The 104,747-nt window shown below is 47.6% G+C and overlaps 3 protein-coding genes across 6 annotated transcripts; 1 reads left to right on the forward strand and 2 right to left on the reverse strand.

The window, feature by feature from the left end:
• Positions 1-20,408: 20,408 nt before the first annotated feature.
• On the reverse strand, positions 20,409-75,302 carry RNF115 (ring finger protein 115). The gene is made up of 9 exons (XM_055140952.1): positions 74,994-75,302; positions 53,310-53,368; positions 48,504-48,561; positions 42,300-42,511; positions 30,873-30,944; positions 29,720-29,792; positions 28,725-28,818; positions 23,089-23,204; positions 20,409-21,998 (listed from the first exon to the last, which is right to left on the reverse strand). The coding sequence occupies exons 1-9, from the start codon at positions 75,093-75,095 to the stop codon at positions 21,864-21,866; spliced, it is 921 nt and encodes a 306-aa protein (XP_054996927.1). The 5' UTR covers positions 75,096-75,302; the 3' UTR covers positions 20,409-21,863.
• A 19-nt stretch (positions 75,303-75,321) lies between these two features.
• Positions 75,322-83,856, forward strand: POLR3C (RNA polymerase III subunit C). Its single transcript, XM_055140951.1, has 10 exons — positions 75,322-75,470; positions 76,121-76,293; positions 76,422-76,588; positions 77,125-77,380; positions 77,470-77,658; positions 79,636-79,724; positions 81,475-81,579; positions 81,693-81,785; positions 83,543-83,623; positions 83,725-83,856. Exons 3-10 carry the CDS (start codon positions 76,442-76,444, stop codon positions 83,854-83,856), a joined length of 1,092 nt encoding a protein of 363 aa, XP_054996926.1. The 5' UTR covers positions 75,322-75,470; positions 76,121-76,293; positions 76,422-76,441.
• A 4,516-nt stretch (positions 83,857-88,372) lies between these two features.
• On the reverse strand, positions 88,373-103,468 carry PIAS3 (protein inhibitor of activated STAT 3). 4 transcript variants are annotated; one of them, XM_055140950.1, is made up of 14 exons: positions 102,921-103,052; positions 100,710-101,124; positions 100,542-100,626; positions 100,339-100,389; positions 100,135-100,225; positions 99,450-99,584; positions 99,223-99,328; positions 98,647-98,720; positions 98,401-98,561; positions 97,377-97,510; positions 97,130-97,298; positions 96,856-96,989; positions 96,448-96,485; positions 88,373-88,753 (listed from the first exon to the last, which is right to left on the reverse strand). In XM_055140950.1, the coding sequence occupies exons 1-14, from the start codon at positions 102,942-102,944 to the stop codon at positions 88,682-88,684; spliced, it is 1,689 nt and encodes a 562-aa protein (XP_054996925.1). In that variant the 5' UTR covers positions 102,945-103,052; the 3' UTR covers positions 88,373-88,681. The 4 variants fall into 4 exon arrangements, with proteins under 4 accessions (XP_054996925.1, XP_054996924.1, XP_054996923.1 ...); XM_055140949.1 differs by having other exon boundaries at positions 88,373-88,807; XM_055140948.1 differs by lacking the exons at positions 88,373-88,753; positions 102,921-103,052 and adding exons at positions 94,998-96,043; positions 103,358-103,468.
• Positions 103,469-104,747: the final 1,279 nt, after the last annotated feature.

Consider the following 104,747-nt stretch of genomic DNA (forward strand, 5'->3'; position numbering starts at 1 on the left):
TTGCCTTCTGCATGGCTGACCCAGGTTCGATCCCTGGCACTGCATATGGTCCCCTGAGCACTGCCAGGAGTGGCCCCAAAGCCAAAAAGATAGAAATAAATAAAATTTTCATTGTTAAATGGCCTGCAGCAGTAGCATTTGTTCCTGAAACTTTAAAATATTTGGATAACAGGAGAGAATGGAAGGAAAAGCCCCCATTGTGGAGATGCCACCCAGACCCCAAGCAACAGAATTCCCAGCCTCCAGTCTTGGACCCCACAGAGATAAAGCAAATAAACACAAGCCTTAACACTGGAAAGCCTGGAGGCCTTTGATAGCCAAAGATGCGGGGAGCTCAAAATTAAATAGATCTTAGCAACTTCTCCTCCCGCTTTTTTTTTTTTTTTTTTTTTTTTTTGCTTTTTGGGTCACACCCGGCAATGCACAGGGGTCATTCCTGGCTCATGCACTCAGGAATTACCCCTGGTGGTGCTCAGGGGACCATATGGGATGCTGGGATTCGAACCTGGGTCGGCCGCGTGCAAGGCAAACGCCCTACCCGCTGTGCTATCCCTCCAGCCCCTCGCTCTTTTTTTAATGGCCAAACACTTTCCCCGAACGAGGAGATTCTCCCTCACTCCCATTTGGATTTAAAACACTCACAGCAGGGCTGGGAGACAGCCAGCAGTGAGGGCGACACTTAGCATCATCGATGTGGCTTCACTCCCTTGTACAACCAAGTCCCCGGGTATTGCTAGGGACAGCCCTGGAACTGAGGGGGGCAGGTATACCCTGTGCCCATCACTACAAGGGCTACTCAGTTGCCTGAGAATTCCCAGGACTCCTGTGCACTGCTTGAGACCCGCACCAACACTCCCAACCAAAAAAAAAAAAGGATCTGCCTAGAGACCAGTCAAAGGCAACCACATGACCCCAGTGTGCAGGACTCTGACCTCTGTCCCTGGCTTCACATGGCCCATCTGAGCATCCCCAGGAAAACCCCAAACAGATAAAAGCTCTGCCTCGTGTGAGTCTGTTCAGATTCGTGCAGAGCAGTGGGTTCCCCGGGCTGCTGCTGTAGATCTTGGCGTTACTGAGAAGGGAAAGAAAAGTGACAGCGCGCCAAGGCTGCCTCTCTGCCATCACTGCCAGCCCTCACTCAGCCCTATGCTGGAGTGAGACAGTTGGAGTTCCCCCAGCCCAGGTGCACGGCCAAGCTCAGAGGGTGCCACCGGGCACCTGCCTGTCTCTTTCTAGGGTGGTTGTTTGTGTTCTTTCGAGGAACACCCTTGAGTCTTGAACCCAACACCTGCCTTTGCCTCTGGGGAGATGCCTGGGGAGATCGCAGTGTATATCTCCTGGGTCACCTCCAACTCTGTGACCCAAAATAGCCTGAGTCCTGGGCCACCCTGCCCTGGAGTGTTTACGGCGCAGTCCTGATTCCTGTGGAATGAGCAGGTGGAGAATTACGAGCAAGGGCGTTGGCATCAAACAGACACTTGATTGAATCCTCAATCTGTTACTGATGGTTTCGAAATTTTTTATTGTAAGTTCAGGTATGTCTAGGCTTTATCTGTGGGACTCTGGAAACCTGGGCAGAGGGGTTGTTTCTGCTCTTTTAGGGTTCCGCGCCCCTCTGTTTTGAGACTACACCCAGTGGTGCTCAGGGCTTACTCCTGACAGACTCAGGGAACCATATGGGTATAGAGTTTAGAACCCTGGTCAGCCGCATGCAAAGCAGCTGTACCACCTCTCTGGCCCCTGCTTTTGCTTCCATCCTCCTCCATTGATGGGACAATGAGGACACAAACTTGAGTCCAGCTAGTGGAAGTTATTTGCCTTCATGTCTCTAGACTATTGTTCCTCAACTCTTTTCAAACCATGGCCCCCTTCCCACCTGGTATCCTTTCTATGGGACCCCACCCCCACCCTGTCCTACTGGTTGGTCCCCTAGTCTCATACTGTGAACCCCCCCTTCCTCCACCACCACTTACAAAATCTCTACTGTGCCCCTTAGAATATCCTGGTGGGGGCTGGAGTGATAGCACAGCGGGTAGGGCATTTGCCTTGCACATGGCCAACCTGGGTTCAATTCCCAGCATCCCATATGGTCCCTCGAGCACCGCCAGAAGTAATTCCTGAGTGCAGAGCCAGGAGTAATCCCTGTGCATCACCAAGTGTTGACCCCCTCCCAAAAACTAAGAGTATCCTGAGCACTGCTGCTGTGTATCACTCAGACAATCAATGTCAACTATTACCCAGCCCCCACTCTGTAAAGGCATGGCTGAGGTGAGGGATTCTCTCGAGAGAACTCTCTGTTCTCCCTACAATCCAGATGAAGATTTCTTGTTCTCCTGGTTTTCTTGTTCTCTGGGATCCATATCTTCCTGTTCTGTTTTTTCATCAATATATCCCTTCTACCATACTATGTATTTATGTTGATCACTTATTTTCTGACAATAAACGCACTATGGGCAGGGATATGTATTTGGTTTGTAACTGGAACCCAAATGCCTGGGTTATAAGGATCAATGAATGAACGAATGAATCAACTGCCTTTTGCTAGCAGGGCTGGTATTTAGCCTGCCCTTTCACTAAGAATGAGCCTTTTGAGGGTCTCTATTTTTTGCGGGGTGAACCACACCTAGAGGTGCTTAGGGGGGGCTAGAGGGATAGCACAGCGGATAGAGCATTTTCCTTGCATGCGGCCGTGTTCAATTCCCAGCATCCCGTATGGTCCCCCAAGCACTTCCAGGAGTAATTCCTGAGTGCAGAGCCAGGAGTAACCCCTGTGCATTGTTGGGTGTGACCCAAAAAGAAAAAAAAAAAAGGAAGAAAGAAAGAGGTGCTTAGGGCCTACTCCTGGCTGTGCACTCAGGGGTCACTCGTGGTGGGGCTCGGGAGACCATATGGGGTGCCAGGGATCAAGCCCAGATCAGCTGCCTATAAGACAAGTACCCTGCGGCAGCTGTCCTATATCTCCAGAAAGGTTCGTTTCTAGGTCTTCTCTCTTGTCCCCAAGGACCCTGGGAAACCACCTTCTTGGTCCCTGGTTTCAATCTCTCTTTACTTCTGGACTTCAATGATTTCCTCCAACTACCTACTGGGAAAGCTTGTATACCATACCTGATATTTCTATGAATTCTGTAAGGGAGGATTTTCTGAATATCTAGTGGCTTATTTCCAGAAATGGTTCTTCCACTTAGCAGTGACATTGCCTCTCCAAGCCCCGGTTTTTCCATCTGCAAAAATAAAATTGAAACTATCAATTTTGCAGGATTTCTTAGGAGCATAAATAAGAAGACACGTGTAGGTGACCTAGAGTCTGGTAAATACCCAGTACATAATAACATTATTCTTATTATTGTCCTTGCAAGAACAAGTCCTTTTTATTTATGGGCACATAGCGTACAAGAAAATGAGAGGCCAAGCAGTAGCCAGTGGACAGCTCAGAAAGTTCCAGTCTGGAGGTATTATTGAGGTATTATTGGTGGTGTTCTTACTCTCCATAACATAGCATTTTGTGCAGTTAGTCAGAAGACTTTCTGATATAAAGTTGATAAGTTATCACCACGTCACACAGAAAAATCTATCACAGTTGTATAGTTCACTGGGGTGGATGATGCCATAGCAAGTTGGAATGGCACTATCGGTAGATGGCTCAAAGCTCTATCCAGACTCCTCAAAGAATGTGGAAAGCAATAATTCTGGCAGGCTGGTAGAAAACCAGGGAGCAGGGACCAGAGAGAGAGAGAGAGAGAGAGAGAGAGAGCACTGTGGGGAAGGCACTCGCTTTGTACACAGCTCACCCAGGAGTGAGTGCTGAGCACAGTCTGGGTGACCCAAAACAAAACCTGAAGAAGTTGATTTATGACAAATATCAGAGGAAAACACTGGTCTTTTTCTTATTTCTTTTGTTTATTTGTTTCAGAGTCACCCAGTAATACCTTGGGCTTGCTCCTGGCTTTGTGCTTAGGGGGAATCATTCAGGGGACCCTATGAGTATCAGGTATTGAATCCAGTCAACCACCTGCAAGACAAATGTCGGACCCACTGTACTATTCCCCCACCTTCTCAAACTTTTTAACTATAAGACAAAGAGGAAGAGAGAGGTGACTTAAACAAGGTCACCCCACTTTGATGGCAGAGCAATGGCTGAAACCCAAGTATATTAATTCCTTTTTCTTTTATGGTCACACGCAGCAATGCTCAGGGATTACTCCTGGCTCTCCACTCAGGAATTACTCTTGATGGTGCTCACAGGACTATATGGGATGTTGGGGATCAAACTCAGGCCTGCTACATGCTACATGCAAGGCTAGTGCCCTACAGTCTCCCAGATATCTTTTTTTTTTTTTTTGCTTTTTGGGTCATACCTGGCAATGCCACACCTGGCAATGCACAGGGGTTACTCCTGGCTCTGCACTCAGGAATCACTCCTGGTGGTGCTCAGGAGACCGTATGGAATGCTGGGAATCAAACCAGGGTCGACTGTGTGCAAGGCAAACACCCTACCCACTGTGCTATCACTCTAGCCCTCCAAGATGTGTTTTTACCGAACCATTCACCTGGCTGAGGACAAGATTCCAGCTCTACCCTTCACATTTAAGGTCTGTCCCTGACAGCCCCAGATTTTTCCACTCCCACTTCAGACCTGATCCCCTATTTGTCTATTTAGTCGCTCATTAATTTCCCCGACTCTGGCATTTTAAGCTCTAGTGATTTTCTGACCCTGTCCTGAGTCACTGCTTATAACACTCCCCCTTTCACTACCCATACTGCCCTGGCCTCATCCACTGCCCCCAAGGGTGAGCCAGCTGGCCTTTGGAGAACTTTCTTAGGTCTTGGTCCTGATGCAGTCTGCAAATCAATGTTTCACAGCAGTGGCAGCAGACGAGCAGAAGGAAAGGCAAACGTGGGGTCCCTGCTACATCACGCATGGCCCTCGGCCCCACCTAGCTGCTGATCTTGACTTTATCCTAGGAACAGGACTTAGAAGGCCAGAGAGCTGTGAATTGCTAATACTGAAGGAGCTTCAGTCATCCATCCCACCCCTTTCTCTCCACCAGAGGAGGGCCAGCCTATCTATTCCCAGGGGGCCAGAGTGCATTGCCCACAGCCAATCTGGGCTGGGTCTGCAGTACCACAAAGGGTCCTTGGAGTCTCGCCAGGAATGATCCCTAAGTACAGCACTCTGTACATGATCCCTGAGTACAACCTCTCTCAGGTTAGAACACAGACACACAGCAGCAGAGCAGGGACGCGTCATATCTTGGCTGCCCAATGCCTGCTCCAGGTATGGGCCCAAGGGGTTGCCAAGAGACCTGCATGGAAGGGGGGTCTGTAGGGAGTCTGGCCCTGCCTCAGAAAGCTGGGCCCTAAAGGGAGCAGCTCTGAGGACTGAGTGCAGGGGTGCTTGGTGAGGATATTTTCCACCCCCAATGTCCCATGATGACCCCATTCAGGAGGAAATGGCTGGGTGTGAAGCACTCCATTTCTTCTGAATACAGACAATGGGAACTAAAAGAACTAGAATGAAAGGGCAGTATCCTACAGAAAATAGCTTCAAGTTATACCAGAATCCCCAGAACAAAGAGATCAGGCCGCTTTGATCTGGCACCCCAAGTTCCATGGAAATTGAAGACTGATGGGGAAAGGGGGAGGGGAAACCTGAAGCGGGATAGAAGAACAATGTCAGAGCAGGACTGTGATTGCCCCAAAGCTGAATGATAAGGACAGTTTGTCCTCAGTTTACCCTTCCCCCAAAGCCTCGCCCTGTTCTATGTTTTCAGATAAGATAGAGGGTGCATGGCCGACCTGCCCACAGGGGAATTTTCTTATTCACTCTGATGCCCGCTGGTTTGGATGTGCTTCCCTGTCCTCTTTATTTTTTGGGGGGGGTCACACCCGGTGATGCACAGGGGTTACTCTTGGCTCTGCACTCAGGAATTACTCCTGGCGGTGCTCGGGAGAACATATGGGATGCTGGGAGTCGAACCCTGGTTGGCCTCGTGCAAGGCAAATGCCCTACCCACTGTGCTATTGCTCCAGCCCCTTGTCGTTTATTTTATTTTTATGGGGTGAGGGGGGTCACACCTGGCAATGCACAGGGGTCACTCCTGGCTCTGCATTCAGGAATTACCCCTGGCAGTGCTCAGAGGACCATATGGGATGCTGGGAACCGAACCCAGGTCGGCTGCATGCAAGGCAAACGCCCTACCCGCTGTGCTATCGCTCCAGCCCCTGTCCTCTTTATTTTAAAATGCCTTCTTGTGGCCTTGAAGACAAGGTGGTTGCTTTGAGGACAGTCAGTCTGTCAACTTCCAACCTGCCGGCATGTTGCCAATAAAGCACTTTTTGGACACACTTTTTAAAAGAGGGCCGGAATGAATAGCACCGCAGGGAAGGCACTTACTTGCCTTGTACACAGCTGTCCTATATTCGATCCCTGGTACCACACAGGGGCCCCCAAACCTGCCAGGAGTGATCCCTGAACACAGAGCCAGGAGTAAGCCCTGAGCACCAACGGGGTGGCCCCAGAACAAAAACAGAAAAAAATGTACACCCATATATATGTGTATATATATATATATATACACATATATATATACACACACACACATATATATAGGACTCAACTTCCCACTGGATGTCCTTCTACCACTGAACAGCAACACTGGCTGTATCTGAGACCAGGTCAGTTGCTGCACTGTGAGTGGACCCAGACGCCTCAGACAGGATGGGGGCAGCCGTGGGAGAGCCTGGACATGAGCTCCACAGCCAGAGAACTTTCCAGGGTAGCTTACACTCAGCCCAGACAGCCCCTGTGTGCCCTTGTTCATTTGCACCATTCCTGAAAAATGAAAAATACTCACTCCTGCTCTCTAAAACATTATATATAATATACGTATATTATATGTACACATATATTATATGTAGTATAAGAGAGTCTCTTGCCCCCATGCCTGGCTGTCTTTACCGGGGCACCTCGGAGGGGGTGGGTTTCAGTTTCCCTCCCTGCCCCGAGCAGAGCCCCCGCAGCTGAAGACCTCTGGAGCCCAGCTACAGCCATGCTCAAGGCCCCTCTCTACATGTTCTGACGAGTCTCACGCATGAAGGAACCAACAGAGGAACCCAGGTGTGTGGAACCGGGGGCTGAGATCTCCAAGCCTGCTGGGATCGGGACTGGGCCTCTTCCACCCAGATTCCCCATTTTCCAGTAGCTAAGGCGGTCATACCCAGAAACTGCCCCCAGTGCCATATAATCCCATCAATGGCCAACATCCAGAGACTATAAAACCTAGCTCCTGGAAGCGACATCTTATAGCCTAGTTCTCCCTTTCAGAGAACCTGGCAAGCTACCAAGAATTTCCTGCCCACATGGGAGAGCCTGGCAAACTCCCTGTGGTGTATTCATATGTCAAAACCAGTAACAATGATGGGTCTCTTTCCCCTGACCTTGAAAGAGCCTCCAATGCGGCACCATTGGGAAGGACAAGTAAAAAGAGGCTTCTAAAATCTCAGGGCTAGGACGAATGGAGACATTACTGAGACTGCTTGAGAAAATCGACAATCAACGGGATGATGATGATGATGACATATATATAATATACACATATATATGCAGCAATAGCACAGCAGATAGGGCATTTGCCATGCATGCAGCAGACCCTGGTTTAATTCCTCCGTCTCTCTCGGATAGCCCGGCAAGCTACCGAGAGTATCCTGCCTGCACATCAGAGCCTGGCAAGCTACCCAAGGCATATTCAATATGACAAAAACAGTAACAACAAGTTTCACAAAGAAGACATTACTGGTGCCCGCTCGAGCAAATCAATGAATACTGGGATGACAGTGCTACAGTGCTGCATATATATATGTCTTGGCTGTGCTCAGGCCCTGGTCCTGGCTTTGCACTCAGGGGTTACTCCTGGTGGTGTTCAGGGACCCTCTGTGGTGCTGAGGCCCACGTGCCAGGCAAGTGCTGTATCTCCAGCCCAACCTACCTTCTTTAAAGCTTGGTTCAAATGTTACTTTGCCCAGTACTGACTACAGAGACGGACACAGGGGTCTGCTTCCCTCCCCTCTATCTTTTCTGGGGTTCACTCGCCATCCACCTTGTTTCAGGGCAAAGGGGCGACTCCCAACACAGCACACCCTCGAAAGCAGGCAGGTGCCCAGTCACAGCCCCATGCCTGTTGCACCATGAGAACAGTCCCAAGGCCCTGTTGAGGGGCTGTTGATGTGCTTGTTCGCAGGAGGGAGGACTCAGGTTGGACTGCAATCCAGAATGAAAATAATGGTTTAGATAGTGTCCCTAAGAGCACAGCACTGCAACTTCCATGGGATTCATGGGCATTGGCTGCCTCAGTTTCTCTAATTTCAACAGAAGGAGCCTGATTCACACAGGTAAGAGACTGTGGGTCCATGAATTCATTCATGGAACCTGTGAGTCTGAACCACCTTCCTGCTATGGGGACTACTAATCTCTCGTTGAAAGTCACTCCCATCAGGGGCTGGAGTGATAGCATAGCGGGTAGGGCGTTTGCCTTGCACGAGGCCGACCCAGGTTCAAATCCCAGCATCCCATATGGTCCCCTGAGCACCGCCAGGAGTAATTCCTGAGTGCAGAGCCAGGAGTAACCCCTGTGCATCGCCAGGTGTGACCCAAAAACCAAAAAAAAAAAAAAAAGAAAGTCACTCCCATCACCAACACAGGCATCAAGGCACACAGAACCTGTCATCAACAGAACTCAGTAATGCCCAAATGCCATCCTCAATGTCTCAGACCACCACTTATGCTCCTCCCTGCCATGATATTCTGATAGATATTTGGGCTAACAGTAACTAAAGAAAAAGGCATCAGGGATGGAGCAAAAGAACAGTGGGTAGGGCACTTGCCTTGCATGTGGCCGACCTGTGTTAGATCCCTGGCTCCCTGTGTGGTCCCCGAAGCCCTGCCAGGAGTAAGCCCTGATTACCACTGGGTCTGGTGCTAAAAAAAAGAAAAAAATTAAAAAGCAGAAATTCCTTTGATGTCTGGACAGCTTTCCAGATAGATTTTTGCTTTGTTCCTCTATGTATTTTGTTTTATTGATCACTGCTCATTATTCTGGATGAGCCAGAAGTAGCAAGAATTGTTCTATGGAACTGAGCTTACCATGGGAGATGGGAAGAAAGGAGGGGGGTAGGATAGGTTGGGGGAGTGATGCTCGGGAGACCCTGGGACAATGGTGGATGGAAGCGGGCACGCTAGTGGAGAGATTTGTTACAAACATGAAACCCTGTCATGAATAGTGGTGTAAGTCATAGTGCCTAAAAAAAAAAAAAATCAGAAGCAGAGGAAGCGGCTGAGTGCTCCCATGGCCTCTTCACCCCAACTTGATACTCAGGCTCACATCTGGTGCTGCGTTAAGGAGGCGAGGCTGTGAAGGTTGGCAAGACCCTGCCTTTCCCACAGGAAGCAGGTGGGCAGGGAGCGGAAATCTTTTTATTTTGTGGGAGCTCTGCAAACAGGGGTGTTTGTGGAACTAACTACTGGCCTTCCAGCTGCCCTGGGAGTGGCTCCTGCTTGTGTGGACTCTCTGCCCTGCGAGTCCCTAGCAGCCACTGCCCACACGGCAGAAAACCAGGGCACAGCGCCAGGTCACAGAACCATCACCAAGCGCTCCTGAGGGAACATCAAACTCCAGGGAAAGGCGAGGATGCGCTCTGGGTGCCCAGGCCCTCGCAGAGGCGGGGTCGGAATGCAGCACCTAAGCCCCACTGGGCAGAAACAGAAACAGTAACTTAGCAAACAAACAGAATCAACCTGGGGGCCCACAGGCTTCCCACCCGCATCCTCAAAGTCCAAAGGTTCTGGGCCACCCCTGTAACCAGGAACCAAAGAAGACTGAGAGGAGAGGGTGCTGACCCCTGCCCCAGACCTGCGCTGGCTCCCCTGACTGCCCTCCCACCACCACTTTCCCTGTGGGGGGTAAAGCCACAACACCAGTACCCACAGAAGGATCTTGCACCCCCACACCTGTACTTCTGACGCCCTCTAGCGGTCAGAACTCGGAGCTGCGGTGCCACGGCTGCTGTGTGTCGCCCTCTAGTGATCAGAATGTGAAGTTGCTGTGCCACGTCCTCCACGTGCAGCCCCTCCGGGGGTCAGCGCACAGAGTTGCGGTGCTGCACTCTAGTGGTCAGAGTGCGGAGCTGCAAGTTGGCGTCTTCTAGAGGTCAGAGCATGCCTGCACCCCAGCCCACCTGAATACCCCACAGCAGACTTGGCTGTCTGTTCCAGCTCTGCCCAGGCACTGGTAAGGCTGCGTGGCACCTTAGTCCCTCCCCTGCACCACACCCAGCCCTGCCCCAGGCTCTGCAAATGCCAAGTGGCACTTGGACCTTTGGGCATCGCCCCAACGAGCACAAGGTGTGGGCCAGGGCTGGAAGCTGAATTAACCCCAATCTTCCAGACACCCACTAGAAGCCTCTCCTCCCATTCACGATCACCTTTAGGATCCAAGTACTCTGGGTACAGCTGAGCGATTCTTCACCCTGGGGGGAGAGGGACCACAGGAGCTAACTTTTAAAAGCAAGACCTACATAACTTGAGGGAAAGATTCCTAGTTTGGGGGAGATGATGGAAGGGTAACTGGGGACAGTGGTGCTGGGAAATGTACACTGGTGGAGGGATGGGTGTTGGAATACTGTATGACTGAAACCTATCATGAACAGCTTGGTAAGGGCCTATCTCACAGTAATTCAATAAAAAATATTTTTAAAGATTCCTAGTTTGGGGGGTTCAAACACTTTGCTTTGAGGTCTGAGGAGATAACACAGACCCAGGCTCTATCCTCCCCACTCACCCCACCTCACCCTAAATAGCCCTGGGCACCTCTGGCTGTGGCCCCAAAACATGATAAAATAGTAGCTTTGCAGCAAAATAAGTCACAATGCCTCTATGCCTCTTTATATTTAGTATAGAACAATAGTTTTCTTTGTTTGGGGGCACACCTCACAGTGCTTATGGCTTATTCCTGGCTCTGCACTCAGGAATCACTCCTGGAGTGCTCGGGAGACCATGTGGGATCCTGGGGACCACTACTTGCTATACTATCACTCTGGCTCCAAATGACATTTTTTTTGAGAGCTGGGAATCAAACTCAGGCCCTCACACATGTAAGTGCTCACAACTAAATCATATCCCGGGTGTCCAAATGACAACTTAAAAAAAAAAGTTTAAAAATAAAACCAATTGGTGGAGGCAGAGATAGTCCAGTGGGTGGGGTGCCTGCCTTCCAAAGCTCCAACGAGGGTTTGATCCCTGCACCCTGTTTGGTCCTCTGAGCCCTGCATGGAGTGATCCCTGGGTGCAGGGACAGGAGGAAGCCTTGCTGAGTGTGAACCAAGAAAAACAATTCATTAGTTCAGTCTTTTCCAAGAACTATATAGTGTGTTGAATGTGTCAGGGATCAAGCCGGAGTCAGCTTCACACAAGGCAAATGCCTTGCCCGTGTCTTCTCTCTGGGGAGTGAATAAAAGTTAATTATATTTTTCCTGCACACACCGTTCCAAAACCTACTCACCAGAGTGCTGCTCACCTCCACTTGCTCAGTCTGAACACAACCTCCAGTCCTGGTGTCCTAGGCCATTTGTTGACCCCTTAGAGTAAGTTTCTGAGCTGCTCTGAATATTAGTTTATTGTGCTATAAAAAGCTAATAATCCCTTCCCAGACTCTCTGTGTGAATGAGACAAACCTATGGGACTTCCTAGTATCTCGGCTCACAATATATTAGCCCTATTTTTATTGAGGTAGCGTAATTTACAATACTGTTATGCTTGGAGTGGGGATGGGGTTGTGGCCCACAACTGGTGGTGCTCAAAAGACATAATGTCAGGGGTCAAACGTTGGTTGGCTGCATACAAGACCTTACCTTCTGTACTGTCCCTCATATATTTATTTTAAGGACCTGATTGGTTTGCCACCATTTTAGTAAGTGTTTTTATATGAGGGACCAGGGAGGTACCAAAGAGTGTACTTCATGGAGACAGCCTAGGTTCAATCCCCAGCACCACCTTCACCCCCAAGTTTTTCCACTAAGCACTGAGCCAAGACTCAGTGCTCAAGAGGTATGATAAAAAAAAAAATAACAAGCACTGTTACACATGAATATTTGTGAGATTTACATGCCACCATTTTTAGGTTTTCCCTTCTTCCTTCCACTCCTTCTTTTAGGACTTTGAGCCAAAAAAGATCCTGGTTCTTCAGAGACTACCCTTCCCCACCTTAATTCCCAAAATAAATTATTTCACTATCCATCTCCTCCTGAAATGCTTTTTACTCTGAAAGTCTGAGTAAGGGAGGTTTAGTTCTGCAAAGAGCAATACCTCACTCTTTTAGAACCAATTCCAAAAAAAAAAAATAGAACCAATTCCAGCCCAGGTTCTATGGCTGAGAAATTGGGTGCAGGGACCTTTTGCCACATCAGGCAGACAAAGTGGAACCAGGTGCGGTGTGATGGCCACCTCTCGGGGCTGGTGAGACGTGAGGTCTGTACCAAGCAGGGCAGACCTGCTCAGTCCTGGATTCCTGAGGCACAATGTGGGGTGGCTGGGAGGGGAGCAGCAGACACCCTTCTCCAGGCTCTTGCCTCTCCCCACATTTCACATAAGTCGCCAGCAACAGCTTTAACACAAATTTTCCTTTTCCCTTATACCATTTCGTAAATCTTGCGCTATAAGAAACTGAGAAAAAATGACAAGCTAAATCTCTCATTAGCTCAGTTTCACAGAGGAACAGAGGAAAATAGGGACACAAGGGGAAGACGAGTGAGGGCAGAATAAAGCCCTCAAGAAAGGGATCATCCCTTGGCAGTGCACTGGGCTCCTGAACATGCTGGAGACAGCACATGAATGCTGCCAGGTGTGCCAACCCCACACTAAAAAGTATAGGTATATCATTCAGAAACTCATCCCTTAGGGAAAATATATTTTACATATAACAAGCATGTTATTTATTAACAACTAAATCACTTTATCACTGTCATCCCATTGCTCATCAATTTGCTCAAGCGGGCACCAGTAATATCTCCATTTTGAGACTTGTTACTGTTTTTGGCATATCAAATACACCACGGGTAGCTTGCCAGAATCTGCCGTGGGGGCAGGATACTCTCGGTAGCTTGCCAGGCTCTCCGAAAGGGGTGGAGGAATCAAACCCCGGTGGTTGGCCTTATGCAAGGCGAATGCCCTACCACTGTGCTATCTTGCTAACAGGACCTGGGTTATATAAATTATTTCAGCCATTTGATGAGATACCCCTGATACTAGAAATACTAGTTTTGAGAACTATTCAATGACTAAATACCCATAATGATTATTTGTAAAAGTTATACAACTGTGAACACAGATCAAATTCATAAATACATTTACCTGTTATATATGTCCATTAAAAATTAAAAATACATACCAAAAAAGGGATCATCGATAAGGAGACTGCCACTTGGGTGATCTCAGCAGGGCTAGAGGGCTGGACACCAGAAGGCACAGCACCCTCTCCCCGTTGTAATGACCCACATCCTCGGAACACAATAATCTAAGAAATGCTCCCCCACGCATGCACCTACCTTTGTTAGAGAGGTGTGAGAAAGGAAAGGGCCTGCCTATTTCTGGAATCCTCCTTAGAAGACAGAGCTTCCCTGCATTCTTTTCTTTTAAAAAGTATTTTCTAGGGCCAGAGAGGTAGAGCACTTGCCTTATAAGCAGCTAACCTAGGTTTGATCTCCGGCATCCCTTATAGTCCTGCCAGGAGTAATTTCTGACTACTTGGCGGGGCATGGGGCGGAGCAGAAGTCTTTTCTAAATGTACCATTTGATCTCCAGCCCCTTACTTTCGATCTTGACTGCTAGCAGACAAGAGCCTGAGCCCCTGTGCCCACAATAACAGGGAGGTGGTGAAGACACCCAGGATCCTGAGGCTGCACCATGCAGCCAGTGAGAAGGGGTGGGTTGGAGGGGGGAGGGAAGGGAGGAAGAGGAGTGGGGCTCTCCAGCAAGAACACAAGCTTCTCTGAGTGGAGAAGAGCCAAGGAGGATGCTGGCCGTCATCCCTGAAGGGGGACGCGCGCCGAGACCCCAAGGGAGGCCCACATCTCAAGAGGAGACAGGAGACGCAGGCAAGTTTGCCCAAACTGTCCCCCGAAGTCTGCTGCTAGTGCGGTCGCCAAGGGGCTGAGCCAGCCTGGGGCCATGGCTCTGGGCTTCCCATCTTCTTCCTTGGCCTTTTTCCCAGGTGGGGCGTCTCCTCAGGGAGCCGTGGCCCTCGGGCCTGAAATTCTGCATCTCCATGGTTTCCTGGCTCTGCAGTCTTTCCCAGCACACATTTCCCAGCTCCCCCCATCTTTCCTGGAACGCTGCTCATCACCAGACCAAACCAGCTCCTTCGGGGGGGGGGGGTGGTAGGGGGAGGCACAGCCAACGGTGCTCAGGGCTTACTCCTGGCTCTGCACTCAGAAATTACTCCTAGAGGGCTCAGGGGATTATAAAGGCTGCTGGGAATCAAATCAGTCAGCCACATGCAAGGCAGGTACCCTACCCGCTATATTCTATCATAGCCTGCAAATCCGCCTTTCTTGCCAGTTTCATTTTCTGCAAATAAAAAGTAGTTCCACAAAAGTGGATGCTAGAGAGTTCTGGCTCAAATAACTGCTTAAGTAAGTTTCAAACTTGAACAACTTCACTCCCTTCAACAAAAATAAACACGCAGGTAAAACATAATTTTTGTAAGAAAATTTTATTTTATTTAACAATGTAAGTGAGAAGAGGGAAGAGAGACAGACTTGGCATGAAAATGAGGATAGAATCTGTGCTCCAGAGCCAACCAGCATCACACAGTGGCAGACTGGGCCAGTTCATTCTCTCCTCCCCCACCCTTTTTTTCTTTCTCTCTCTCTCTCTCTCTCTCCTCTCTCTCTCTCTCTCTCCTCTCTCTCTCTCTCTCTCTCTCTCTCTCTCTCTCTCTGTCACACACACACACACAGGTGCCAGGTCTCTCACACAAACCATACCCCAGACACACACACCCACCACCACCCCCAGTACCGTTCTTCTCTTAAATAAAATGCCCAAGGGAGCACTTGCTTTTTCATTTCTCTTAAACTCACAAATACCCATGCCACAGTTGGACAGCAGGGGCAGGGGATTCCTGACAGAAGCGTGTGCAGTGGTGATGAGGATGAAACACAGGATTAGCTGTAGTTAACTGCTTTACCTATAACCCTCGACCAGGACCTGCCAGATGTGGGAGTTAGTCTATGGGTTCACAAAAGACTGGAGGAGATGGGTAAGACCCTTGTTAGTGACAGTTTTATGCTTCAAACAAAGGACTCTGGATTTTGATTTATGGAGGTAAAAAGCCAAGACTGGGAGCCCAGAGACCTGAATTACACTTGTGACCTGCAATGAGTGAAGCTTTGAGATGTGACTGTTTGCTTCTCTATGTAACAGGGATATTGCCTACTTTATCTTGATCTTAGAGGGCTGTTTCTGAGGATCAAATAAAATTCTGGATTATAATTTTAATTTGGGGGGGAGGAAGGTGTGGCCTGGGCCACACTCGGCAGTGCTCAAGGATCATAACTGGTTATGCTCAGTGACCGTATGTGGTGCCAGGGAAAGAATCTGGGCCAACTGCATGCAAGTCACCTTTCCACAGTACTAATCTCTCCAGACCAATAATTTGAATTCTTACTTCAAAATCTCCCAAGCTTTCCCCACTACATTACATTCACTTTGTTCTTTCTGACTCTATTATATATGTGTTTTGTGTTTCCAACTAAATTGTTAAGTTTACCTGGAAGACAACTCTTGTAATTTTTACTATTCAAAAAATATTTGAGATTACTCAACATGAGGACTGGAATGACAGCACAGCCGGTAGGGTGTTTGCCATGCACGTGGCTGACCTGGGTTCAATTCCTCCGTCCCTCCTGGAGAGCTCGGCAAGCTACGGAGTATCCCGCCTGCACGGTAGAGCCTGGCAAGCTACCCGTGGCATATTCAATATGCATAAAACACTAACAACAAGTCTCACAATGGAGATGTTACTGGTGCCTGCTCGAGCAAATCGAGGAATAACGGGACAACAGTGCTACAGTGCTACCTGACATGCTATAATCACTGGCATGACTACAAAGAAGTCATGTCCAGCAACAGAGGTTTCCTCCGCAGCACTATCCCGAGTCCACTCACAAGAACCTGCAGAGAGGACACTGCTCTGAGCGTGCTCACTGGCCCTTTAGCTGCCACACCTGCACCTACACATGCACACCGTAGACCATCACAGTGTGTGGTGGCACGGGGGATCCTGGACAGCAAGGCCCCTGGGTTGAGACTGACTGCATGTGTGTGGCATGGGGGATGGGACTCATAGCCTCCCACTTGTTGCACAGGGTCTAGTTTATATCCCGGGCGCAGCTCAATAATCCCAGGCTGACACCACTGCCAACCCAGACTCCCTCCCCACGCCTCACAACTGAAACCTGTGCTGTTTCCCCCAAGCCACTGCAACCCAACATATGTGAGGGGGCAGAGAAGGGGCACAAGGGGCAGGGCACATGCCCTGGTCCCTAGACCTGCACAGCTCCCCCTGAATAAACAACGGCAAACAGCCTCCAGCCTTTCACCTTTCTTCCAGAGGCCATCAAGAGAAGTGCCAGGTTACTACTGAGTGCCTGGCCCTGCTCCTCATCCTGCCTGGCTGGCTACACTCAGGCCACATCAGCTCTTAGCAGCTAACGCTCAAGTACATCTTACCTCCAAGGCCCCAGACCACTTTATCCTTGAGGACAGAGACATTCTGATTCCAGCTAATTGGTGTTGAGACCAACAGATTTAGAACTGCTTGGAGAGCAAGGGAAAATAAACAGAAGCATGCAAAAAGTTCCAAGACAAGTTGATTTGGTATCAATTGAAAAAAAAAAATTAAACAGTATTTCAGTTACAGCAAGTTAATAGCAATTTAATACAGAAGGAATGGATGGTGAACACCCTCCCCTGGAAGCCTTTTTTTTTTTTTTTTTTTGCTTTATGGGTCACACCCGGCAATGCACAGGGGTTACTCCTGGCTCTGCACTCAGGAATCACCCCTGGCGGTGCTCAGAGGACCATATGGGATGCTGGGAATCGAACCACCATCCAATCGGGGCAGCCGCGTGCAAGGCAAATGCCCTACCCGCTGTACTATTGCTCCAGCCCCAAGTCATTTATTTTTAATCCTTACAAATGACTAGGTTTTTTACCACTAATGAATCAGACTCTAAGAGTATCAGACTACACTACAGGCTACAGAGAGTACAGGGATTAAGGTGCTTGCCTTGTACATGGCTGGCCTGGGTTCAATTCCTGGCACCACTTATAGTCCCTAAGCACTGCCAGGAGCGATCACTGAGCAGTGTGTGGCTCAGAAAACAACTGCACTGTAGCACTGTCGTCCCATTGTTCATCGATTTGCTCGAGTGGGCACCAGTAACATCTCCATTGTGAGACTTGTTGCTACTGTTTTTGGCATATTGAATACGCCACAGGTAGCTTGCCAGGCTCTGCCATGCGGGCAGGATACTCGGTAGCTTGCTGGGCTCACCGAGAGGGACAGAGGAATTGAAACAGGGTCAGCTGTGTGCAAGGCAAACACCCTACCCGCTGTGCTATCACTCCAGTCTATCATAATGATTTAAGGGAGTTAATTTATAGTCATTTCCTCATTTGTACCTGGGTAATTCCTTTTTCTTATAAATTAAAACATTATTGTAGGGAAAGAGTGAGAAGCTTTAACAAGGAAAAATGTCATTCTTAATTCTTTCTCAACTCTTCAGAGATCTGGCAACAGGAACTGTGAGGGGAAAATTCAGTATTTTAGACCAGGATTATTGCTTTTCCCTGCTCCCAGTTCAATCGTCTGTCTGCTTACTTTTATTTATTGTTTCAAAGGACAGTCAGCAGTGCTATGGGCTGACTCCTGGCTCTATACTTAGCTCAGTGATCACTCCTGGTGGGGTTCAGCGGACCAGATGGGGGTGCCAAGGATGGAACCCAGCTTGGCTGCATGCAAGGCAAGCATCCTACCTGCTATCCTATCGCTACGGTCTTAGCCTGGGAACTTAGGGAGAAAGCCCCACAATGCCCTTGCCATCGACTGTGCAGCTCTGTCCGGCCAGAACTAACCTGTATAAAGAGGAGTTATACTAACCTGTCTGGAAAGGCACTGCCCTATTGTATAATCTCTCAACTTCCAAGTCTATAATCTCTAGGATTGTTATGTTACGTGCTAACAAAACTTTTCTTCCCAAATCATTTTATTTCAAATTATAACGGACAAGAGAAAGAGAAGCTTGTTGTGAGTCCGAAAAGCCTACTCTTCACGGACTGCGGGAGTCTGGGGGTATTTGGGGCAGGTGGGGAGGGTCAGCTGAGATGAAGAAAAAGGCATCATGGCCAAGGGATCCGGACGTGAAGTCCCCAGGTTTTGTCTTGTCTCCACCCCATCACTTCTCCAGGGACTCCCAAAGGCCTGCATCTCCACCTCTGGGAAGGAAAGCACAGGCCACCCCAAGCGCCCTGTCCAGACTGCACTCTCCAGCGGGCGTTTCCACAAGCAGCTCGGTCACAGCCATGTCCTGGTGCAGGAGTTCTGGATCGCGATGTTTCTCCCAGAAAGGCAGGCTTCTCAGACTCCCGGTCATCCCGGCGGTGGGGGAACCACAGACTTGGCACGCACAGTCACTCCTCTGAGCAGTCCTGTCCCAAGCTCTCCTGGTAAGGCGGGCATCTCTCAGAAACAGTTTCCAAGGCAAAATGAGAGGTGGCCCACACCTTGTGCACCGTTTCTGTTCTTGTGATGACAACCTGTGTTAGCCTGCCTGAACCAAGGAGCACCCGGACACTGGCCCTCACATCCTGGGTGTGTGGAGAGAGAATTCCCGAGTCAGCAGTCAGCAGCGGAGGGAAGACAGGCGCCTGCCCATGCCGGGGACACATCTCAGGCCAGACTGGCTGAGTGGCACCACACTGGCCTTTGCCACCTTTAGGCTCCAAGTGAAGTGGGGTCTCTGAAAGGTCTTCTACCTCCCAGCTGTCAGATCAGCACCCACATCCTGGCCACCCCCCACCTCGTGTACAGGCCTCTGGGACCGAACTAGAGCCACACCTCTGGGTCTCCTGCTGACCTGCCTCTGGATCTGGGGATTCTTGGCCTCCAAAATCATAGGAATGAATTTCTTATAATAAATCTATAAAATTCTCTCTCAATTCTAGAAAATTCTTCTTCCATGATCAAAACTGACCTGGAAGTCTGCTATGCTTCCTATTCTAGAAGCACTACAAATGTGAGTGAGTGAGAAAGGGTGAGGTCAACAGCAAAATGAGCCTCAGGCCCTCTATCAGGAAGAGAACCTCAGCTAAATTAGACAATACTACCCGCTGTCCTATGGATGAAAAAAGTGATTCCCACCCAACACTTTACTTCCTTCCTCCATGAGGTTTCTCATACGCTTTCCAGTTCTCTATTTTAAGATAAACTATAGCTCTGTTCTGGGATCTCCAGGCAGACACAATTTGCTTCAGACATCATAATTTTCTGAGTGCTAATATCACTATTCTTGAAAATGGCAACGGGGGCCAGACAATACAGTGGGTAGGGCATTTGCTTGCATGCGGCCAAACTGGGTTCGATTCCCGGCATCCCATATGGTCCCCCGTGCACTGCCAGGAGTGATTCCTGAGTGCAGAGACAAAATTAACCCCTGAGCATAGCTGGGTGTGACCCAAAAAGTAAAAAAATAAATAAAATGGCAATGGCTCCAGTTTCAAAACAGAGCTCCATATAAGTAGCGGCTATAAAATATTCATTGTCAGGGCTGGAGTGATAGTACAGCAGGTAGGGTGCTTGTCTTGCCAAACCAGGTTCGATTCCCAGCATCCCATATGGGCCCCTGAGCCCTCCAGGAATGATGCCTGAGCACTGAGCTAGAAGTTAGGAGTAAGCCCTGAGCACCACCAAGAATAGCCCAACAACCAAAAATAAACTAAGATAAAATAAAATATCTATAGCTAACCCCACTACCCTCCCTCCCCACTGAGGAGATTGGTTTTCTCAACCTCCATGCAAGAACCAACGTGTGCTTCTGAGTTACGTTTCAATAATGAGTGCAAACAGTTCACCTTCTCTGAAAAGATCATTCTGGCTGGAAACATAACTCAGGCATTAAGGTATTTAGCCTCACAAGGTCTCCTGAGCACCGTCAGATTGAGCCAAAAAACTGAGTCCAGAGTACTCAGCTAGGTGTTGCCCAAGTCCCATGACCCTGCCCCCCCCCCCAAAACACACATATCAAATAAAAAGAAAGAAACCATCTCTACAGAGGGATGACAAAGGAAGCATATCAATGAGAAAACATCTTTATTCCCTCAGGGCCCAACCTGAATCAAACCTTATGGTCACAACTCTCAGGGGAAGGCTACAAATTCATCTAGTCCCTCTCTGTGTGCCCTTCCCTCCCCTAGTCCTTAACCATCTACAGAAGTACATACTAAGATACATCTACACCCCTCTCCCCTCATCCCTAGGATCAGTGTACAGGAGTCAGCAAACCCGAGACGCAATGCCCGAGGACTGACGTGACTCTACAGGGAGATGCCCCAGCACAGCTGGGGGCCCCGGCTACGGGTCACGTTTCCCCGTCATTTCCTTTTGAAATTTTGAAATTGCATCAACGTTCTTGAATTCATTTATTTTCTTTGAACCCTCTAAAAGCTCTCAGAGCATGTCCCCATGCACGGGCCCAGCGGGGCAGGAAGAAGAATGCCTGCCTCTCCCCAACCCGGGCCTGTTGAGCATGCTCCTGGTCAGCACGACTCCCAGAATAGCCAGAGCTAAGAAGAGAAAAAGTTCACAGATGAAATCAAGGCTTCAAAAGTAATACGAGACCATGTAAAACCTGAACTCCGCAAACCCGAGATATTATGAAAGACAATGACTTGACAAGGAGAAGCAGTCGTGAAGTGATTCTACTTCCAGGTGGGAAATGACTTTCATGGCCCCCCAGACAAAAAAACACCACCAAACAATGAACCTCAGAACCAGAAAAAGGTCACTAAAAACTCTCAGAACTGAAGACTTCACATGTCTCCACGTGTGCCTCTTTGCCGCCCGTCTCGCCCGCAGAAAGGGACCAGACTCAGACTCCGGCCCAAGGAGACGAAGCCCTGTCAGGCTGGTTTCTGGGGAAACTGCATCATGGGAGCAGTCTATAAAAATGGGAATGAGAAAACCAAAGTACACAATGATACGCCATTCTCTCCTTCCCACCACAATCTTGCTCTCTGAAGAGTCAAGATCATTCATCACAGATTCCGGAATTAATCGGACTTCACCTTATGAATAAGGTGGCCAAGAGTAACTACTTTTTCACAATAAAAAAATGAAAGAACTTTTAGATCAGCAGGACTCTGGGGCTGTGGCTCCACCGTGGTCACTACGAAATGCATGAATGTTAGCAGACACTGCAGGAGGCAACGGGAAGGCCCATTAGAAGGGAACATGGCAGAGCGGAGGACAAGCTAGACTTTAAGGAACAGATTCTACTCTGGTGGGGGGAACCCACATAATTAAGTTTCACGCTTATAAAATCATCTGAATTCGGGAGTAAGAGGCATTTGGTTGAAGATACAATTCCATCTGCAGAGACTAACTTTAAATTTAGAGAAGAAAAACACTCATTGCATTAATATTATTGGGGGGGGGTTATATGCAGTTCCTAGATCCACCTACTGGTTTTTAGTTTTGATACAATTCACGGCCGTGAGGAGAGGCCCCATGGCCTGGCTCAGACAGTCTCTGGCTTCAGAAAGTCCATCGGTCATGGGGCTGGCTGTCACCGCTCAGTCTGCTGCCAGCAGCGGCCTCTGAGCTCTGGCCATGCCGTGTGGTCGAGTCCTCACCATTTAAGCTTTTCCTACATACGGGACACGTGTCGTGCTGCAACAAAGAACAGTCCATGTCAGTGGCTGGCCTAAGAAACCGGAAGGCGACACAGTCAGGTCTGGCAGACGTGAGTGAAAACGAGAGTGAGAAACACGTTCCTGGGTTTCTACTCTAAAGCACTAAACAACTATTATGTCTATTTGTTTACTATAGGAGACAAAACTTTTCCTCACAGGAAACACTGGTTTCCTTGATTGCATTTGCTCAAAGAAATAAAAGGGCGTTAAAATATTCATGCTTGTGGGGCTGGAGTGATAGCACAGTGGGTAGGGCATTTGCCTTGCACGTGGCCGACCCGGGTTCGATCCCCAGCATCCCATATGGTCCCCTGAGCACCGCCAGGAGTAATTCCTGAGTGCAGAGCCAGGAGTAACCCCTGTGCATCGCCAGGTGTGACCCAAAAAGCAAAAAAAAAAAAAAAATTCATGTTTGAGGGCCAGAGTAAGTGAGAGTACAGCTCGTAGGATGTTTGCCTTGCACAAGGCTGACACAGGTCCAATCCATGGCATTCCCTACGGTTTCCAGGATGCTTGGGGCCAGAGCAATGATAGTACAATGGGGAGGGCATTTACTTAGCACACGGCCAACCAGGGTTCGATCTCCAGCATCTCATATGGTCCCCCAAGCACCACCAGGAGTAATTCCTGAGTGCAGAGCCAGGAGTAACCCCTGAGCATCACCAGGTACGACCCCAAAAGAAAAAAAAATTAATTAAATGTGAAAAAACAGGATCCTGCTCAGACCAAGCCTGACTCTGTTCCCCTGGGGTGGGGATGGAGGGGTGTGTGAAAGGCAGAGGCGGGCAGTGTGGGCCACACCTGGCAGTGCTGGGGATGGAGCTGGGTCCTATGCATGTCACCCAGTTCCTGATCAGGCAAGATCATACCCCGATAGATCTCTCCAGCCCCCAAATCAAACGTCAAAAAGAAATGAGAGAATCTACATCTAGACCAGTGGCCCATGAGCTCTGATTCCTGCCCCTGGTCAGAGCAGGTCCAAATGGAGCCGTGGGGAACCCAGGGTGCCTCAGCAAAGCCTCTCCTTCTCGGTGCCAACACCCCCCGGGTGGCAGCCACATACTCACCAGCTCTAACCAGGGCACAATGCAGCTGCTGTGGAAGAAGTGGTTGCAGGGCAGCTGCCGGACCTCCTCTTCCACTGTGTAATCTTCTTTGCAAACTGGGCACTCGAGACCTGTATCTGGGGAAGGAGGAAATGCCTCTAAGCAAGCAGAAAGGAAGGGAAAATGAATCCAGGGTCTTGAACCAACCAAGGAACGGCTACAGAAGGGCTCAAAGGGTCCCCAAAGTTCCACAACAGGAATTTTAAGTCTTATTTCAAAGTGAGGTGGGGCAGGAGTGGGTGAGAGTCACATAGAGGCTGGAGGACAGCAGGCAAACAGGGAACATGGGTGGAGGATAGTGGATACTACTGAAAGGATTGGTGTTGAACACTGTGTGCCTGAAACTCAATCATATTTTTGTAACTTTGTGATCCATGGTGATTGAATAAAAAAAATTTAAATAATTGCTTGTGTTTTACCCAGAAAAGGGAGGGGCCAGAAGACAGCACAGTGGGTAAGGGCTTGCTTTGCACATGACTGATCCAGGTTCGATCCCCAGGATCACATATCGTGCCCTAAGCACTGCCAGGATGATTCCTAAGCACAGAGCCAGGAGTAACCCAAGCAATGCCAGATGTGCCTCCCCACAAAAAAACAAAACCAAGCACAAAAAGGAGGTGGAGGCTATAGCTGTTAAGAAGATTTAAAAAAGGACTGAAGGGGCTGGAGCAAGAACACAGCGGGGAGGGCATGGGCCTTGCACATGGCCGACCCAGGTTCAATCTCTGGCATCCCATATGGTCCCCCAAACACCAGCAGGAGTGATTTCTGAGTGCAGAGCCAGGAGGAACCCCCGAGTGTCACTAGGTGTGGCCCCCAAACAAAAACAAATTCTTTTTTAATGAAGAGAGAGAAAAGTGTGGGGTCTGAGAGACAACACAAGGTGAGGCCCTGAATACTGCACAGCTGATTCAACTCCCTGACAACACACAGCACAGCCCAGGCCCTGGGAGGGGTCACTCCTGAGTAGTGTTGGGTGTGGTGTGAAACAAAGAGGACTGACAAGTGGGCCAGTTCTATTTTCCATCCAGGTCTCGCCGGAGTATGGAAGGTCTCCTCTCCAACGGGAGGGTAGGAAGATAAACTCAGACTCAGCGAAAGCAGAACATCTTACAAAGCTGTGCTCATCTCTGGCAGCCACTGTCCCCAGAGGCAACACAGACCACTGTCCACCACCACCAAGGGACTCACATCAGCAACCTTCAATAGCTTCGCTGCCCCAAGCTCCTTTACCCTTGTGTTTTTCACACGGCACATCCTCTTCAGCCTGGCAGCTCTAAGACCCACCTCACCAGCTGCTGACTGAGAGCTGTGTGTGCCCGAGGCTTGGCAGCAGAGCACCCACCCTGCATGGGCAGGAGCCAGTCCTCCTCCCAGAGGACTGGGAAACTGCTAGAAGGCACACCGGGAGCCATGTCGGTGACTCCGGTTGGATGCGGCAGGAAGACCAGCACCCAGGCACCCTTCCGTCTCACCCTCCTTCTGGCTCTCTCTTACACCTCAGCTATTACAACAGCTTTCTAGTGGCATCCCCAATTGCAGGCCCATCTCCTCAAGATTTATGCTAATTTTCTGAAGGGTAATGTCAGAGCCATCCCCAGTTAACGTTTACTTGTATTTCAGCGTGTGTCTCCAAGTAAACAAGTTCAGAAGCAAAAAACAGTGCCTCCTGACTCAACTCAGGACCCCTCACAAGCGCCCCGCTCAGTAACAGCAACACCATTTCTGCTGCAGTAACATTGCACTGACTTTTCCCCCCTGGGTTTTGGGCCACACCCCAAGGATGCTGTGGACTATTCCAGGCTTGGTGCCAGGGGCTTGCTCCCATCCATGTTTGGTACCAGAGATCGAGCCCAGACCTCCCACACGCAAAGCCTGCGCTCCAACCCATGGAGCTATCTCCCCAGATTTCAGCCCATTTTCTTTTTTTTTTGTTTTTGTTTTTTAAATTTATTTATTTTTTTAATTAGTGAATCACCGTGAGGGTACAATTACAGATTTAGACATTTTCGTGCTCATGTTTCCCTCATACAATGTTCAAAAACCCATCCCTTCACCAGTGCCCATTCTCCACCACCAATAAAGCCAGCATCCCTCCCACTCCCCCAATCCCATCCCCCTACCCCACCCTGCCACTGTGGCCGGGTATTCCCTTTTGTTCTCTCTCTCTAATTAGATGTTGTGGTTTGCAATAGGGGTGTTGAGTGGCCATTGTGTTCAGTCTCTAGTCTACATTCAGCACGCATCTCCCTTCCCCCGCATGGCCTCCAACCACATTTTACTTGGTGTTCTCTTCTCTGAGTTGCCCTCTCCCCAGAATGTGAGGCCAGCTTCCAAGCCATGGAGTCAACCTCCTGGTACTTATTTCTACTATTCTTGGGTGTTAGTCTCCTACTCTGTTATTCTATATTCCACAGATGAGTGCAATCTTTCTATGTCTGTCTCTCTTTCTGACTCACTTCACTTAGCATGATACTTTCCATGCTGATCCACTTATATGCAAAGTTCATGACCTCATTTTTTCTAACAGCTGGATAGTATTCCATTGTACAGATGTACAAAAGTTTCTTCAACCAGTCATCTGTTCTAGGGCACTCAGGTTTTTTCCAGATTCTGGCTATTGTAAATAGTGCTGCGATGAACATATAAGTGCAGATGTCATCTCGACTATACATTTTTGCTTCTCTGGGATGTATTCCCAGCAGTGGTATTGCTGGGTCAAATGAGAGCTCAATTTCTAATTTTTTGAGAATCGTCCATATTGTTTTCCAAAAGGGCTGAACCAGTCGGTATTCCCACCAGCAGTGTAGAAGGGTCCCTTTCTCCCTACATCCTCTCCAACAGTGGCTGTTTTTGTTTTTTTGGATGTGTGCCAGTCTCTGGTGTGAGGTGGTATCTCATAGTTGTTTTGATCTGCATCTCCCTGATGATTAGTGATGTAGAGCACTTTTTCATGTGCCTTTTGGCCATTTGTATCTCTTCCTTGGGAAAGTTTCTGTTCATTTCTTCGCCCCATTTTCTGATGGGGTTGGATGTTTTTTTCTTGTAGAGTTCAACCAGTGCTTTATATACCCTTGATATCAACCCCTTATCTGATGGGTATTGTGTAAATATCTTTTCCTATTCTGCAGATGTCTTTGTATTCTGGTCACTGTGTCTTTTGCGGTGCAGAAGCTTTTTAGTTTAATGTAGTCCCATTTGTTGATCTCTGTTTCCACTTGGTTGGTCAGTTGCATGTCATCTTTGAAGATACCTTTATCTTCAATATCGTGGAGGGTTTTGCCGACCTTGTCTTCAATGTACCTTATGGTTTGTGGTCTGATGTTGAGGTCTTTAATCCATGTTGATCTGATTTTTGTGCATGGTGTCAGGAAGAGGTCTAAGCCCATTCTTTTGCATGTGGTTGTCCAGTTGTGACAGCACCATTTGTTAAAAAGGCTTTGCTTGCTCCACTTCACATCTCTTGCTCCCTTATCAAAGATTAGATGATCATATATTTGGGGTTGTGTGTAGGGATATTCCACCCTGTTCCATTGGTCTGCGGCTCTGCCTTTGTTCCGGTACCATGCTGTTTTAATTGTTACCGCTTTGTAGTAAAGTTTTAGGTTGGGGAGGGTGATGCCTCCCATCGTCTTTTTCCCAAGAATTGTTTTAGCTATCCGTGGGCGTTTGTTGTTCCATATGAATTTTAGGATTGTTTGATTCGTTTCTTTGAAGAATGTCATAGATATCCTTATAGGGATCGTGTTGAATCTGTATAATGCTTTGGGGAGTATTGCCATTTTGACAATATTGATTCTCCCTATCCATGAGCAGGGTATATGTTTCCATTTCCTCGTGTCCTCTTTTATTTCATGGAGTACCGTTTTATAGTTTTCTTTGTAGAGGTCTTAACTTCCTTGGTTAAGCTGATTCCAAGGTACTTGATTTTCTGGGGCACGATTGTGAATGGGATTGCTTTTTTCATGTCCCTTTCCTCTGCCTCATTGTTTGCATATAGGAAGGCCATGGATTTTTGGGTATTGATTTTTTTTGCTTTTTGGGTCACACCCAGCGATGCTCAGGGGCTACTCCTGGCTTTTCACTCAGGAATTACTCCTGGCGGTGCTTGGGGGACCATATATATGGGATGCCGAGGATCGAACCCGGGTCGGCCGCGTGCTAGGCAAACGCCCTACCCGCTGTGCTATCGCTCCAGCCCCCTGGGTATTGATTTTGTAGCCTGCAACTTTACTGTATAAGTCTATTGTTTCTAAGAGTTTCTTAGTAGAGGCTTTAGGCTTCTCTAGATATAATATCATATCATCTGCAAGTAGTGAGAGTTTGATTTCTTCCTTTCCTACCTGGATGCCCTTAATCTCTTTTTCTTGTCTAACAGCTATCGCAAGTACTTCCAGTACTATATTGAAGAGAAGTGGTGAGAGTGGGCATCCTTGTCTTGCGCCTGATCTTAGAGGAAAGGCCCTTAGTTTTTCCCCATTGAGGATAACGCTTGCCGTAGGCTTGTGGTACATGGCTTTGACTATCTTGAGAAAAGTTCCTCCAAAACCCATTTTGGTGAGGGTTTTCATCATGAATGGATGTTGGATCTTGTCAAATGCTTCCTCTGCATCTATTGATATGATCATATGGTTTTTATCTTTACTTTTGTTGATATGATGGATTATGTTGATTGATTTCCGAATGTTAAACCATCCTTGCATCCCTGGGATGAATCCCACTTGGTCATGGTGTATGATCTTTTTGATGAGTTGTTGGATCCTATTTACTAATATTTTGTTGAGGATCTTCGCATCGGTGTTCATCAGGGATATTGGTCTATAATTTTCTTTCTTAGTAGTGTCTTTGTTTGCTTTTGGTATTAGGGAGATGTGTGCTTCATAGAAACTGTTTGGGAGAGTTCCTGTTTTTTCAATTTCCTGGAAAAGCTTGAGGAGAACTGGCAACAGGTCTTCTTTAAATGTTTGGAAGAATTCGCCAGTAAATCCATCTGGACCTGGTCAGCCCATTTTCTAAACTGCTTCTAAACTAGTCTTTGCAAAAGATCACTTGAATTCTCTCATTCCTCCATTTGGGAAAAAAAAAATCAGAAACTCCCATCCAAAACATCCAGTACCCACTACTCTGCTAGAGTCGGGGTCCTCTATAGCGAAGCCCTTTCCTGCTGTCAAGTGTGCCTTCTCCTACTTCTGACACAGTCCTCTTCAGGTCTAAGGTCACTCTCCTGAAAAGGAACATGGGCGTTGCCCTGGAAATATCTGTTGACTGAGCCTTAAGGAGGAGTGGGTGCTGGGCTGGAGAGGTAGGACAGTGGGTAGAGTGTTTGCCCTGCACGCAGCCAACCCAGGTTCAATCCCTGGCATCCTATATCGTCCCCTGAGCACCAACAGGAGTACTTCCTGAAAGCAGGTCCAGGAGTGAGTCCTGAGCATTGCTAAAAACAAAAACCAAAAAAAGAAGAAGGAAGTGCCCATTTCTAGCCCCAAGTAGGAATCTGAGGAGTGCTACAGCTGTACATTAAGATTCCAAAGTAAGAAATTGTTGGAATTTTGAATAGAGACCAAAAGATGACCGAATCAGTATAAAAACAAACCTACCGACTTGTTCTTGAGTCACTGGCACTGTTGGCAGAGACGCGATCTTTTCCTTGTCAGCTGGCGGAGGGCCTGTGTTTTCCAGTTGTCCTAAAAGCTACAGAAAAAGAAAAAGGAAATGATGAAGCAGCAGACATCTGACCACCTCTTGGAGGACACTGCTCCAGCTGAGAACAAACAGTGGTGATGTTAGACAGATTAGTTGCGCTTACTGTGGCCAGGCTCTGACAGGCTGTCTCCCTCTTTCCTGCTGCCAGAACACTCACAACTGCTTTATGATTTCAGCCAACATTAGTGTAAGCCCAGAAACAGACTCAACACTGGCAGGTCCACTTCTGGGCATAAAGCAAGAGGCAGCAAAAGGGCCTTAATGTCATAAGACTACAGCCTAGTTGAAAAGTAACAAAACTGGTCCCAAGACCTCATTCTGTTGGAAGGAAGGAAAGGATGGGCATATGGAAAGTAGCATAAAGTAAGCCAAGAAACAGGTAAATCACTGCCTGTCAGAAGAGTTGGATATAAATGACATGCCTTGTAGTCTCAGCAATCCACAAGGGAAATGGAAAAACCAATTAAATTAAAATAAACAAGTGGAAGCACTTATACATGGCATGGGAATATCTTTTTCTCTGCTTCCTTCCCCTACTTTGCTCCAACTAGCAGAAATCCCTGCTTCAACATGTGAGCAGATCCTTCTTTTTTGTGTGTGACATACAGGTAAATAGGACTGAACAAAAAGCCAAAAAAATACCAAGTACTGTTTGTTTCAAAAGTGCTTTATTTCTGTGGAGGTGAAAGCCATCTTCTCTAGGCTCTACAAGGTACACGGATGCTGAGCTAAACCCATAAACCTTTGATCCTTTTAGTAAAACAGAAGCCCATCAGCTCAAAACATTAGTGAAAGCAGAATGACTGCCATTTCCGAAAGTAGCAGAAGGAAAGCAGGAAGTCTGTGAAGCGGGAGACAATGGACAGACACCCCAGAGGCAGCTCCTCACCTGGGTTACAATGGCATCAAGCCCTGTCTGACCCCAGGCATAGTCCCCAGGGTTGGAGTGCAGCGTCCCGCTCCTATACGGGAGATGAGACAGACAGCGTTAGATGGAGCGGCCAGGCCCCCGACACCACAGGGAGAGCCGGAGAGGGTCGTGCTGGCTCTGAGCTGGAAAGTCACTAGGCCTCTAGGATCAAGGACCAAAGAATTCCCAGATACTTTCCAGGCCAAACCGATTATCCAGAGATTCTCTCTTTCTCTAGAAGCATAAAACGTGAAATGCACCTGCAGTACCACGTGACGAACCGGCGCAGAGTGACTCACTCACTGCCTACTGGCTAAGAGAACTCTGTCTTCTTCGTTCCCACATACACTCAACATAGATGAGCTGCTCCTCCAGAGCTCCCCCTGTGACTGAAAGGAAGTCTCACATCAACAGCTACTGTCCCTCATTCTAGGAGGCTGTGTGGACAGTGAGATTTCACGTTGAGAAGCAACTGCCCTGGAACAGTTACCAAATAGCAGCAGTACCAACAGTTACTGTACTTATAGCAGCTCCTCTTCTTGGAGCGACTGGGGACCCTCTGGGAGTGCAGACTCCTGGGCCAGAACGTATTTAAAGAAATGAAAGGTTGGAAAAAAGGGCAAACGGATGGACAGAGGTCCTTCTGAGCAAAGAAGTTTTCCGGGCAGACTCAAAGGCAGCAAATAATTGTCCAGACAAGAGGAAATTCCTTCACCCACAGCCTACTCCGATACTGATGGCCTTCTGCCTTTCCCAAGTAAGGAAAAAGAAATCTAAGTGGTATGCTTTCAATTTCAGAAATCTCTAGCAAATAAAGCCTTCCTATAAGATCTAAAGAAACCCACACATCAGATTCCAAACTAACAGGGGCCATCTCACCCCACCTCAACACCCTCAGGCCAGAATCTGAACAGAATCAGCCAGTCCAGTCCCAGTTCCCCTCACGGAGCAGGAGCCCCCTTGAGCCACATGATGATATCATGATCTGATTGCATCTGGGCAAGGGGCCTGCCACTTAGACCTCTGTACTCACCCATGCAGCTCCTTCTCTTTCCTGCGATGGCACAGAAACTCTAGTACCTAAAATGATGCTACTCCAGCAGAGTAAGACAGAAGCCAATGAGGTACTTACCAGGAAAAGGGGTGTGGGGATCCAGGAATTGCAGAATTTGCAAAGAATTCTGCAAAGATCTGTTGTATCACTCTGTTGGAAGAGAAGAAACTGGATGAGACACAGACTAGTGAAAGTTCCTAGAGCTCTCCTTGTCTGAGCAATCATCCATTCCCTCCCCCAGACCACAGTGACATCTCACAACCACATCTATAGGTCTGGAAGAGTGTGACCCTACTCACGGCAGCTTCCTGAGCTTGGCTCACTTACGGTCCGTCGTATTTCACAGCAGCAGTCCCACTTCCCATCCCCCTTCCCAGAGCAACACCGAGTCTGTGCATTGTGCACTGGATTTCTGTGTAGGACACTACACTGAGCCTTTTAAAGCCTTTGTCAAGAATAATTCTCATTTAGGGGCTGGAGTGATAGTGCAGTGGGTAGGACATTGCCTTGCATGCAGCCAACCCGGATTCAACTTCCAGCATACCATACGGTCCCCTGAGCACCGCCAGGAGTAACTCCTGAGTGCAGAGCCAGGAGTAACCCCTGTGCATCGCCAGGTGTGACCCAAAAAGCAGAAAAAAAAAAAAAAGAAGAATTCTCATTTACAAGCACATATTAGCCCTCAAAGGATGCTTCTTCAAATCTACAACACAAACACACTGACACAATTGGCACCTGTCAAACAGAACTTACAATGGCACATCTACCCAGTTCATTATCCCAATGAGTTGTTGGTGTTTATTCCCCAAAAGTAATACAGGGGTTACTCCTGGCTCTGCACTCAGGAATCGCCCCCGGTGATAGCAAAAGAAAAATACAAAGGAAATGTACCCATTGCCCCCCACCGATCTCAGATCTCATTTCCTCAATGATATACTCCCCTTCCCATCTAAATATAACAGACAAGCTATGCATTTTTATCCTGTTGGTTCCTTGTTTGTAGGCTGATCAATAAAGCAATGCCAGCAGACAATATTAGACTTCACCATGTCCTCAAGTTTCCCTACAAACTACATTATACATCCTGGGTTGTACAAATTTGTACACCCACAAATCATGCACCTTCTTCCAGTAACTTAATTCTTTTAATTTTGTTGTGTGTGTGTGTGTGTTTGGGGGAGGGGGGAGGGGGTTTGACTTGGGCCACACTCAGCAGTGCTGGAGGATATTTCTGACTCACAGACTCACATTTTGAGACCATATAGTGCTAAACAATTAGGACCTCTGCATGATGGGCACATGCTCAGTCCACTGTACCCCAAATCTTCCTTCTCTGTTTTTGGTTTTGGGGCCACAGTAGCTGTGTTCAGGGCTTACCCAGCTCCTATGCAGGGGTCACTCCTGGCAGTACTCAAGGACCTCAGCAATGGGAGACACAGAACCCAGGTTGGCTATGTGTACCAGCTCTCATACTTTGTAAGTGCAGGATAACTTCCCAGACTCAGCAACAAGGGTATTGTGGCTTCCTCCTGACAGTAAGGATCCCTTACTCTGGACAGCAGCCCAGAGGAAAGGCCTCACTGTGACGGCAGGTGGACCTTTATCCAACAGTTGGCAGTGGCTGGCATCTCCACTGAAGCTCATGAGACCCTGGGCAGAACCACCGTGCTAAACTAGTCTTAATGCACTAAAGCTGGGAAGAAGTATTTGTTGCCACTAGGCTCTGAGATAATCATGCAGCCAGTATAATTAACAGGATCTGTGGTACCCTGCAGAAGGTGCTACTGTAACAAAAACCTATAATGTGAGAGTAACATTATAACCAGCTGGAAGAACTTTGAGAACAGTGTCTAAGAGAGGTTAAAGAGCCTTGAAGAAAGAGCATGAAAGTGTTTCAGATTATGGGTGAGAGCTTAAGTAAAGTGGAGAAAATAATAGTGGAAAAACTACTACTAAAGACTAGAGAAAAAAGAAGCCCTTGCTTCAAAGTGGCAAATGTTTCTGCCTCACATAATGTGGAAGGCAAATTTGTGCTATGAACTGGTAGCCTAGCTAAGGAGAGTTCCAGTAGGAGAACTTAAGGTGTTGTTCAGCTTCTTGTCACTTACATTTAAATACAAGAAGGAAAAGACTTTTAAAGGATGGTCAGACCAAAAAAAAAAAAAAATGAAATAAAATACCCAGATTAAAACTGGGTATTCTAAAAATCCGAAGTCTCTCCAAATGGTATGACTTCCAAATAAAGACCATTCCAGGAACTGCCAAAAGGAAAAGGTTCAAAATGAAGGCTAGAGTGAGCTCTAAAAATTCTGTGACACCCTCAGAAAGATCCAGTCATCTTGAATAGCATTTCCTATATCGCTCTCCGTGTGCCTTAGGACAGTCCAAGGGTGTGAACGGTAACAAGTGTGTAAACAGTGGGTCACAGCACAAAACTTGGGGACCAACCAACAGGACGAGGAGGCCGTAGTCTTAAGAAGGCTGAGAAACCCTGACAAAGCAGTGGACTTCTAGGAAGCACCGAGAGTGTTGTATTCACTTCCTGGGGCTAAGCTCCCGGAGTAACGGGTTTCTCACAGCTCTGGAGGCAGGAGACAGACCCAGAGGAAGGTGCTTAGATCCGTGTCAGTTCTCACAAAAGCTCCGGGGGTGGTGGCTCCATGCCTTCCTTCAAGCTCTAGGCTGACCCTGGCTTGCAAAGCTCTGTGGGGCTGTCTTCTCTCTATAGCCCATGTCCCAGCATCTGCGTTCTCACAAGAATACTAGCTGGTCAACTCAGGCCTGCTCAAACCCAAGACGATCTTATTCTATCAAGATTAAACTTTAAATGATTACTTCCAAGTAAGGTCACATTCACATATTAGGGGTTATGGTTCCACCCACTATTCAGCAATCCCAGCAGAAGTCCAAAGTAGAAAGAAATAATCTAAAAGCCATCTGGGGTGTGGCTTTTGTCTCATGGTATAAATCTTATTCCTATTCATAGGAGAGTAAAGGTTAAAGAAATAGTTTCGGGGCAGGAGTCTAGTACAGAGGGTAGGGCATTTGCCTTGTACACGCCAACCCAGGTTCAATCCCCAGCATCCCATATGGTCCCCTGAGCACCACCAGGAGTCATTCCCGAGTGTAGAGCCAGAGTAACCCAACCCCTGAGCATTGCCTGAGAGTGACCCAAAAAGAAAAAAAAAAAAAAAAAAGCAAAAGAAATAGTTTCAACTGAAAGGCACAGAAATGCCTTGGGGCCCTCAAAAGTCTCCTGGCAAGAAAGCAGCTCATAAAACTAGGCAAGTACACATGCAGTCTGGTCCTCAGAAAGAAGAGGATGACAGGACAGTAGAAGCCAAGCTAAGTTGCCCAAACATCGGATTTGCTAGGGATCAATCAGTGATTTCCTTGTGCCTTTTCCCTCTCTGAACAGAACTCTCCACACTAATCAATGAAATGCCTGTCACCTCTCTGTGTTCAGGGCAGGTGACAGGTAGAAACCATTCTACAGCCTGGAGAGATAGTAGAGTGGGTAGGGCACTTGCCTTGCAGTCAACCTGGATTCAATCCTTTGTACCACACATGGTCCCCTGTGCACTAACAGGAATGATCCTTGAGTGCAGAACCAGAAGTAAGCTCTGAGCACAGCTGGATGTGGCTCACCTCCACCTCAACATAAGTCTTAATGTAGATGCAGACTAATGGGCAGTATAGCTCTATTAAGCCAGAAAAGTAAAAATGTGTTAACACGATAAGATAGAGCAAAACAAAAGAACAACTGACAAATATGAACAGTTGTGAAATATAAATGAATTCTTAGGCTTATCACAATCTGAGTAAAATTTCTCCCATGCAATTTTCCTTTGTTTTTTTCCATAAACAAAAAAACCATCTGATTGCTCATGAGTTCATGCTGAAAAATGCAAAGTCAGCAGTATACAAACAAGCTGAAATGAATTTCCCTGTAACCGAAACAGAATCTCCTCAGTTGTAAACTGATAAATGAGTCTCCTCGCACAGGTCAGGTTCATTTAACTTTAGATAAAAATGAGTCAGTCTTTTCAGGACAGGATTATTACACCTGGATAAACCACAGTATCATGAAAACCGCAGATTAGGGGGCAAAGCAAACACTTTAGAGGCACACTCAGTATTTGCAGAATGAATACACAATGTGAGATATATTCTTCTCTACCAAAGTTAAAAAAAAAAAATGTAAAGCTACACTCCTGTCAGTGAAAACCTATCTTTCCGGAGCTCTTTACTGATCCCTTGGAGGCACCCTGACACACTAGATCTACTTCTCGTTAGTTTCATTTTTAGCTGTTGTTCCAGGGTCACACACGGCAGTGCTGCAGATTACCCAGATCTGTGCTGGGGGCCAAGCAGGGTATTGTTCCTGGTGGAGTTCAGATCTGCTTGACCTCCTGTATGCAAAGCATGCACTCATCATTGAGCTGTATCTCTCCAGCCCACGTATGGCTCCTAAACACTCCACACGTGTTCTACTGTTATGCAAGAGGGCCAGTGCTGGTCTCTGAGAAAGTGCTCAGATATAAAAGTTGTTTTGTTCCAGGTGGAAGGTTTTGGGCCGAATTTGTCAGTGCTCAGGGATTACTCCTGGCTCTGTACTCAGGGATCACCTGGTGGGACTCAACAGAACCATATGGGGTATCAGGTATGGAACACAGGTCAGCTGCATACTATACTATCTCGACAGATGCCCCCCCTTTTTTTAAGGACAACTACTTAGTAATTTTTAAAATATATTTTATAAGTAGGTTTTATAAAACTTACATTTTACAATTCACTACGGTGTGATAGCTTCTGAAGCACTCATCAGTATTCATTCTTGGCTTATTTGGACAAACACCACAATATTCACTCATTTGACATCTCTCCTTTTCCTTGGGTTTCTGTTTTGTTTTGTTTTGTGTGAGTGTGGGGGGGTGTTTGGGCCACATCTGGTTCTTCATTCAGGGATCACTCCCAGTAGGGCAGATGGGACCTTCTGGGTTGCCGGTGATGGAACTCAGGTCAGCTACATACAAGATAAGTGCACTACCCACAGAACTATTGCTCCGGCTTCCCTCATTTTACCTAATTTTTGGATCATATGTTACAAAAATCCCCCTTTTCACCTTTTCTCACTCTAGGAAGTTATTCATCTTAGTTTCAAAGAAAGGAAAAACACTTGTTCTTCCCATGGATAACTGTTAGTAACTCAGGGATTTTTATAGTTCAAGAGTAACATTGGGGGCCGGAGCGATAGCACAGCGGGTAGGGCGTTTGCCTTGCACGTGGCTGACCCGGGTTCGATCCCCGGCATCCCATATGGTCCCCCAAGCACCGCCAGGAGTAATTCCTGAGTACAAAGCCAGGAGTAACCCCTGAGCATCGCTGGGTCTGAGCATCGCTGGGTGTGACCCAAAAAGCAAAAAAAAAAAAAAAAAAAAAAGAGTAACATTGGAGTCTAGTTTCCTTTCTACTTCACAGTTTTCTACAGAACACATGAGGTAACAACACATATTTTTTTTTAACACATATTTCTATCCCCACAAAAAACAACTTTCATGACCATTTATGAGATTCTTTTAAGAAATACAGACTTGATTCAAATATGACTGCTGGGTCGGATGCACACCACCCAGTGACAGTGCAGTGGCTGACCATCTGGTGTGCCAATTGATGATTGCTCTGTGCCTCCTGGAATAAGTCCTTTTATTATCAGTTCAACACTGTGCCAACTGCTTAACAAAGTAACTATTCTCTCACCTTTACAAGAGTACTGGCTTATTTATAAGCAATCATCTATTTCTCTAAAAACTCTGGGGTGCTTACTACAGTGGAAAACCTTGTCTGTTTATTTTTATAAAACCAGTTAAGTGGCACCTCAATTTTAAATCCTCAGGTAAGGTGATTAGAGTTATGCCAACGCAGTAAGAATTAGATTCAGCAACTGCTGCGTGAGTGTACCATAATTCTAGTATCCACCAATAATCTGCCTGGTACAATTTTCTGAAGTGATACTTCCACGCCATGTAAAAATGAATGCTATGTATAGTGCCTGCTTCTGAGTCTGCTAAAACAAATATCCAAATACCCCATTTCACTAAGTCACAAGGGTTGTATACAATAAAGCTTATTCTGACTTTAAATTTTACTATGGGTTTGTCTACACAGTTTTTCCCAAAGAACAATATGAAATTTTGTCAAAATGAGTATTTCTGTTGATACTTCAGCTGCCTATTATTGACTGATGGAGTTAGTTTACTGTGTCATTATATTATTTTACATTGTATCTTTTTTGATAGGATTTATATTTTGTATTAATAATTACATTATAACTGCTATGTTGAGTAAATGTATAAATGAGTCATTAGCATGTTATTTCCCCCATTAGATTATAAATTGATATGGAAGTAGATGATTCATCTGATGAATCTATAATTGCAAGCTAGAAAAAAAATATTAAGACCAGTAATATTCTCATCCTTTTCAGAAGAGAGTTGCTAGTGTACCCAAGTACAAGGAACATAAACTGTCAATGAATCTTATTAATATACTGGCAAGGTAGAATGTTTCAAATGTGAATCGGGAGATGATCATGATAAATAATGGCAGCTAATAAGAGAAAGAGAACATGATTATTTGAAAAAAAAAAAGAATGTTTTCATCAAAACCAATGATAAAAATGACTCTTGAGGCACAAATCTCTCTGGACAAATTAAACGCATAAATGATAGCTAAATGAACCAACAAATATGGTGTACAATGCAAAATTACTTCTGCATTCAACAGCAGAAGACATCACAGTCCTGGAAGTCTGTTACAACAGATAAATGCCACTCTTAAAGGCACATTACTGAGATATGCCTCCAGATGACACGCCAGGGTGAACCTCACATCTGGGGCAGCATGGAGGAAGACAGGTGAGTCCCCACACCCCCCTAATAGAGCCCCAGAAGCCAAAAACCTCTAGAAATCAATCACCACCAGGTTGACAGTCGATCTCCACAGGCTCCAACAAGCCTCATCCATGAGTGAATATGCTGAAAAACTCATGTGTGCGGGTTTTGTAACAGAAATCTCCAGCTTCTCGCAGAGTTGGGAATGGGGTACCTCCACCCATCTCCCAGTGCTTCCAGCAGCCTGGCAGTCACGGCCACGGACTGCCTCTGGTGCCACATAACTCATTAATGGCATGATCCAGAGACCCACAAATAAATCTTGGAAGAGATCAACAAGGTGCAGAAATACCTCCAGACTCCAAAGTCACTATCCAGTTGAAAATTAAACTCCAGGGACTGGAGCAATAGCACAGCGAGTAGGGCATTTGCTTTACATGTGGTGGATCTGAGTTTGATTCCCAGCATCCCATATGGTCCACCAAGCAATACCAGGAGTAATTCCTGAGTGCAGAGTGAGGAGTAACCCCTGTGCATCACTGGGTGTGGCCCAAAAATTAAAAAAAAAAAGAAAGAAAATTTAAACTCCAGCTATATCACCCTATTTAAAATTTTAGAATTCCTGGCACTCAAGGCCACAAATGACATTTCATACTTTACACCACTGATATACTAGGAGTAGCATACCACACTGGATGGGGTGTAAAGTAGAAGGCAACTGATCATGATAAAAAAAAATTAAAAATACATACATACATATATATGTATATATATAAATGTATATATATATACACATATATATAAGCACACACAGCTCAATCTGTAATAGCATGTTAGTAAATCTCTTATGTAAGGGTTTAGACACAATGATCTTCACACACCTCTAAGGAAACTTTTAAAAATCATTTTAGCGGATTATTTATAACAAGCAGTACAAAACAAATTACTTAGGGCCTGCTATTAGGGCAGGCTTGGGTGGTGGTTGGGAAAATCCGAAATATTGGTGGTGGGAAGATGTAATGGTGGTGGGGTTGGTGATGGAATATTGAATGTAAACAACTTTTGTGAACAACTTTTTTTTTTTTTTTTTGGTTTTTGGGTCACACCTGGCGATGCACAGGGGTTACTCCTGGCTCTGCACTCAGGAATCACTCCTGGCGGTGCTCAGGGGACCATATGGGATACTGGGATTTGAACCTGGGTTGGCCGCGTGCAAGGCAAACGCCCTACCCGCTGTGCTATCACTCCAGCCCCAGATTGTGAACAACTTTTAAAAATGAAATTTAATTTTTAAAAAAGGCACATTACTTACTACAGGTGTGATGCAGGTACCAGAAATTAAGTTATGTTGGTCCAAAAAGGAAACATATATAAAGGATGCCATAAAGCATGACTGGTTTTTGTCTATTCTGAAGTATTTATATTTTTCTGACAATGCTTAGAACTGAAGATTGAAACCAGATCTGGCACAGTTTGGCACAGCATGAGGTGTAGTCCACAGCATTACTGGGTGTTGTTCCCAACCCCCCCCAAACAAAACCCAGTTCCATTCAAAAGGAAAGGATGAAGTCGCCAACATATTTCATAACCACAGAGACTTTTCATTCATCAATTCACTCACTGAGTATTCTGGGATGGAGAAGAATGATATGCCTGTCTTCTCAGAGGTGGGGTTTTCATGGGGAAGAGCAGCTAACCAAGCACATCAAAATCCGCTGAGCCCTGTACCGAGCCCTGTACCGGTGCTTAGAAACAGCAGAGCCCTCAGAGAGGACAAGCAGATACCTGACCGCAGGCAGAAAGGCCGCTGGGCTGGGGGAGAGAGGGGAGGGAGCCTCCTGTGCTCTCAGGAGACCAGGATATAATGATAGATCTACTTAGTAATTTAAATGAGTCTATTTAAATACAAGAGCTGGATAATGAGGACAGAGAAAAACCCATCCAGACTATTTCAATACATGTATAGAAAGCAATGGGCTTGGGGCACAGACAAAGAAGCGGGAAGTCTGGGTCTGATCTCCTATACAGGAGTTCAATCGCTTCCTGAGCACTGCTGGCATCACCCAAAAAAAAAAACAAACAAAAAACCAGAACTTATGACTCACAAATTCAAGAGGAGAAATATGCCCATGGTTTATATATTTAATGTAGTAAGATTAAAATCCTCAAAAAACTTGCTAAAATGTTACAGAACATAAAACAAATGTTAACAATCCTATGCTACAATAAGCTAAACAAGCAATTTATTCAATTAGCTTAAGTAGAAAATAAAATCGCTAATTAACACACACTGCCTGACTCACAACAAATCAATTCTTTTTTGTTTTGTTTTGTTTTGGTGTTTTGGGGTCACACCCAACAACAGTGTTCACAACTTCTTCCTGGCTTTGCACTCCAGGATCATTCCTGGCAGTGTTCAGAGGAAAATATGGGGTTCCAGGGATTAAACTCAGGTTGGTGCCATGCAAAGCAAGCACCTTCCCAGTTGTATTATCTCTCTTGCCCACACCCTTCTCCCCTGCCATCTCACAATGCAAAGGAGAGATCAGCCAAATCCAACTTTCTTTACGGAGGCAGGTGGAAATATCTAGTGAGTAGAATCTTCTTGGCAAGGGGCATAGAGGTCGGGGACCAGAGAAATAGTACAGTGGGGAAGATGCAATCACTGGCACCCTGTATGGTCCCCCAGGCCCACCAGTCCTAGCACAGAGCTAGGTCTAAGCCCTGAGAATAGTCAGGTGTGGCCCAAAAACAAACCAAAAATCTGGGGGGGCGGAGGGTGGAGGGGATGTTATAGAGTTAGGTATAGGACTATAAAAAAGACTTCCCTTTCTTGTAAACTGCGCTACATAAATTACTTTCCCCTATCTCTCCTGAGTCAGTATGGCAATGAACATGAGAGAGAGACCAATCATCAGAGAGACCCAAGCCTGATAAGAGTTTCGGTACACTAGCTTGACACAATACTTACTGAACCCTGTTAAGTGCAACAGACAGACCATAAACTATTCCAAGAATAATCACATTGTGGTGGGGTTTTTGGAGAGGGGATTGAATCACACCTGATGGTGCTCAGGGCTTACTCCTGGCTCTGAACACAGGGATTACTCATGGTGGGGTTCAGTGGACCCTATAGGGTACCAGATATGGAACTCAGGTCAGTTACATGCAAGGCAAGCAAGCACCTTCTCCACTGCACATCCCTCAGGCCCTCATGTTGTATTTTAATGCAAAGAACAGAAAAGAAAAATTGCAGTAATTCTCCCCATTCTCATTTGGCACTGAAAAATAATCTTAAAAACATTTTATTTCTAGTAAAGGAACCCCAGCAGAAGCTGTATTTATCTAAAAGACAAAAATTATCAAGTGATAATCAGAAAATACAACCTGATCACTTTATTCTGACACCCCATCTCTCTTTAGGCACTGTGAATAAAGGCTGCTGCCTAAAATGCTTAGATTTTAGAACTACTTGGACAAAGTAGACTATTTGCGCATCAAAATGAATGATGACCAAAACAATATCCATGACAGCCAGAAAGATAGGACAGGGGTTAAAATGCTTGCCTTGTATACAGCTGGCAGCTCAATCAAGTTCTATCCCTGGGCACCACATATGGTCCCCTACCACTGTAAGGAGTGATCCCTGAGCACAGATCAAGGAGTAAATCCTGAGTGTAGCTGGGTGTGGCCCTCAAACCAAAACAACCAAAACTTCATGACGCCTTGTAAAAGTTATATAAATAGCATTATTTCAGTCATTATAGTAATAATTCAGGCAAGAATTGTTAGTTTTAAAGAAAAATCAATATTCTATCAGTAACAGTACTGTTAACCACCATGGTTAATAGGTAAAAAGAAAAAAGTGCCTGTCACAGGAGGTGGCTGGAAGGTAGAGGGAAACTGGGGACACTGGTCAAAGGAAGTAGGCACTGGTGAAGGAATTGGTGTTGGAAGGGATCAGTGTTGTAATTCATGGTGATCCAACTTAAAAATCATTAAACAGAATATAGGCCAGAAGAGCTAGAGCAATAGCACAGCAGGTAGGGTGTTTGCCTTGCATGCGGCCAACCCGGGTTCAATTCCCAGCATCCCATATGGTCCCCTGAGCACTGCCAGGAGCAATTCCTGAGTATGAAGCCAGGAGTAACCCCTGTGCATCACCAGGTATGAACCAAAAGGCAAAAAAAAAAAAAAAAAATAGGCCAGAGAGATTACGTATAGTGAATGGGTAGGGCACCTGCCATATGGTCCTCCAAGCACCACCAGAAGTAATTTCTGAATGCAGAGCCAGGAGTAATCCCTGAGCATCACCAGAAGTTTGGTTCAGGTGGCTATGTGCTGCACCCCCTTCTTACCCTACCCCCAGCCTCCCATCCCCAGGACCTCAGGAAGTGGTTCCCGAAAGGACTCAGGATGTGACTCAACAGTATAGCAAAGGTTTCACATATATAAGATCTGGATTCTATGCCCAGATCTATAAAACACACACACGCACACATGAGAGAGAGAGAGAGAGAGAGAGAGGGAGGGAGAAAGGGGAGGGGTAGAGACAGACAGACACAGAGAGAGCACAAACAAGAGGGGGGGCGGGGGGAACCTTGGTACTCACCTTTCAATAGCTGGGGATCTCTCTGGACGAGTGCTTCCTCGTGATCTGTATCTTCGAGTCATTGGGACCCGTGGAGGTCGACTTGGTACCCAAAAGTCAGTGTGAGTTTGATGGCCCCTCTCATTAGCTCTACTATCTTGGTCCAGTGGATTGCTACTTAAAAATGGTCTAAGATCTGGGAAAAACATGGTGTGGTCCAAATGGTCCCAGAGCTAGTGAAAAACAAAATAAGCATGTTACTGGTCTTAAGAAGGACAAAAAGAGGAAAAGGAAGAAATACTGAAAAAAAGAGAAGAATGACTTTAATAATTCAAAATCCAAATGTTCCACACTTAAGAAGTATGCTTCCCAATTTCATAGAAAACAATCTTTAAAGTTGATATGAAACACTGTGGAGGGTTTGGTGTAGTAGCTCTGCAAGTATAAAATGGCAACTTCGAAACTACTGTAAACTATGACACCTCAATAAAAAATTAAAAAAAAATTAAGATGTTTGAGAGGAAAAAAAAGTATAGAGGGGCTGGAGTGATAGCACAGCGGGTAGGGCGTCTGCCTTGCACGCGGCCAACCCGGGTTCGAATCCCAGCATCCCATATGGTCCCCTGAGCACCGCCAGGGGAGATTCCTGAGTGCATGACCCAGGAGTGACCCCTGTACATCGCCAGGTGTGACCCAAAAAGCGAAAAAAAAAGTATTGAGAAACATAATTTCCTACATAAACAAGTCTAAGGTCTAATTCTTTCATTAATATCAAGATTACAGACACTTCTCTGACCAGTTTCCCCTAAATAAAAATGTGAGTCTAAAGCATGGACAAAGTCACACTCACTATAAGATAATCTGGCTGAAATAAAATGGATATGTTTACACCCCTTTTTTTAAAAGTCTTCATCACCACAAAGTGCAGTCAGGTGTCAATAAATTATTTTCCCTCATCTAAATGAGGCCTCAGAACAAGGAGCGAGCCATGCTAACACAGGCAGGGATGTCGGATTCTGTTGGCCATCCACTAAGAGTATGGGTGACAACTGGGCACAGCAGACGGTCTTGTTGAACTTGGACAAGAAATTATGTAGTCAATGGGGGAGGGGACGTGGGAGGAGATTCCCATAAATATTTTAATTTTCACTGGTACCCCTTAATTCAGAAGTTCCACAGGAAACTACTTATTTCATTCTATCCAACCACTTTCATATACTAATCTTTCTGTTTCATACCTAAAGAAAAATACCAAATAAACATTTAACAACGAGGACATAAAGCTGCTCAGCTTATGACGGTAGGTCTTAAGGGCCTCCCAGTTGCTCCACTCCAGACTGACCTCCCCCACGCCCAGACATGCAGCTGTCTCTTCCTCATATACTATTTAGCCATGTGGCCTTTTTAAGTGTCAGTGAAAATGTACACAGTGAAATAAAGTATGAATTATGAAAGTTCCTTGTGGAAAGCTCCTGTTGTTTTGGCTCCACAAGTTAGTGCAAATAGCTGCTAGCTACATTTATTTTCACACATTAAAAAAAAAAGTTTGGCCTACAACCAGCACCGAGTGGTTCTATGGGGCAGCGGCGTGCAGGGACCAATCCGAGGGTTCCTACATGCAAACTATGAACTCTAGCCCTTGGAGCTCTCTCTCCAGCCTCACTTTTTTTTTTTTTAATTTTCTCTTGAATAAACGTCTAGACAGTTTTACAGTTTTTTTGCTTTCACAAATAGTGTGAGCATTCTCATATGTGTTATCTATGGCAGAAGTATAAGACTTTCTCCATTTGTTGTCTATTACCAAATTGTTTCTAAAGTGTTACACCAATTTATACATTCACCGAGAGCATAGAGTTTCCAGTGTTCCAAATCCTAGCACTTACTATCATAAAACATTTGTGATTTTTAATTGTTTGGCTTTAGGGCCCAGAGAGATAGCTCATTGGGCTGAAAGCAGACTTAGTAGACAAGAAGCCTAAGTTTGACGTCCCAGACCACACAGCAACCCCTCCCCCCCCCTCACTGCAGAGAGTGACTCCAAGCACTGAGCCAGGAGCAATCTCCCAGCACCATGGAGCGGGACCCCAAAACAAAATCAAATAGTGAAGAGAAGTCCAGCTCAGAGAAGCTTCTCCATCAGGATGAGGCATTCTGCTGGACCCCAGCACTGTACCCAGAGCAATACCAGAGAGGAACCAAAAACAAAACAAAACAAAAAAGCTTTTAATTAGTATAGGGCTAGATAGTACAGACATTTGTACAAAGTAATGCCATGGATGGAGCTCTGGCTTGCATGTGGTTAAGCCCAGTTCAAATCCCTGGCACCACACAGAGTCCTCTAAGTACCGCCAGGATTCCTGAGCATAAAGCCAAGATTGCAAACCCCAAGAACAGCCAGTATGCCCCCATCCCCCCACAAAAAATAAGCAAATTAGGACAAAAGAGAAATAGTTAATATATTTGTCCCAAAATAACAGTGTGCACTCACCACAGACCACAAACTAAAAAAGCACATCACACAAGGCCAGAGAAATTCTACAGGAAATTGGGCACTTGCCTTGCATGCAGCTGAGCCCCAGTTCTATTCCTGGCACTACAAAGGGTCCCCAGAGCACTGCCATGAGTGATCCTGGAGCCCATGGGTGTGTGGGTGCCTCCCACGCACACCCCCCAAAAAAGTAAAGCACATCACACAAATATATACCAAATCAACACTAAGGGTAAGAACAGCTCAGCTCATTTGCCTCTGAGCAGACTTAGGTAAGTATAAGGGGGGAAAGGGGGAGCTCATAGAACAAAACTGGGTATTCAGGACATGGCTTACATAAATGAAACAGAGAACACTATTATAGAGTTTTGCTGAAACATTTAAAAGGACTCATAGAAACAATTTATTTGATAAATTTTGTTTAGAAATGCTACCCAAGTAAAGGTAAAAAGACAATACCTATACTTCTGAAAATATGTAGACTGAAATATTAATATATTGCAGTATTTTTTTAAAAGGTACGAATATTAGAGGCTTGAAAGACAGTACAAACAGTACAGCAGGTAGGGTGCTTGCTTTGCATGCAGCCAACCCAAGTTCAATCCCCAGCATCCCACATGGACCCCTGAGCACTGTCAGCTAAAAAAGCGACATTCACAGCATGCCCTTACAGGTAACAGGTATAGTGAAAACAACTGCATAGGATACAACTGTAACCACTTCACAATTCTGGCTGGAAAAAAAAAAGAAAATACAGCAAAAGTGAGCATACATCTTTGCTTACACTATTAATTAGAATATTAACTGCTTTCTACATATAACTTTTTTCCTCTAGGAACATAAGTATAAAACATTTTAGTCTGTGAATATTATCTTAAGTTTTTCTAACCTCTTTTCTTATCTAAAATCCACCAACCTTTCAAAACTCTATTACTTCTCCACATGATGGTAACAAGGCTGAAATTTATTAAGAACTCTGCATAGCAGGCCCGCTGACCTACATACCAGGCACAGATCAACTACTCCAAATCCTTATAGCAACACTAGGAAGCAGGTATGACAATTTTCCCCAAATCGCAATTGAGGAAACAGAGGCACAGAAAGACTAAATGATTCTGCCCAGGTTACACAGTGAGTGGTAGAATCAGGATTCCAACAAGTGACCGGTTCCTACCATATCTCCCTGTCATATTCATTACCAATTTTCCTAAACAGACAAAAGAATCTTCCGAAAGATGAAGCCACCCAATCTCTCTCTCTTTAACAGTTTTTGCTACATCCCACAATCATCCCACATCCTACATTATTTAACCATGCTTGCTTGCTTTCTTATCGCCTATATGTGAGCACTTGCTTGCCAGCTAAATGACAATTCCTTACAGGCAAAGCAACCAGTCCATTTGTTGCCACGACTTCTAGAGAGTGCTAGTCTGAAATAACCCAACATAAACATCATAGCTATTTTTTTTAATCCTTGGCAATTTTTATAATATTACAAAGACAGGTGATGTTTTCCACTTTCTAAATGTAAAGAAAGTATTAAGAGAGGAGAAACCGGAAATACTTAGTCATGATGACAAGGAAATCCACAGTGGAAAAACAACCACACCCTTGACACAAACCTTAAAGAACATGAAGACACAGACTATGAGTCGGCAAACTGCTTATATCACCTCAAAGACAGATGGCTCGCACCAGTGTCAGATTTAGCATTACTAAAGTTAGGAAACTGACTACATGTATTTATTTTTCTTTTTAATGCATCTCCTGGTGATTCATAGCTAAAAACTGACATATGAATGATGCTTCCATTTCCCAAAAGCGAACTAACACTTAAGAAAAATCAAATGGCATTTTTTCTGCATGTGTACCAATAAGAACAATTTATGGAAACAGAAATCACACACGGACGGAAAAAAAGAATACTAAAATCAGAAAGGCTTCCAGGCCTAGTGAGCAGAATAAACTTTAAATGATCTTTTTAAATTCATTAAAATGAGAAACTCAAAATGTGAGTTCAAAGACAGGCTCTACTTTGAATTATATGCAAATCAACCCTTAGAGCAAGGCACTTCAGTGCTAACCCCAAAAAAACCCAATACTGCCCATATTAGAAAGTAACACAGAACACGAATAAAAAATAGGATTATTACCCAAACATGTTATCAAGCTGTAAGTGTAAGTAGAAAAAACACAAGAAAATATGACATTTAAATAATTCCCAGAGCACAGGGTTGTATGAGCTCCAATTAAACCTCACTTTCAAACACTGCAAAACACTTTCATACACAAATGAATACTAAAAACAAACAAAACCAACCCTGAAAGCTCTCCAGGAAGTACTTGAGATATCTCTAGGAAAAGGTTAACTTAATCACAAAACACAAAGAAATTCTAATTATGGAATTTAACTTTGGTTTTTCTTTTAACATGCGCTAACTTTCTATATACCAAAGCAAGCTGTTCAGGAACATAAACAAAAGGGAAAAAAATCCATGTAGTTTGGTGTTTTTAAATTTTTCTCAGAAAGAGCTAGTGTGTCCCCTAAAGTCTATAGTCTCTGAATGATTTAAAAAACAACAAAACTTCGGGGCTGGAGCGATAGCATAGCGGGTAGGGTGTTTGCCTTGCATACGGCCAACCCGGGTTCAAATCCCAGCATCCCATATGGTCCCCTGAGCACTGCCAGGAGTAATTCCTGAGTGCAAAGCCAGGAGTAACCCCTGTGCATCGCCAGGTGTGACCCAAAAAGAAAAAACAAAACAAAATAAAACTTCGTGTGACTGCACTGTATACTTAAAAAATAGTTAAAATGTTAAAATTTTATTTTGGAGGGGAAGCACACTTGGCAATGCTTAGGGCTTCCTCTCAACTCAGCACTCATAGATCACTCCTGATGAGCTCAAGGGCCCATCTGAGGTACTGGGGATCATTTGCAAGATGCAAGGCAAGCACTTTACCTGCTGTACTATCATTCTGGCCTAAACATAAATTAAAACTTTTCAAAAGTAAACCACTAGAGCCTAAACAAGAGATTTTGGGTCAATAGATAAAGTGAGGGAGAATAACATTGAATTTAATATAAAATTACATTTTAAGGATACAAGCTGTCTCATTTTGTATCATATTTAAGATTTTGTGGGACTTGAATTACTTGTAAATCAAATGTTGTAGCTTCCCCCCACACACCCCAAAATGCAGATCTGTTTTATATAAGAACTGTACATTAAAAAAAGGTTCCATGTGGAGAGCAAGTACAGTGTCCTGAGGCTGGTCACTCACTGCAGTCACACCTGACTCCCACAGTCACGAGCAGCCACGGTAGGTACCCTGTATCCGGTAGAAGACCCAAGGCCCCTTCACTGTGACTTCTGTGACAACTCCTTCTGCCCTGCCCTTTCCTTTACTGTCCAGCTGCTAAAGCAGAGCCTGTAGCATGGTTATATCAAAAACAATAGCTTTTTATTCTCACATAACGAAGTAGTCAAGGAGACAACTGAAAACATCAACAGGTGAAAAGAGGACTTTGAAGCTGTTAATGCCTCCAAATGCAGGATTTACCAAATACCTCATGCAAAGTCCCACTATCAAAAACACAAATCTAAGTAGCCCTGGCTACTCTGGCCCACATTCTTCTATACATTTTGATGTGTTGTTGCACTGGGAAGTGAAATTCTGTCATCATTTTAATACCCACCCACTAGCTAAAGAATTCCTATACCCAAAGGAAAACTTACCTCTGCAAAATGTGTTGCTGTGCTACTGTCTATCCGGCTACCACCACCACCTAAAAAACTGAAGCAAAAAAGAATGAGTAGTGATTCTATTCCCAGGAACAAGATCCCTCCCAGAGGCTAAATATAGAATGGTTCAACAAGAACAAAACCCAATAAGGAAAGACAACTCAGCCCAACATGACACCTACAAAGCAAATTATTAAGAACTGGCATGTGGATTAATCTATGAAAATATTACAACCAACTTTAAGGGCTAGGATAAGAAGTCAAGTGTAAGATCAGACAGAGGTGCCACAACATCTCAGTTCCACTCTAACCTCATAGGAGAAAGGAACATTCTTCTGGGCAGATGGTGCTCAGGCCTCCAGCCCAACCCTGGGGCCTGAGGAGGTTTCACTCTAGGCCTGAGGGTTAGGGGTCATCTGGGACACTCTTGCAGTGCAGGATCTGGGTAAAACCTGGGAAGCTACATGCTCAGGGACTGTTTGGTGCCAGAAACTGAACCTGGCACCCTAACTGCTGTTCTTACTCCCAGAATAATATATTCTTAAAGGGGCTAAGAAATAAAACAGGATTTTCAAAATGGTGTTTTACTAAAAAACCCTCTTATCATCAGATAAACACAACATTTGAGCCCAGTTAATATATTGGAATTATTAAATGTAATCACACTAAAGGGTCTGGTTTGATATTAAGAATTCTTGTCATAGTTAATCTTACTATTTTCTCATCTTTAGGGTGGATAGCATCTCAAATGCATCTTTCTCCACTGAGTCTTTTCTGAACTCTCCAGCCAAAAGAAGCTCCTCCATACCATTTTAAATTCTGATTTTGGGTTTTAATTAATTTTGTATTATAAATATACCTAAGACTTGTCTCAGCCATCACCTCTCTTCCCCTCCCTTTATAATGATAGATCTAGAGGGTAAAGAGTGCATCTGATCATTATTACAAATATATCTAGAGTATTTTTTATCTCAGATACTAGCAGAGCCCTCATTACCTAGATCAAAGCCGTTTAATTCACATTGTATACTGATAACTCAAAAAAGTATTAATTAATATCACAAATGTAAGTAATAAATACCTACTTGATCCCAAAGACTAAGGGTAAATAGTATATCCCACTGTCCCCCATGAAATATGTAAAGGAGAGAGAAAATCAAGTGAACACGCTGGGGGAACAGAGATAGTAAGAATTACCAGAACATCAAGCTGTTACTTCCAATTCAAGAGATAAACATAAGCAAACAAACATATACTCTCACCCCAGAAACATAAAGCCTACAAACTACTACAAACATCTTCCATTTCAGAACTAAAAATATGAATTCGAGCAATGGCTAAGTCCAATGAGGAAATGAAACACGCCAGTTAGTCTGAAATGAAAACTGAAAGAGTCAAGCCAGTGTCATTCTCTATGCGATCAATCTCAAGCACCAGTGTAATTAGAAAACATTTCACTCCCGCATTTGCTTCAGAAATTATAAACGGTTTTGTGAAAACACTTCAAACGTGGAGGAAACCTCTAAGTAAAAATCTATCTACAGTAAACAAAATAAGTGAATGCCCACAAATTGCTGGGAGCCTGACTGAACCCAGGGCTAACCAAATTGTGCTCAGGCGAGTGAACTATGCCTCCAGAAGGGAGGTTCTCCAGGGCCCCAACACCCTTGACAATTAATGCTGCCTTCTGGAGTTCTCTTACCCATAAACTCCCTCAACATTCTTTTTCCTTGAAAGTCCTTAGTATTTTAAGAGTGATGGGGTTGATCATAGGAGGGACAATCAAAGAACTAGAATGCTCTGAAAATTATCACAACACATGAAAACTTGAAGGTGCCCCTAGTACTGGACTATCCAGTAACAAATAGGGCCCCTAGACCAAAGTTAAATACAAAGACGACTTCTTTTTTTTTTTTTTTTTCTTTTTGGGTCACACCCGACAATGCACAGGGATTACTCCTGGCTCTGCGCTCAGGAATCACCCCTGGCGGTGCTCAGGGGACCATATGGGATGCTGGGAATTGAACCCAGGTCGGCCGCGTGCAAGGCAAACGCCATATCCGCTGTGCTACTGCTCCAGCCCCCAAAGACGACTTCTTGTTAATACTTAACATCAAGGGCTGGCAAGACAGTCCAGCAGGTAAGGTGACTGCCTTGCACATGGCAACCTGGTTTGATCCCCAGCACCACATATGGTACCCAAAGCATATGTGCCAGGAGTGATCCCTAAGCACAGAGCAAGGAGTAAGCCCGGAGCATCTGATCATTACTACAAATATATCTAGGGTATTTTTTATCTTGGATATGATACCAAATATGCATATATATTTAACATTTACTACTTATAATTGCTAAGTATTAGAATCAAGAAACGTTTATAAACTTTTCTGAAAGAAATGATTCATTGTGCTGCCTCTGAAACACTAATTGTAAGAAAAATCTTTACCTCTTTAAAACACTAATCTTTCAAAAAGACATAAAAATTTATGCATGTGAGTATTTGCAACCATTGTATCTGCACAGGCAATCTCTGACCTACAAAGGCACAAATTAAAAAGAAAATGCTAAATCATGGGAGAATCCATAGAATTCATAGTTCCCTGCTAGAAAAGACTCATTATCCAGTGAAATCACTTCCCTCATTTACAACCATACTTTGTATACAGGCCTCAAGAAACTAAGATCACTATTTAAAAACTCAGAAAAAATAAGCCCATTAATTGCAACCCCCCCAAAAAAAAAACCATCAATAATCAATATGCCCTTTAACACATGCAGAGTGTGAATGCCTAAAATAAATGTTTGATGCAATTATAATAGCACAAACACAAAGCTATTTCAAGTTAGTATGCCATCCACACAAAACCTCTAATTACACTATCATACTAATTTATGGATTTAGAGTTGGTAGTTATTTAACCAGATCCCATGCTATATACTGCCCTAGAAGCTCTATCTCTTTGGACATACCACCAGTCGTTAATAAACTTAAACTAATAGTACATACTGTAAAATGTGTAGCTTTTCCTGGTTGTGGAAGGGACCTTCAACTTTAGGTTCTGCCAACAGCAATAGTTAAGAAATCATTTACTGTCATTGAAATCCTCAAAGTCAGTCCCAAAGTAAAAAAAGTGCCAGATTAGTCAGTACTTCAATTATCCAAGCAATGTTCAACCAGTCACAAAAGAGTAACTGTGGGCTGCAGCAACAGTATAGTGGGTATAATACTTGCTTTGCAAGTTGCTGACCGGGTTTGATCCCAACCTCACCGTATGTCCACTAATCCCACCAGGAGCACAGAGCCAAGAGAATGCCCTGAGAACTCCTGGGTGCGGCAACCCCCTCTCCCAACATTCCCCAAAAAGTCAATTCTGTCAATACTAGTCTAGTTCTTTATTTCATAACTTGATTCTTTAGCCAAGAAGTTCGATTTCGTATTGTCACTTTCAAGAGTATTTCTTTTCATAGGTTTTATACCTTTATTAAGACTAATAAAAGTCCATTTCAAGCATTACAACCCAAGTTTCTGTTGAATATTACAGTAGTAAAACAGTATCTATTTGACTGCAATGATCCTAGTGAGAAAGGAGTCTCAGTCAGAGAGAAAACTCAATAGGCTGAAGGTTTGCAAGCCCAGATTTGATTCCTGGCCCCTATCACATTGGCTGCTGGAACACTGCCATGCGTGACCTCCGAGTCAGGAGTAAGCTAAAAATAAAAATTTAAAAATTAGTGTCAGGGCCTAGGATACAGCTTGTAGGCAGAACACTTGCACTGCATGTGTGAGGTCATGAGTTCAATCCCCAGCAGAGTAGAAAAAATAATTTTTTTTAATGTCATCCAAAAAATAAGAGTCCCAAAGCTTCCTCGGAGCTGAAGGGGGACAGACAGTACAGGAGATATGGCATTTGCCTTGCACGTGGTTGAACACACTTTGATCCCAGGCACCACATACGGCCCTTCAGGAGTGATCCCTGAGCACAGAACAAAGAGTAAGCCCTGAGCACTGCTGGGTGTGGCCCCAAACCCAACTGACAAACAAAAAATACAAATAACTGTTTCTCTGGCTAAAGTACACACCACTCCCAGTCTACCCAAAACATGTAACTTCAATTTATCCTCACGCAACAGAGTGGTGACTAAAAGTCCATCAAGAGTCAAAATAGGGGTCAGAAAGATAGCATAGGAGGGAAGGAACTTGTCTTGAATGTGGCTAGCCCAAGTTCATCCTGCACATGATCCCCAAGTCCCACCAGGAATGATCCCTGAGCACGGTACCAGGAATAATCCTTGAGTACTGCTAGGTGTGGCTCAAACACTAATATCTCCTTTCCCAAATAAATAAAAAGATTTTTAAAAATCTCAGAAAACAGAAGAAAACTTACCAAATTTACCCTGACTGTAAATGCCAAGGAACGCCACAGACAATCACAAGCAATGGGTCTCATCACATCCCATCACTTCCTACTTTCCTTTCTTTTGAGGGGGAAGGGGATTTTGAGCCACACCTGGTGGTGCTCTGTGCTCAGGGATACGTGTGTGGTACCAGGGATAGAACCAATGCCAGTCATATGCAAAGCAAGTACTTTCCCCTCTGTACTATCTCTCAGCCCACATTTCAAATGTATATTTTTTTCTTTCCCTTCCATCTGTCACAATTCTGCTCACTCTCACATCCTCCCCTATCCCTCAGCAAGAATACGATCATAAAATACATGCATCTCTATTCATTCAGTTGATTCTGAAAGAAAATTATATTTATGCCAATACGGCTGATTTATTCCTAAATTTATACATTACCTGGAGTCATCTGTCACTTCTTCAATAAAGCCTGATTCACATCTGGGACAAATATATTCCTAAAAAAGAAAGTCAATGTTTCATTAAAAAGCTAAGATCACGGTCTCAAAAAATATTCACTATACACAATGCTGCTGTTTAGTGTTCTACGTAGTCACTGACTATTATGATTGTTCTATTACATTTGGTAAATAAAGAATTCCCTAAGATGTCTGCAGAATGGCTTCATTAAGTGGTTTCATGAGAGTTCATTAAGTGGTTTCATGAGAGTTAAATGGGAGGAAACCAAAGATACTTTCTTTTCATTTCTTTTTTTTTTTTTTTGGCAGGGGGGGGCGCGGGGGTTACACCCAGCAATACACAGGAGTTATTCCTGGCTCGTGAGTTAATTCCTGAGAAGGAATTCCTGAGAAGGAATTAACTCTTGGCGGTGCTCAGGGGACCATATGGGATGCTGGGAATCGAACCCGGGTCAGCCGTGTGCAAGGCAAACGCCCTATCCCCTGTGCTATCACTCCAGCCCCTTTTTCATTTCTTTTTAAGTTGATTTTTTTAAGGTAGAATAAAATCATTATTCATTTTCTTTTTAAACTTAATGAAAAAGCCCCAAGAGATATAGAGCAATAAAAGATTGTAATTCTGATGGTTTCAAAAACTGCTACTTCTTACTATGTATATATTGAAAACAAACTAAAACAGGAACAAATCAACCTGTAGAACCGAGATTTGTAGGAAGTTCTGTAACATTTCTATTCTACTTTTTGGTTATCAATGGTTCCAAATAAAACCTAATATCCCTGGATATTCACTGTCACTGTCATCCCGTTGCTCATCAATTTGTTTGAGTGGGCATCAGTAACGTCTCTCATTGTGAGACTTACTGTTACTGTTTTTGGCATATCAAATATGCTACGGGTAGCTTGCCAGGCTCTCTGAGAGGGGAGGAAGAATCGAACCCGGGCCGGCCGCATGAAAGGTGAATGCCCTACCGCTGTGCTATCACTCCAGCCCTCCTTGGATATTAGTCTATAGAAATGTTTATTCGAACTCCATTAAATTAGTTTTGTATTTCTTTCAGTACATCTGATATTTAAAAAATGTAAAATTCTGAGACTGTTAAGGGTATTCCCCTCAGAGATAGTCCTGTTGTTGGTGGGGGGGAAGTAGTTTTGGTAGATTTAAATCAATCTAAGAAAGACATTTTCAAGATTGTTGAAAGTGTTATTCTTATTCCCTATATTTTGAGAAATCTGATTACCATATGTAAGCTCTGTTTGATGATTCATGCACAGTCAGAATGGTTTAATTCCAACAATCCAATGCTTCCTTCAAAGGGATAGAGAGAGGGACTGGAGTGAGCCCAAAGGGCTGAAGCACATGCTTTGCATACAGAAGGTCTAGGTTTGACCCCCTGTACCACCAGAAACAGGGCTGGAAATCAAGCAGGCATGAGTCAAAATAAACAAATAAAAAGGGGTAATACGAAAAACAAGACCAAAATGGGAGAGAAACTGGCAGCTGTTATGCCAGGTAGGTCTAGTTTCCACCAGGCCCAACTCTCAGGAGCCTCTGCAGGATGGAGGTAGAATGAGTTCCCTGCAAAGGCCCAGTGCTCCACCCACCCACATCCGGTGCCTGCTGCCACCAGAGAAACAGCCTGTCTTCATGACTGATCTCGGAGAGAGGCCGGCAGTTGACAGTCCTAGCTCTAAAGCTCCTGAAGCACAAAGCTACACATGTAGCTGTGCAACACCTCCCAACATTACAATACTGACAGCCCAGTAGAAGCACCAAAAATTAAGTGAGAAAACTGCATAGAAGCCCACTAAGCTCAATGAGTTAAACCATAACACAGAAGACTCAACTAGCATGTAACAAATAGCTCAGCAAATCCTCAATGACTTTAGTAAGACCATTACAAGATATGTATGTGCTGTCATAAGCAACATAGAGTAAATTAACTAGTATCTCCTAAGGGAGAAGGCTTAGGGAGTAAGTGGGAAACTGGGAACACTGGAGGAGGTAAGGGAAGCTTGATGGTGGAACTGGTGTTGGAATACTTAATACATGAAACAACTATATTGTGAATAATTTTTGTAAATCAGAGAGTTTAAATAAAGTTTTATAAAGAAAAGAAAATACAGAAAGACCAATCCTTCATGTCAGGACAGTTTGGTAGGAGTCCAAGACACAGTCAGTAGGGAAGGCTCCTGCATTTCACGCAGCTAACCATGGTTCCTGTTCAATGTCCAGCACCCATACAGGCCCCAAGCACAGAGCTATGAGTAAGCCCTGAGCACAGCTAGGTGCCCCCCAGCCCACAACCCAAGAAAGATTAGTTTGATAAAAAAGACAGTCAATCTTTTTAAGTAATATTTTATTTAATAAAACATCTGCTGGGGGCTGGAGCGATAACACAGCGGGTAGGGTGTTTGCCTTGTACAAGGCTGACCTGGGTTCGATTCCCAGCATCCCATATGGTTCCCTGAGCACCGCCAGGAGTAATTCCTAAGTGCAGAGCCAGGAGTAACCCCTGTGTATCACCAGGTGTGACCCAAAAGGGAAAAAAAAAACCTGCTATAATTCATGCATGGCTGGAGCGATAGCACAGCATGTAGGGCATTTGCCTTGCTAGCGGCTGACCCGGGTTTGATTCCTCCATCCCTTTCGGAGAGCCCGGCAAGCTACTGAGAGTATCTCACCTGCACACTGCACAGCAGAGCCTAGCAAGCTACTCGTGGCGTATTCAATATGCCAAAAACAGTAACAAGTCTCACAAGGGAGATGTTACTGGTGCCTACTCGAGTAAACTGATGAGCAACAGGATGACAATGACAGTGATAATTCATGCTCATTGGCAACATGAACAAATGTTGGTTTGCCTGAAAGTCTCAAGGAAGGGTTTGTCTGATAGAAAACTAAAACTATAATCCATGTATCATGAAAAAAGGAGAGGGTCATGGGTGATAATAACAGAATGGAATGTGCAAGGGAGCTAGATGGGAGTGCTGGGCTAAGTGCAGACAAGCAGGATGTACCAGATCACAGAAAGCTCTGAACCACTAAGAATTTCCTACCCTGTGGATCTTTAGATTCTAGTCTTTCTGTTCATCACTATGTGTAAGGGTGAAATATATTCATAATGAGTATGCTACAAACTACTCCAGAAATAAAATTATCTGGAAACAATATAGATCCTGAGTCCTTTCCTTGATTCATCTCCCATCTACAAAGTCAGTAAAATACCACCTTTACTCACACTAAGAAATTCATCACCCAAATTAAAGTGAGATTGGTTTAACAAATTGACATTGAGGCTGGAGCAATAGTACAGTGGGTAAGGCACTTGCCTTGCATGTGGCTGACCCAGGTTCAATCCCCAGCATCCCATATGGCCCCTAAGCACCACCAGAAGAGATTCCTGAGTGCAGAGCCAGGATACCCCCGAGCATCACCAAGTGTGGCCCAAAAACAAACAAAACAAAAGTTGACACTGAACTCTGTCTCACACAATACTCTGATCAGCCACCACCGCTGTACTGAACTTCATTTCTTCCCTCTCCCACATTCCTATTTCTTTAAATATTACATTTGCAACAACTCCCAAATGCTTATCTCCAATCCCAGACCACTCTTTGAAACGTGAAACTTCTATTTGCCTTACGTTTTATCAATACATTGACAAGCACACACAGAACATCACTGTGCTCATACAGGCACCTTCATCTCCCATTCTCTTCCACGTCCGAACATCAAATGCTGGCATGAACCCAACATCTTTCTCACGTCTACTGGCTCCACTGTTCCACCAGGTTGGCCCAGGCCAGTACTAGCTTCAGGCATTGGCTAACTTCCTCAGAAGTATCCTCTTCATGACTTTTCTAATCGTTCTGCATACTGGAGTCAGACTGAGCTTTTTCTTTTTTATTTTTAAATGGGGTTGGAGCGATAGCACAGTGGGTAGGGCATTTGCCTTGCATGCGGTCGACCCCAATTCGATTCCTCCACCCCTCTCGGACAGCTCGGCAAGCTACCAACAGTATCTCGCCCACATGGCAGAGCCTGGCAAGCTTCCCGTGGCTTATTCCAATATGCCTAAAACAGTAACAGCAAGTCTCACGATGGAAACGTTACTGGTGCCTACTCAAGCAAATTGATAAACAATGGGATGATAGTGATAGTGATTTTTAAATGGGGTCACAGAGTCCCATGTATCAAACTCACACATCATCGACTATTCAACCTAACTCCCCATCCCCCAAATTAATCTTCTGTAAAATATAAAATGAATTATATCATTCCTCAGTTTAAACTCTTAACTATTTCCCAGGACTAGGGAGATAATTACAGGAGCAAGGTGCCTGCCCTGCAAGCAGCTGATCCCAAATGTGGCCCTGACACTCACAGGGTCCCGAAAACTGCCAAGAGTGACCACCCTGAACACTGCCAGATATGGCCCAAACCAGATCCCTAACCCCCAAAAATTTTTCAACTATTTCCCAAAACCCTTTGCGCACTCCAACATAAGTAATTTAATTTCCTTCACTCATCAAGTTTGTTCTTGCCTCTCAGTTTTCCTACACACCGAAAACACTGCTCTGTAACTTTCACAACCCCATCCCCTCCAGTAACTGTTTGTACAGTTAGGACCCTCATCAGTTAGGCCTCCATTTAAACATCAGACCACAGGGCCAGAGAGAGAGTACAGCAGGTAGGGCACTTGCCTTGCACGTTGCCAACCAGGGTTTGATCCCTGGCATCGGCATCCCATGTGGTCCCTTGAGAACCACTAGGAGAAATTCCTGAGTGCAGTGTCAGGAGTAACCCCTGAGCATCACCAGGTGTGACCCAAAAACAAAACAAAAAATTGTAAATATCAGATTCAAAGATCCAACACTCATCACCAACATAAAGTGCTTTTCTCTTAATATTTTATTTTAGTGCCCTTTTTTAATGTGCCCACTCAATAAGTTCTAAGTCATAATAACAGGATCACATCAGTCTTATTCTCTGCTACATGCTTAAGACTGATGTGTTCCAACATCCAAAAGGAGAGAGAGAACAAAAGGGAATGCCCTGCCACAGAGGTGCAGCGTGGGAGGAATACTGGGATCATCGGTGCTGAAGAATGGGCACTGGTGGAGGGACGGGTACTCGAGCATTATATGACTGAAACACAAGCACAAAAAGTTTTAAGTCTGTAAAAAAAATTAAAAATAATAAAATAAAATTAGAAATAAATAAATGAATCACTGTGAGGTGCAGTTACAGACTTACAAACTTTCAAGCTTACATTTCAGTCTAAATACCAATTTAACTCTATGAAATTCTAATTATTTGAGCAATAAATATGTTTAAATAATGATAAATAAAACTGTCTATTAATTAAACAAAAAAAAAAAGACTGATGTGCTCAATCAGTACTTACAGAGTAAATGAACACAAGACCACTAGCTACACACCTCACAGCCAGGAGCCAAAACACCTGCATGTGCTACCGAGGAAGGGCAGAGTGTGCCATCCAGAAACCAGTGGAAGAACAGACAAGTCCATGGGCAAGATGGGGGCTCTGCATGCAGGAGGCTGGGTGTGACTTCACAGCACCAGAAGTGGGCCTCAAGCAATGAGCCAAGAACCACCCCCACACACACAGCTGGGAGTGAACACCCCCACCCTCTCCCCATCACAGAGGCAGCAACAGCAAAGAAAGTACTATGGCCAGGCCCACTGATGAGTCAGTCTCCAAGGGAGGAGGGGAGTATGCCTTCTCTGCTGAGCAGAAACCGTGGCCCAGGGGCCAGAGCGATAGCACAGTGGGTAGGGCGTTTGCCTTGCACGCGGCCGACCCGGGTTCCATCCCCGGCATCCCGGTCCCCCAAGCATTGCCAGGAGTAATTTCTGAGTGCAAAACCAGGAGTAACCCCTGAGCATCACTGGGTGTGACCCCACCAAAAAAAAAAAAAAAGCAAAGAAACCGTGGCCAGGTGCTCACCCAGATGCAAGTTCTAGGGATGAAGAGGTGGCTCCACATGGCGACAGGCACACATGCGCACTCCTGACCACAAACCTCAGCAGAGAACAAAGGGAAACATCCTCAGAGCCAAGATACTGAATGATGAGACGAACGGGACACTCTGTGAGCCAGGCTCAGAGATCCAAGACATGAGTGAGGTTGGACCCAGCATCTGGGGTCATTGACAATACAAAGGAATTTGCAAAGCTCTGTCTTGGTCTACTCAGAGCAACCACAAATCTCTGGCCAATTTTTTTCTTTAACCCTAGAAAGTTCGTTTTAGCTTCCATGAGAAGGAAAAGGGGTGGCCAGGTAGAGTTCAGCAACTAGAGCACTAGTGAGCATGTGCACACCCTGGATTTCACCTCCGGCACCACATTCCTCCTCCAGATGCCCAGCATCATCAGTGTGGCACCAGAAGTGACAGAGAGAAGGGAAAAAAAGCACAGAGTCGAAAAGTTTGGGTATCTGTTCAAGTGGAACTGAAGAACTCAAAGTGCTAGAAGAATAAAACACGGCCTGATCACAATCTAGCAGAGTCTGAGATTTCAGAAGTTTGTTCAAGTTGACCACATGGCCCAAGATACGGCGATGGAGTAGGACTAAATCGCAACTAAAGGTTCTGAAATAAGTTTGGTGGTGTGGTGGGCAGAAAAACATTTCTAAAAACCTGCAGCACAACTGGGAAGACCAAAGCCAGACACAAGGATGCTGGCTTTGAGGAGAGTGATTATCTCATTCCAAGAGGGCTGGAAGCTTTCCCTCTCCATCTGCAAAACCAGAGCATAATTTTTCAGGAAAACAACAGTGCTGTCATGGCTCATTAATGTAGCCAGCGACTCATTAAAAAAAAAAAAATTTCCAGCATTTTAAGAAAGAATAAGGAATGAAGGATCCAGAGACAGGGCACTTGCTTTGCATGCACCAATACAGGATCAAATCCCCAGAACCCCAGCTGGTCTCCACAGCATGGCTAGAAATCACTCCTAAGCAGAGAGCCAGAATCAGTCTCCTTGAGCACCATTTGGTTCCGCAAAAGAAAGAATAAGGACTGAACTCCAGGGACTGACACCTACAAGGCAAGTGCTCCACCACTAAGCTACATCCAGAGCACTGACCCAAAAATTCTGAAATTAGTTACCTGAATTCAAGAAAGCTAAGTGATTGTTCCCTGGCCTATTCATCAGAAAGAAAACCAGTTTACAGAAAAGAAAACATTGCACTCCATTTTTAGTGTGAGTCAGATCTACATGACTTCAACACTGCAAAGAATCAGTTCTAGGCCAATAAAGCTGTCACAATTTATGGCTGCACTCACTCAGCAGTAATAGTCACAACCTTCATCATCTTCTTTCCTCCATTCTCTATGTCTGAACTCTGACATTATCAGGAACTACAAACAGGAGTGCCTAATCTACTGACCTTCTTCAGCTTACTGCGCAACAGGGCAAAAAATCAGGTCACAGGACAAAGCGCAATTTGATACAAGCCTGATCGGATGGACAAAAAGCCAAATTTTCTAAAGGGAAAAAAAAACTAAACAAAAATTATCAGAAAAAATTAATATCATCATCATCATCATCATCATCATCATCGTGAATATCATATAACACAATACAGTCAGAACAGGTTTAGAGTGCTATTTGCCTGTGCACAGCAAGGGCGGTAAAAGAGACCACAAGGGCCAGAGAGACAGTGTCGTGTGGTGGGTAAGCTGCTTGCCTTACACGCAGCTGACCCAGGTTCAACCCCTGGCACCTCATATGGTCCCTCAAACATGCCAGTATGATCCCTGAGAGCAGAGCCAGGAGGAAAACCTGAGGACCACTAGGTGTACATCCTGACACACATACAAAAAGAACATAGAGACACAGATATAAAATAATAAATAATCCAAAAAGTTTTGTTTAACTCTGATATGTTCCATCACTATTCAAAGGAAAAAAATACATTCTTATATCCAACTTGAAAAATCCTCTACTTAAAGAGTCCTACTGGCAGATAGAATCATCTTGCATAAACTGACAACATTATTCACTCAGTAAATACATTCTAAGCTCTACATTCTAGCGTATAGCAAGAGAAGCATGCTTGGAAAAACATGCATACCACTAGGATTAAAATTCAGTGAGATCATGGACAAAGTTTATGTTCTTTAAAACCACTGGGCTGGAGAGGGAGTACAGTGGGTAAGGCACTTCCCTTGCACAGGGCTCACCTGGATTCAATCCTGGCATCCCATATGGTCCCCCAAGCACCACCAGGACTTATTTCAGCCAGGAGTAACCCCTGAACATCACTAGGCATGGCCCCTACCCACCAAATAAAAACCATACATTGGCGGAGAGGGGCAAAGAGACATCCAGGGGTTTAGGCACTCACTAATAAAAATGGAAGGGAAAAAAATTAGTATACTGCTTATCAAGTTATTTTTTACTGTTATTGTTTTTATTAGACTGGAGCGATAGCACGGTGGGCAGGGCATTTGCCTTGCATGAGGCCGACCCGGGTTCGATTCCTTAATCCCTCTCGGAGAGCCTGGCAAGCTACCGAGAATATCCTGCCCACACAGCAGAGCCTGGCAAGCTACCCGTGGCATATTCAATATGCCAAAAACAGTAACAGTAAGTCTCACAATGGAGATGTTACTGGTGCACACTCGAGCAAACTGATGAACAATGGGATGACAGTGCTACACTGCTGCATTGTTTTTATTATGCCAAGGCCTGCACACATAGCCTCACACATGCAAGGCGGGCACTCTACAATGAGCCACCTCCCCAGCCCTAGTGAATATTTAAAACAAGTCTTCCCTGAGGCACCTACATTTGGCACAAAATAATAAACTATAATTATTTGGTTTCCCAATCAGAAAAAGGTTGTAAAATTTAGGACATTAAACATGATTCTCACTTTCAATGATTTTTTTCTAAAAGGAGGCCAGAGCCAGCTATGCTCAGGGGTTATTCCCGGCTCTGTACACAGGACTGACCCCTGATCATGCTGGGCAATCGACTCTATGTGCTGCCAGAAATTGAAGTCAAGGTTGGCTGCATGCAAGGCAAGGGCCTTACCCACTATACTATCTCTCTGATCCCCCTTCAACAATTATTTAATCTAAAAACACACAAAATTAAGATCATCAAGGAAAGCTAATTTGCCTCTTACATGTTATTAAACAAAAAGCACATTAAGCACCATTATAGTTTTCACACTAAATTCCACCCCCTCAGACACACGGTTCATTAAGTTAAAATTCTTTAAAACTACTTACATCAAAATAATAATAGGGGACCTGAGCAATAGTACAGCGGGGAGGGAGTTTGCCTTGCACACAGCTAACCTGGGTTCAATTCCCAGCATCCATATGGTCCCCCAAGCACAACCAGGAGTAATTCCTGAGTGCAAAGCTAGAAGTAACTCCTGAGGTCCTCCAGATGTGACCACAAAACAAATAACAACAATAATAACAAGTCTCGAGTAACCTGGGATAGCTTAACACAGAGCACCTGCAGAGCAAACTTGAGGTGGTAAAGCCTCGAGTTAGATTAGATCCCTGGCACGGTGCCAGTGACTGTATGGGAGCAATGCCATCAGCTCTGCGCTTTAGGATTCCTGTCAAGTATGCTGAGTGCCACAAATAAAATGCTCCTCCAAGCAACTCCTAACTGAAAAGTAGGCGAACACCACAATCAAGTGTGTGCGACACACTAGTCATTACAACAGGAAAAACACAGGAAAGAGAAGGGGGGAAAGGAAAATTTAAAAACATTAAGGCACATACAGATAATCTGGTGAAAAATAAAACTACTATTAAAAATCAATCAAGAGCTGGAGCAATAGCATAGCTGGTAGGGCAATTGTCTTTCACATGGACAACCTAGGTTCAATCCCGGGCATACCTTCTGGCCTCTTGAGCACCACCAAAGTGATTTCTGGGTGCATAGCCAGGAGTAATCCCTGACCATTGCCAGTGTCACCCAAAAAAGCCCAAAAAAAGAAACAAACAAACTAAGAAGCTTCTGCACTTCAAAAGAAACAGTGACCAAAACACAGAAAGAGCCCACAGAATGGGAAAGAATATTTACCCAATACCCATCTGATAAGGGATTAATATCAAGGATATACAAGACACTAGTAGAATTGTACAAGAAAAAAACCTGCAACCCCATCAAAAAATGGGGAGAAAAAATGAAAAGAAAAAATGAACAGAAGTTTCCTCAAAAAAGAAATACACAAGTGGCCAAAAGGCACATGAAAAAATGCTCCACATTGCTAGTCATCAGGGAGATGCAAATCAAAACAACAATGAGATATCATCACACACCAACAGAGACTGGCACACATTCAAAAGAACAAGAGCAATCAGTGCTGGCATGGATGTGGGAAAAAAGGGATGCTCCTTCACTGTTGATGGGAATGCCAACTGGTCCAGCCTTTCTGGAAAACAATACAGACAGTCCTTCAAAAATTAGAAACTGAGTTTCCATATGACCCTGCAATACCACTTCTGGGAATATATCCCAAGGATGCAAAAGAGCACAGTAGAAATGACATCTGTACCTATATGTTCATTGCAGCACTATTCACAATAGCCAAAATATGGAAACAACCCAAGTGCCCTAGAACAGATGACTGGTTAAATAAACTTTGGTACATCTACACAATGGAATACTATAGCTACTAGGAGAGATGAAGTCATGAAATTTGCTTATAAATGGATTAGACATGGAGAGTATCATGCCAAGTGAAAAGAGTCAGAAAGAGAAGGACATACATAGAAGGACTGCACTCATTTGTAGAGCATAGAATAACATCACATGAGGCTGACATCCAAGGACAGTAGATACAAGGGCCAGGAGGACTGCCCCATAGCTGGAAGCCTGCTTCATGAGCGGAGGGGAGAAGGCAGATGGAATAGAGAAGGGATCACTAAGAAAATGATGGCTGGAGGAATCAGTCAGGATGGGAGATATGTGCCAAAAGTAGATAATGGACCAAACATGATAACCTCTCAGTGTCTGTGTTGCAGGCCATAATGCCCAAAAGTAGAGACAGAGTAAGGGGAATATTGTCTGCCATGGAGGCGGGGGGAGGGTGGGAAAGGGGGGATATACTGAGGATTTTTTTTTCTTTTTGGGTCACACCCAGCGATGCTCAGGGGTTACTCCTGGCTTTGCACTCAGGAATTACTCCTGGCAGTGCTTGGGGGGACCATATGGGATGCCGGGGATTGAACCCGGGTCGGCCGCGTGCAAGGCAAATGCCCTACCCGCTGTGCTATCACTCCGGCCCCATACCGGGGATATTGATGGTGGGGAATGTGCACTGGTGGAGGGATGGGCGTTTGATCATTGTGTAACTGTAACCCAAACATGAAACCTTCTAACTATCTCACAGTGATTCAATAAAATTTTTAAAAAAGAAAAGAAAAATAGGAATAGGGAAAAAAAAAAGACCCCCCCCAAAAAAAAGAGAGAGATACTCAACTAATGGAAAAGTAGTTTAACAGAACATTCCCTTGTGTCATCAATTTCTTTAAGCCAATCTTTTATTCTTAAATCTACAAGGGTTGGTTTTGGTTTTGGTTTTGAGGTATATATGGCTGGCTCAGGGCTTACTAGTACTAAGAGGTCATCATCGGTACGATTCTTTCTAGTTCTATCCACATAGCGGAGAAGGTAGGATTTCACCTTTCCTTACAGCAAAGTAATAATCCACTGTGTATATGGGCCAGCTTCCTTATCCACTCACCTGTTCTTGGGCACAGGATTGTTTTTAGATCTTGGCTATGGTGAATTTAAGAGCAGCTCTTCCACCTCATGATCCCTATACACCCACTTCATGCAACATGGTCAAGCACTGTCACCAGCACCTCAGATCCATTCAGCATTTGATTTTTCAACTAATTTTTTTTTTTTTTTTTTTTTTTTTTGCTTTTTGGGTCACACCCGGCGATGCACAGGGGTTACTCCTGGCTCTGCACTCAGGAATTACCCCTGGCCGTGCTCAGGGGACCATATGGGATGCTGGGATTTGAACCCGGGTCGGCCGCGTGCAAGGCAAACGCCCTACCTGCTGTGCTATCTCTCCAGCCCCTCAACTAATTTTTGATAGCTACCTTTCACAGACACCTTTCACTGTTGTTACATTTTCCACAATCCTCAGTTACATTATACATTGCTATATTATATATGGGCTGAAGCATAGTGCAGCGCGTAGGCTGTTTGCCTTGCACGCGGCCGACCTGGGTTCGATTCCTACACCACTCTTGGAGAGCCCGGCAAGCTACCGATAGTATCTCACTCGCACGGCAAGCTACCCGTGGCATATTCAATGCCAAAAACAGTAACAACAAGTCTCACAATGGAGACGTTACTAGTGCCCAAGCAAATCAATGAGCAAAGGGATGACAGTGACAATGATAATGTATATAATATATATAAATTTTACAATGTATGTTCTATATAAACTACATGTAGAGTGTATGTAATATACAATGTGTATTGCAACAATCTCATTGTTAAATTATTGCTACAGTTTTCTATGGCCAGAGCTAAGAGCATCTTTCCTGGAAGCATGTGGCTGAGTCCAAGTCCCCTATGCCCCACATGTGTTGAATGTTACCCTGCAAGGTCTGTGATGTGAGCCTGCTGGCAATGCCTGGAGCCTCAGGGCACCTCACCATGTGTGTGTGCATGTAAACCCCAGAGAGTACAACTACAAAATGTGCAAGCATCACCACTGAATTCACATACTCATCCGACAGTAAGATGACCTCCTCTTCCCCGCCCCCCTCGACCCTGAAGAGTGTGTGTGCAGCTGGGCAAGCACTGAAGCCTGGCATGTGCCCAGAAAAGGGCACCACCACCAAATTCACACATCCCACCCGAGAGAGATCCATGTGTGGGCAGGTGGGCAGGCACTGCGGCCCAGCCTGCACCCAGAGAACAACCATGGCCAATTCATGCACCACCAGCAGTCAGGTCTAAGCAGGCCCTCAATATTCAGCAGCAAAAAAAAAAGTAAAGGGAGGGAGAAAGAGGAAGGAACAAACAAAAGTCCAAAACAAAAATTACCTGTTATCTCAAATTTCATATAAACATGTAAGTAAACTATACAGTGAAATTGTAATTACCAAAGCCTAGGACCAAACAAAATTCTATATGTGAAAAATCAAGGTTTTCTGAATTCTAATATGCACTGAATGTCCAGAAAGCAACTAATGGAAAAGTTTAAAAGAAAACTGGGCATATTTGTACCTTTAAGGAGAACTAGTCACCATCCCAGTGACTAGTTGCCATTCCTGGTATTAAAGTTGTTAGTATCTTGCTTTGTTTGTTTGGTTTTGTTTTGTTTCATACCCAGCAGTATTCTGGGAATACCAGATCTCGGGGGTTGCTCAGGGGTTGGGCCCAGCAGTGCTCAGAGAATCATGCAGTACTAGGGATCTAATTTGGGTCTTCCACAAAGCACACACTCAGCCACTGAGCAGTATCTCCATCCCTGCAAATATCTTCAAAGTAGTTTGCTTGGGAGGCCAGAGTGATAGTACACAGGGAGGGCTTTGCCTTGCACACAGCTGAGCTGGGTTTAATCCCCAGTATCCCAGATGGTCACCCAAGCACCACCAGGAGTAATTACTAAGTGAGAGCCAAAAGTAATCCCTGAGCATCACCGGTTGTGACCCAAAAAGCCAAAGGAAATAAATAAAGATGAAGTAGACTGCTGGGAGTCAGGGAACTGGCTCATAGGGGTGGAGTTCAATCCTGGGCAGTGCCTGGTCCTCCAGCTAGAGTCAGTATGTCCTCCACCTCCACAAAAGAAGTCACTTGAATAGCTGTTTGATCAGTGATGGTGCCAGTATCTATTAACATAAATTAGTGTGTGTGCATATATATTCATATACACACTTCTTTCCTGTTCTGAACAATTATTTGCAGACTGAAAATTGTGTTGTTTCAGCACGAATTGCTTTCTTTTACTTATCCTTTACCTTACCTCTAGAAAATTATTTTATTTTTTAATGTGTGTAACAAAGTTAATATACCTTTAAATATAATTTCATTAAAAGAAGCATTTCAAAATACAAAATACAAAAACTGTTATCTGGGAGATACGGCCTTTACCTGTCTCTCTAAAATAAGTAAAAATAAAAAATTAATAAATAAAATAAGTAAAATAAACTCATTCCTCTCTAAAACAAACTAAACTCATTCCTAGTCAACTTACAATCAAAGATCACATAGCCCCATTTCTCTGACTGCCTCCAATAGATGAACCTCTGTATCATTTTACAATGGGATGTACTTCAATAAACCTGGAGAGTCCAATGTCTCAGCTCCAGGCACAGAAGAAGAATGAGTAGTAGAATAAGGAGTGGTGGTAGCTTTGACATGCCCTCTTCACCAAGAAACAAAGTTTGGTGGGCCAGGGAGAGAGCGCACAGGACTAAGAGCAGGCTCTGCATGCAGATACCGAGGCAGTCCCAGCACCACCAAATTCCTCAGCTACCACTTGAAGCATCTGCACACCATATGAGGATGTGCCAGGAATAGCCCCTGAGCATCGCTGGTTGTGTCCCCCAAACAAACCAAAAACAGCATACAACCTTCTTGAGCTTATAAAACTTTTAAGAAGTATAAAAGAAACATTGAAAGTAAATCTTGATAAGCTATAGAAAAATTAGAAGTTAAGCTTGATGCCTGCTTTCTGCTTTGTTTTCAAACTGAAATTCCCAGCTGTGTGACCAGGTACTTGCAGTGTTGCTACCTCAGTTAACTCTCAACTGACAAAAATGTGGATACTTTCCTGAGAAGTTGACCTACATGTGAAACTTGAGAGGAGTTCTCCTATTCCTCCCATCTCAGTGACTGCAAGAAGAGAAAGTGACCCAACAGATACTGCAACACTGAAACTGCAGTCATTCACCACTGCCCTAACAAGCCCTAGAACTTCACTAAAATTTTATTGTCTCTGCCACCATACTAAAAATTCTCATCACGATCACAAAATTAGAAATCAAACTTATTCCAGAAGAAGTTTTTTCAGCACCACTGATACTAAAAGACGACGATTTGCCCTGTATTCCTCTCCATCACAGCTCAGCCGAGGCACTTTAACATTTGGGGCTCCAAAATTCTTTGCCCTGTGCATTCTATCCCCAGCCACTATCCACTGGGTGCCAGGATAATTCTCTCCCTCCCCCAAGTTGCAACAAGCAAAAATGTCACCAGTCACTACCAAATGTCCTCTTGGGAAGCAAAACTGCCTCCTCCTCTACTCCAGCTCCTTGTCAACTCATTTCTTAGGTTCTGGGAGATGGAAAAGTAGCAACATCCATGGACTCTTCATTCTGGGACCCCTTCTAGTGTGACTTGAGGACAGAAACCTCTACTCTTCCAGCAAGATGCTTTCAGCCCGAGTTCTCTCCCTCAACACAAGTCAAGGTCACAAAAAGCCACGTTAAAAACTGAAAATGGGGGCTGGAGCGATAACACAGCAGGTAAGCGTTTGCCTTGCACACAACCAACCCAGGTTCAATTCCCAGCATCCCACATGGTCCTCCAAGCACCGCCAGGAGCTTCCTGAGTGCAGAGCCAGGAGTTAACCCCTGTGCATTGCCGAGGGTGACCCAAAAAAGAAAGAAAAAAAACTGAAAATGGAAAACATTAGCATACATTTGGTACTTTCCCCAAAAATAATAGAAATTTCATATGCAGTGAGTTCAATGTTATGATTTTTTAATTCTCTGTCCTTCCTCATACTAAAAAGCCCCAAAGATTTCCCCCAACAAACACAAATGTTTATCACCAGATTTTTAAGAGTAGAACTAGAATACAAGATTTATGTATATTTGTTTTTCCTTATAGAAAATATATTTACTGACACTATGTTCAAACATTAGCTGTTAGTACGTATATTGTATACTCAGAAGTTTGTTTTTTTTAATCTTGCAAACAGTATATCCACTTTTTAAATATAACTCTTGGGTATTCAACTCATCAAATTATGTATTCACTGAAGAAATACTTAATAATCAACTGCTAAATAGCTTTATTATACTAATCAGACTTTTATTCTGGTAAATAGCAGAATTTAAGATACCCAATTATTAAAACCTCTCAAACCCAGTTCAACTCACTAATTCCTTCCTTTGATTCAACAACACAAGTAACAATACTTAGACACTGCCCTGGGACCTTTCTAAGAATCATGCAACTTAAAAACAACTACAGCAGGCAGGGTGCTTGCCTTGCATTACAGTCAACCTGGGTTCAATTGCTGATATCCCATACAGTCCCCCACAGCACCACCAGGAATAATCCTGAGCACAAAGCCAGGAATGACATCTGAGCATCACCATGTATTCCCCCCCACCCCCCGCAAAACACACACACACACACACACACACACACACACACACACACGAAACTTAAGAGTTAAATAAATCACAAAGTTAGTTTTGTTTGTTTTCCCGTAATCTGTGGTGGGGGTTTTAGGGGAAGGAATACAGGGTTTCAAGCACAAGTGAGACTCATGTTGTCCCACACCCCCAGCCCCTTTTGCAACTCAGTATGGGGTGTTAGGAAAGTTTTCCCATATACAGGACATAAAAAATACAGCAAAGTGACAATGACAGGTATAAGATCCAGGTAAAGAAACAAACTAGAAGGGCTCAGAGGCAGAGCATCTGTTTTTGCATACAGGAAGTCCAGGGTCCATCCCTAGCACCACATGGTCCCCTGAACACTGCTAGCTGCAACCCTAAGCACTACCTGGTGTCGGCCAAAAACAAACAGAAAAAGGCAAACTAGATAACATTACTAACTGATAATGATGACAAGTTATTAGACCAAACAAAAGTGAGAGATACTGAGAGGGACAGAGAGAGAAATCTGGAGTTCCACAAGGCAGTGCTCAGGTGAAGGAGCTGGGAGCTCTTCCTCTAATAGGTTCAGCTTATCTGAATGACCCAGATCCCCAGAAACACCTAAGAACCCCCTAGTCTCTACAATACCAAAACAGTGCACTCAAAATATAATATACCTTATTTGTCTGTCTAAAGTTGCTGCTGCTGTAGTTCCTTTCATGTAATATTCAATCCAGACTTAGAAGGCAAAGGACAGGGAAGACCTCCCTGGGTGTAGGGATGCCTCACCCAGAGACACCAGTTGTCTCCTAGAATCTTCTGCGGTGTTTTGAATCATTCTACGTTACCTACTTGGTCAGCACCTGGTGATCAAAAGAGGTATGCCATGTGTGAACATGAAATCCTAGGGTTTCAGCCCATATAGTCAATATTCTTAACTTTCAAATCCCAGAACTTCACTAAAATTATTCTCACTATAGGGACTGGAGTAATATAGGATAGTGGGTAGGGTGTTTGCATTGCATGTGGCCAATCCAGGTTTGATTCCTGGCATCCCATATGGTCCCCTGAGCACAGCCAGGAGTGATTCCTGAGTGCTAAGCCAGAAGTAACCTGAGCATCATCGGGTGTGGCCCCAAAACAAAATTTAAAAAATTTTTTACTGTAAATAGGAAAATATTTTAGATCAAAGAAGTTCCTCTGTAACTCTTTACTGCTAGAACAGACCCCTTGTTGAAGTCTACATAATGGTATCTCTTAATATATTTGCATTCTCAATGTCCCTTCATGCCATCCCCTCACTTCTTGTCTTGCCTTTGTCTCTGGGTCACGAGCAGCAGAGTTCAGGCATTACTCTGGACTCTCTATGTGGGGATGCTGTTCCCAAGGGACGCCAGTGGGGATGAGCCCAGGGATCCCTCTGCAGCTCCTCTCATTTCTGAACATCTTCTTCATAACTTTCCTTCAAGGCAGACGTGGCATCAAGCACACTCCAGACTGTCTCAGGAGCTAGACAGAGGAGCAGGAAAGAAGGGAAGAGCCACTGCTCAGAACCCACCTCGCACACCATGTCCACAAACTCAGAGGCCTAGTCACTCAGCCCCATGTGGGATCTGACCCCAGAAGCCCACTTGAGTCTAGCCCCACCACAGCCACGTGCACAGCACCACTAACAGGTACATAACCCCTGATGACACCACAACCCAAAACCCATGTGAGGCCCACAAAGGCCCTTCTGCAAGCACTAGAGCACAAGGGCAGCACCTTGTCCACAAGTGTGAGGACCTGGTCACAGCTACAGTCACACACCCACAAGCAAGAAGGAAGCAGGTGGTGGAGGGGCAGACAAACAAAACTAAAGACAAGATACAATGAATGAGAGCTATTGAAGTAAGGCAAAGTTATAACCTGATATTATGCACATTTTAAAAAATTGTGTTGATGTTAATGCTTTTGGTAGAGAGTCATAGCCCTTCACCACTACCAATGTGCCAAAAACCTTCTGCCACTAGCCTCATGTCATATCCAGTGCAGAAAATTACTAGATATAAAAGTAAACTGGGCCCATGGGTCTTTAGAGTAAAAAAAAAAAAAAAACCAAAAACAGGAAAACAAATAAAAACTAATAGTCATGGGGCTGGAGTGATAGCACAGTGGGTAGGGCGTTTGCCTTGCACGCGGTCGACCTAGGTTCGATTCCCAGCATTCCATAAGGTCCCCTGAGCACCGCCAGGAATAATTCCTGAGTGCAGAGCCAGGAGTAACCCCTGAGCATCACCGGGTGTGAACCAAAAGCAAAACAAAACAAAACAAAACAAAAAAACAACTAATAGTCATTTCAGGGCTGATCTTGGGGTAAGAGACTGCTATTATCTGTGAAAATTTTGGAATGAATCAAAAGTGCTGGACTCTGGGACTGTGAAAGGCGGAGAAGGCAGAGCTAGTCCTTAGAGCACAGCATGGCCCACCTATCTCAGTCTAACTCTCAACAGTGCTAGCAGCTCTGCCCTCCAGTTCTGCTTCACAACCCACCTCTCAGCCCTGCTCCCCCATTCTGTTTTCAGCGTACTTCACGGTGCACCAAATACCAAGAGCTAAGTCAGCTCTGAAGAGGCCGTTGTCCCCTAACCCCCACCCCACCTTCCACCCCCAGCTGGGGGAAGGAACCTCAAGATCACTTACTCAAACCAAGATGAAATCAAGTCACAGCCCCCTGTATTTGGAGGAGTGACATGATGGTCCCTGTAATTCAGTCCAGACAAAGGAAAACCTCATCCAAAGAAAAAACCAGGTTTAGGAGCAGCTCAAGGGATGGGGTGCTGCCCATTCTGAGGCTAGATACACACACACACACATACACACACACACACACACACACACACACACACACACACACACACACTAGTTTCCGGTAACATTTGTCCAGTTGTAGAAAGTCATGCTAATATATGCCAGGTACTTAAGAGATAGAGATTTGAGCTTATACAAAGTATCACTTTAAACTCAAGTTTACACAAAGTATCACTTTTAAAGACTCTCCTTTCTAACGCAACTAATAGGACATGTCTCTCTTCCTCTGACATCACCAGCTGCACTCTATCCATCCTCACTTCCTTTATACATTGTTGTTCCTTCCCTGTTTATCTTGTGTTTCTAATAAAACAGTCAGGTCCCTAGAGGCAAGAACTAGTTATGCCTCCAAACAGCCCCCAGGAATTTGAACAGAGAATCTTATGTATATGCAGGAAATACTTTTGTTAGGCCTCAATTTACAAATCAGGCATGACAGAGTAAATCAGACAGAAAGATCAATAATTTCTAGAGGCATCAAAGCAAGGCTTAGAAGAACGCCTGAAAAGTCTTACTAAATTGCCCCTTTTCAAGAGCACTTTGAAGTGAAGTTCTGAGGTAGTAAGAAAAAATAAAAGTTGTGGAACGTTAAATAGACTTCTTACTCTAAAAGCAAATACTGAATAAGAAGTCAGATAGAAAACCTAAGTCTGGGCTGGAGCGATAGTACAGTGGGTAGGGCTGTACTTTGCCTTCCACGCAGCCGATGTGGGTTCAATCCCCAGCATCCCATATCGCCTGAGCTCCACCAGGAGTAATTCCTGAGTACAGAGCCAGGAGTAACTCCTGTGCGTGGTGTGATACAAAAAGGAAAAAATAGAAAAGCTAAGGTTGCAGTATTCAACAAGATTGGAGAGATAGTACAGGGATTCAGGCATTAACCTGGTTCGATACCCCAGTACCTGCATAGGATCCCTCTGCCAGGAGAGATCCCTAAGCACGGAGCCAGAAGCAAGCCCTCTGCACCACCAGGTGTGGCCAAAAACATAAAATAAATAAAAAGTTGGGTCTGGAGAAATGGTGCGGAGAGAAGTTAAGGCACTTGCCTTGGTGGGGGTGACGGGAGAAGGGGTGGTGGTGGGCGGAAGGGAAACTGGGGACAGTGGTAATGAGAACGGACACTGCTGAAGGGACAAGTGTTGGAACATTACATGGCTGAAACCCAATCATGAACAACTTTGTAACTGTGTATCTCATGGTAATTCAATATTTAAAAATTAACCAATTTTTTAAAACTATATAAGGCAGCAGTTTTTAATTCAGCTATAAAACAAAATCAGACTGAAAACAAAACCCAAAAAAAAGGCACTAGTCCACCCCCAACTATGGTCTCCTGACCCCCCAGGAGTGGCCCCTGAGCATAGGGCCGGAGTAAGCCCTGAACACAGTCAAATGTAACTCCCAGCCACAAACACACACACACACACACACACATACACACACAAAAAGTTAACATTAACTTGTCACTGATTGCACATACAATCTGAGTTACAGACTGCCTCTGTGGGGAGAGAGACCTGGAGGTTCTGATGTCCGCTGCGGGGGGGGGGGGGGGGGGGTGGAGGGGGGAGAGGAGAAAGTGTGTGTGGGGGGAGGGGTAAACACCACGACGACAAGGCTCTGGCAGCACTGAAATGCGGCAAAAAGACACACACAGAGCCGGAGTCAAATCGAAAAGCAAAACCCAAAGCACGAGCAACTGAAACTGCAAGTCTGACACTGGAGACCGGCAAACGGATGGGGGGTTGGGGGAGAAAGGGAATGCCAAGTCTGGAAAAGTCCAACTCTCCGTACAAAGGCTGAAAAAAACAGCCTTTGGGCACTTGCCTGGCCAGGCTGCGTTTTGGTCCTAGAACCCGAGCCCTCAGCAGCGGCGTCTCGGGTTTTCTCCCGGGCTGCAACCGGCCAGGGATGGCACCGGTGCGGGTGCCAGGCCTGTCCCGACGAGGGCGAGGCCCGTCCCGGGGGAGGCGAGCCGGGCCACGTGCCGGCCCGCGCCGGGACCCCACTTCCACCCCACGCGCGGGGCGCCCCCGGCTCTCTGCACTGCGGGGAACGGCGGGTGGTGCGGGCGGTGCTCCAGCTGCGGTGGCATCACGATGGGAGGACACCGGGTCCCCGACACCACACAGGACGTGCACGGAAGCGGCGCTCGGGGGTCACCCGGTCGGGACGCGGCCTCCACGACCCGACCCGCTCCTCGGCTCGGCCCGGGGTGGGGCCGGGGGTGGGGTCTTCGGGGCAGTGCCCCGGGGGGCTGTCACGGGAGCCGGTGCGATGGAAGCCGCACACGGCCAAGGCCGGCGCACCCCGGGGCGCCGGGCGGGGTCGAAGCGCGCACGGCGGGTCCGCGGCGCACGGGTCCGGCCCAGCCCGGGGTGCGACACCGCCCGGAACCCTCCCTGGGGGTGCCGCTCCGTTCGTGTCGGGGGCCGGCGCAGGCTCTTACCGGGAGCTTGGGGCTGACTTCGCCCTTGCAGATGTGGCAGAAGAAGCGGTGCGCGGCCACCGTGGCCCCCGCGCCCGCCCCGGCCGCCGACGCCTCCGCCATCTTCCTCGGTCGCCGCCGTCCCGAAAGCGCGGCCGGCGCGTCCGCAGCCCGGCGCCCGCCTTCCGCCGCCACTCGCCCAGGGGGCCGGCGCGGCCGAGGCCCGGCCCCCGGCAGTCACGTGAGCCAGCGCGGCCTAGGCCCGCCCCCAGACTCCCGAGACCCGCTGGGAGGCGCGCGCGCCCGCCGCTGCCCGCCTGATCGCTCAGTCCACAGCCTCTCGCCAGTCCTCCCGTTTCCCAACGAGATGAGAGCAAGAGCGGCCGAGACACCACCGAGAGGCTGGGGCAGAGTGGCGCTTCCTTCCCTCACACTTCCGGGTCCTCCGGCGCCGGGGATCTGTGTCTGCACCCGCCGATCATCGCACATTGGCCCGAGGTTAGTGGGAAACGCTCGCCCAGCGAAGGGACTCCCCCCCGACCCCCGCCTAAAGACCTGGGACCGCGTGCCGAGCTGGACTCGGCGTAATGGCAGCAGAGTGGCAGGAGCGAAGTTCATTGGGAGCTGTAGGGGAGTTCTGGGGTGCAGGGTCCGGGGAAGCTGCCCCCGACCCGAGGAATGGGGAAACCCGGGCTCGGGCAGAGAGGGGGTACGCCCACATTTGTCATACTGCTTCCTGGTGCTGGTGTCGCCGGTGTCTTGTGGGAGAAAAGTGTCAGGGTCCACTGTTGCCCCGATTCACCTGTCACCCCAGTCGAGACACCCTGTGGGGAAGCGCTTGCCGCTCTCCCCAGCCCCCCCCCCCCCGACAAATGCGCTTCTGCACTGGAGCAAATCACAGTCTTCATCCCGTCCCATCCGTCGTCCCTCCTTCCCCTCCCAACTCTCACCCCCCCACCCGCTCTACCACCATCATACTGCGATCTGAGCCTCAGTTCTTTCCAACTGCACTACGTGGAATCTGAAGTCAGATGTTAACGCCAGACCCAGAAACAACCCTAAAAAGAGCCATTCTGTGTGTTTTTCCAGCGGTTTTTTTTCTGTGCATCCTTGTTTTTCTTAATCTTTTTTTTTTTTTACAATTACAGATTTTCACGTAACCCATGATGAACACCGTTCTCATGAACAACTTTCTACACATTATATTGTGTCAAGTAAATTAATGCTGGTATTGCACTGATTCATAATGTTGCTATATGCACCAGCATAAGCTGATTTATTGAATCATTACCGTTCACCAAACCTGTTACTTCAGAGTCAGGTGAGATTTTCATGCCTTTGGTCGTCATGTCAGATTGTGCTGCAGAAAGCTCATGAGTTTAAACTCAAAAGCCTTACTGTGCAGGCAAATGAAAAACTTTACATAGTGTGGGCTCTTTTCTGTTCTAGCTCTTAAAATCCTCGGTACAATGACTCAAGCAGAAATTAAACTTTGTTCTTTACTACTGCAAGAGCATTTTGGAGAGATCGTAGAAAAAATTGGAGTCCACCTCATCAGAACTGGCAGTCAGCCACTGAAAGTAATTGCCCGTGACACAGGAACATCACTGGATCAGGTGTGTTGGGGTGACACTAATTTGTTTCCATTTCGTTCATTCCTCGTACCTTTGAATATTTGACTTCCCCCACCGAATGGGAAAGGGGAAAAAAAACCTACCATTTGTGGGGAAGGAATATGAGCCATAGAACCCCAAGCCTGAGCTTCTTAAAGTGACCCTAGGCAGATCTTTGTTTTTCCTTTACTGCACCTCATTTGTTCCCACTGAGTACTGCCTTGAAGGAATGGGAATAATAGAGGAAGAAATGTGTGCTTAGAGATGAGGATCGTGTCAAAGAATCTTCCTTTCTGTCGTTGACATGTGATTCTTATTTGCTATTTCTGTGGAGGGAGGGCAGAAGCACAGAGATTTTTATCCAGTGTTATCTCTTCGGTCCCAGAACTTGGGTTTCATTTCTAGAACCACATGGTTCTTCAGTAGTATCAGAGTGGCCCACAAGCATTTACCAGATGTTTGGTAAACTTGTGAACACAGTTTGCCAGCAATATTGAATTATCTTTTGAGATCTCACCTTTCTTTTGAATCTTCTTTAGGTGAAAAAAGCCCTTTGTGTCCTGATCCAACATAACTTGGTACTGTACCAGGTACACAGGCGTGGCGTGGTGGAGTATGAAGCCCAGTGCAGCCGGGTGCTGCGCATGCCTCGGTACCCCAGGTACATCTACACAGCCAAGACTTTGTACAGCGACACCGGAGAGCTGATCGTGGAGGAGTTGCTCCTGAATGGCAAAATGACAATGTCAGCAGTGGTGAAGAGAGTGGCGGACAGGCTCACAGAGACCATGGAGGGTCAGTGCTGTGCCCACAGCTCAGCTGACCACAGGAGCAGGCCCACAGCTCTATGCGGCCACCTCACCTGCCTCTCTGCTCTTGTACAGATGGCAAGACCATGGACTACGCAGAGGTCGCAAACACATTTGTGCGACTCGCCGACACACACTTTGTGCAGCGTTGCCCCTGCGTGCCTGCCACCGCTGAGAATTCAGACCCAGGGCCACCACCGCCAGCTCCATCCCTTGTCATCAGTGAAAAGGACATGTACGTGGTTCCGAAGCTGAGCTTGATAGGTAAGGAACTTTGCTTCCTGGAACTGTCCTGCCTTGGTTGTTCCTTCTTCAGCGGTAGTACAAAAATAAACAAGTCACTCTCATCTCTTCGGGGATTTGCTCTGGGTCAGAGACGGCGTCATCATAATCACAAATCATACTGGGGGCCAGGGAGGTGATGCGGAGGTGGGTACATGCCTTTCCTGTGTGGGGCCCTGTCCAGTCTTGAGTACCACATGGCTCCATACTTCTCTGGATAGCTCTGGAAGTTCCCCTGAACCACTGGGGTGCCCTGGTGTTCCCCTGCCCCGTGGGGGCTAAGCAGCTCTAATTCCTTGGACCTCATGTTCAGACATCCAGCCCAGATGGTCGGGCATTGTCAGGAGGCCCCCAAAAAGAACAAGTTCAGACCCAAAGAGATAAAATAGCAGGTCAGGCATGGATTCAATCTCTAGCTCCATGTATGGTCTCCAGGAGCCCCCACTGGGGGTAGGTAATCCCTGAGCACAGCCAGAACTAAGTTCTGAGCACTACTAAGTATGGCCAAAAAATTTTAAACTAAATATCTTTTTTTTTTTTTTTTTTTTTTGGTTTTTGGGTCACACCCAGCAATGCACAGGGGTTTCTCCTGGCTCTTCACTCAGGAATCACTCCTGGCGGTGCTCAGGGGACCATATGGGATGCTGGGAATCGAACCCGGGTCGGCCGCGTGCAAGGCAAACGCCCTACCTGCTGTGTTATTGCTCCAGCCCCTAAACTAAATATCTTTTTAAGAAAGAATTTGTTCCATGACTTACAGGCCTTTAATCTAGGAGTCTTGTATTAAATAAATGTTTACAAATGATCAAGTACTTTTTTCTCTCTCTCTCTTCCTTCTTTGTTGTTGCTGCATGCACATGTGGCTGAGGTGCTTCCTGAGGCTCACACACACTTTAGCTTAGGGTCCCGGAATGACCAGGACTCTACTAGGGCACTTGAGCCTGGCCTCACACTTGCAAAGCAACCACATCCCTGACCCTTGGTAAGTCCTAGTAAGGAAATACATGAGACACTATGAAAACATGCGGAAGAGCACTGGATTTATCTGAGGCTTTACAGAACATACTTTGAGGAAATGGGATAAGAGCTAAGACTTGAAGCAGAAGTGGGAGTCTTCCAGTTAGGCGAGGGGCACAGAGGGAAAGCACTTTTAGCACAGTGATGGTTTAGAGTGAGAACAGAATCTAGTTGGGGGGTGAGGAGAAAGAGGGTGTGCTAAAAACTCAGTGAGCAGAGGATAGAGAGCCAGGAAATAGAGAAGCAGCCAGCAGCCCTATCAGGCAGCACCTTAATGGTGGCTCTTGACCCTGAGACACTGGAGAGACAAGAGTCTAAGCGGGCAAGTCACATGATCTGATTTGCATTTTTTAAATTTTTTGCTGTCTTTGAAGCCAGAGTGATAGTACAGCAGGTTGGCACTGTCTTTGCTCATGGCATACCTGTGTTGATCCCTGACACCAAGTATGGTCCCCTAAGTACTGCCAGGAGTGATCCTTGAGCACAAAGCCAGGAGTGATCCTTGAGTACAGAGCCAGGAGTAAGCCCTGAGCACCACTGGGTATGGGCCTCCCCCAGCTGCCAAAAAAAAGAAAAGTTTTTTCTGGGGCAGGGTAAGTGTGATGGTTGGAGGAGGGTATCGGTCCTGTATTAGTACAGTGTCACCTCTGGCTTGCACAGTGGAAGATTGAGACTGCCATTTGCTCTGTAGCAAGCTCAGAGCAGGAATAGCTGGAAGAAGAAAGAGGGTGAACTTCCTTTGGAGCATGTTGAGTCCCAGGTTATGGCATCATGAACTCATGAACTTGGGCAGCTACTCACTCTCCTTAGCAGCTGTGACTTGGGCGCAACTCTCTGGGGTGTCTGGAATGGACACAGCTGCTGTGTCTTCTGTCATTTCCTGGCATGGAGAATGTTATTCTGCGAGACCTCACTGAACTATTCAACATTTATGTTTGGCAGGAAAAGGTAAAAGGAGGAGATCTTCTGACGAAGACGCTTCTGGAGAGCCCAAGGCCAAGAAACCCAAACACGCCACAGATAACAAAGAGGTAACATCTTCTTGATTAGGGGCCCGCACCCCAATACTGCCAGACGGTGCCCCGAGATAGCAGCCCATGGAGCACAAGGTGCTGGCTGTAGCAGGCTTACAGGCATTATTGAATTCTGGCCCTGAATAAACTCACCAAGAGTGAATTCCATCCCTGTCTCCTTTTAGAGGCTTCTCTGACTTTTTTTTTTAATTTTTTGGTGAGGGTCACACCTGGTGATGCTCAGGGCTCACTCCTGGTTCTGCACTCAGGAATTACTTATGGCAGTGCTCAGGGGACCATATGGAATGCCAGGGATCAAACTTGGGTCAGCCGTATGCAAGGAAAATGCCCTACCCACTATACTATCACTCTAGCCCCTTCTCTGACTTCTTTGATTGAATTTACGTGAGCTGAGGGAACAGTCTATGGGAAAAGAGGGCCCAGGAAAGGTTTGGGTCATTCACTATGACTAAGTTGTGAGTGCTAGTGGGAAGAAATGAATCTAAGAGAGGATGGAGCTCTCTTGCTCTAGTGACTTCTGTCATCCCCAGAAAGATGTCTGTCGAGCAGCTCAGAATCAGTTTGGCCAAAACAGAGCCCTTGTTTTCCTCCTTCCAGATACCTACCTGCCCCTCAGCTTTATGTCATCTCAGTAGACAGCACCATCCCCTGCAGAAAGACCGCAGCCCCAGTAACAATGGGATGGGGACAGCCCCCCATCAGGGCCCTTTTGTCTGAATCAGCAAACACTCCAGTACATTCTTCTGTGGGCCACTGGGGAAAAACGGGCAAGAGGCCAAAGAAAAAGTGTGAGTGCCTCTGACCTAGACCAACTCTCTAGGGCCCCATTTGCTTAGCCCCAAATCCTAGGATCCATAGAGTTGTCAGCCTAATCGCCAGATAACCATAAATCCAGATATGTTTTCTCCTTCTCCTGTCCTCCCTTGTCCAGGCTACTGTCATCTCTGGTCAGCTCTGGGCCAGTACTTCCCTGCCAGTCTGTCTGCCTCCTGTCCCCCTCCTGCCCCCCTCCTGCCCGCGTGGTTGATGGCAAGGATTGGGCAGCACTCACATTGCCGTGCTCCTGGGAACACACTCTCTGATCTTTGGCTTCTGGGCCATCCTGGCAGTGCTCAGACTTTCCTCCTGGCTCAGGGGACCCAAAGCTGGGGGTTCAAAATGGGGCCAGCAAAGTGGCCACCTGCAAGGCAAGTGCCTTGACCCCCTGTATTCTCTCCCCAACTCTTTATTTATTTATTTATTGCTTTTTGGGTCACACCCGGCGATGCACAGGGGTTACTCCTGACTCTGCACTCAGGAATTACTTCTGGCAGTGCTCAGGGGCCCATACAGGATGCTGGGGATCGAACCTGGGTCAGCTGTGTGCAAGGCAAATGCCCTACTCACTGTACTATCGCTCCAGCCCTCACATTATTAACTTTAGGCAGGAGGAATATTTTTCACTATGATAAAAGAGGGTAAAGGGGTATGTGTGTGTGTGTGTGTGTGTGTGTGTGTGTGTGTGTGTCTGAGGCTTAACAGACCCGTGCTAAATGAGGGGCTCCCCGGAAGTGAGCTTAGGGAACCTGCAGGCGCCAGGCACCCTGAGTCTCTGCCAAGGCATACCAACCTACAGGATCCAATCATTGTTCTCCACCCCTTTAGTTGTCCCTGCGTAGGAAAAGAAACAGGGTTGTGTGGACTCCTTGCTCCTCACCAGCAAGTGCCCCTCTGTGTCTCAATGTTTCTTGGTCCTTCCCTTCCTCAGCCCACTCCAGACGATGGGATCTACTGGCAAGCCAACCTGGACCGGTTCCACCAGCACTTCCGGGACCAGGCCATTGTGAGCGCAGTCGCCAACCGGATGGAGCAGGTGCTGCCTCCAGGGGTGGGCCAGTGACATCCAGAACAGCCCCTCATTTGTCAGCAGTGGCCAACGCCGGCCCTACTGAACAGGTTCTGAGTCCCCCTCCCTGTCACACACAGACCAGCAGCGAGATTGTGCGGACCATGCTCCGGGTGAGTGAGGTCACCACACCTTCCTGCGCCCCTTTCACGCAGCCCTTGTCCTCCAACGAGGTAAGTCTCATGGTCCTGGTCTCGATTTCTGCCACTCTTGAATGTTCCAGTAGAATTCTTCTCAGAGGACCAGAGCAATAGTACAGCACGTAGGCACTTGCTGTGCATGCAGCCAGCCTGGGTTCTATCCCTAGCACCCTGAGCACCTCCAGGCATAACTCCTAAGTATCGCCAGGTGTGTCCCCAAAACAAAGACAAAGAATTCTTCAAAGAGAGCCTGTGATTTAGCTGGAGGAGGCCTGGGCCTGGGTAGGAGAAGGTTTGGTTGCTGGAGACAGGAAGGGAATCCTCCTGGCGTGGTCAGCCCTGAGGCAGCTGGTATCTGGCAACTTTAGCATTGAGAGCGGCCTTCCTTACAGAGTCAGGACAAGCCTTTGCTGGGGCCCCAGAGAGCTCAGCGGGCTCCCACACGTGTGCAGAAAACCAGCCAGTTCCATTCCTGCCACTGCACTACCAGGAGTAGCCCAAAAACAAACTCACAAAATGTCCAAGATGCTCCCAGTCCTTCAGAGCATCAGGAATTAAAATTTGAGAACTTTGGTGCTCAGAACATCAACTCCATATATTTTGGGTTTTGCCATATATTCATGTTGTATATTTTACATTTGTTTTTAATATTTCTGTTTCTTAAGATATTGCTATTGAAGCATGGGAAGTAGCTCAAAGGGCTGCAGTGATTGCTTTGCACTGTTACCCAATGTTTTATTTTTATATTTTATTACTTTCGTTGGGTGGGTGGGTTAGTGATTGAAGTCACACCCAGCTGTGCTCAGGGCTGACTCTGGCAGTGCTCAAGAGACCATATGGGGTGCTGAGGATCTAACCCAGGTTGGCTGCTTGCAAGGCAAGTGCCTTACCTGTTGTAGTACATCTCTGGTCCCCAGGACTACATAGGGTTCTGAACTTGCCTTTCTTCACCTAGTAGGAGCTAGTCTAGCTTTACATGTAAGTCTTATATTGGGGTTTACACCTCCCAAGGGTGAGGTCGCTTTTCATTACCATGCTATGTTTAAGATATGTTCTTTACTAAACATTGCATTGTTTCTAGTTGGATTCTATTTTGGGAGGGGCTGGGATCAAATGCAGGCCAGTCACATGCAGGCAAGCACCTTTTTTTTTCTTGCCTCCTACTTTGTTGGGGGTTTTTTTGTTTGTTTGTTTTTTATTTTATTGAATCACCGTGAGATGATTCAACAAGCTTTCATGTTTGGGTTACAATCACACAATGATCAAACACCCATCCCTCCACCAGTGCACATTCCCCACCACCAATATCCGAGGTATACCCCCCCTTTCCCACCCTCCCACTGCCTCCATGGCAGACAATATTCCCTATACTCTCTCTACTTTTGGGCATTATGGTTTGTAATACAGATACTGAGAGGTTATCATGTTTGGTCCTTTATCTACTTTCAGTACACATCTCCCATCCTGACCGATTCCTCCAAGGCAAGCACCTTAACCCCTGAACTAGCCTGTCTGGCCCCATGTTTCTAGCTGATCTTTACTGTTGGTTGTTTTGGGGTTAGGGGGCCACACCCAATGGTGCTTAGGGGAGACACTGCATTCCTGGGGATTGCAAAGCATATGCCTAACCTTTGAGCTATCTCCCTGGGGCCAGTTTTTATTTTTTTAAACTTACAAACAGCTGCTATATTTGTGGGCATGTTGAACTTGTGCTCACTAAAAGCAAAACACTTCTGTTTCAGCAGTTCTGAGTTCCTGAATCTCATTTGTAGTATCTTTTTGCTCTGTAGATCTTCAGATCCCTGCCTGTGGGCTATAATATCTCTAAGCAAGTTCTTGATCAGTATCTCACTCTCCTGGCTGATGACCCGGTAAGTATGGGTTTGCCTCTTGGGGGCCATTTTTTCCCTACTGTGTTTGCAGTGATTTCTGCCAGTGATGGTACCTGGCATTTCACTCTCTGCCTGTCCAGCCCTGTGACAGGATCTCCACTTGTCGTCTGATGGGACGGCTCCCAGCTACACACTCATGGCCACCAGATTTGCTCACTCGGCAGCAGACTCGCTGGGCTTCCTGTTCGGCTAACATTCTCTTTTTCCAATAGCTGGAGTTTGTTGGGAAGTCTGGCGACAGTGGTGGAGGAATGTATGTCATCAGTATCCTTTCGAGTTATTTCATTCCAGCCTGGCAGTCCAAGCTCAAAAACAGAAGGGCAGGTCATGAAAGCCAAGGCATGCTTGTCTGTGGTACACTAAGTAAGTTCAGCAGGGACAGAGATGCACGAGTCTGACAGTGAGAAGGATTTTTAGTTAAGTAATATGTAGCATTAGTTACAAGTACTTGCTTATTGTGAGCCAGATTGATACGGAAACAAAGCATTTAAATTTTAAGCCAGGGACTTGAGGATAAAGTGATGATCACAGTGAGCAGGCCAAAACTTTACCACATGACCTTAACGCTCTCCCTAACGACCTGCACAAGGCTCTGGCATCCCTGGCCACCGCTACTCTGGAGTCTGTCATACAGGAGAGGTAAGAGGTCACCTGTTTGGGACGGGGATCAGACCTCCTTTCCAAACCCTATTTGAATATAGTACGGTGGTGATTTTGTCAATCAATGTATCTCAGCCAGGGACACTGTAGCTCTCTGCAGGCCACCAGGGTATTCCAAGAGGACCACAGGTGATAACTGTTTCCAGGGGAGGCCACAGGGTGCAACTCAGGGACTACAGGAAAGAAAGAAGATCCAGGGGCCAGAGTGATAGCACAGCGGGTAGGGCATTTGCCTTGCACGCGGCCGACCCGGGGTTCGATCCCCGGCATCCCATATGGTCTCCCAAGCACCGCCAGGAGTAATTCCTGAGTGCAAAGCCAGGAGTAACCCCTGAGCATCGCTGGGTGTGACCCAAAAAGCAAAAAAAAAAAAAGGTCCAAAGGAGCAATGGTTGGAAAAGGCTGGGAAGCCCCCAAGTAAACAATATAAATCCACCCTTATTGCATTTACCCCAATTCCCCGCTGGGGATTCCATCTGTTACTTTTCCATCACTCTCAATACCCTCTTACCCGCCAAGCAGTCCTTCCTGGAGCCTGTGCCACTTCAGGGAGTCCCTGGAACCATCATCCTTACGTGGGATCAGAGAGGGTTTCTCTGATCTCTCTCTGATCCTGACTCCACATGGGGAAAAGGCGGGCACTGCATCTCTGCCTAGGCCTGAGGCTCGTTAGTGTTGACCTTCATTTGCTTTTATTCATTCCTTTCTAGATTTGGGTCTCGCTGTGCCAGAATATTCCGTCTGGTTTTGCAAAAGAAACACTTGGAGCAGAAGCAGGTGGAAGACTTTGCAATGATTCCAGCCAAAGAGGCAAAGGATATGCTTTATAAGATGCTCTCAGAGAATTTCATATCACTGCAGGTAACCAGTGATATAAGATCACCAATCAGAAGGCCAGGCCCCAAGTGAAAGAAACACCCGGGGTAGAGATCTTGACCCTCAAGCAAAGTGCATACAGCTCTGAAATGGGGGGAAAAATGATTAAGATATAGCGAGCATTTGAAAGATGCTTGACCTAATAAAAATGAGACACCTTTCCTTTTTCACCCCTGTGATTTCTGTCCTTTAAGCCTTCCAGATCTTTTTTTTTTTTTTTTTTTGTAGTGCCAGAGATCCACTGTAGATTGAACAGCATCTGTTATTTCCCACTTTCACAAGGCCATCTAGTAGGCTTTGAGGAATAGATGGAATTGAATCTGGAATCAGAATCAATTCTGCTGCTTACCCAGTTATACTGAGCATGTTTCTTTGTCTTTTTTCTTCTCTATAAATTGGGGGTTGATGGTGGGGAGAAGCAGTGTTGTTGGTTGTGGAGATCCCAGAGAGTCTGTCTGATGCATGAGAGTTGAAAGGTAAAAGGTAGTTGGCTTCTCTTTCTTTCCCACTAGGAGTACAGATGGTGTAGGGGCCAGTGGGATAGGCTGGCGAAGACTGATGATTCAAGGGGTCGGGGAGAGGGTCATGAAGGTGCGGGCCAGGCCGCCCTGAACAGGGGTAGGAGTCCTCTGTTAGGGCCGAACAACTATCTGTTCTCTCTGCCTCTTCTTTCTTTGAATAGGAAATTCCCAAAACACCAGACCATGCCCCGTCCCGGACCTTTTATTTATACACCGTGAACATCCTGTCCGCTGCCAGAATGCTGCTGCACAGGTGCTACAAGGTAACGTCCGGCCTCTCCCTCCGCCACCCCTGCTCAGGCCCCCGGAGCCATGATGGGTCTCTCATTTCCTTCACAGAGCATAGCCAACCTGATGGAAAGGAGGCAGTTTGAAACCAAAGAGAACAAGTGAGTAGCCCCTTCCCGTTGAGTCTTTGCTCATGTTTTGGAGCAGGGTCTTCACGCAGTGTTGAGGAAGCCTGGATCTAACCCCTGTTGGGGTTGTTTTGGCTTTGGGGTCATACCCAGTGATACTCAGGAATTACTCCAGGCTCTGCATTCAGGAATCATTCCTGGCGGTACTAGGGGGACCATGTAAGATGCTGAATATCAAATCCAGGTTGGCCGTGTGTAAGGCAAGTGCCCTACATACTGTGCTACTGCTCCGGCCCCAACCCCCGTATCATTCTTGGTCTTCCTGGCCAAGTGCCAATGCCCAGTGATATAGTGCTGATTTGGCACCTGGGACCCTCAGTGCTAGTGACTCACCTCAGGTGTCTGTATATGCAAAATGTGCACCAACCCCTAGCTGTGCCCTGGCCCCCGCTCCCATTTTCAAGATCAGACTTCCTGGGACTTAACTGACAGGCATGGACACCAGTTGAAACACTAACCAGGCTAGCTGCGTTGAACCCTGGCTTAGCTTGGCCTAAACTGTTAGCCTCTACCTTTCTTTTTTTTGTTTTTGTTTTTGTTTTTGTGTTTTTGCTTTTGGGTTTTTTTTTGGGGGGGGGGGCGCCACATCCAGCGATGCACAGGGCTTACTTCTGCCTCTGCACTCAGGAATTACTCCTGGCAGTGTTCAGGGGACCATATGTGATGCTGGGAATCAAAGCCAGGTCAGCCACGTGCAAGGCAAACACCCTACCCTGTGTAAACACACAAAAGAGGAGGGGGCCAGCGGGGCACAGGGCAGTGGCGCTCTATCTCTCCTGCTGCCCAAGTTCAGTAGTCTCAGGTCGTTTCCCCCTACCCCGGGGAGGCTGATGGAGATGGGCAGGCGAAGGAAGGAACGAGTGCCAGGCTGGTCAGTATCAGTTGCAGTTTATTCCAATCTCTGTTCCCGTTCTGCTTCTCTCTCTCTCGCCCCTCACTCTCACTTCTTTTGCCTTGGTCTCTGCTTCGGTGTCTCCCCTGCTTCTGTCTGTCTCTCTGTCTCTGTCTCTGTAGTCTATCCTCTGGTCTCTCCCGACTGCTCTGTCTCTGCTTCTGTGTCTTCTCCTATCTGTGTTGTCTCCTTCGCTTCTGTGTCTTCCCGTGTGTCTTCTGTGTCTTTCTTGTGTCGTCTTCTTCTGTCTCCCCTGTCTTCTTCCTCTGTCTCCTCTTCTGTCTCACAGTCTTAGTTTATATAGCAAATTACATAGGGCACAATGGTGGGTTTAACATTAACAAATCAACAAAGAAGGGTAAGACCATTTTTTGAGGAGATTAACAAAAATCTCATCTAAGGAAAGATCTGCTCAAGGGTGTGATTCCAAACAAGGGTGTGTCAGGGTGTGAGTTAGTAATCTGCTTAAATAGTTGTAGTAAATCTACTTCAAATATTTTTAGCAATGTCATTCTGTATGAGTACAGTAAGAGATATCAGACTTAAAGTTTGGTTCTTCCTGAGGACATTCACTATATATTCCAGACCACAATCCTTAGGCCAGGTTAGTCTTCCTAACCCCAGCAGGGTCTTAATCTCGTCATTACCTTTGGATCATGACAGCATTGTCCATGATCATGCCCTCAACTTATAGTTGAGTATTGTGACGCGTTGGCCTGGCCCATTTCGATGCCAGGGTAGCTCAGAGCTTGCCCTGGGTCCATTCCGTCCCTCTCAGGACCCTGCTTTTGGGGTGCTAGGAACTAAGGGCAACTGAGTTGAGAAAATAGATGCCTAGGAGTAAATATTATTGGAGTCAATCAACTCCCAAGTTACAAAGCATATTATTAACTGTCTTCTTGTGTCCATACAGAAAGGCCATTGCTCTAAGGTAAACTAAGTTCCCTGCAGCAAGGCTAAAAGGACAAACCCCATGTTCTCCTACACTGCCCGCTCTGCTATTGCTCCAGCCCCTAGCCTCTACCTTTCTAATAGATACGTGGGAAATTATTTCGTAGGTTCAGTTTATGAGAAGCATACAGAGTTACCCCAAGTTTTACATACAAATGAGAAGCAGTAACATTTTTGGAAGTGAAATTATAATTCTAGTTTAGGGAAGATTTCTCACTATATCTTTTTTCTTTCTTTTGCTTTTTTTTTGGGGGGGGTCACACCCAGCGATGCTCAGGGGTTACTCCTGGCTTTGCATTCAGGAATCACTCCTGGCAGTGCTGGGGGACCATATGGGATGCTGGGAATTGAATCCGGGTTGGCCGCGTGCAAGGCAAACGCCCTACCCACCGTGCCATCACTCCAGCCCCTCTTTTTTTTTTTTCTCTTTTCTCCTTTCTTTAATTTTTGGATCATACCCAGCAATGCTCAGGGTTTACTCCTGGCAATCTAGGGGAATCATTTGGATGCCAGGGATTAAACCCAGGTCTGTGTACAAAGCAAGCGCCCTGTACTATTACTCTGACCCTGAAAATATCTTCTAATTTAATTAAAATATCTATAGAGATGGGGACATGATCCATTTTTGACCAAAAAATGGCGGGCGGGCTCCCTGAGGACCCAGAGCTGAAAGGTTTGTGAGAGAGTCCCCCAGATAAGGGTCATGCCCTCTGACAGGCGCCTACTGGAGAAGTCTCAGCGGGTGGAAGCCATCATCGCATCCATGCAGGCAACAGGCGCCGAAGAGACACAGCTGCAGGAAATAGAGGAAATGATCACAGCCCCCGAGCGCCAGCAGCTTGAGACCCTGAAACGTAACGTCAACAAGTAAGCAGGCCACAGTCGCCTCAGTTTACCTTTTGCGTTTGTTTTGGGGCCACACCCTGCGGTTGCTTAGATGCTGTGTGTGTGATACCAGATAACAAACCCAGGTCTCCTGCAGGCAAAGCCTGAGTGAGCACCGCAGCCAGTGTCATAAGCTTAATGTTTCAGAGCACTTTCCTGGAACCAAAGAGAGGGCAGCGGGTAAGGTGCTTGTCCGGTTTGATCCCAGCACTGCGTGGATATGACCCCAAAGCCCTGCTCCCCTGGCCCAAAAATATTCACAGGATCGCCTCAGGGTCCTGCAGGGCCTTCAACTAAGTGAAAGCTCATCTAGCTCTTCTCCAGCCTCACAGACAGAATTCAGCCAAACTGTTTTCCTCAGCTTAAAAACTCAACTCATCCCCAGTGCCTCCCTCACCACACACGCTGGCAGCGATTTTCAGTAGCATACCTTGAATCAGGCCTTTCTTCTTGGGTGCAGTGCCCCTTACTCCATCTTTATTTCTTTCTTATTTATTTTCTTTTTTTTATTATTCTTTTTTCTTTTTGGGTCACACCCGGCAATGCACAGGGGTTACTCCTGGTTCTGCAGTAAGGAATCACTTCTGGCAGTGCTCAGGGGACCATATGGGATGCTGTGAATCGAACCCAGGTCGGCCGCATGCAAGGCAAATGCCCTACCCGCTATGCTATCGCTCCAGCCCCTCTTATTTATTTTCTTTGAGGTTTTTTTGTTTGGTTTGGTTTGGTTTTGGTTTTGGTTTTGGCGGCCACACATGGCAGTGTTCAGGGATCAGTCCTGGTGGTTCTCAGGGTAACATAAGGGATGCTGGGGATTGAACCCAGGTCAGCTCATATGAGACCAGCGCCTGCACCGCTGTGCTATGGCTCTGGCCCATTATCTTCATTCCTTTTCATGCTTCACTATTCATCTACGAGGCATTGCTTTGAATCTGAAGATCACCATTTAAATCTTCCAACCCAGGAACCTGAGAACACTTTCCATTTGTTTACATCTTCTTTAATTTTTTTTAAATGGTTTTCAACATTTTTGGTTTTTTATTTTTTGTTTATTTGGAGGCCACACCCAGCAATGCTTGAGGGCTCCTCCTGGCTCAGCGCTTATTATACTTAGGAGACCATGCAGAGCCGGGGATTACGACTGAACCTCCCACATTCAAAGATGCACTCTGACCATTTGGGCTATTTCTCTGGCACTGTGTGAATTCTCTGAAGAATTATTTTTAATATGGCATTATATTTTAGGTAAGTGGCAATCACTTTTCTTTTTCAGTGGAGCAGGAAGGGTGTTGACCCACACCTTGCAGTGTTCAGGACTTACTCCTGAGTCTGTGCCCAGCGCTCACTCCTAGCAGGGCTCAGGGACCCCGTGTGGTGCAAATGGGCAGCTGCATACAAGCACATGCCATAACCCCTGTACTCATCTCTAGTCCCAATTTACTTTTTTTTTTCAGCCTAGATGTATTTATTTCTCTTGCCCAGCTCCCCAGCTAGAATTTCTAGTAAAGTATTGAGTGAAAGTAAAAGAGCAGGCATACTTGTCATGTTCATGACTGTAAGGGGGAAAGAGTTCAGTCTTTCACTATTTGGGGAGAAGCCACACCCAGCACTGCTCAGGGGAACCTATGTGGGATCAAACCAGGGCCAGCTGTGTGCAAGGAAAGTCCCTTCGCCTCTGTACTCTCTCTCTTGCCCTGGGTCTTTCACCATTAAATATACGTTAACCTTTGAGAATTTCAAAGGTGACTCACATCAGGTTGAGGAAACTCCCTTCTGTTCCTAATCATTACTCATTTTAAGCCTTAGCCTTTCTCAGTTTTTTTTTCTTTTTTCTTAGTGAGGGGGTTGGATTAGAGGGAGCTGGTGCTGAGGTTGCTCCTGGCTCTCAGGGGTCACTTCTGGAGGGGCTCAGGAAACCGTATCTGGTGCCTAGGATCAAACCAAAGTCTGCCTCATGCAAGGCCTTCCCTTTTTTACTTAGATTCCCCATCCTCCAGTTCTATGTTAAAACACTAGATATTTTCATACCTATACCTTGAGACATCTCTCTCCTGCTTGGTGGTTAGACTGAAACTTCCCCCAAGACAGACAATGTCATAGAGTTTCCAACAGTCCCCATAGTGCCTGGCACATAAGAGATGCTGATTAAATAGGAGAATGAGCTAAAGGTTCTCCTGCTTCCTACTCACCATTCTCGGGGCTAACTAACCATGAAGTTCCCCACGGCTGTGCGCAGCCAGGCTCCTCATCTTGAATATGCTAAAGAACATCCAGTCTGGGCAAATATTTTTTATTTTATTTGGGAGCCACACCCCTTCACTCTGGGCACAGGGACCGCTCCTAGAGCGCTCAGGGGACCGAGTGTGGTGTCAGAGATTAAACCTGGTTGACTGTGTGCAAGGTAGGTTCCTTTCCCGCTGTACTATCTCCCAGCCATAATATTTTTACTTTTTCACTTAGATTGGATGCCAGTGAGATCCAGGTGGATGAAACCATCTTTCTTCTGGAATCATACATCGAAAGCACCATGAAGAGACTCTGAGCCAGAAGAAGAGGGATTCTAAAGGACAATAAAGAGTGTCTCATAGCCTGAGAGAGAGTGCAGCAGATAGGTGCTCATCTTACACAAGGCTGACCCTTTTCAATCCCGACTCTGCATAGAGTCCCCTGAGCACCACCAGCAGTATTCCTGACTGTTGATCCAGGAGTAAGCTGAGTACTGCCCATAAACAAAATAAAGGATATGTAGGGATATGTTCTTTCTAGTGGAATTCCTAGAGAGTTACAGATTCCTGTATTAAAGCGGAAACTTGTTTTGGAGGATGTGGGGGGGGGTGGAGTTTGAGCCACGTCCAGCGACTCTCAGATTACTCCCGGCAGGGCTCAGGAGACCATACATGAGATGCTTGAGATCAAAACCAGGTTGGCTGCATGTAAGGCAAGCGCCCTATCCGCTGTACTATCTCCAGCCCCTAAAAATAAAACTTTCTTTTTCTACTACCCAGAATTCACCAGTGTTTTTAGTCTGCTGACCCCTTTTTAAACCTATAAAATAACTATATTCTCAGATTTTAAGGCCAGACCTGTTCTTATTTTGTTAAATTACTATTAAACATGCATATGCACGCATCAGTAAGGAAAATTGTTAAGACTGCCATGGAGGAAGGCTTAAGAAAAGCCATTTTCATGGCTAGCAGGTGGGCTGGGACAGTCTATCACACTGCAGTCTATGGCTAGAAGACCTGTTTGCCAGCTCCAGCTTCCCAAGCACATGAAATTGTGTATGTACACTTCGCATGATGCCTGCATATAATAAATAATAAATCGTTGCCTTCCTCTTCAAGGTGCTTACCGTGGCAGTTTGGGGCCAGAGAATAATACAGGAGGCAGGGCACTTGCCTTACACTGCAGCTTCTCTGGCTGCTACCCTAGTTAATCTTCAGCGCCATGTAGGGTCCCACAAACCCTGCTAGCACCACCAAGTGTGTGAACCATATTCCACACTCCTGCCACCCCCCAAAAGTTTTCTGAAGTTCTCCCTTAGAAGACATGAATGGATAAATCAGGTCAGTATGTCTCAGAGACTGCAATTCAACTACAGCCAGTGTTTCACAATTACTTCATTAAATATTTGTATGCCAGGGGCTGGAGCAATAGCACAGCGGGTAGGGCATTTGCCTTGCACGCGGTCGACCCAGGTTCGATTCTCAGCATCCCATGTGGTCCCCTGAGCACCACCAGGAATGATTCCTGAGTGCAGAGCCAGGTGTGACCCAAAAAGCAAAAAATACATATATATTTGTATGCCAATCAATAGCCAGAGCCTATACTAGATCTTATATATTATAAAGTATCTCTGCCTTCACACCACCACTTGGTGAGCCCATTATGTAATCATACTTGGTCATACCTCCATGGCAAATGCTGTCCTACAGAGTTGTATCTCCTGGGGGCCTGCTTGCACACACGGGGTGGGGTCAATTCGTGTCCTCGGCTCCCCTGGGTCCATCCTCATCTGGGCCTTTCAGATAGTGCTCAGGAGCCCACACATCCCTCCTTCTACCCAGGTACTGAGCCAGAGCCTGGGCTGACCTGGACGCTGTGCCCATCTGCTCCTTGTGCTGGGCTGGGGGTGGGGTAGGCTTCAGCCATGTGGTTGTGGGCAGGGGCTGAGGTGGAACTCTTCTGTCCTCACCACTTCTGTGGCTCTGCATGAATTACAACTGTCTGTACAGTGCCTCAGGCTTAACCCGCTTCCCTGCACTCTGGGCCAGTGGGGGTCACTTCACGGGTGGGGGGGGTGATTTCTTTACTGTCTTTACCAACCATCATTACTGCTCAGGCCCCCTGAAACTCCTGTCCCCACTGCCAGCCCTCTCCCCCATGGCTTTGGGGCTATTGAAGCTGCTCAGAGGTTGCAGGGTGCCTGATTCCTGTCTCAGCCTGACACTCCCAGTGAGGCCCAGGACTGGCCCGGGCAGTCATGGTTAGAAGCCTCCATCCAGCAGTTGCAAATCTGGGCAGTCCAGTGAGGGCACACCCAGGTCCCTCAGACCTGCAGCCCCAAGCTCCTCTGTGTGCCCCAGTCCCAGCAGTCTCAGACACAAGGTGTAGTATGCTGGGCCCACTGGTTCTTTTCAATGAATCCCACATGCTGCTGCAGGAAGTGGGGCTCGGCAGGCGGGAAGGGTATGTGTTGGGGTGGGACCTGCTTGGTGTCTGAGAAGTCACGGAGGGCACCCAGAGGTAAGGAAGACATGCAGGCAACACATCCTTGAGTCAACTGCAGTCTGGTCCCTGGACTGCAGGACAAAACACCCAGGTACAGAGTGGAGGGTTGCTGGGGACTCCGCAGGGTAGAGGGTGGAGATGGCGTTCCATGCTGGACCACTAGTGGCCACAGCTGACTCGCAGCCCACTTCAGCCTTGCCCTGTTGTCCTGCTCCTTGCAGACATGGACTGGACAGTTTCAGGGAGCATCAGTGTTGTTCCAAGCTTTGGGCCCATGTCCCCTACCAGCCACCTGATTCAGCCCCCACCCCTGCTGGCTGCACATGACCTGGAGAGAGAGCACCAGGGGACAGGGGTGCCTTGCCGACTTCTTCAGCATGCCCAGAAATATAGCCTGTAACTCGGAGTGGGCACTTCTGATGAACACATCTGAGACTGTCCCATAGCCTAGCCAGGTGGAAATTAGGGTTCACTCATGGCCTGCTCAGGGCTTACCCCAGCTGGTACTGGGGGACTCTACGTGGTGCTGGAGACCAAACCTGGGTCTGCTGTGTGCAAGCCAAGCAGTGCCTTCAACCACGTCCTAGTCCTTCAGCCACTCCCCACTTTCACCTTGCTGGTAACCAGCAAGAGACTGGAACTTAGGCCTCCACTGTCCTCATTGTTCAAGCCCCCAAACAATTCACTGTTACAGCCCAAAGGACCTTGGGTAATTTTAGTTTTTGCGTCACTGTGGGGGTGGGGGTCACGCCTGGCTCTGCACTGAGGGATCATTCCTGGTGGTGCTCATGGGACCATATGGGGTGTTGGGGATCAAACAAGTGCAAGGCACCTTGGCCCTCTACTATCTCTCAGCCCCACTCTCTTTTTTTTTCCCTTGGTCACACCACCGGCATTCTGGGTTTATTCCTACAGGGCTCTGGGACCATATGGGATACCAGGGATTGAATCCAGGTCAGTCATATGTAAGGTGAATGCCTTACCCACAGTGCTATTGCTCTGGCCCAGCCTGGGGAATCTAAGACACAAATCTGGTCGCCAGCTTGCCCTTGCACTGGAGGATAAGCCACTTAGCAGAGCGGCAAGAACCCACCAGCTTCAATTCAGGCAGGATGTCTGCTCCATTTCCTAGGCAGAGCCTATTTGCCATTCTCAAGAGTCAGGCTCCGCTCTAATCCCCTTCTGCCTGCCAAACCCACTGTTCATGCTGAACATTAGATGTCATCTTTTCTGGTCACCTTTATTGCCTTTACCTGAGGCCTCTATGACTCTGCTACAGCCCTCCAGTACTGCTTACACTGGCCAGTTCCCACCAGGCATATGCTCAAGACCATCTCACCTTTGTATCTATCCCTATAGACCTGACCCACCCCGTGTGTGCAAGCAGGCCCCCCTCCCCACCTCCACCCCTGTGACACACACAACATTCACAACTTTTATTGTGGGTAAAGACTTTGCTACAACTTTGGGAATGAAAAGTAAAAATTACAACATAGATCTGAGGCTCTGGAGGAGCCTGGAAACAGAGACAGGGGAGGGGGGGCCGCGGGGTCCTGGCTCCAGCCCCAGGAAGGTGCAGATCGAGCCTGGCCACCTGCAGGGCCACAAGCTCCAGAAGCTGGGACTCAGGCTGACCGGTGTGAAGAGCATCATGAATTTAAATATATAAATAGAGACCCAGGGAGTGGCCAGGCCCTGCTTCCTCTCCCCTCCTCAGTCACGCTGGGAAGGCAGAGGCAGCGGGTAGTCATCTTTGGAGTATTTGGTTTTTCTTGTTTATGTACAAAAACTGCAGCCCAAAATAGAGTTCTCTGTCCACGTGGGTCCCTTCTCTCACCTGAGGGCCAAGAGTGGGTTGGGACACGCAGAGCACGTGGCACCATGACCACGGGAAAGGGCAGCACCGTGGATGAGTTGCGGAAGAAAGTTCCTTCCCGACCCTGAGCCTTCCAGGCCAGGCTGAAGGCTCAGCCTCCTCCTCGCCTCCTCTGCCTCCACAACCTGGATGAACACCCCCAGGGAGGGTGCAGCCAGCCACGAACAGTCCCCAAAACACACCCCAGGGTTACTTAGCAGGGGTTAAATATTAACCCTTTGTTGCCAGCCTTGCCAGGAGGGTCTCTCTGGCCCACGCTGAGCCCCTGGGAGTGAGCACTGGGTCCCTTCAGGGAGGCGGTACTGGCACCTCGGCCCTGGGCGCTCAGTCCAGGGAGATGATGTCTGGCCGGCGGCCTGTCAGAGAGGGGCCGGAGGGAAGGGGTCCCCCATGAGCCTCCCTCAGGGCACCCCCAGGAGCTACAATGCTGCTGACACGACCAGCAGGGGGCGCAGGTGCGGCACTGCGGTGTGAGCTCCCCAACGCAGGGGCCAGAGGGCCCAGAAAGTGGGATGGGGTCCCTCGGAACTGGAAGAAGTGTCCAAGGGCATCTTGCTCATCGATGGAGGTGATGACAGAGGGGCCATAGTGCTGGAGGATCAAGAGTGGGGCTTAGGAGTCCACACCCCCCCATCCCCACCTCCCTGCCCCCCATCATCTCCCAGCCAGGTGCTTCCCGAGAAGCAGGAGCCCCTCCGTTCTCACCCCACCCCACCACAGGGTCTCAGTCTCATGGGCGCCCAAGATGTGGGGAGGTGTCGAGTTGGGGCAGCCTGCCAGCTCAGAGCACACAGGTGGTAGGGGCCGGGGGGGCAGACACCCAAACTCTGACAGTGCCTGAGACAGGCTTCAGGGCCTCAATGGGGCCTTGGGAGGGAAATCAATGAGCTGGCACGGGAGAAGCAGATTTAGGTCCCGGAGGTGAGACAGAAGGGCCATAAGCGCCTGGAAGAGGCTTCAAGAGCTAAGGGCGCCTTGGAGCAGGGGCCACTTACCTGACTCTCGGTCTGAAGAAAAGAAAATAAATCTAAGCCTGGTGTGAAGAAAAAGTAACAGTTAGCCTCCTCTCCGGTCCCTTAACTACCCAAACCACTAGCACTGTCACTGGGGCCCTTGCAAGGAAGCCAGGTAGCTTTGCGGGGGTGGAGGAAGGAGGGGTATGGAGTGACAGGTCCGGTGTTAAGGTTTTTTCCTTGCATACAGCTGACCCACTTCAATCCCCAGGACCACATCAGCTCCCCCAAGCACCACTAGGAGTGATCTCTCAGTGACTGCAGCCAGGTGAGGTCCCCAATACCACCACCCAAAAAAAAACCTCCTGAAAGCTTCAATAAGAAATTAAAAGGGGAGAAGGGGCAGGGGCTCTGGAAGGGGGCAGTGGCACCCCAGGACAGGCTGCCTACCTTGGATTTCAGCGCCCAGGGGGAAGGCAGGAGGGTACTCCTGCAGCGGAAGTGCAGACAGGAAGTCCCCACCCAGCGTGCCCACAGCGGGGCTCCGCAGCACGGACGGTGCCTGCTGAGTGGACGTCAGGACCCTATGGGAAGGAGAATGTGTCCAGGTGATGCCACGCCCACAGAGCCATCAGCATCTCCCCCCTCTCCCCCCCCCCCAACAGGCCTGCTGATCTGAAAGCACATAGCTTCCTCCTGCTCCACAGCTGGCATCTCCACATACCCCTTGCTCCCAGGCAGGGCTGGGAGGGCCATCGAGACACTGGTACAGGGCTTCTTGGCAGGAGGCAGGTCCTCCTCATCGGATGAGCTCTCTATGGTCAGGTCAATGACCTCAATCTTCTTCTTACTCTCCACGGGGCTGGTCTCTTGCACAGGGCTGTACTGGAGGCCTGTGGGTGGCAGAAGCTCCGGCTTAGAGGAGAGGATTTGCGGGATGGAGCTCAGCTGAGGGCCGGGGTGGCACTCACCATCCAGCCCATACCCTGACGGGGGGCAAACCTCAGACGCCTCTTTCTTGGGTTTCATTGGACACCAGGATCCATCTTCCATGAACTGAATCTCATCACAGTCCGAGCAGGAGTTAAGAATCTCCATGAATAAACTGGGAGAGGTAGAGACAGGAATTTTGGGGGGCTGAGAGGTGGCAAAACAGTAGAGACGTTCAGTGGGGGCAACACTAGCTTTGTCTGACGGAGCAGGGAAAGCACCCTCCTGAGGACCTTTGTGACCATGTGGCTACTCTAAAGTGACAGAAGGTGTGAAAGACCTGGGTCAACTTCAGATGCTACATTTCCAGAATAACACATTCTAAGCACGGGTTTCATGTAGTGGGGCGGGACAGGGCGCAGAATTACAGGACGCCAAGAACTATCTCATGAGGGCTGGACCCATGGCCTGGGCTCTGCAGGGGGCAGGCATGCCAGAAGCTACATGCATCAGAGCTCCTTGTCCACTTGACCAGTGGGCTGGCCGCGGCTGTGTGATGACAGCGTCTGACACATTGCGACCATACATGCACGTAGTCTTCTGCCGCTTAGGACCAACACCATGACGAGCACCATGCTCAGTGTCCTCGCCCAAAACAGAAGCCCATGTCATGAGGATTTGGTAAGAAAGAGCTGAGTGGGGCTGGAGTGACAGCACAGCAGGTAGGGCATTTGCCTTGCACGAAGCCAACTCGGGTTCGATTCCCAGTATCCCATTGGTGCCCTGAGCACTGCCAGGAGTGATTCCTGAGTGCAGAGCCAGGAGTAACCGCTGAGCCTCGCTGGGTATGACCCAAAAAGCAAAAGAATAATATAATAATAAAATTTAAAAGTCAAAAAAAAGAAAGAGCCAAGAAAAGTGCTGAGCAAGACTCGGCACAGCCTCGCTGGAGGATGAGCACTCGCCAGGCGCGGCGACCCAGCATCTGTCCACAGGCAGAGCCAGAGGGAGGGGTGGCCGAGACCAGGAGCTGGCTGAGAGGAAACATGACACGGACAGCCTTACCCATCGATGATCAGAGACTCGTAGGGCGCCTTCTTATCACACACTGGACACGTCCACGTGGGCTTCTTCTCATTCATCTGCAGATAGAGGGCAGCATCGAAGCTCTGCAGGTGGGCGCAGGTGAGGGCGCGGCAAGGCACAGTCAGGCGCATCTTCCCCAGCTGACGAGAGAAGCCTGTTCTGGTCAGAGTCCCGGGGATGGGGGGGGCGCGTGTCGGACCAGTTATGCCCACGCCTTTCACCCACCGGGCACATGAGCGACACGCGGAGGCTGGTAGTGGCCACCTCGCTGTCAGGGTCAGCAGTCAGCTTCTCCTTGACTGAAACAAGAGGCAGAGGATGTGGTCAGCAAGGCTACAAGAGGGTGCCAGAGCCCTGGGTGCAGCTGGGAAAAGCCTCTGGTTGGGGTTCTTGTCTAAGGGTCTGGAGAGTGAACCCTGGATCAGAGGAACTTCCTCGCCCCTGAGGAGATGAAAATGCCACCAGGTGACAGTGACGATTCTGGGTGACAGTGTGTGAGCCTTAGGAGCATCTTTGGACCATCAGGGTCGGGGCCGCAGGGACTAAACAAGGAAAAGGCACTGGTCTTGCACACGGCAGACAAGGGTTCAATTCCAGGCACCACGTAGGGTCCCTCAAGGCCCACCAGGGAGGGATCCCTGAGCACAGAGCCTGGAGTAAGCATTAAGCACTGTCTGGTGTGGCTCAATCCCCCACTGCCGCCCGGGAAAATGGAAAAATCAGTAAGGAAGAGGAGGAGGACTGGGTGCACAAGAAGGGAGCTGACTGCCTGTGGCAGTGTCGTGAATGGGTGACACTCACTCAGTGCCCTGGAGTGGTCTGGGTTCCGGATGCCCTTTGCTCTCAGTTTCTGGAGCAGTGTCCCCGCCGTCAGCTGCCTCACCAGGTACACAGACAAGGAGTAATTCTGTGTAAATGAGGGGGTGACAATCAGCCCATACCCCAGAGTCAGCCACAGGCAGGGAGCAGGAGGTAAGAAGGTGACCCCTCACCCCCACCCCAGCTTGGGCACCGCCTACCCCGCTCACCCGTCCAAACTCAGATGACCAGTTGACCACGATGCTGTTGGGGACAGTGGCCGAGAGCCGGGCCAGGGGTGTGAGGTTGATGGGGCGGCTGGGCCTCTTGGGTTCAGCCCCGTTCTTGGTGGGAGGGAGGTAGCCCTGGGAAGTGGAGGGGTCAGCTGTCCGGCCCTGGGAACTCACTCCCCAGGGGACACACTCACTCAGGGCCAAGTGTGGGGCCACATGGCAGGTCACAGGCCCCCAGATTGGGGCAGCAACTTGCTGCTGGCTGTCCAGGGAATGAGACTCACTCCTAGACCAAGGGTCAGACTTGCTCACAGTTCCCAGGGAAAGGACTGAGTGTCCACACTCCCCACTCTTAAGTTCTGGCCTCATCACTTCTATGGGGTCTTCCCTGAACCTCAGAATGCATCTTGTATCCTCTGGCTCTGACAGATACCTCTCCTGCCTGCTGTGGCTCTGGCCCTGCCCTGCCCTCTCCCACCCTTCCCACCCTCCTCTACCCTCTCTTTCCCTCTCCTCCCCTCTCCTGCTCTCTCCCACCCTCCCCCGCCCTCTCCTGCTCCCCCTCCTCTTCCCTTCCCCACCCTCCCCTGCCTCCACACCCTTTATTGACTATGGTGAGGCAAGCACCAAATAGAGCAGCACTGTACAGCAGGCCCTGTCCCTCCCGGGACCGTGCACTGACCGGCAGGGGACACAGCTTCCCATTGACCTTGACGAAGAGATTGGGGGGGAAATAGTCCTCCTGGGGGCAGCTGGTTTCACAGAGACAGAACCTGGGAGAAAGGAGAGGAAGTGGCCTGCAGGGATGCCTGTGGCCCTCAGCCCCCAGCAAGCATCCCAGGAGGGGTGCAGAGCGGGAGACCCCCAGAGAGGCATGGTGGCTCACCTCAGCTGCACCTGTATGGTATAGTCACACTTGGCCCCCGGCAGAACCTCTCTGTGGCAGGGAGAGAGGGACGGGGATGAGCAGGGGCCCCCTGAGGGCAGGGCTGGCGAAGGCCTCAGAGTGAGGAGGGAGAGAGCAGGCGGGGGCGCGGGGTGGGGGGAGGGCCAGCAGCAGGTGGGAATAGCAAGGAGGCCGAGGGGTACCTGGACGTGAGGATCTGCTGCACCTGCTGAGGCGTAAGCGCAAAGGTAAAATGTGCCTCCTCGAAGCGCTGGCCAGAGGCGGACGCTGCGGACATAGGGCAGTTACTTGGCACCTGCCCACAGCCCACACTGCCAGGGCAAAGGCTGGGGAAGGGCCAGGAGGCCTACCGAGGGTGGTGGGCCGGATGAGCTCCCCATAGACCTCATAGAATGGCAGGGGCTTCATGGTGACATCAGGGTGCACAGGCTGCGCCAGCGGGGGATGCAGATCCGCTTCCCGCTTGGGGCCCAGCAGGGACCCAGGGGCCAGGAGGGCTGGGGCCAGGGGTGCCAGAGGCCCTGGGGAGCCGCTGGGCGTCCCGGGGGGCAGGGCCAGCAGGGAGAGGTCGGTGGGCCCCAGGTTCTTGCGGGGGAAGCGGCGGCGGTAGAGCTCCTTGATCTTCATCTGGACACCGGGCGCAGCGCTGGGCCTGAGCAGGTGCAGGGCCTTGGCCAGCAGCTCGTGCTTGCGCCCGCTCTTGTTGCGGCCAGCGAAGCCCAGGAGCACCTGAAGCTCAGACACCCGGAAGCTCATCACCATGTGCTGCGGAGAGACGCCTGTGGTCACTGGGCGCGGCCTTCCCTCGCGCTCTGCAGGGCCAGGGCCACGCCCGCTAGGACCCCAGAGGGGCCTCGAGTGAGGCCTAGCACCCTCCACAGCTGCCCGCCCTGTCTCCAGGTCTGGACACCATCACAGCACCAGGGTCAGCTGACCCTCAAGGACACCAGGTCCCCTGTCCATCCCTGCCTCAGCCCTGCCCCTTCACTACCTCCCTGCCTCATCCTCGCCTCACCTGTGCCCTGTACTTGCCTCCCTCCTGCCTCATCCCTGCCCCAAACTTTCCTCATCTGTGCCTCATACATACCTCAGTTCTGCCCCATCTATGCCTCACCTTGCCCCATCCTTTCCTCACTTTTGCCCCATGCCTGATTCACCCCTTGCCTTTCCCTTCCTCAGCCCTGCCCCATCCTTTCCTCACCTGTGTCCAGTACTTGCCTCAGTTCTGCCCCATCCCTGCTTCACCCCTGCTCCATTCCTTCTTCAACCGATCTTTCTCTGCCTCACCCCCGCCCCATCCTTTCTTCACCTGTGCCCCCTACTTGCCTTAGTTCTGCCCCATCACTGCCTCACGCCTGCCCTATCCTTTTCTCATCTGTGCACTACACTTGCCTCAGTTTTGCTCCATCCCTGCTTCGCAACTATCCCATCGCTTTCCTCACCTATGCTCCATTCTTATCTCACTTCTGCCCATCCCTGATTACCTCCTACCCATTCCTGCCCAATCCCTACCCCACCACATGTCCATCCCTGGATTCTCCCTTAAGCGCTGTCCCCTCTCCTGATCTGTGGCTGATAGAGGGCTGGAGGTCAGGACAGGGAGAAGAGGGCTCAGGCTGGATGGCTGGAGCTGGCATCCCTCTCCACCCTCTATACAACTCAGCTCATTTTGGGGGGCGTGGGGGGGAGTGGGGGAGCACATAGAGGTGCTCAAGGATTACTACTTCCTCTGCACTCAGGGATCACTACTGGCAAGAAGGAATAGGGAGGAACATATAGGGCACTTGCAAGACAACTGTCCAACCTGCTGTACCACCTCTCCTGCCCCTACACCTCGGTTCTTAGCCCAAGCCCTGCGACTTGATAGGGGTTACGGGTGGGAGGGTGAAAGGCTGAATCTGCTGCAAATGCTGGTGGGGGTTGCCGCATGACCACCTTCTCCCTGTTTCCTGGAGAGAAGTGGGGTGATGGAGGATTTCGAGTATTTTGGCACAGAAACTCTCCCTGGATACCTGCTCACCCGTCTGCCTGGAGCTCACATCCTTGACGTTCCAAAAGAGCGCCCCCGGCAGGGGTGCAGGTTGGGGGACCCCACGGGGATGCAAGGTGTGGGGCGACCCGGAAGGCGGTGCAGAATATGGGGACGACGCTCGGCCTGGGTATTTAGGTTTGGGGGGCCACGGCCTCAGGTCAGCGCGAGGCAGAACCCCACCGCCAAGAGCAGAGCGCAGCCGGGGTGCGGGGCCGAGCTCGCTTTGGGGGTTCACCTGAGGACCTATGAAGGGTCCTCAGAGGGCGCCCGGACGCCCATCTCAGCTGCCTCGGCCTCCGCCGCCTCAGCCCCAGACTCGGGGTCCCCCGGGCCCCGATCGCCCCGCCCCCTGCGGCGGCCCCAGCCCCCGAACCCCGCTTGGCCCTGCGGCCCCGCCCCCGGCGCCCCGGCCCCGCGCCCCCGGCCCCGCCCCCGGCCCCGCCGCCGCCCGGGCCGCGCGCGCCACGTCCGCAGCCCCCGCCTGGCCGGGCCCCGCGGCGGCGCTCGGGGCCGGGGGAGGAGCCGCTACCTTGATCTCGCCCAGCTCCGCCATCTTGCGGCCTCCCGGGCGCTGCCCGGCGCTGCCCAGCCCGGCCCGGCCCAGCCCGGCCCGGCCAGACCCGGCCCCGGCCCCGGCGCGCGAGTCCGCCCCCGGCGCCGGCCGCAGCGGCCGCCCGCCCCGCCCCGCCCCGCCCGGCCCGCGGCCCCGCCCTCCGCCGCCCGCCCCCGCCCGGCGCTCGGGGGGCCCGGGGCGGACGGACGGACGGACGGACGGACGGGCAGACGGCGCCGGCCTGGGGGAGGGGCGCGAGGCGGCGCGCCCGGCGCCCCCCGTGCAGCGGCCCGACGGGGCGGCTGTGGGCCCCGCTCGGCCGCTCGGGGCGTCCCGGGCCGCCGGCTGCACGCGCGCCGCCCGGCCCGAGGCTCCGAGTGGCGGCCGAAGTTCTGCGCGGGGCCCGGACTCACCGGACGGGGGCGCGGGGCTCCGCGGCGGCCGCCGCTCCCGGCCCGGCTCGCTCGGCCGCCGGACGCTGCAGCGCGGCGCGGCCCGGCCCGGCCCAGCCCGGCTCCGGCGCGGCTCCGCTCGGCCTGGGGCCGCCCCTCCCGGCCGAGCCCGCCCGGACCGCGAGCCGGGGCCGGGGCGGGGCTGGGGGCGGGCCGGGGAGGGGCTCGGGACGGGCCTGGCGGGTGGGCTGGGACGCCGCGGGTGTCCGGTTCGGCAACCCCAGCGGTGGCCTGCGCCACTCGAGGCTCCGGGTGCCCGGGACCGAGCCGGGGCTGTTCGTCTCGGGGCGCGCCAAAGCCTGCATGTCCCTGCAACCCGTCCCACCGAGCGCACGGGGCCCCTACTCCTGCTGGCCCTTCAAAAGGCGTCTTCTGCCCCCAAAGTTCCCGCAGCTCTGCCCGGGCTGTGACCACCCCCCTCGTGGGCAAGTTCCTGGGAAGCGCCCGCGTTGGAGCCAGGCTCCCCGCTCCGCCAGGGGCGAGGGGGGTGGTGGGTGCCGATCTAACTGGGAGCCAAGTCGTCTCGTGGTTTATTCGGACGTGGTCAGAGGTGGCTCGTGGTGAAAGCGTCACTCAGTGTAGCTGCAGGTAAGGCCGCGCAGTGCAGGTGGGCAGCCACAGCACAACTTCACCAGTAACGCAATGCCCCTCAGCCGCTCTGCGCCCAGACCTTTCCTCGTAGGCCTCCCTGGAGTTCTGATCCAGTCCGACATATGCACACTGCCAAACTGCCCTTTTCCCAGCGCCTGTCAGACTGTCCCTGCCCACTTACCTGGTGGATTTGGTTCGGGAGGAAGATGTCAGCCCACCTGATGCTTCCCTTGTCACGGCCCTACTGACAGGATCTTGAGTTTAGGCATTTTAGTGTCATTTCCAATTCTGTCTTCATGAGGGCCTGAGCTGTTATTTTGTTCTGCTTAATCTCTAGATCAAAAGTTACTGTTGCACTGGGGATGTGGCTGAGCCTTAGAACATTTGCCTCTCCTGTGTGAGGGCCTGGGTTCCATCGGCAGTGTGGGAGGATCACGGACAAGTTCGTTACAAAGGACTGCTTAGTGTCTCCCTGAATCTTCCTCTCCGGAATGTTCAGGAGAGGAAGGATAAAAAGTGTGGGTGGTGGTGAGCAGAGATAGAGTACTGGTAGAGCATTTGCTTTACACAGGGCCCATCAGGGTTCAATCCTTGGCACCCCATATTATCCCCTGAACGCCACAAGGAGTGGCCCCTGAGCATCACCGGGTGTGATCACCCCGAAAGAAACTGTTTATTCAGGAGCTGTGCAGTCAGCTTAAGCTCAATATTACACATTTTTTCTCATTAAAGGCTTTTTACAGAGTTAATTGAAAGGCTG

The sequence above is a fragment of the Sorex araneus genome, chromosome 5 (genome assembly GCF_027595985.1).
Source record: "Sorex araneus isolate mSorAra2 chromosome 5, mSorAra2.pri, whole genome shotgun sequence".
Taxonomy (NCBI): Eukaryota; Metazoa; Chordata; class Mammalia; order Eulipotyphla; family Soricidae; genus Sorex; species Sorex araneus.

Excerpts from the sequence above, each read along its gene's own strand:
- RNF115 (XM_055140952.1), bottom strand. The coding sequence starts at position 75,095 with ATGGCGGAGGCGTCGGCGGCCGGGGCGGGCGCGGGGGCCACGGTGGCC. Across the intron at positions 30,945-42,299 it reads AGATCCCCAGCTATTGAAAG|AGTGATACAACAGATCTTTG; the intron begins GTGAGTACCAAG and ends CTCTTCCAACAG. Across the intron at positions 29,793-30,872 it reads TCCCCACACCCCTTTTCCTG|GAGCGGGACGCTGCACTCCA; the intron begins GTAAGTACCTCA and ends TCTCCCGTATAG.
- POLR3C (XM_055140951.1), top strand. The coding sequence starts at position 76,442 with ATGACTCAAGCAGAAATTAAACTTTGTTCTTTACTACTGCAAGAGCAT. Across the intron at positions 77,381-77,469 it reads GCTCACAGAGACCATGGAGG|ATGGCAAGACCATGGACTAC; the intron begins GTCAGTGCTGTG and ends GCTCTTGTACAG. Across the intron at positions 81,580-81,692 it reads TCGCCAACCGGATGGAGCAG|ACCAGCAGCGAGATTGTGCG; the intron begins GTGCTGCCTCCA and ends TGTCACACACAG.
- PIAS3 (XM_055140947.1), bottom strand. The coding sequence starts at position 102,944 with ATGGCGGAGCTGGGCGAGATCAAG. Across the intron at positions 101,125-102,920 it reads CGGAGCTGGGCGAGATCAAG|CACATGGTGATGAGCTTCCG; the intron begins GTAGCGGCTCCT and ends GTCTCTCCGCAG. Across the intron at positions 96,486-96,855 it reads CCTGGGCGCTGAAATCCAAG|GCTTAGATTTATTTTCTTTT; the intron begins GTAGGCAGCCTG and ends TCTTCACACCAG.